The 144179-nt window shown below is 40.0% G+C and overlaps 4 protein-coding genes and 2 long non-coding RNA genes across 20 annotated transcripts in view; 2 read left to right on the forward strand and 4 right to left on the reverse strand.

Annotated features, from left to right (window-relative positions):
* Positions 1 to 10911: 10911 nt before the first annotated feature.
* Positions 10912 to 28637, reverse strand: LOC147757564 (uncharacterized). The gene is made up of 2 exons (XR_015319862.1): positions 28114 to 28637; positions 10912 to 11747 (listed from the first exon to the last, which is right to left on the reverse strand). It is a non-coding gene; the product is annotated as an uncharacterized LOC147757564 (long non-coding RNA).
* A 7769-nt stretch (positions 28638 to 36406) lies between these two features.
* Positions 36407 to 64298, reverse strand: LOC111243703 (solute carrier family 23 member 1-like). The gene is made up of 17 exons (XM_086978494.1): positions 64282 to 64298; positions 63976 to 64054; positions 58062 to 58160; positions 50759 to 50812; positions 48926 to 48970; positions 48568 to 48699; positions 47744 to 47901; positions 46430 to 46580; positions 45916 to 46097; positions 45278 to 45395; positions 44323 to 44397; positions 41743 to 41884; positions 41250 to 41472; positions 40596 to 40692; positions 39765 to 39972; positions 39012 to 39107; positions 36407 to 38812 (listed from the first exon to the last, which is right to left on the reverse strand). Exons 3-17 carry the CDS (start codon positions 58086 to 58088, stop codon positions 38541 to 38543), a joined length of 1980 nt encoding a protein of 659 aa, XP_086834620.1. The 5' UTR covers positions 58089 to 58160; positions 63976 to 64054; positions 64282 to 64298; the 3' UTR covers positions 36407 to 38540.
* LOC111243704 (D-3-phosphoglycerate dehydrogenase) lies at positions 53760 to 55781 on the forward strand. Of its 2 annotated transcripts, none has more exons than XM_022789666.2 (2): positions 53760 to 54137; positions 54828 to 55781. In XM_022789666.2, exons 1-2 carry the CDS (start codon positions 53934 to 53936, stop codon positions 55581 to 55583), a joined length of 960 nt encoding a protein of 319 aa, XP_022645401.1. In that variant the 5' UTR covers positions 53760 to 53933; the 3' UTR covers positions 55584 to 55781. The 2 variants fall into 2 exon arrangements, with proteins under 2 accessions (XP_022645401.1, XP_022645404.1); XM_022789669.2 differs by having other exon boundaries at positions 53762 to 54137; positions 54831 to 55781.
* A 6366-nt stretch (positions 64299 to 70664) lies between the features above and the next one.
* On the reverse strand, positions 70665 to 89159 carry LOC111243705 (uncharacterized). 10 transcript variants are annotated; one of them, XR_015319868.1, is made up of 11 exons: positions 88587 to 88863; positions 87650 to 88099; positions 84208 to 84501; positions 82604 to 82716; positions 82436 to 82481; positions 81963 to 82016; positions 79363 to 79633; positions 75757 to 75835; positions 75357 to 75576; positions 74402 to 74645; positions 70680 to 73890 (listed from the first exon to the last, which is right to left on the reverse strand). XR_015319868.1 is itself a non-coding variant. In XM_086978496.1 (10 exons), exons 8-10 carry the CDS (start codon positions 75491 to 75493, stop codon positions 73741 to 73743), a joined length of 378 nt encoding a protein of 125 aa, XP_086834622.1. In that variant the 5' UTR covers positions 75494 to 75576; positions 75757 to 75835; positions 79363 to 79633; positions 79803 to 82020; positions 82436 to 82481; positions 82604 to 84501; positions 87650 to 88099; positions 88587 to 89159; the 3' UTR covers positions 70665 to 73740. The 10 variants fall into 10 exon arrangements, 4 of the variants coding, with proteins under 4 accessions (XP_086834622.1, XP_086834624.1, XP_086834625.1 ...); XR_015319865.1 differs by having other exon boundaries at positions 70689 to 73890; positions 81963 to 82020; positions 88587 to 88858; XM_086978496.1 differs by having other exon boundaries at positions 70665 to 73890; positions 74402 to 74492; positions 79803 to 82020; positions 82604 to 84501; positions 88587 to 89159.
* A 44471-nt stretch (positions 89160 to 133630) lies between these two features.
* Positions 133631 to 144179, reverse strand: part of LOC147757565 (uncharacterized) — an 11341-nt gene continuing 792 nt past the window's right edge. The window contains exons 2-4 of the long non-coding RNA XR_015321310.1: positions 136993 to 137262; positions 135390 to 135480; positions 133631 to 134962 (exon numbers count right to left, since the gene is read on the reverse strand). This is a non-coding gene — a long non-coding RNA (uncharacterized LOC147757565). The remainder of the gene's footprint in view (positions 134963 to 135389; positions 135481 to 136992; positions 137263 to 144179) is intronic.
* Positions 134216 to 144179, forward strand: part of LOC111246026 (neural cell adhesion molecule 1-A-like) — a 15621-nt gene continuing 5657 nt past the window's right edge. The window contains exons 1-15 of one of the 5 annotated variants that reach the window (XM_086980362.1): positions 134216 to 134352; positions 134538 to 134748; positions 135387 to 135497; positions 136455 to 136718; positions 137154 to 137315; positions 137582 to 137719; positions 138627 to 138791; positions 138975 to 139180; positions 139410 to 139623; positions 139903 to 140155; positions 140256 to 140449; positions 140941 to 140974; positions 141823 to 141998; positions 142264 to 142415; positions 143103 to 144179. The exon at positions 143103 to 144179 is cut by the window's right edge and continues 3767 nt beyond it. In XM_086980362.1, the coding sequence (XP_086836488.1) occupies positions 134326 to 134352; positions 134538 to 134748; positions 135387 to 135497; positions 136455 to 136718; positions 137154 to 137315; positions 137582 to 137719; positions 138627 to 138791; positions 138975 to 139180; positions 139410 to 139623; positions 139903 to 140155; positions 140256 to 140449; positions 140941 to 140974; positions 141823 to 141998; positions 142264 to 142415; positions 143103 to 143378 (2583 nt within the window). In that variant the 5' untranslated portion in view covers positions 134216 to 134325 and the 3' untranslated portion in view covers positions 143379 to 144179. Of the gene's footprint in view, positions 134367 to 134537; positions 134910 to 135386; positions 135498 to 136454; positions 136719 to 137153; positions 137316 to 137581; positions 137720 to 138626; positions 138792 to 138974; positions 139181 to 139409; positions 139624 to 139902; positions 140156 to 140255; positions 140450 to 140940; positions 140975 to 141822; positions 141999 to 142263; positions 142416 to 143102 lie in introns of all 5 variants that reach the window. The other 4 variants (XM_086980360.1, XM_022795205.2, XM_086980361.1 and 1 more) reach the window with 4 other exon arrangements.

Genomic DNA, 144179 nt, shown 5'->3' on the forward strand with positions numbered 1-144179 from the left:
TTTCGTACCATCCCTGGAATACCGCGGTGCCTGTTCGGTTTGCTCAAAATTTTCTTAGGCTCCGATCGATAGGGCAATGCTGCAGTAATATTTGCTGTAAAGTTCCGAATGTCTGCATGCCCATCCGTTTTTCGAGTGTGGTAAGATAGTGGTTGACCGTGGCTTTAGCCTGGGCTCTTGCGATCTGCAATAGCGCTACGTTTATTTTGATTACGCAACAACTAACATCTTTCCTGGGTCAAATTCAATGATGATCTCGTTCAGGCGAGGATCCACCCGTCGCCTTGTCCTGAGATCGCTTACCTTAAAGCCGACCGACTCCACGGTAGATACCATCAAAAGCTTTGCATCCGACGCGGGTCTTTTGCTTCGAACCACATTAACGTAGCCGAATCTGGCTACTACATGTCACAGAAAGCATAGAAGCTTGATTTGTTACGCAGGTTGGCTTCCTACGGTCCAGCTTCAGCTACACCTTGGAGCATTTGGTAGTCGCATGCAAGTTTTTCGAGCTTCGCTAAGTCAGGCAGCTCTAGTAAGGCAGTTCATGAAGTCATCATACATGCAGGATTTTTTTTGTATTCTAGGGATGCTTTTAACTTAAGCGCCAACCTGACGCGGTTCAAGACAGCGTGTCGTTTAAGTAAGCACATATAAGTTATAATTTTTTTGTCGCGCATAATATTCTGACGCGTGAGATGGTACCTCCAGTAGAAACCGCTCGAGTGGACGAAGTTTATTTCCGCATAGTTTATAACGAACTTGAACAAGTATTAGGATGGTACTGGCAAAGGTCCATAGGTAAGCCTGAGCAGGCGTTTATGCGAACAACATTAGGCGCTTGCCGCTCTCCCTAGTGTTCTTAGTCATTGCTCAGATCTCGAGTAGTTGAGAAAACCTCTACCCTCTCTGACGAATGGTCCACCATAGTTCTCAGCCCCACAGCTTGACCCGTCATTACGTTCATCCTCCAATTACCTAGACCCTTGACAACTAGGCTTTGCCTTCTTCTCGCTGCTACTCATTGTAATGCAGTATTGGCATAAATGGAATTTATTTGCTCTATTATTCGTTTTCAGATAGTAGCGACAGAAATATCTCGGAAATAGTATACTATAATATTAGCTAAATTTTAATCCAAATCAAGTGTGTACACGTAAATTTGCTAATCTAACAGAACCGTAGAATTTCCACTTAGAAGAAATTATCCCATACTCTAGAAAAAGACTAGGCGAAAAGTTTGTAATTAGAACCCTTAAGAAGTCCTTTGAGCCTTTTCTTGAAAAGCCGCTGCGAGTGGATCAGTTTTCGCAAGAATTACTGTGCCTTGAATGCCTCAGCAAAAATATCCACCCTTTTATCCTTTCTTGGCCTCCCATATGCTTCAATTCAGCATTCCCTTCAAGGAACTTTTGATTCACTATAACTTTTTTAACGCGAAGTGACACAACTGAAACGACGGACGTTTTTCTACAATCTTCGTCGTCAGATTCATTTCATTTTTTTGGGCTGCTAGACGTAAACGCAGACGCCAGACGCGGAACTTCCATTTTCCACGCGTATTACATAGAACTCTAGATGTGTTTATGTTGGATACTTTTCATACGCTACAGGGAGCAAATTTTCTAGTATATAAATGATTCAACAGAGAAAGTATTAATGCAGTGCCTATTTAGGCTCTAAAATGTAGGGACAAAAACAAATTATGAGTGTTTCCATACCGCATCTAATGCACCGATATAGTTAATAGAAAACAACGTCTTTCTAAAAGAATGCCTGTAAAATAAAGGGTCGCGTCTGTCGGAACAAGTGGTAAAATCGGCAATAACGATGTACTAATAGTTTATGGACCAGATACCTGACCACTGTTGCACAGAACTCATTGAACGTTGAAACTTTCTAGGGAAATATAGTACGACATGTAAACGTTTGGCTTAAGTGAAACAAAAAAAAAAAAATAGCCATTTTTAGAAACCTTTCTCATCGTGATGTCTTTCTCAAACGTCCTGCATGCCTATTTGTCAATTGTCGGTTATCCTTTTACATCTTGTCCGGCGAATCAAACGAGTATCATAGCTGCACGCCGGTTACTTTCGTATCCGCCTCACTGCTACCATAGTTTAGTCTATAATTGAGTTAAAGGACCACCCGATGTACCAGCTATATTCATCCACCTCCAAAATTAAATATAATTACTGCCCGTGCCTTTAGTTCCGATTTCTTTTCCCCTGCGACTTCCATTCGGCTTCATTAAAAGTTCGCTTTGACTAGTTTTGGAATAGTAAATTATTCTACCGTGTGCCGGCAGACCTGTTCTTTCAGGATCAACGTATAGAAGGAATACACATCCTTGATTAATTCTGCGACTCAAATACAGTAAGGACATCGGAACACCCGAATCGCAACGATGGTGCGCACCGATATTGTCAACAAGTCTCTATTTGTTAGCAATTCTTAGCTTTTTTTTTTAAAGCCACACATCCATTCAAAACGGTGATGCAGCCTTGAGGAAGAATTGTGAAGCCCTCACAACTGTAAACAATTGATAGTTACATTAAGACAACTGCATTTTACTATCCAAGGGAATTAGAGCGAGTATTTCGTTGATCTACTGGCTTCAAAACCTTCGCACAATATTGCGGCCTATGCATATATAGAGATACTTTTCAGGTGGCTTCCTACGAAGTAACTCATGTATAACTGATCCCGATAAACATGTTTGATATTTTTGCTGTGAGGTTACGAGTCAAGCGGAGCTCGGCGTAGCTTGCAATTACCGCTGCGTAAAGGTCTTTCGACAAGTTTGAGCAGCTCTAGTTAACCGTCAAATCTAATCACCAGATCCCTACAAGCGGGGATAATGCAGCAAATTGTGACGTTTCGTTCAAGTCTATTAGCATGTAATGGGGATGGGGGGCAAGTAGAGAAACTGGAAGAGTGGAAAAGAGGGCAAAGGAGTGTGGCGATTGCAGGCTAGTTGAGCCTAACCAGAGCAGAACTAAGCCATTCGTCAGTTATGAGCATAATGTAGGTTTTTGAGACCCACGCTATCAGCGGTAGGGACCAATTCGGGTCTCTCTCCGATCGCTTCATGCCGAGCTCTAGTTTTAGGGACAGCAAAGAGGCCATAAACGGACTGCCTTCCCACACGGATACCCCAAAGGCCCACAGACTTTTCCGCTCGTGGGTACGTCTTCGTGCCTCCACCATACCGTTCTCCCTATTCCCCATTTCTATGCTTATCTGAAAGCTCTGTGAGCGCTAAGCGAGACTGGCTCGCCTGTTCAACTAAGTGCTTCGGGGTCGAGTCAGCCCAATGATAAGGCATAGCCTGAATGGGTCGCTGATATCGCTGCCGCCATAACAGTTGCGAGCTGTTTCAGCCAGAGATTAGTCGTGGCAGATATACGCGCAGTTAGAAGGGACGGTAGTCAAAATTAAGGGAGTCCCACTGGTTCTGGAGTTGACACTTTGTTAGTCGTCCTATGTAGGATTTCAGAACACCGAGCTGGCATTTGGCCTGTTAGACGATATCGTACTACTAGTCATTTTATACAATCAATATAGGAATCAGTTTTCGGCTCACAATGCGCCGTACGCTATTTTTGAAGTTCAGCTACACCGAACTACTATTAGATGGCCTTGAAATCGGCTCCATTAGATAATTGTGGTATCATCGCCAATGACAAAGGGAAAGACATGTGCAGTGGAAGGGCCTACGCAGAACACAAAAGTTTGCAAAAAGCCTAGCAAAAATCACTTTTATCAGAAACCCTAGTTCTCTAACTTGTGTCAGTTAAACGTAAATTAAAAACGACACACACATTGATATTATCTTGAGACTGGTTAACATCTTAGTTTATAAGAATATGGAGTGCCCGTCATAGATTAATAGGTAACATATTCGCGTGTTTATTTCAGGAAGACATTGTGGTTTAGGTGCCAACCCGGGGGTAGACACACTTCGTTTCGTGTTAAAAGTCAGCCGTCTGATGGAATGCTTAACGGCGATGCTGGATGTAAAACTCGAAAAGTAATATAAATTACTTTGGTGAGTTGTACATTTTATGCTAACGTTATTCTGAAGATAAAGAAACATTCATTTATTTAGGTAGATAATACACCAGGACTGGGAGAAGTAGCTATAAGTACGCCGATACAAGGTAACTGGTAGGCTATCATGAACTTTCAGGTGTTACTACAACAACTTTAATTTATATAGGCCTCAAGACGTGATAGACAAGGAAGGCCCATATCCTTTTCCATAGAATGTGCGGCATTAAAATAACCAATATTCTGTTAACATCAGACTTGAATCCAGCTAATCTCTACATTTATACAGAGACCTAAATTCAAGAGTAATCCTCTTATACACACAAATGCGTACAATATTGTTTATCCGCTGGACTCGTGTGAACACAAGTAAGTATATGTGAAAAACATTTATTTGGTTACTAGCATGTAAGTTTGAAAACTCTCATAGGCATTAAGTAAAGTTAAAAAGTTCAAGCTCAGTCAGGAGCATTTGCCTCTTTTATGTCGTACCCAGAGTATCCTGAGTCATCACAGTCTAGCGTAGAACTACTGAGACCATACTAACGATATTAAGAATTGCTAAAACCTTGATTATAGTATAGTCCTAACAGTAAACGTTAATAGTAGCATAATGCAATATACTAAAGGTGACGGATAAATTTATTTAAGCCCAGGCTTCTTTACAGATAATTTTTTTTTTATATTAAACACAAACTGTTATTAGGAAGTACGTTCTCGGCTTGAGCTTTGACTGTATCAGTACTAGTGAGAATAGTATGAACCCCTTGATGAACAGTAATTTCTTAACTTGTTATTACTTTGTGTGTTTTTAGGATATTCACACTCGAACCTAATACATAAATGTCTGCAGGCAATTCTGCCGTTACGCGCTACCTTAGCAGCATTTGCGCTTCTCCCAAACAGATGAACGATCAAGTCAGACCACTTTCGATGGACCAGAAAAATGCTTAACCTTGATAAGGACCATCGTAAAGATTATTTGGAAACATGTTCAGTGCTCATTATAATAGGTTAAATTAATTATTCCATCGTTTACGTACCTGTAACTTTATAATATCTGAAAAACTTTTAATAATATATTGCCTTCCTTAAATCTCTATTTCAATCTATTTAGTCTCAGGCCAATTCTACATTTATCATATGCATAGTGATATGCATAGTCCTTCAAATATTACAGATTCTGCTATCGATTTTTTAAATTACCAAAGCAATACTATATCGCAGTAATATGTGATATCAAGAAAACCAAACACATGTGTTCTTGCTACATACCCTTATGTTTTTTTACATTAAATTAAAAAGCACAAGCGTGTAATGCCGTAACACATCTGTGCCTCCGTTGTTTTTTTCTAACGCGGAACCTTTTCTCACAGTGTCCTGCTTACCCTACTACTGGCACTACCTCGTCCAAACATGGTACAACAGGAAATTGCGAAATGAACTAGAATCATTACTGGCTGTTGCAGCAGTATCGTCACAGTTTTCCCGTAATGCCAGAATGGAGATTAAAAGAACCGAAGACCGTTCGCCGCTCTGAGTGCCAATCTTCGTTTTACCGTAGCCGTGTTCCCGTCGTAGTTTCAACTCATCATGTAATATTGAGCAGACCAGCAAGTTTTATGGCGTATTTAGGCCAAAGACGCACCTCTCTTGCGCCAAGTCCTGCACGCACGACAAGCTAAACGTCTACAATAAGGACAGCCACCAAAATAGTTACTATGACGACTACAGTCGTCGATATGCAGGTGAATGGCTTCGCCAAATCTAGCGACTGTGCAACCGAGAGGAAGATACTGCTATCAAGTGGCGTATTACCGATAATGGTCCGTACTGCTGCTTTCGCTGCGCGAAGCCAGAGTAGTCGCTCGATAATAGCGGCAGTCAGACGCAATCTAAGCTATTCCTCGTTTTCTTCCAAAAGAAAATCGACAGAGCGGACCCTATTAGCGCCCCTGGGCCTGAAACTAATACACGTGAATATATACACAGCCAGACCTCCCACTATGCTAGAAACTGTATGCAGCTCCCCCTTCCTCTACGGAAGATGGATATAGACAAAGAGTGGCAATGACCTCTAATCAATCCTCCGTACCCTAATTTAATTTGTGGCATCACAATTTTTTTGCGCGTTGCGTAGTCACTATCACCAAAATTGCAAAGCAAGTTGTATAGATGCAAAATACATACGAAGAAATCAAGGCCACAGTGGGTCGTTGGGTAAGAACAACTCTAGAAGGCTACAGGTGACTGTAACAGGTATAAGAGTACTTTAAGTTTAATTAGTATTCAAATACCCCTGTAGAAAGCATTCAAAAAACTTAAGCGCACAGACCGCACATGCACAATAAATTAACGGCAGCCAGACATCAGTATTTCTCCTGTCGTCATTAATATAAGAACTTAGATTAACAACACTTTTGACTACTGGGGTGGGACAAGTCTGTTTATGACAGAGATTTTCTAACTTGTACACACTACAAGCGGTATAGAATGCTGGCGTTGCAGTGGCGTTTAACTCAATAACGTTTACACTCACGGTCAACTAAGATTCTCCACAGGCACAACTGCACATTGCCTGGCTCCGTTCTCTCACCACGAAATAACCTCGCAAAATTAAAACAGGCCAAAAGGACTATAGTACAAATAGGCAGAAGATGACTAGAATCTAAATTGGTCAAAGTTGTCGAATTGCGAAAGTCACTTACTCCATGGGAGGCAAGTTTAAAGAACTACCACCTACCTTGCCAGGATACTGGCTACACGTTTGGTATAGAAATAAGGCCGAAAGGGGCGGGTTGCGACATCGAGAGATGATTGCCACAGATATCTGTAGTCCATCTACAAAAAAGCACCAGAATTTCGGCAGATCCTGGCAGGAACAGGCGTTCGATGCAAAACCAATAACCCATGAGACGTCTATAAAACGGACTAGGTCTAGCTACGTTTGGGCAACGAAGAAGTAGTAGCCTAAAAGAGGACTACCTGCTTGCTAACAAAGTTAGGTGCTTCCGAGAATCGATCAATTTGTTAGCCGGGAAAGATAGTTAGGCGATGAAGAGTTTCTCATATCTGAGAAAGTTTAAGATTTAAAATCAAGCATAAGGCTTCGAGGAAAAGCGTCACCAAAAGGCAACTTGAAAGCCTAAAACTCCACCGGCAAAAGCTTCCAAATCAGATTAAATAGCCCTAATAGGGGTGTGCGCTTCAGAGCTCGAAATGAGAAGCACATCTATCGAAATACAGAACTAGAGAAAACATAAGGTGAATGATCTTGCTTGCTCACCCGTTTTATTCCATCTCGATTTGCGGTAAATGAGAAAAGCTAAACTAACGTGTTTCAATAGATGTACTTTAATCCGCTCTTCAATAGGTGACTGTTCACTCTTCCGGACTGCGATTTATATTTCAAATGTTACGAATATTTAATAGTAGAAGCTTTTCAAACAAATCGTTGAGTTCTAGTATGTCTGGCGTGTTTCTCGACTTGACAGGCACAGCGTAGGTCTCGAACAGGTCTTCTTAGTTGAAGCTATCATATCTTAGGCCATTGTTCAGACGCGCATCACATACTTATCCATCCAACGCTATATTGTCACTGTACGGATACACTACAATTCTAGTGAAACATAGTTGTGGAAGTCTACATTTTAAACACTGGCTTATTCCTAAATCCTTAACTTGACTTCATATAGGACGAGTAAGCCTGGGTGAAGGAAGCGCAACCTATTTCTGCTTTGAGCTGCTGTATTACAGAATTGCAATAGGAACTACTTTAGCCTTAACATCACGAAAATTAGAATAGTTATCTAACCTATTCCTAGGTTTCGAACGAAAAGGGCAACCTGTAAAGAGAAACTTCATTTGAATATAAGATATTGATTAAATGATAGCCTTGCAATTTTGCTGTTAAGGCTGAAACTATTAGGTGATATTCATCGTCGGAAAAGAATAGACAGGTAAAAAAAAAGCTGTAGATCTTCAGCTGAAAGATAGCAACACTTAACGATTTAGTGGAGACTGATAAAGCTTCTCTAGACATTGAATCCGAAACTTGAAAATTGGCAGACCAGCGCTAAAATACACGACAGCAATAGAAACTAGTGGTTTGTGCTCTGCTTAATAGGTATATCTAATAGTTGAAGTTATCTGCGTCATATCTTGTCCACCTCTATTTCATTACCCTACTAAATACATCAGATATCTGTCATACTATGAAAAGAATCAACCAATACCTATTTAATACCGAATTCCGGGTTAGCTTGCCCTTTTCCAACTGCTACACAGGACTTCTTAATGCTTGTTATGAATTACCTTTAAATCCCATACTACTATGGCGGATGGCGTGAGTCGCCATCTCGGTGGCCGTTAGCTTTAACATATCAAATGTTCCTATCTATCTTCGGTAATAATAAGCTGTAATAATAAGTAAGCTGGAGTGACCAAAATTTCGTCCTACTGCGTGTAAAGGGCGAATTAAGGCTGCAAAATAGGTGACTATAAGTGATACGAAACAGCGCGTTCGCTTCGTATTTCTTCCGATAAATTTCATATACTCCATAAATCACGTCCTCGCTTCTTAGCCCTTCACCCAGCCAACTGAAGCTTTTACGATATAATTATTTAATCCGCCCTACGCTTTCTCATACGACACGTACCGTTTTCACATCTGATCTTTATTTCTAATCGCCTTATCAGGCTCCTAATTACTAGCCCCCTCGGTCTCCTTGCGAAAATTTTGTTATCTTCTCCGCGTGTCCCTTGAATAATATCTTCCCTATGCCCCGCTGTTAGAACTGCTCGTTCGAATTTTGCGCGATGTGCCTGCTGTATCAGCGTCATGGGTAAAATTTATTTTAAATTGAACTACAGTATAGCAGATAGCTAGACCGTATGAATGGTATGCATGTATGGTTCGCTCTGGTGTTCCGGAGGCCTTTATACAAGACGTAGCAAAAATTGTGTTTCATGGATAAACTAAAAGGGGGTTGACATACATAAACAGACGATCAGACTCTCGCATTTTAAAACTTAATCGAGCCGTCTGATGATGCGGAACATTCTATTCATATAACAATCTCTCAGCGAACCTATGAAGATCTTGATCGCTCAGTAACTTCATTGGGTTCGGTAGGTCGGATTAAGGTATTTAGCTAAAAGATATTAACAAAGCACTCGAATATAGGCTAGAATTGAGCAGGTCTTCGCTAATACAATGTGTCTACATGTCTATAAAATCGACTAATCGGCTCTCCGTTACTGAACGAGACAAAGCGTAGTTTTGCTTTGCCCGAAACCATACTCTACATTACTCTACGTACAAAAACAAATGTTTATACGAGAGCGTCAGTAAATTAATGTGTCAAAAATATGCCTAGCGATCGTAAATATTACCGAAAATGGCTTCCATTAGTCGTCATCTTCGACATAGATTTAAATTCCAGCGAACGCAAAGACGTACTATAATCCTGCATTAACCTGCATGGGCTTCGTAGACAGAGCGAGAACGTACCAGGCAAACGCTAACTTGAAGAAGACATACATGCCTCGATCAGCTCTGAATGTATCTGACCTTCTTGGTCGAATAAACATCTGATGATCAAAGTGTTCCTGTCGTTCAAGCTCATTATGAAAGGAAGACGCTTAATAGGTCCGGAAAAAGACATTTTTTTCATTATGTACTCTAAAATATCCTTTTCAAACTCACAAAATTGTCGTGTGGTTCAAGCGGCTATTTTTATTCTGAAATAACCTTTCAAATTTCTTCAGTTTCAAAAAAACTATGCAGAATCTAGCGTAACCGTAATAGGAGGCCGTTTCGCGGCACGACAACCTTCTCTGGCTAATGCCATTTCGAACTGGTCAGAACCGTTTTGGTTTGTTCGAGCAGCTCAGCGCTGCGTAGCCTTTCAACCTAGCAGCCGTTATTTGACCGGCCCCTCACTAAGATGGGCGATGCCGTACTTTTGACCTATATACTTCAACTGTTGCAAATTTACAGGGTAATAACTAATACTAGGAGAAAGATTTGTTTATACTTTATTGAACAACTTACGAGTATAATAGCGTATCGGTTTCTGATATGCATTGAAAAAGAAGCTAAGTATGATGATAAAGTGATTGATTTCGAAAACATCAAGGCCCACCTCTCATCAATCATGCATGCATAAATTTTCAAAAGCGTATGGGTGCTGCATAAGAAGAAGACTTGTACGTCTAGCGAAAGAGCAAGTCTCGCCTCTGATCTGTTAACTTAAATGAATTGCTCCTAAATATGTTGAAATGATACGGCCATCAATAGCATATGCAGTTAGTAATAGAGCCTTTGCATGAGCTGGGTAAGAAATCTGGCGCACAATGTAACATATTAACAGTGTCGTTGTCTGGACTATATAATATCTATCTGCAGAAAATTGCTTGCTTTCACATAAGGCCAAAACGAATGGGTTAACGAAATGCTTCGAACGGAAAAGGTGTCTTCGATAGCAAATTTGTCCGTGAAATGGTTAAAAATAGCAGAAAACTAGCTAAAAACGGTTGACACCGCTATTGTTGTGCCGCCTAATCGATAGTTCGGAGGTTCTTCTATCTCGCACCTACGCACCTAGCTAATGTTATAGCTTACTTAAAAGCACAGAATTTACCTTGCCAAGTCAGAGATAGTCGCACTGCTCGATGGCGAAAAGTTTTAAGTAATCGAAGACAGCTAGTTTCAATGGCCCCTGAGCTTCTAGCAACAGTCGGCATTAATTGCAATTTTTTGAACATCTATAAGTAGAAAATAACTTTTTAATGCTGAGTATTAAAAAAATATATCGCTTTAATTTGTACGGATATTTAAATAAAGAATCGAACCCATAGGACTCGAATATCAGCTTAGATGTAGCCAGCATTCGATTTATTCAGCATTAGTAAGAATTGTTGCAAAAATTTCACCCATAAACGCAAAGCAATTTACTATAAAGGTCGAGCTACAAGCCGACATTACACCCTAACACGAGAAAATTCACTAAAAATAATACGTAAAATAAAGATACAGTGGTTTATATACTATTTGACGCGAGACTGACTGGTGAAATACAACTGGCTTTTAACCTATGTGGCCCTATTGCTTTTCAGTCAGACTCAACAATTTGTTTAGATAAAACAAGTATGCGATGGCATCGAACGACGTTTGCCGAACTTTTATGGAGCTCGGTGCCTCATCCCCGGCAAAACTCTACACTTCTTTGACTGAAGAGTCGATTTGTTTCTAACAACCCCATTATTGGCTATTTTTTGTCCAGAAACGCTATCTACATCTACAAAGAACTGCGGCATCGCCCACAAAGTTATTAGTACCGTGTGAGAGAATTACAAGTTTGCTAAACATCCACAAAAAAACTGTTCTAACACAACGCTCTAGACGGCAACACCTAAGTGTAGCAAATACATACATATATATCTATGTGGTCTGAGATGTCACGCGCTGATTCAAGGATGTTTGGTTTTCCACAGACCTTTTTCCTTCACTAAGCCACTATTAGGACCGGACGCTCCGCTTAGGTGAGGTTTTTTGATTTTTCTGAATTGCTCTGACATGACCATCTGGTCCTGAGCCAACGTCGGACACACCTGCGTTCGCGCCGCTTCGCTTCCACTCTCTCATAACCAGCCTGGTGTGTTGGCTATCGCACTTCACCGAACAGAGAACACTGAAAGAAACCGAACATAGATGTTACTTTTTTCTCGTGCTTTTACTTCTTGCTCGTCTTCGTCGTGTCTCTTCTCGTCGTCGCCGTGGGCTTCAGATCTTCCTGGCGAAACATTAAAGGCAAGAAGATGGCTATATTGGTGCTGCGCCGTCGAGAAATAATTACGCTTATGGTAAAATATGTACCGTGCATTGCATAGTTAACTATTACCGACAGAATGAACAGATGCAGCAGCAGCAATGGCAGGACCTTGTAGGTTAGGGGCCACAGCACAAGGTCGAGAATTTCGACCTCACCGCCAAAGAATTTTCTATTTACAAGAACGTACGACTAACGATGCTGGCATTTGTAGGCATGCTAACATAAAAAGTAAACAATAAAAACAGCACATATATATGTACCGTTATGAACTGCTGGGATCGGGGCTAGTTCAGCTGCCGCTGTTACTGCCACAAGATCCGAATATCTTTCAAGGCATTAGCTATGCCTTGCAGTTCTCTTCCGTATGTATTATTGAACAATGTCCTATCAGAGTGGCACTCTTGTACTTCGAAGAAAGCTTCCAAAACGATTTTGTTTCTCGAGGCTCTATATGAGGCACTTCTCCCATTGAACCTGCTCGTTAATGTGGCCCCCATGGCAACAGCTACGTGTCTAAAAAACGTTCTACTTGGTTGCGGTGCTAGGGAGTAAATCTCGGGGTCGACTATATCGAAGTCCCTTTCTGTGCGGTAGGAGAAGATCACTAAGTTTTGCCAGTCAAGATGGGGTATGTTCTAATCGTAAAATATAACTAACTATACAAATAAAAATAAGAAGGGGAGATCGTACATCAAACAAACGGTGGAAAAAACAATTAACACAGGAACGGCTCTGCTTATATACATAGATCAGTTCATATGTGATGATTAGCCCGAGCTAGTCGTGATCATCGTTTGATTTCGCCTGATTGCGTCTGAAGTTATAAGATCATCTTAATTTGTGTGCTCCTTGTTTTATCCCTTACAATTTACTCATTAACTAATTTTCTTAATAGCTTACAAACATGTATGGAGCCATGAGACGTTTCGCTATTGCACAAGAGGATGGATTCGATTTGGAACTGAATTTACCCGTTGTCTGGCATTGCTTGGTTGCGTCTTTTGGGGTGGCCGGCGTTCTCATTCAGGCGATTCATTTTCAGCTAGTGACATTTTTAATATATATCATATAAGAATAAAACCGAATTAAGTTTTTATTGCTTTCTTTATGTAGTTTGTCTTCACTTGATAGATAGCGATGTTTATTAGTGCTTGGCTTGGAAAATCGCGCCTCCATTTCCATTCCGCCTTCGCTGAGCGCTCGTCTTTGATTTATTCATCCTGCGGACAATTTCTGCTGTCTGAGCGATGCTCCGATAGAAATTAACTTAATATTTACACAAAGAAACCTTGTCCGGTCAAAGATCGAATACACAGGCCTGTCAGCAGTTTATTCGACGATAATTTGCCGTTACATTGTATTCTGTTCCAAACATAAGCTCGACGAAACGCTTGAAAAAGCACTGAAACTTACAACTATGTTCATATATGCATTAAGGGTTTCTTGTCAACGTATGATAAGACTTATGAAAGGGCAATTATTTGTTCCGGCCATTGAGACTCGCCAAAAATAATACTGCCTCGACAACGAAGAGTATCTCCGTATTGCCTTCCGCCTGGTTCTATATAACATACTATGGGAAAGATAGAGGGCCCTATTCCATAAGGCTCAAGTCTTTCTAAAAATACACCTGTCGGTGCTAAACAATTGATATGGCTTCTGTCAGCGATAGCAGCGGGTAACAATAAAGGCCTTGTTAGCAGCTCTGGGTCTGTAGTCCTTTGTTGCTGCTGTTGCTGCCAGGATCCAACCTGTTGTTTTCAATCTGCCGCAAGTAAGCGTCGTAGGCTCTGCCTAATGCACACGTTCGGGTTTCAGCTTTAGTTAGCTTTAGGACAAGCCGTCTACCGGTGGTTGTATGTGCAGTCTTGCATAAACGCACGTTTTTTGTATTCTGGCAAAAGGAGAGTACTGCACAAATACACCTTAATGGCCAGAAGCTACTTGAATGCATGAACGGGGCTTCCGATTACCGTCAGTGTTAATGGACACATGCGGCCGTCTGTTCGCCGTTGGTTGCTACCACGTTTGTAAGCAAAGTATCACTCAAACGGGTTAAACAACAGCAGTTGATTGATGCAATAGAATGACGTTGACATGAGACTATGGCGACTGCTGTGACCGTAAAGGCCAAAGAAGTTCATAAAGAAAACGTGGGCAGCTCGACAAACAGCTTAAATGCCCAAATAGACACGTAGGTATAATTAGTTTGCTGGAATACACAAAGCATGTTTGTGTCACGTACGTATATGTGGCTGGGTGTTCCTATATCAGTACATCTACGAGGGGATCCTCTGGGCTATAGATAATGTTCGCTGCCCCTGTCTAGTTGAAATGTTATCGGAATAAATGACATTTATTGGAAGTTAATTAGAAATTAGTCGTACAGATACAACTGGTGTTTGCATATTGCCGCCAAACGAAATATTACGGCGGCTTAATAACTGAACTATGGAATGAGACAATGAAAATCGTTCATCTAGAGATAGTTCTGCATTGAATGAAACGCTTTTAATATAAAAATACGGTGCTCTGCATTAACGTGAAAGCGTTCTTTGTTCTAGAAGGCGTACGACGCTTGGATGAGAATTCCTCGGGAAACGTGGACTACAAACTCCTATGGAAGAGAACGATACCGTTCAGGTAAGTACGATCAATCGTTTGCTAAAAAATCAGCCACTGTCGTTCCTTGAACATAAACACAGGCGAGCCAGCTTCTCAATTGCGGTTTAAAGTGTCAAAAGCAAGAAAAACAAGCGGATAATAGCGAGTGAAGGGTGCCATACGGTGACACACACACAAAATTCGAGTAGTGATTTCGTTCACAACGTCCTCACACGTTTATTCAGTGCGTTTTGTTGCTCTGTACAAATAAGTTATCGGATCCACCTCTTCGGTATAGCAGCAACGACTTTCAACCACTAGAAAGTCTAACCGAGGTGGGTCCTACTGAATTTATCTGGGATTTCTTCAACCAGATGCTATGGTAATTATTTATCAACGCTGAATTTTGAACCAACGATAGGCGCGTGTTGACGGTTCCTAGCGTGATCCAGCCATAGGGATGTGCCGTAGGCACCTAGACCACACCGCTCCTCATATATTATATTATTGTAATTTTTCCGCAGATATAATATATGGACAAGAATCGGGCACAATCTATCTCATCAATGATTTCAGCACTTGACCTCTAAATCTAAGAATGCGGTTCCTCACGCTCAAACAGACCCATGTACAAGACTGTGATAAACCACGCGAACATCCACTTCCGTTAATTAATGCAAAGCGGCTCGCAGGGTACAGATTAATTAAGCTCATTCACCGTGTCTAGTTAAGCTAATTTAATGCGTTATGTAAGAGGTAAAATAGCGAAGATAAGTTACAACAGGTCAGAGCAGTAACAAGAACAGATAAAAAAGAGGTTACACAGCACGTGGTCCAGTGAAAATGACTGCTCCTACATTATCGATGTATCTGTTTACAAAACTGTTCAGCATTAATCCAGCATAAAAATAACAAAGATAGTTTTTTTTTCTTTTTTTTTTGAGCTACGATCTTCTTGCTAAAAAAAAATGGCGAATTTGTTTTTGAAAAAATTCGAATTTTTTAGAATCTATATCAGATTCGACAGTTCTGTAGAATCAGAAATTCATTTTAGCGATTTTTTAAAGCTGTTATCTTCATCCTTATGTTATATATATATATATATATATCGCCTTAAAAGATAATTTACCAATAGGCTTCAAAACTGTCCTTTTGAGGCAAACGACTTTACTGTTGCCTAGTCCTTTCTTGTGGATCACTCTTCGAGGATAGGCGAAAATTCCTAGATATCGAACATACTGAGCACGGTTCATAATTAATCTATAAGAGCCCTAAATTGCTAGTGATCGATCGACGCTTCATTAATGGTTATCTATTGATAGATTGCATCCATGGTAATTTTAGATCTGACGAGTACAAAGGCGGCCACCATTTTCGCTCAACATCAACGGTTTGTATAGAATCTTAAAATTGTGTCATTGAATTGTTACGCGCCGGTGATATTTTGTGTACCTTATTGGGCTGTATGTTAAATAATGGATGAAGAGACATATAGGGGTGGTACATTACTGATGCAAATTCGGCAAGAAAGACTGTAGCTCGAGTCCGGTTTAGGTCCATTCTTACAATCTGCGCCTTAACACTCTTCCAGAAAACATTTTAATGATGATGCGTTTCGTGCTAAAACAAATACGTCATTCGGTTGAGTCGGCCAACTACCCCTGATGGTACTTTACATAGAGAATTCTGGACCAATTGTGAACGAGAGTGGTGAGGGGTACCATTCTGTGTTTGTTCGCTCGGATCTCAGTGAGCGTCGAAAAGGCAGGAAAACAGGAGGGAAGGAAGAAAACTATGTGCAGCCCAACTATTGGCACAACTGACGCGGCATGAAAGGGGCTAGCTAGACTTTTGTCTCGTTGCTGATTATCCATTGCTTGCATCTCTTCCATTGTGTTCCCTTCTCTATACCTCACCATCATTTTTTCTCTCGTCGTCGGATTCGCTGTCTCGCAAGAAACATGGGAGACAACGAATGCATGCCAGCCAGCGGCGGCCGCGACAGCAATAGCAGCAGCGCTCATCTCTTCTCCCTCCAGCCGATACAGATGGAATACGAGCCGATACGGACGTCTGTTTCGGCTCGTTTTTTTGCGCCGCGTCTTCCTTCCGCAGTGTTTCCTAGAGTATTTTAAAAACCCATTCCTTACTTCAGTATTGCGGCCTACAACAATGGACGCACTGTCAGTACGGAAACAGCAGTCGCTTCTGTAGCAGTGGCATTCTTACAAAGTGGCTGCACGGATACTCTTGCGGCTAGCCACTCGTTTCAACTGCAGGACACAGCAAATGTGGAATCTTCAAGGCGACTGTGTAAGCGAATGGGGGATAGTAAAATAAGAGGTGGCGGCTATGTGGGTTGTATTGTTGAAACGACTGTATTTTCAGCAGCAGCAGCAGCAGCAGCATTAAGTGGAGCAAGCCTCTTTTCTTTTATATCATTCGTTCTGAGCTCTTTGACGCTGGTTGGTCAAGCAGAGGTCAAAGTCAGGACTGTGGTGGGAATCAGGGGTGTAAGACCGCTGGTTCGAGAAACAAAAGAAAGAGAAGAAGGACGAAAAATTAGATAGGTCCTACCTCGAGCAGAAAACGACAAGGCCCAAGATGCTAGCGACGTAATTACGTTATCAGAGAAGTACATCTTCATGGTTCACTTCTTGTAGTTTTGGACGGGGAGCTTTTCAGGACTGAACGAGCGTCGGGCCGATGTAAAGAAACGGGACAGGATCTGGGCCCGGCGGTGGATTCTGTAGAGAGAGAATTGCCGGCTACGGTCTAACTGCAAAGCGAGAATGGTCACCGGACGACTAAGAATTGGTCACGTCGAGAAAAACTGGTAGTTGTGCGAAACGTACCAGGGTGAATAGAGACTAACCTTGGCTTCTTCTAGTACTAAAGTACATCGCGTCATCCGCCTCTCCGGCCTTGGAGGGGCCTGCAGCACGTCTTTACTTTTAAGGATAACCAAGCGCGGCCCGAATAGCACCCTAACCAAACAATTGCAGAACTGAAAAACTTTTTAGTATCACCACATTGCACTGCAAGAACAATATCAACAAAAGTAACAAGTGGGTGTATGGATCGACGCAACTCGAGTGCTGATTGCATGGATGGTTGCAGCGATGGCGTAAGTGTCTTTATGATTACGAAACACGCTGCAAAAAATATGTTAATACTGACTTTTCCGCAATAGACGCCTTGGATAAACCGAAATAGTCAGGTATATAGGTTTAATTAGAGTTACTATTAAAATACAAATATCGTAGCTGCTAATTGGCCAAATTCTAGAGGAAATAACAGAAGAAGCACACTTATAAATATATATGGCATATTATTATACCCTTCTGGACATTTGCTAAAGGCAAGTCCTGATGCTATACCTAAAATGGCGACCTTGAAGGCTTGTTCGAATATAACATGATCTGAAAATGCCAATAAAATATTATTTAAAAAAACTTGCAGGCGATTCTCAGCGTGTATGGCAGTTATTTAAGCATTAAATTTCAATTATTTTCGTTTGAAAGAGAAAGGGGACTCTGTATAAGGTATGTGTTGCTTTTGCGTAGCCTTCTCTTTGCCGTTCGAAAGCCTACTTCCATATAGTATAGATTTAAAGTAGAATAGCAAGATGATATCTCTTCTAAAAAAATAGTCGACTGGCCTTTCACTGTACGTATCTAAAAAACAATTTTTACACTCTTTCCACGCTTCGAAACGCTGCTGGTTGGCAGTATTTCGATCCTTACAGTCATAACGCCCGTCTCATTTGTGGATCTAGGTTGTGCGGTGTCGAATCTATTTACATCAACAATTAAAAATTTGTTTAATTAATAAATAAAAAAAAAATTAAGAAATAAAGTTTATTTCAAAAAAAAAAAATTTGCCTCCATTTTCATATAGCAAATCGAAATTCCGATCTGTAGCCGTAAAGCAAGCAGTAAGCTACTTGAGCAATGATAGCTCCTCTAGCAGACCTGGATGTTGGCTGTGTTGATATGACGCTTTGTGAACTTGTTACCTCAATGTTCGAGTACGGTACTGGTCCTAATCGTATACTATATCAAAATGAGCTTCTAGCTAAGGCCAGCCAAATTCATTGCCTGGAGATCCTTGATACACTGCTTTCTGTTCTATAGATCTGACGATCCGACTGTCTAATGAATGTCACACTCTTTGGGTGCTGGAATCGTAAATATATGACATAGCAAGCTTATATGATAATAATAACAATAGATAATAAACATGCAAAACACGCCCCTCACCTAATCAATTTAGACTTTTCATCCGCAATGCTCGAAGTGTGTTGTTCGTTAAATTCCCTCTGTTTCTCAAGTACAGAAAATAGTACTGGCCTAAAAACACTTCTGGCTTTCAGTAGAGTTGCTTCAATAAATAATAAAGACTATACGTTATAAATATAACTGGCTCGATGAAAGAACAAATAACATAATTATTAGAGACGTTATCCTTTCGTTAGAATCACGAACGCCACAAATTACTATCAGCTCCTTTTGTGTCTCAGACAGTATTGTTTCATAGGTTCAAGCTCTGAGCGAGAACACGTCTGCTCTGCATCTGAAAATTTACTCTCCGTAGGTGATTTTTGCGCAAATCATAACTACACAGTTATACTGGGAATTTTGGTGTACAAATGCTATACCCTTTGTCTACATAATGTTACAATGCGACAGTCATTTTAAGGCTGGTGCAAATCGTCAGCGTCAGTATCTATGCGTTAGGGATTTTAGCTTATAATTATTTGCCTTATTTTGCTTATACGTGAACAGAGGAAGAGTAGCGATGGCCGGGTCGTCGTTACGAGCTCCTTTCCAAGGGCGAAGCACCACTAAATTAACCGCTGTGGCCTCAATGACGCAGTGGCGATGGCAAACTTTTACCCCGTAGCCCCATGAAAACTTTCGTTAGACATTATCATTAAGGCGGGCCTATCTCCTTAAACTCGAAGACGGCATTTTCCGCCCTTTGCTCATACTCCTTTTGTTTGGGCATTAAGAACACAATGCGTATATATGAAAAAATAGCCGTATTTTAAACAAACTCACTTAAGCGTTGATGCGGCCACGAGCTACTATTGCTGCTGCCATTGTTGCTTCGTCTGCGACAATCAACTTACCTCAAATCTAAATGAGCTAAAGGGCCGTCATCTAAAAATAACAATAATTTATCATTTGTATCGTCATATGGTACACACAAGACAGACATTTTAATCAACGTATCCTGAAAACGTGAACATTGTACTCCTGAGACAATGCTTGTACGTTCCTTAAAAGCTTTCAAATAACAATGTCTGAAACAGTCCTCAACGGCGGTGCCACACGTAAAACATCTACTCCAAATGAGTTAAGAATTCAATACTACTTTCACAAGTGGTTCCGTTACGCATCCCCAACTTCTCTCGCTTCCATTTAATATTGTTGAAAATACTTTTTACTAAAATAATATAAGCGGCAATGTAGAAATTCACATTGGTGCACGTACTATATCAAAAATCCGTAATTAATTTCTCATGTACAGTGCGATATATTCCATTTCCTACCATAATGCTTAAGCTGAATTTTACTTCCGGTCATGATTGCCACACATGCAAGTACCATACCGCTATAGATTTTCCTTTTCCATCTACGATGGCCATATTCTTACTTTAAATAATATATACACTTAATCTGTTAGCAGGAGTTATATGCGATACAGTATAATAATATCTTAACATATCATACGATTACTAAACAGTTCCCGCTGTGCCCCCCATTGGTGCCTAATGATTTGTTCTTGCTTTTCCGGGAGAAGGTTGGTCTTTGTGGTGGTGGTGGTGGTGGTGGTGGGGGAGGGGGAGAGGGGGGTTGGCGGCCTAGGTTAGAGGAAGCCCTCCTCTCTTTCCGTAATTCGTTTTCTCGACCCTCTTCAGCCGACCCTGCTTTGTAACGAACCTCCCGCATCGCTAGAAACAACTAACTCGATGTCGTTGCAGTTCATGCAAGGATTAGAGATACGGCGTGACGCTGGCCGGGTCAATCGCTTCGTATCGTCGCAAAAGGGAAAAGACAAGCGCTCGCTTACGAAATGGACGAACTGGCGGCCTTTTCTAAGTTTTTTCTTGTTGTCGGTAAGAGCGTGCCGTTAAATCCTTATTTCTTCGAGAATCCTCGCCCCCATGCGTGACATTATAATTAAAACGAATTTAATTAAATCGAGTCCAATAGCGGCGTCGACCCCCCACAGAGATTTAGGTCGAATCTTGATGGTGCTGTCCGACTATCGGTCGTTTGGTTTAGAATGAGACACCCGCATACAGACATAAAAGTCCCTTTAAATGAGAACGAATATTAAGGCGTCAACTTAAAAGCACCATCGTCGCCAGAGAAACAGAGATATATCTGTACACGTTCTAACCGCTGGGCAGCCACTAGTCGCTAACTCATTGCCCTTTTCCTATCCTATGCTACAATAACGCATCGCGATCGTTTATGGATAAAACGAGCGCTCCACCCACTCCAACCTTTCGAGAAGCAGATAGATAGATAATCGGTTGACCGTTCGCTATAATTGAATAGATCGATAGAATTGGGTAACATCGGTGTAGCACTCATAGCGCAGATGTGCAGTATAGATCTAAGAAAAAAATCGATAGGAGAGCGCATACACCCACATCGGCTCTCAAGCGAACGAATAAACGAAATAAAGCAAATGGCTTTAATCGGCAGAATTAGCAATATTAAAAAAATAAATTATTGACAAAAGGAATAGAAAATGTTTTAATTCACACATTCGCTATGAATTTCCTGTAACCTGTGAAAATCGTAGCCAAATGGGTGACTACTGAAAGAACATTACCAGTTTGAGCGTATGTCTGTGAAACTGCTGAAGATTATTGCCAATTTACTTATCCCAACAATGCTATTGTGACTAAGTAAGTTAATTCAGGAATCTTTCTCACCAGGAAATTATTCTCACCAGGCCATAAAGCAGGCCTTTATTATTCTGTGAAATCGACTTTACAACAATATAATGACGCCAATATATATTGGAAATATCTAGATTTGGTAATCGCCTAGTAGTGGGCTTGCCGATTGGAACTTATTATTTTACATATTTGAAAAATGATTCTTTACCTTCCTATCGCTTTCATTTTGTCAACTTATAGAACTATCCGAGAAATTTATATAAATAAATGTAGTAGAGATAGTTCATGCAGATTAAGATCTCAGTACGTTTCACAGATATATTTTACAAGAATCGACGTACGTCAATATGAACCTCCGAAGAAACTAAGTGTGGAATATACAATTTTTTTCTTTATAATTTCTACATTGTGAAAATAATGCCACGTTTTAAATTAAAACAAATCTTCTGAATTGACAAGAAACTTAATTTCTCCTTCCAACTAACTTTCAGATAGAAGTATTACAGATTAGACAAAAAATCCGATAGACCTGTTCCTCTTTTTTCATTCTCGCGATTTACTAGATCTCCACTCTTGTCTTTCGAAGCAAGGTAAAGCAAGTAAACGAGGCTCAAAGATTCGAGCTTTGAGTTAACGAACAAAAATTGGATAATGCATATATGATGCAGGCCGCACAGAATCGGCCATCGACCTGGGAAACTCTTAGGATCATCTGCCAGAACGGCGTGTATGCATCCCTGCAGGCACAGTTATTCAGGTTTTACTATGTACAATATGTATAGGGCCTTGCAGGTCGGATGCTTCTATCAAACCTAGTGATCGATTTAGATGCGCGCTCCTCTACTTATTTACCTATGTTTAATGTCAGATCGATTCGACAATCAATATACTTGCCCCCTTAGACCGAGTTGACGACCTTGGACCGAACTAAGGAATGGCGTATAACGGCGGATGTTCGGTTAAACGGGAGACGCAAAGGGTGTAGGCGTATTGCCTTGACGTTAATATCTTTAGAGACTAGTTTAGTTGAATGTAACATGAAATTGCTGGAGCTGGCGCGCCGGGTCTGTCGGCATCGCTGCCCAGCACTAATTGCATCATCTTTTTATTATTATTAGATATAGATACGACCGGTTACATCATGTCTAGTACGAGTTACAGGGCTTTTTCGCATAAAAATTAAAAATCCGGTGATCATAACGAGTTCCAAAGGTATTCTGGTTATTTCCTATTGTATCTACTCGTTTATTTGGAATCATCTCTTAGACAATCCTATCGGAAATAAAAATAAAAAAAAAAAGGTGCACTTAGCACGTGCTCAAATTGGCTTGTATTCACATAATAAGTATATGGAATTCACTTTACTGCTAAAGATACCAAACTTCCATTATGCCACGTCAGCTGCTGAGCGCTATTATTACCTTAGTACTGTTTACCAATGCACACTCTAGCACGCTTTTTAGCTAGATGCTTAACAAATCTTTAACATACTGCGTGCAATTGAACAATGCTGGGTTATCTTTGAGCAAGTATACTGATTACTTTGAGTCGTTGTGAATAGACGCTTATGACCCCGTATTGTTTCAATGGCCATCTTTGTTTATTTGCCACATGGTCATTTCCTATAACTGCAGGTATAGTCACCAAGGTATCACAAAGCGCTACGGGAGTATAAACAGAGTCATTACCTAATTTTCATCGCTCATTACGATCCTTTTGTGTTCGTTATGGCTAGAATCGCGTCCCGCATACCTTTCACCCGATACAAAATGGCAGAATACATTCGGCGAACGGTTTTCGTCGCCGAAATTGTTTGTCATATCAAAATGCTGGATTACAAAAAACACCACGCGTGAAGGGAAGTGTGCTGAAAAGGCATGATGTCCTAGACAGGACGTGATAAAACATAGAACTCCTATATCTTTCTCTCGGAACATCTGCTAATACGACATACGAAGTCAACATGGCCTTTTCTTCCAGCGGCAACAGTGACTTCTGCTTTGTATAAATTTTATTTAGAATAAATGAAATTATAATCCCGCCAATCGTTTCGTCGATCCAATGACGATCATTGGTTATAACGATAATGACTACCATTTGTCTCCGCTGTCAATCTACAGTAGCTCTGACCCAGGGAAACCCGCTGGCTGCCATAAATATGTTCTCTGCCAGTACAACCATTGATACCTTGATTAGAAGTGGTCGAATATTTGGAAAGTATGCTGTAGAAGAAGATATAAAAACGCAAACATCAACAGAAATTCGTATGTTATTATTAGTTCAGTTCAATGTATTTTACAGTTTTGTCGCAACATGTATATATAGGAGTGACAATGTTCCACATCAACTAACCCAGTTGTCTAAAATGTTTACCCTTGATAGCCACCCAAATCCACTCAGTTAATTTATTAAATGCAAATAAAATGAAAAAAGAAATGACAAAATTAATTATCATAATTTTACCAGTACCGCTTTCGAGTACGTGGTCCTTGAAGTTTATCCCTCTTGAAAAAATGGTGGCCTTCTACCTCAGCATTCAAGTTCATCAAGCATGTTAACACACATTTGACTGATCCTGAATTCGCTTTCTTTGTAGCAGGCACTAAGAATGATTTTCGGTAAATTTTCCACCAGCACGCGCAGAGAGCGTTTTAGCTGCAAGGCTGTCTCTGATCCGTAAACGACGATATATTCGAAGGTAGACACGAACATTTCAATACGAGTTAACGAATCCAAATTAAACATAACAGAATAATACTTATTATCAGAATACATACTTCTTCTATGCTAGTCGCACAGCTTCTCGTCAGGTGATCAGGCCTTCATCTCTGTATATCGAGTTCATGTATGTTTGGATGAAAGAATTGGAAAAGTCTTCGAAAACGTATTAGAGACATAACGTTAAAACCTATCCATGCTTCTGGCCGTCTTCCTAATGTTATTCATACTAAATTAATTTCCGGTGGCATATAAGAATATATAGCACCTCATCTCAGGTAACGTTGTTCTAACTGTCTGGGGTAACCATCATATAGTTTGCGCTTGGAGAAAATTACAAACCTATTTGAAGAGACAAATTATAGCAGATATTAATTATACGAATCGTGCTGAGAACATTATTACTAATTGAGACATTCGTAGTAAAAAAAATTTAAGTTCTGATATTGAAATCAACTTTCCGCGGTAGATATTATAGTACATCATATATGGCCAGGATAGAAGGCCCCGGTGATAGCTTTGTAGTTAACGTATTTGCTGTAGGTAGAAATAACTGACCAGAGTCCGCATCTAAGCTCTAGTCTGTCTACCCCAAAGAGCCGATATAGCGTTAGATTCTCATCCTTGAATGGTTGCATGCATGAGGTGTGCCTGTGTTTATGTTAACATGCCCTAGGCAATTTTCATTATTATAACGAGGCCGTTTCGTTTTCCATGTCTACTAAAACTGAGATTATTGATATCTAAATAATTTGTGAGTGCCAGGAAGTAACAAAAAGAGCACTTGATCCTACTTAAATATAATATATTTTCATCCAAACGGCAGTTGCAAAAATAAGTACACACACTAAAATCATTACCAGACTATGCACGGTAGCTGACTTTCGGCCTCGTCTGAACTAGCCAAGCCTCTTTTCTTTACTAAAAACATCTCTGATATGCCTGCTTGAAGCATGCAGCGACACGACGCCAGGCTTTTAAATCTGAAGCATTTCAGGACCGAAGTTACCGGGTCATGTCTTGGTTACAAGAAGGTGCTTTAATGAAAGATGAAGCAACATACATGAAAAGGTTTTACTTACACGTTTACGTACCAAAGCGGAGTAAATAATCTTTGTGCGAAAAATTCAAAATATCTTTTCTGCCTGATAATATATATCAGCCCAAATCGGCTCTCCTCCTCGCCCACGTCATCCCGGGAAGCGAGTAAACGTTTTCGCGCTATATCACATTTTGCTGTACTGTATCCTTATCTGCATAGTGATAACTCCGCCGGACGAAAGATATGCTTGGTACTGCTTTAGTACTTTAGACAGTTAGCAATCACAAACATAATCTGGTCGTCACATTCGAAACATACCCACTACCTAAATTAGTAGTTGACGTTCTAATGAGCTGTGCTTTGCCATAGCGGCACCTATAAAACCAGGCGCTGCTGACAAAGCCTTTTTCGTCTTCATCAAATCAGACCAAGCCCACATCATTACTTCGAGCTCGAATGATATTTATTTCTCATAGTATCTTGTGGAAGCCAGTCTACGAAATTATGCTCTGGGCTTCTTTGTTTATGATTGTCCGTTTTCAGAGACAGAACACCTCTGGGTATTTGGGCAACTGTGTAGTTATGACTGTGTCTGTTGATGTTGTTGCGTTGTGTCATGACTAGTAACACCAACGGCTGCGAAAGCCAGTAGGAATAGCTGGGATGGACTGGACGAAGACAGGACAATCGTGCACGGCCGTGTACTACGCGGTATCCCTAGTGCTGCCGCTATAATCCTCAACACTGTTGCATCCAGCCAAGTCGAAGGCAATTCGAAACGTCCTTGTTGGCCAGTTGGCTCTGTTCCTCTTTTACTGTCCTCCCCGTCGATACTACTCTGATTATCAGATAACTGGTTGGCGCCTAGTCATCTGAGCACCCTGCGTTAGCCATGAGGGAAGCGAGAACATTGTGTTGCACGGCCCACCCTGTTATATAGGGTAATTCGTGTTTGATATCGAGGCACCAAGAGAATGACTGATCACTGGAAAACCCTCTGGACTAAACTGGGCATCTAGTCAACAATTCGTTGTTTGACGTTAGCGTGATAACTCCCTAGGAACTATCTAAAAGAGACGCTTTTGACCATAAATATAAAGTTAAATGACTTTTAAATTGCGCCTCGATTAGCATAATAATAGCTTGACTACGCCACCAAGAATTTTCTTTTTCGCCTAACTTTCTCGTGTCTGTTTATTGCATTATGTAATCAGTGTTTTCTTTAAAACCGGAAATTTTGTTTGTTAGAGTTTTTTTTTTCGGCAGAATAATCAATTTTAAAATGTACCCATACTCCGTAATACTACTGGATACATCTGTAGAACATGCACTTTGCAGAACATTATTATATAAACTAAAATTAACACAGCGTTGAAGATTTAACAAACAAGAAACTCGGCGCTCATTTTATTGCGAATCCCTATCAATTTTTTTTTTTACTTCTGTTGCATGACCAATGCCTTTACCCCCTAGACATTATCGAGTTGCTTTCTACTAGGTGCCTAGATGCCCTAACCGAGAAGTGTTATAGCTCGTTGCTTTATATCCAGGCCAAGTCAGTGAGATACTGGATATCAAATAAATATCGACGAATGGAGCGGACCATTCAGTTTGTTCTCGATATAGCTTCAGCATCGCAAGCATCAACCTTTTATCATCCTGAGTAACTCCCTCGCCCGGCGTGTTTTGGTAACAGTCAAGGGCAACTGTAGCGCCAATAGCAGTTGCAGCAGACCGTTAGGGCTAATAAAACCCTCATCTCCGACTCTTCATCGGGATCTCCCTCGATGGCCTCGAAGGGTCAGAAACGTTTCGGATCGGAAGGGCCGAGAATCAAATGAGAAAGTCGCCAACAGCAATAGCCAAGAGCCGGCGGGCAAGACGCCCGGCCTAGTCCAAGTGAGAAAGAAAAAGACTAATCACCATTAACGAAAAAAAGATAAGTGGAGGTGGCCGTCGGCCTATGCGTATCTGATGGCCTGTGTGCGGGTCTTCTCCTTCTATTACCGCCGCCATAAAATAACGTTAACTTCCTTCGCCCTTTCTTTCTGTCTGTAGCTGTTTTCTTCAAATGCCAGCTCTCGTAAAATTCGCCCGTTAGCGTCGAAGACACTCTCAAAACAGCTAAAACCTAGCCTGAAGGCTAAACATTTTAAAAAATGTGTAGAATGAGAATGATTCAGATATATGTGCTATGCATTGATCAACGGGCTGGAAGGCCAGTAAAGCAGAACTCCGGAGTTAACCAATGTATTCCTCACGTCAAAGATTAGGTACCAAGGCCATAACGTAGATAACTAACTGAGCAGACGCAACAAAAAGAACAACGTAGCAGTAAACAAACGTTAACAAGAACGAGACTGGCGGGAGTGCCACATACGGCAATTACGGTAAACAAAATCATGGTGTAGGTTACAGGTTTGTGAGCTACTGTTGTGGTAAAAGTGCTGAAGAGATTTAATAGTGGGGGGCGGGGAGGGAATCGTCGGCTTCAACGTAACGATACAATCCGCGTATGACAAGCCTTGATTATTCATCAAGAACGACCAATCAATCTGTTCAAACATTATATTAGGTTCAATTTTGGATTATAGTTCGCAGCAAACATCCTAAGCCCTCCTTGTCTGGTCCCTTCCCGAATCTATCGCGAATACTTACTCAACTTTTGTGAGAGTTTTAACGACTACACGAGAATAATGTCCTTCAAGCGTTTTTATGAAAATTTTATCAGTTAACCGCTGTTTTCATACTCAGCATTTTATTTTTTGCCACAGCACGGATTCTCTGAGAAGTTAGCTCTCAGACGTCACCTGATATATAACAGACTTCCCCTCTTTTCGCTGTTTTGACGTATAAGAATCACATTGAAGGACTACCTCAGCAAGTACGTCTGGTACGTCGACAGCAGGAAATCCGCAGACTAGCGCAACGGCACTTACCAGAAAAGGAGATAAGGTGGCATGGCGCAGGAAACATTGGTGTTAGTCGTGATTGAGAAAGATCACTTTCGTTTCCAGAAGTTGTTGTCGTTTTAGCAGATAAGTTTGTTTCATATTCACAGCTCGCTCGCGTTATCAACTTTCTACGGGTCTAATCTCCATGGCTTAAGTCGGCGAGATAAGCGAAGCGCGTGGAGGCTCTGATTCACAGTCCTGTCTTCCGCCATTGCTACCACGTTTATTGCGGTCGCTCTATCGGCGTGAGGGATCATCTCGTTTGCCAATAGCCTGGTCGTCTTCTGCTGGCTACACCACGTTAGACAGAACAGCCTTCGCTATTGTAACTTCGACTAGTTATTACAGCTTGAGTACGCTGTTGACACAGACCGGCAACGAAAATAGGAACGGGAGAATGCGAAACTGAGAAAAGACACGGGCCGGGCCTTACCTTTTCAATGTTCAACTGTCATTACCTTAAGGTTGGTACTAACTACGTAAACTAGGCTGCCAAATATCGATTGTTTTGTAATTCCCTCTAATTGCCAGCTGTAGATTATCTTGTCGTAGCATGGTCTGTCTGGTAAGAACAATGGCTAAAGTGACGTATTGCAGAAAGTCATGGGGCACGACAGGCTATACAGAATAGCGGTGGATAATTTACAAACCAACATTTCTAAATGTTTGTTAAAAGTTATTGCTGCAGCAAGTGATCAATGGGTTATATAAGCTGAGCTCGTGATAACATATGACGCCATTTTTTTTACATTTGAGCTTTGCTCGATGTCGGTGAGTTACGCTTATCATTCAATTGGTTGACAATAATTCAGTTGATTCAAAAATATTCTGAAGATGAGATTATGACTGCGAAGTTCCTTTAGCGTTGGAAACAGTTTAGCTGAGACGCCGATTTCTTGAAGATCGTACGCGTCTTTAGTCGTTCAATTGAAGGTACTCAGGCCTCTCGCGGAGCGGATGGAACGGGAGGGATGCCTATGGGTTACCAAATCATAAGAGCTATATAGATATTGTTCAAAGCTTTTAAACGCAATGTGCAAACACACGTACATATTCGTAAGTAACTATTTCTAACTTTGCTATGGATTCGTTTTTTACAATAGAGGATAAATTAAAAAAATATATAAATACTACGAATGTTCTTACTACAATATCCAAATGTATTCCCATAAAAGGCACGGCATCCTTCTAATCATGTATTGACTATATACAAGCCAAAGTTCTTTAGCACTCAGATAGCCTGCATTCGATATCTGTTAAAGCAGTAGAAAAAACCCAAGTCATTTCTGTATTCCTATAATGCTATGTTATAACGCCATAAAGTACGTTTAAAATGCAATACTCACAACGATAGGTACTGCGGCCATTCAAATGCTTTTATTGATTCGTACCATAATACCTTAGGATTACAGAAGTGGAATTTGGATGACAGTGATAATCCGTCTTCGATTAAAATAATTTGTCAATTTCCTGCGACCATAACCGATGTGAAAGGAAGACGCTTCAACTGTCAAAAGTCCTCTAGCTCATCCTGCAGATATCCCTATTAGGCCTATTTTTTCAGAATTATTAACCCGCCTTTTTTCGACCTGCTCGCTAGCGATCCTCAACTCTTATCTTTCGTTGAAAGACTTTGTTATAGTTTTAATATAAGACTGCAATATTGGTTTTGTCCACTATGCTATACGAACATTAGCTTGCGCTTAGGCTCTGAAATAGGTGCGCTATTTTTTAAGCAAGATTTCCTAAAATAAAAATAATTTTTATCCTAGAAAATTGTATAATTATAAGGATAAAGAAGAACATTTAAAAAAAAATGTACAAATAATTAAACGTAGGTAGTAAAATATAGCCAAAAATAGCAAGTTAATCGTAATATTTTTTTGTTATACATCGCAATAGAGATGGGGTATCGCGTTGTATTTTAATTACATTTTAGAATTTTTTTTTAAATTTTGCAATCGTTTAGTTCTATATATATATATATATATATATATATATATATATATATATATATATATATAATATGTTCTAGCGGGTTTCCGCTACAAATGAGTAGGCTGTTGCTAAATGAGGTGTGAAGATTGTTGTTCTCGAAAAATGGCTAGTTCACCTAAATTCTAGGTAACATTCTCAAACTTGGACAAAGAGCCAAGAAGATGAAAAGAAGAAGCAATAAGTAGCAAAGAAGCTACTATATATATATATATATATATATATATATATATATATATATGCGGTTTATAACAGCTCTTGCGATATTGTGCGAAATGTCAGTCGTTCAGGAGGACGGTTATTTGTTGTGATCAGAATGTTAACGAGTAGATACCGAAATCGATGGAATCAATTCGCTAAAAAAATTAATGACAATTGAAAATTGACTTTTCTCAGAAACAAATCTGTGCACCTCCCTTCCTTAGGCTTGGACTCCTAGATATTGCGACGAATACGTTCTGCAGAAATACTGTTTCTGAGAGCACAGCTAAGTCACACGATTGACATAGTAATATCTTGGCTTACGACGTCTCGTTCAGAGCCTTTTTTTATTTCAAGACGCTTTTCGCTTAGGCGAATCTTCCTTATTAATGGTTAAATAAGTGTAGATCTTTTGGTCAGCGTTGCTGCTACAGGGTTCGGCGCATTAGATTCCAGCATAAGAAACATCTTCGGATTTTTTTTTGGCTGTTGTTTTGTTGAGCAGACCGTTTTTGAGTCTGTTTGCTGTATAGGGCAATTTATAACACTGAAACAGAAATGCTATTTCGTCTTACAAAAAAAAAAACTTAGCAACGAACTAATTTATTACGTAGTTGCTGTAAGTCTCACGACCCTCTCCCATCTTTCAGCTATCGTAACTTTCAATTTATTCTTTTCCGCCAGAAATCTAGCAGCCTAATGTAGAAAAAAGCCATTCGGCCAGGTTTTGAACCTTTGCCACTATGTATGGTTAGTAAAAATCACTTGCCAGTGATCGGTGAAGTTCATAATTCAACACAAATGGTCTGAACAACAACGTGAATGTGACAAAAAATCTCTCTCTTAGCTTTTTGCAGAACGGCTTTCGCAGTATTTGCCATTTACGGTCTGGCATTGTTTTATAGGGGGCTTCAGTTGCTGTGTGCACGGGATCTGTTCGGTTGGAAGGTTTCGCTTACTGGACCCAACTAGCCCGCACAGAAATCCTTGAGGCCTTTGTCCTTTTCAGGTATTTTTCACTATCTAACACCCTCCTAGTGGCACCAAATGCAAATCATCGTTTTCTCAGGTTGGAAATCTGGCTTGACGCTGAACTGGAGCGTACCTTCTAAAGCTATCCATTCTTTTATCTAAAAGCTGTCCATCCGATGGGAAAATACCATTCTTCGTCACCGGTGACGATTTTGTGTAGAAGCGTGTCAATACGTACTATTGACATTTATTGATCTAAAGCGGCTGTCCAGAATCATAGTTAATTTTCTGATCCGATTCATGATTTTTTGCCGGCCGTCCTTTTTCTAAGGTGCCGGCAATGATCTTGGAGTGGGGTACATCCTACGGTTTTAGGATGCTATTCTTAAACTTTGCAAATCAGTTTCGAAAAGTCCTCTCAATTATGTGTAGAAAATGTCGAAAAATTCGATTTTGCCTGAAACCTCGACCTTTCAAGCCTGAACTCGACGCAGACTTTGCTTGCTGCCTAACGAGTTGCACCGGACTTACTAACGAGATAGGGCACCATTGAATGGTGGTACAGAAACAAACAAACAAACACTGGGCAAGTAACAAGGAGAGGAGACATTAAAAACAACTTGAAAGTTATTCTGTTCCAATCCAATAATGGAATAATCAAACAAGGTACCATTACCGGGTGATGAAAAGCGAGCCAGCCGCGGTACATCCGAAGTAAAGTTCCAACAAAATCAAAAATCAATTATGTGCCTGGTGGGCCGGAAAAAAGCTTTTAAGGTTATGAATTTAACATAACACTATACAAGTTTCTGGAGAGGGTGGCACTTGCGCTATGTAAGAAGCAACCCAACTTCCTGATAAAGAAAAACCCTTTGCCTTTAGTAGGAGTAACCCGGAACACCACGAGACAGGTGTAATAGGAATCACTGGCACATTCACCGTGCTAACCTGCTTTCCCGTTTTCACTCCAACATCTAATACTGAATTTTCAGAATGTCTTTGCTAATTTAGTCTCTGCGACAGAGGATTTAGGCATGAAATGAACATGAAATGACATTTTTTCATTTCTCCTGCACCAGAATACATTTATATGTACATAAAAAGTTAGGCGTATGTAAGCCTCCAGAGGTGGAACTCAGTCGTTGTTACAATATCTATCTATATATATATGTGCGTGTGTACATAATAACAAACAATAAACCTTAGATATCATTAGTTAAGCTGTATGAACATTAACGATTGAGATGTCTTCAACAGGCTTAGCCATGGCATAGTGAAATCGATGATAGAGATATATAGCAAGATTTTGGGCAAAGAAGCATACGATTTAAGTCAATATTATCACAGAATCACCGCTTGCGCCAACTCTCTTTGCCATGTATTTTACTCTGGAATTGAAAATAGGAGGAAATATAGAAATAGCCCCGTTCTCTAAATAATTTAGACGTTTGTATTCCTAGTTAATCTCTCCATCTTGATACATACGGCTGCTATCGTTTACATCTGATACGGAAACCATGGTAACGTGCACACCTTGTTTTCTGCCAATTCAAAAACAATCTTAAAATATGTGTTAATGAGGTATAGCTTGGGGCGTTGCTGTCGACGCTTTCTTAAAGAAGTTCGTTGTTCTATTATACCAATTCTCTGAAAATAGCTACTTGAGCTTAAGGATAAAATCCGTTAAAGTACGACGTTTTAAACCACTCTTTAACACTAAATCCAACCCCTCTGAATAATGTCATACTATTAAGGTTTTATGGAATAATGAATCTGTTGAATAAAATATGGCTATTGTGCCACTCAGCCCTACTTCTGTAATGAAACGTGGTGTAATGGACTGCCATTAACAAAAAACATCGTCTATATATTTCCTCCGCATAGGAGAAAGCAGCAACATATGTTACATGAATCGTGAGCGTAATCCTTTCTAAACTAGAAATTATTCCTCCTGACTATAAGCTTATTGTCTATCGATACCTAACTAAAGTTAACATTTCCCCACTCTGTTTGCCATGAAAAAAATACATTTAAACTACGCAATATAAATATTAAGAACTATAACCCGAAGCCAAATTATTCCGGAAATATGGTCTCCGTTTAATTTTTTATACCATCTGGAAAACCATATTATTGGAATTGATGGAAAGGAGATGGCGATCATGTAACGCCAAAGTTACGATTCAAAATGTACAGAACAAACAGTCTGGACGCTGGCAACATCTGTCTTCATGATTTCCCTGTACGGAACCCACACTTCATACGCTGTACAGATCTTTGAGAGATAGAAAACGTACGCTGTCGAAGGCCGTATTATGAAAGCGACGTTCATTTTCGTTAACTTTCACATTAACGTTTTTCGCGGTGAAGTTACCTGATCAAGGAGCCGCTTGGGGAAGCAAGTGTGCCAGTTTTTGGGAACCTAGCCAAGACTATTGCCACGTTCGATTTTTCTCAAGAAAGAGGTATAGTCCCAATGACAGCGACAACGACGGAAGTGATCTCGACAAAAAATTCAGATGCACTCTACCAATGGAAGGGGCGACCAAGTAATATTTCTTGTTTAGGCATAGGCATTCACTGAGCTGTCATTTGGCTTTCTTAAAGGGCTAACCAATCAGCGTCCTTCTTCTTCCGCCCCCCTGCGTAACAGAAGGAAGGCCAAAGAATGAAGCGTAGTAACACATAAAGCAGTACAAAGCAAAGTGGCCTTTCATGAAGAAAAGCTTTGTGGCGACTCAAAGTGCCGAATATTAACGGCACTCAACTTTACCTGCTTCGTCAATACTTTATTGTTATCTTTTAAGTTACTGATAACCCGAAGCAACCTGTGTATGTATCATAGACTATAGATTAATAGGTTAGTGGAGTGGCAGCCACTGATTCATACCTCATCGAGTCACTGGGAAAACTTACATATATACAACATAAAATTGCGATGCTATTTTCAAGGGTACGAAATCTTAAGCACTACATACTTTTATATATAACAGAGAGAATTAGAAATGTGTGTTGGAGCAATAACAATATGTCATGTACGTTAGATTTCGTTAGCTTATACCCCAAAGCTATAAAGGGTAAACTAGTTAATGTAAACTTTTAGAAATTACGGCACTCAGTAGTGTAATGATTTGATTGAATTGACTTTTTTTTTTGACATATCCTTTTTTTTTTTGTTTATTCATCATGCCCTTCTTGCCATTTTCAAGCTCGGTAACCTGCGCCCCAATTTCTTAGCTTACCAAGCAATTCATTATCGCACAAACTCCCACAGCGTATTTTGTCACTGTATCGTATCGTGCTACGTCAAAATCTAGCAACTGGTGATTCAACAAATTATTAACCTTTCATAATCTAAAACGTTATCTCTTCATTTGTGTCAAAAAATATTAATCTTCATAGCGTAGAAGAGCTCAGCTATCGATTGTCTCCTCTGTGCCACCCAAGGCTAGCGATGGCATTCAGCTTCAACCTTCCTCATGGAGATATGAACATTTTTTTTTACCACATCTAACTATTTAATATTTGATTGAATCAAATGTACTACTACCCCTTTCTCATTACGTTTTCACACCTCTATATTCTTACCAAACGCGTGACCGGAGAAACCAAGACGTATCGAAAAATAATCTCATAGGATTGACGATCGAAGAAGTAAAGCAACGTCGAATTGCCTTCGGCTACGCTTCGTTGTAACACGCCCATTTTATTTAGTCACCTCCGATACATGACCTCAGCCGCCCTCTGACATTATCATGCAATTACTTTGCATGCATCCTGTTTCCATGACGTCTCGTCGGGAGTATGGTTTCTTATATATGCTTATTAGTGAGCAGGCTGTTTGCTGTAGGTACGCAAAGGTTTCAGAGTGAGTTGATGTTTAGTAGTAAGTAGTAATAAGTAAAGTAAATGTTTAGTCTTGGCTTTCGCCATAAACTACGCATGGTAGCACATTGATCGAAAACAAAGTGAGCTGAGACTGAACTGGAGGACCCGATTAAAGACTTGATGCAATTTGTAAATACAGTCGGGGTAAGTGTGTGCATTACCCAATCAAAAGGTAAACAACCAACATCTACTGGAAGAGCATACAATATACGCTACGCAAAACCACGTAGCACGGATTTCATTATTAGCAAGTATGACTTTCAGGGAAAAGCTCCACAAATAGGGTGAGGACGAGATTTTTTAAACTTGTTTTCTTTTAAATGCAGAATAGCTGTTCTTCCGACCTTTGTACCCACTAGTACCCAGTTAGAAGTTACTGTAACTCGAAAGGCCCCAACATACGGGATGCTTGCGTGGTCAAAGAGCACTGATGTAAAAGAGAATGTCATAACGACACTGGGAGAGGGTACGTGGAGGAGTCGACGTTTAGATTGACGTAAATCTTGACTTGAGGACGAAATTCGTATTGACACTTTGAAGAACAAAGAAATTGTTGCTCCGCACGCACCTGCAATTACGGTATGAGACAAACACCTTTAAGTGCTATTCCGAGTACCAATGCTGTGCTAAAGATGTTTATATTGTGACATTCGAAGTCATTCCTCTAACACGTTGTTGGGTGCCTTTGCTTAATTTCGAAAATAGTTGCCGCCGTGGCATAATTGCAACGTGCCGGCACGTCTTGGTCGGTCACGATACATGACCGTAAAGGACACGCTCATCAGCTTCGGACAAACGAACGATTCTCGTTTCTCGTTCAAGTTGCCAAACCTCTTCGAGTGTTCTCGCTGCCGACGGTTTCCTTCGAAACGTTAATTTTACGCTGGCCGCCAGTCGGCTAACACTGTATCTCAGCTCATAAAACCCATGACAGCTGTTAACTTCGGAAGGCATTACATCCTGTGTGTAAATTTGCTGGCTCCACTTTTAGAAGGTGCTCTAGGTACCACTAGTTCAAGGAGCTTTTCATCCGAGTAGATCATTTTGCAAATTCTAAATCGGCGGCCGAGTTTATTGTATCGGGTATTTTAGCAAGCCATCAAAAAATAGGATCGAAGCAATCTAATATGTCCACTTAATAAGCTGTCTACTGGTACACTAATTCGAATGCCTCAGTATCGGAGCCTATCTAGCCAAATAGTCACAAACATAACACATTAGCTCAGAGACGAACACATTTGACCAACATTGTAACTATGCTTTATATATATATACACACATTGCGTCTGCTCGTGAGAGTTAGTTCTTAAAGCCAAGATCAGCCAAAGTAGCGCTGGTGTCTAAATAGCGCCAATGGCAAATTGAATTATAGGTTACGTCTCGACTTCTCGCTGCCTCCACTGTAGGCTTGTAGCAGTACATCAATATTAAATACCGTAAATCACTTGCCCGATATCTCCCACATGCTCCAATCTGTCGTCCGTTCAGTTCATGAACGAGATATCTGTGGTCTGTGATATTTGCTTGTTGCGGTTTTCATTTTCAAACTCAAATGTACATTGCGATCGGTTCCTTTTACAGCGGGTAATTCTCAGTGATCTTATTGCTGGCCTGGGTATATTGATGAAGTGGCCCGGCCAAGTAAGTACATCACTATTCTGTTTTGAGCAGGCGACCCAAATTTAGTCGCCAGCTCAAAATAGGTCGTAGCGTAAATGTCAAAGACAATATGAACTTGGATGATTTTGCTATAAATAGTTACGCGGGTTCGGTAACTAGGCCGTCGAGACTAGATGCAGCCACCGTAGACCTTTGTTTGTCTTCTGTTCCTCAGCTTGGTGGAAACTTTGATTTTCCCGTTTTTGTACTGTCGTTTACATTGCCTGCCTACTAACCAACCTTCTGAACTTTTGTCACAATTTTTTTTGCGTAAAGGTGCCCATTTTGACCTAGAATGCTGTTCAAATTTTTCCCACTTTGTTTGTCATACTCATTGTCTCGCAGGTCTATTTTTCGCGTCCACAAAAATGTAAAAATAGAAGATCATGCGTCAGATTCGCTAACACTAAGGTTATGTTTACCAACTTATTATCTAGTTCAATGTTTTCCTTCGTCACATTTCACTGGTCACACAAATGCCTTTCGAAGAAAGTCAAAAGTCTCTTTGAAAACTATTTTGTCATAACAAGTAAAATCATAGCACGCTATTGTGGTATTCAGCTCGCTAGGTCTTGCCACTACGATATTTTTTATATATTTCGAATAAGTGTGTGTATATATATACAAAGAAAACCGAAATTCACTTAAAAATTGCACTAAATGCAACATCGATAGGTTAATTAGGAGGAATTAGTAGTAGAACATATTCCTACTTTGCAAGAAATTTATTATAATCGTACTAAACGTTGGCCTGACATACTGCAGTAACGATTATCTATTGCCACTGGGTCACTACATGTGAGCGAATGGAAGTCGTTGTGTGATCAAGCAGAAAAAACCTTTGAGACTTTGTTAGTAATACGTAACATATGGAAAACATGCAACGTCTATACAGACCCTGGGGAGCCCAAAGCATGTGTACACATGTTAGTGACGCAGTAAAATCAATCAGTGGATCAGACAATTTGAGCATGTCTGTGAACTTTTCGGCGCAGTTTCACTGAAGTTATCTAGCAGGAACTGCACATGCTAAAGTCCATTGTGTTTACTCCATTATAATTACAATTTAATATTGGCTGAGCAATATTCAGATTAAGTTCGCTTGCCCTATTGTCGATTTTTAACTCCGTATCTTGTTTTAAATGAATATTATGCGAGGTTTATTAAAATTGAAACGTAATTATTTATCTACGATAGTTTAATACATCACTGTGAGCCTTATGGTTTATATAGTCACTTGTAGCTTTTCGTGGTTAGTTCCTCGCACGCACGCGGAGCGTATAAAACCGTATTTGTCGTATTTCAAGCATCTACACTAGTCGATATTTTCAACGAAGTGTATGATCCAACTTCGGCAACCGTTGAGGCTCAAGTTTTTCCAGGGTTTAGTTTTTTTTTGGGCAGCTTCCACTATCACGACCATTGCTAACACCTTCAACCCCTTGTTGCACTGTCTAGTCAATCGAAGTAGCCATTTAGTTGTTTTAATACGTGCGAATTCACGAAATTTCAGATTCAAAATATACAATGCGCTGATGCGTGATGTTTTTTACATTTAGATACCGAATATCTGTTGAAAAAAATATCTAGTTTCAGGTTTATCAATTATCTATAGATAGGTGGGATTTGATAGATAAGAGTCGCCTGTTTTTCGTCTCGAGAATCTACTGGGCCGATGCTTTTTTCCCTGACTGGCGTTAAAGCTTTGTATCATGATTGTAACCATTGTACTCATTGACTTTATGAACATGCTGAGGAACAGCTGACTCCGTGGCCGCTACTATGGCTGTTTGCGACTTCCTGTTATAGCCAGGCATGAACGGCAATTGCTTGGTCCAAGCAGGGAGCCGAGAAACAAATGGTGGGTCGTAGGTTGAAATCGAACATTTCTTATCGTTTCGCGTTGATTCATCGTCGCCATCTTCGCCATAAGTAGCCCACGCGCTAAGGCCACGTTCTGCGGATGTTCCTAAATAGCAGAAAATACATCGAAATAGTGAGCTCTTCTAGATGAAGTATAAGCCTGGCAACCAACAACTATTAGTTCGCGACAACGAAAAGATCTGTAGGACATCAGTCTAGATAAAATGCTTATATACTTTATATAAATATAAAGTACATAAGCATGCTTCAATGACTTATCCGCAACGCATATACAATTTTGTTACCAGGAATAGTGTTGTCTAGTACGATTCCGACAAATCCTCCAACAAACATTGATGTGCTGAGAAGAACACGAACCAACTGGGTTAAAACTTCGTTCCCTGAAAAACACATAATCCCTATCCAGTTATACGAAATAGACTAGTGTAACTCAATTGCACCAGGTGTGCATATTCGAAAAACTAGCAAACGTCCGCTAATCATTTAGCTCTTTACACGCACATATCACTATCCTTCATCTTGTACCCTGTGGGACTGTGTTTCGACAACACCTCAATAACGAATCGTAACTCAAAACCACACCTACCAAATAGGCTGTTACCCGCTAATCTAGCGAATTTTGAAATTAAGCAACCGTTAAACTATCTAGATTGTCGGTTTTTTAGTACGTGTTATATATATATATACTTTTGCTTTTTTTTCACTCTCTCTCTCTCTCTCGACGCTTTTGTCAGCAGGGAAGTTTCGCGCATCAGACAAAATGTCTCTGTACTGTTTTCGACTACAAGCGTCCTGCGTACAAGTAGACGCAAGCGGTTTTTCCCAAGTTAGCCAATTTACGCTCACTAACTAATTCTAAAGACGACCCTAACTGGAGCAAAATTACGTTCTTCGCAAACAGTGCAGAGTGGAATATAAACGTCATTGTTCCAATCTAGCAATTTCATTATATAATTATGTAATGTAAAATAAGTTTTGTAATTTAACGAATATAATTAATCGTTGAAATTGGCGCTAATGCTGATTTCTACGTTTACCAAGATCAATGGATTTTGGATGATCCGCTACCCAGCTTGGGATACACAGTCCGAGAAAGAGTGACGCTCCTAAAATGAAAAGGTTTCGCGACGAGTTGAGATCGACAAACTGAAGATTGGATAGGCCGACCGAGGATACGACCGAAAACATCACGATAAATACGCCACCAACGATTGGCTCAGGAATGGATACGAATAAACCGCCAACCTAAATACGCCCAAAATAGCAAAAAATGAGAACAGAAGCAAAACAATTCTAGTGACGGTTAACGAGGGCACATAGCGAAATCTAAATGAACAATAGATTTTTGTGTGGTCCTATAAATGTGGTACTCTATGCTAATGACGATTAGCCTATTTCAAAGGAATAGGTGAGACGTTTTACACTTCACTCTATCAAATATGTTTTTGATGGTATTTTTTTCCGTTAGGCGTTGTTTTTCATTGCCTTTCATTCAACATAACAAGAGTTAGGATAGTTCGAATCTATCCTATCGTAAATATGAGTTCTTCTGTGCTTTGTGGACTAAATCCTTTTGCCGAAAGAGATCGATAAATAATTGTTTTTGGCGAAGCTATAAATGCCATAAGCTTAATGCTCGTAGCTAATAACAGCGACGTTTTTTTATGCAATATAAAAATTCGTTCAGTCAAAGTTCTGCGCTGTCACTTCGGCGCAAAATGCACATCAACAAAGAATGGCCGTACTGGCGAATCTGTGTACACGCGGTTAGTGCTAAATGAAGACGAACGTCTGCTGTGTATGAACTTCGAGTTCCATCATATACACTCTCCGGGACTTTAGTAATCAGTGGCAACTTGCGTACAGACCTTTCCAAGGCAACCGAAGACCACCATTAGGGCTGCGCCCATCTGGATAACGCGACGAGAGGCCACCCTAGTAATGCCGATAGCACCGATATTCTCACTAAAAACATATGAACAAGCCTGAATCTAGAATATAGATACATGTACTCAGCATTTGTTTATGCCCGCTGAATCGCGATTGATGACACATGCATAGATTTACATATGAGTAAAAAAAGTGGCCAAGCTGAATGAAAGATGATATGGAGAACAGGAGTTCAGAGCTTGCTTAACCATAGCTGAATAGAAGTAGAACTGCATCGGTACTTGTTCTTGAAGGAGATGAAATCTCAGATCTATGGTATTTGCCTCTGACTGCTTACAAATGATTTACCATCTAGCCTTTTGTATTTGTCAGCGGCGAACTGTCATTATGTGATTGCTTTGTCGGAAAACAAAAAAAGATAATGCCTTTTTCTTTGAGTTTTGTAGGAAATCAATATGTAGAGCTTCGTACAGACGTAACGTTTGTACGGATCGAAAATTCTGTTTTGGGCCAACAGGGCTAAGTAAGAGGAATGTGAATCCGACACAAAAAAAAATCATAACCCATTATATTGTGTTGTTATGTAACATTCTAATTAATTTGCAACTTATAATGGTATGCAAATAACTAACCTGTATGATGTAAGCCCACATCCAGAGCCAAATATAGCTGATATGATTGAACCCAGTCCCTCGATGGCAATGCCCCGATTCACAGCGTCCACTGGCGGTACACGAACCGCGGCTAACCTGGCGCAGGCATAGTAATCGCCCACTGATTCAATCACTGAGATGATTACGCCAGCAAAAACTCCAACGACTCCTCCTAAACTAAACGTTGGCGCGCCCCATTGAACTGGGTGATGAACGAAATGTCTGATGAGTGAATGTACAGGTGTTCGATTGGTAAACAGTCGTACATCCGTCGTACGGCAATATAAGCGATACCCAATGATTCTATCCACAAAATTAAAGGAGATGGGTAGGAGAATAATTTGGTCCGTTTTCTTCATACAGCTTAGCTTAAACTAAAAGAACGGAAGGTGCTTTATGCGTATTTTTCCATAGTGAACCCTTTGAATTCGGATGAAACGAAGCTACCATCGTGTCCCACAGAGATACCTACAGGGGTACGGTACGCGAACCCAAGGCGAATCGTCGAGCAAACCGTTCTTAAGATCTGTCCGAAGTGGGTTTCGTAAGTCTGTAGCGTTCGAAACTGTTAACAGGAAACAAATGAACCACATTGTTGTAATGGTCAGTACTACCTGCGGTTAAATAGTACAAATGACAAATGTAAAAGAATACATTAGATGGTTATCTTTTCAGTGTTACCCTCATCGTGCCCTTGTTTCCACAAGCTACACTGCATGCAGGTTCGATATATTCGATATTAATAATAACTAAATATAATATATGTCAAAAGGCATAACGAGCAAAACGGAAAGAAAAACTTCGCAGAAACATAGTCGTTTTCTCCCTTAGGCTTGATTGTGATCACAATAATGCCGCAGACGCGGGGAATAATGTGATGAATACAACCAAATAGATCAAATTTTCTTCATTTACTTTTGCTTGTCAAGAACTTCACGTGTATTTGCAGATCGGCAACATGGCATTCTGCTATCATAGAAAATATATAGAATCGCTTAAAACCATTTAAAGCACTTGTGACGTATAAGTTATATAGGTCTTGTTGTGTTCATAAAACTAATTTAAGCTATTTGCTACATATGTTAAAGACGGTACCCGGGGCCGACGAGCCATATGACGTCCATCACAATTTTATCCGCGCTGAGAGCATCTACATGTATTGTTAGGCTAATAGAAACTCGGTTCTTTTCAGTGTTTCAAACGGAACCCAAATGGTAACATGTCTGTTTAGTCGATTTGTCCCTTTTCATTCGTTTTTTCCCATCATACCCAAAGTAATGAAATTCCTATCGATTTTGCCAACAGCGATCGAAGCCGGCTTCAGGCCGAACGAGGTCAAAGCGTTCGCCAAAAACAAGCGATGAGGCGATTTAATCGCCCATATGGCTAAAAAACCTTCTGCATCCTTCGATGACGTACGGTATCGGCCGTTGACGGTAAAAAATAGTTCTAGATGGGGAACCGGTTTATAGATAGGCAAGAGGCAACTTAGCAGAACGTCAGTGGGCGCTGTTCTATCTCATCTTCTCGACGCTTAATCGCATCTGTCCTGGTCAAGCTTACAGTCCGTCCTAAATTTGGAAAACGGGCTGGAGGTTGCTATAGGCAAAACTTGCATATTACTAAATCGCTTGCATATAACTTCGACTGACTTTTTCGACCTTCTTATGCGATCAGGAAGGCCCTTCAGCAAGATGAGATATAAGAGCAGGATTAGGCTGTCCCTTTAAGCCAAGCAATTATTTGTGTAAAAGGCGAGAGTTCGGCCACTTTACCGTCGATAATTATTCCATTTTCTTGTAAAATTCAGAGCGACTTAGGCATATTCATAGAGGCACGCTCATTTTAGACAGCGTGAGCATGATCTCCTGAGGCGCCGAGCAGAAAGCTACCTTAAATTCGACAAATATCGCTTTCTAACGGACTGCGGACGTGGCCAGTACTTTTTTTCGGCGGTATGGGTCCTTACCGGTAGAGCGTTTTTGCGTACTGGGTAGCTGGGAGGAGGCGTCCACGCTCTCTGGGTAGCTGTCCAATCTTTTCATAAGAAAGTCGAAGCACAGCTTATAACAAACGCTTTCCGTCGCTATTCCCGGCTGTTGTGGCGGCGCGAAAGACGCGGGGCGACCCGCTTTTTAGAAACTACTAATTTAGGTTTTAAGGGTTACTAATACGGTAGCATATTCCCTTTGGGATGGAAGCGTACTCGTATGTAAACATTTATTAAATAATACTGTCTGACAGGGTGCCAAAACAACGGTTCATTTGAGGTGTTCGTTGCAGACTCTATCTAGCGCCATTCTTGTCGCGTAAGCCTTTAAAATTCTGCGTTAGTTCACTGGGAAGCCTTGTCAAAAAAAAAGTGAAGTCTTGTTAAAAAATATCACGAAAAAAGGCACAGAGCGTGGCATCGTTCCCTTGACGCAAACATCTCCGAAAAGTGACTCACGTAGGCCGAAAAACTAATCGGGCAGATCACTAAACGTTAGGCCATTGTTCAGTCGACGTTCTGCATTGGTGATCAAACGGGGGTCACACCGTCCAAATCACTGTTGTGACTCATACGTTTTTCGGCAGGTTATCTTACAAACAAGACTACGGGGTAAAAATAAAGTTTTACCTCGACCATAGACCTGGAAGTCATCTGGGTTCTCTGTGCAATATTGCAAGCATTGTTGAATTATGGCCTGTACTTCCCGGAAAGCGGAAAAGCTGTACTGTAGACTGGAAAGTTTCAACCAGATGCGACGCATAAGTTTCGATATTCACCACATCAGGTATGGGGAAACTTTCGCGAGTACGTTCAAGAACGTGCATTCATTTAGGTGTCACGGCGCAGCTTGCGTTTGACAATCCGCACAGGTACAACTTAGGCAGTCAGGTCTATCGTCATCGCTGCGTGACCACAAATGCTTGCGCCCTCTGACAATGAATGATTTCGATTTTGAAACTTTACCTTATTTCTGGGTACGTTCGTCACAAAATGTATCTATAACTGAATTCCCTGCATATCCTAAGAAAATTAATGTCGAGGTTCGGGTCGATCACCCACCAAGCATAATCCTCGAGCACGTCGTGGCAGGTCGTCATGCGGCTCGAGTTCAGCTGATCCAAACGGGAGTTGAAACTGCCAATAATAACATAGAAGAAACAAAATGAGAGGATTACGCTTTTAGTCCACTGAGGAATCTTTCCACTAATGTGTGCGTTGATTCAGAATTAGTCGGTCGAAAATAGGCTGATGCCAGACTTAGCCATTGGCCACGTAAGGCAATGACGTTATTTTCCGTTTAGTACGGCGCGCGGTCGCGTAATTTAAGGTCGTAAAAAACGGAGATCTCTCCGCCCGGGCAGCCTGGTTTATTGTTCTTTAGTGCAGGGTAGTGTACAAGTTAAAAACATAGCCAGTTAAAATGACTAACTGTCCAAGCCTCTATTAATACGAGGATGTCTATACTATCCAGGGTTTACGAGGAAAAGAGCGCTAGACTTGCAGCCGTTTCACAATTTCGCTACGTAATTTTTAGCCTCTCTCTAAGGTCCAACTTCGCTTTAAGCTCTAGGATCGTCTTCGCGAGCGACTGCGATGAATTAAGGTATTACGTACTGGAGTCAACTCTCGACTTGTTAATACTGCCAGAACCAGCTTGACGACTTCTCGATTGTTGGAGCTGGTGACCCCGCTGACTATAGTCTAATTCCTCAACTTCTTACTGCCTTTCTAATTGAATTTAATTATTCGGCGGTTTTTTAAATGTGATGGCGGTGATGCATTTTTTTTTAGCTAACCCGGTTGCTGGACCGTTCGGCTCTCGGAGTCTCCCGATGTTTCTACAAGACTTTGCTAAAACTCTTAGCGTTTCAGCTATTTCAAAATAAATTGTCATGACCAAGCTGACAAAGGCGAATAAACAGAACAACAGTGCCATGAGAACGTATGCATACTTGCCGGGACATTGTCAGCAATATAAGTTCAAAGTATGTCCTGCACGATGTACGACACTTACAGGAAATATCTTGAATACTTCGTAGCGTTTAAACGCGCCGGTCGTTGTTCGTATGAATGGTATAGGAATAGATACATCACGTAGGTACTGAGACAATAGTACAACCAGTCCAAAGGTCCTGAAACAAAAATACTTTTTATTATGTTGATAATAATTTCCGGTTCTATACCACCGGAGCAGGTCAGCGTGAAACAGGAACGGGGATTGCGGAATCGTCATCTATTCACAGTTTGTGTCACAGGAACGGATTAATACTCTTTGTGAATATATGCATATTATATCCCTCTGTTTACACCATTGAACAAAATTTATGCAAGAACTATCATTTTTAGTTGTACGTGCATCTATTATAAACCATGACATAATGAACATGAGTACTGATAGGTTTATTTAAACTAAACTGATCTACGAGGATCTTCGCACCTCTAGAACGTGAAAAAATCAAACATTTTTTTATTCGTCATTATATAGTTATATTAACTAACTATGTGATACCTAATACGTCATCTTACTTCTACGTACGTATAAGTCTCTCATGAAATTCAAAAATTACGATAAAGGACAAGATGCTAATTAACAAATACTGGCTGTGTTGTAACTATTACACACTGATGTAACAATGCAGGCTTTGTTCTTACGCAAATGATATAGGCCAATTTGTTTCCGCGTGCTTTGCTGCTTCAGGGAAAAGCGAGAGGCCGATCAACGCAATCGTTGGAGTCACAGTCAGAGGAGATATCACCCGCATTAGAAGGCCGGCCAACCCCAGCGCCCCTACAACGACCTCTATAAGGGATGCACCGATTATCGCTCCTTGTATCTATGGGTACAAAATATACGGTACTGTACACTGCAATATCATACTGTAGATGTATAAATAACATAAATAGTTGTTTTCCTTTATACATAGCTTTGTAGTTAGGTTCGATTATATATCAAAAACGCTTTACGCTCGGTACTGCCGTTGGGCGTTTCAGAAAAATATGTCAGAGGCTTTTATTTCTGCTGGCTGGACTTGGTTTATCCAGATTTTAAATGTATTTGTTTCCAGATTTACACAAGCAATACTGTGAACTACGCAAATTACTAAGATACACTGGAACCCACATTAAATAACAAATAGCCAGTGGCTCTCTATATCGAAAAGCTCACCTCTCGCATTCGGGGCATCCATAAGTCGTCCACTTCTTCGTGTGTACGATTGACCAGTTCTTCTGGGGATGGACATTCCCATTTCGGAAGTGACAGTATTGCGATAATTGGCACGAGAAAAGAAAAAGTAGATCCTTGGACAATTGGTAGCCTGCAAAATTTCGCACACACAGTCGAGGTCTACTTGACGCAGGGTTAAGTAAAATCGTTAGACGTATACCTAAAAGTGCATGTGTGTTTTTATTGGCGCACGAATGCGTATTTTCACTCCTATGACTGTTAGAAGCAGCGTACAACTGTTAGTATCATCAGGAGTATCGCCGTACTACAGCCCCCGGCAAAATTTGAAAAAAAAGTAGATTACAATATTGACAAAAACACGTGTCACTTGGATTGTGGTGAGCATCAGTTCCAAAAAAAAAAAGTGCTGAAGCCTGCAAGTCACATATTCGGTAAGTGCATCGCGTGTTGTTCCAGATATATATTTATAGTCTGGACTATTTATCACTTTAGCGTTATCAAATTTAAGGTTAGGGTGAGGCGTTTTCTCTTCATAAATTCTAATGCATTGGAATTATGAAAATGCCCCCTGCAGTGAGTATTGCTTAGAATGTCCTTCGACGAAAAGTGGGGTATCTACTATCAGGTACACAGGTCGATTTTTCGTAGACGGGCGGAGCCCCAAAAGCTTTTTCCGGTCAGCCAGTTCAGTCCTTTCTAAAGATAGCAGGCGCGCTGGCGGAAACTTTTCTTAATGAAAATCTCCATGGTTCTTTCGATCCAGGGCTCCAACGCTAGAGCTTTTTAGGCTGTCTCCTTTACCTGTGTTCCAAAAAATTCAGGGCTCGCCAGTGATGTGACGTTAAAGCCCAGGCATTTTTTGACGTACTCGAATCCTTCTCCTTCAGCTGAAGTCTGTCGAAAACAGTTAGCTAACTACTTTACCTAAACCCCGTGGCTTGTCTGTTAACCTCTAAACCAACCTCTAAGACGTATCAATTAAGGGTTTCTACAAATGATGTTTACTGTTGCCATACGTCACGAGGTCGTCTGAATACATGATGACATTCACTGACTTATGCCTATTTTATTTATAAATTGCAAATGGAATTTTATACAGTATATATCTATATGCGAACGGAGTTCTCAGAGTGTAATTTTTAGTTGTTAGTTTAAGAAGCATATATGCAATATTAATATCGATAAATGTAAATGTGTCATTAAGTACCGATGAAACCTGTTTTTGTTCATGAACGGTATCGATTAGATCTGTAGTGTTTACAGTAACTATATATGCTGTGAACTGTAACCCACCTCACTCCGAAGGTAGCCTGAAGCAACGTTCCAATACCCGATACAAAAAATATCGTAGAAATAAGCGAACCTCTAGCAGGATGGTTTTCTGGGATGCACAGTTTAGGCGCTACGATGAATGGGTATGATAACGTTCCTCCCATCATCGTGAGATAATGCTGTCGCAATCAAGCCAGCATAAACCGCACAAGACCAAAGAAGCATAGTAGAAACAAACAAGTACATAAGGTGAATTTGAAGAAGGTCTGATAGCAGGACGAATCACTTACAAAATAGTCATTCTTTATTAGAGGTAACTACTTTGAAAAACCGTCATTGGAATTGGAAGGCGGAAGAGAGAAAATCATAACGGTAACAATTGATTTTTATCGTAGGATTAGACTCAACAACCCAGCGCTCTATTTTTCTGTTAAAGTAGCGTTTGTAGATACTATGAGGAGGATGTCCTTTTGCCAGTGAAGAATGCACAAAAATTACCAAATACTTGCACCGTTTTTTTAACCATCAAACACAAAGACCAATAAATGTATCGACCTTTTCATACATCGAAAACATTATATATAGATATATTAGTTTATGAACGCAATAAGCGTGAGAGAAATCATTAATACCGCTCTCTCATATAGCATAAAATGAATTAGAATGAAAAGACAGATCTAAGTATTAGTCCTTCTGTCTGTTCAGAATCAGCTAATTACCCTTAAACGTATGAAAATCTTTAATTCCCGGGTTGTAAACATCTTTAGCTAACAGCCTCTCGAAAAGTAAGTCCCAAAAAACACTAAGTTCTCAATTGTTTGGTGGTACACGGGGTAGCTGCATACCTGAAACCCGAGAGCTATGCAGAGGTACCATGGTGGTACATCATCGACCGTGTAAACTATATCAGCTTTGTGATTCGATCCGTCCGATTTCATGGGCTGGAGGTTGCATTTCGATAGTGCGTCCAGATGAACCTAATTAGCCAGAATACAGAGATGTCGGATAAAAAGGAAAAACTTGGGCGCCTTAAAAAGCAACAAGATAAAGCTAGATGTTAACATTATAAACGTAAAATCAGTGAGTAGTACTACTAATATAGTCTGTACTACTCAGCTAAGTCGCATCCAATGGGAGGCTTAGATTAATGCAAAACCCAGTATGAGCTGAGCCCTCTTGTTTGCATGCGTATTTTACAAGTACCTCTGTCAATTCCGCTTCATTGATGACCTGCGCGGACCCGGTTAACTGAAATGAACACAGACCAATTCGTCTGAAAGCAATTTGTATCGTAGAATATCTGCCCACTCTACAGAGGGCAGAGACAGAGTGTAAGGAACATGCATCATTCTTATTATATACGAAGTTAAAGGTCATTTAATGACAGTTTAATGTGGACATTGGCAGATTTGAAGTGGTTCGTTTGACGATGGGCTTGATTTTTCACAGTCGTGAGATTAATCAATGATTAACGCTTCGAGTGGCCCAGTTATCGATGTGGCAACGTCATCTATTTATCCATATACCGGTGGCGAGGAACAGACAGGGAACAATTAATGTTATAGGGCTCAATTTCCCCAAAAACAAATAAAGGGACAACCGCATCTAGATACGAAGCGTTTTATTGTTCGTCTGTAATTTAAGTGCCATAGAACTAGATGATTTGTTTAGTTATTGGCGTGCATGTCGATGGGCCTCGGTTTTACGCACTGGCAGCTGAGTTCGACGCAGTGATCTAACACAATAAATTATTTGCCTAGGTAAACCTAGCAAATAAACACTTGATTTTATAATACTCGTCCACATTAAATAGGTAATGCCGCAGGTTCAGGAGCGGGTCGGCCATGGCAGTTCGGGTCAGCGAGCTGATGGGTGAGACTGGGTCACATTCGGTGGCCATTCGTTCGACACGGGTCAATTTGAAAGGTACACCTCGACCTGGTCTTTTTCGATATCGCGGCTAGCAAAACAAATACGAAACTGCTGCGCAAATGTATTGCGTGTACTCAGGAGACATTCCAGGTATAAATCAGAAATCGATTGACTGACGTGTATGTTATCAGGACAAAGCTGAATGAGCTATCAAAATTGAAAAGAAGCCGGAGAGGTACACACGACTTAAACTGACAGCATAAGGTGCCAGCCATCAGTACGAAAAGTGAAGATGTCGCCTAGGACATAGTGGAAGTTACCAATGCCGTGCTTGCTTCGATGGGTAAAGGGTCATCAATATGATGCATTGAAACGTAACATTCATCAGTCTTACGCATATGCCATCCACCTCCCGCGTCTGTGATGCCTGAGCAATTTGTTCTCGATTTGACGGTCGGGGGTCGGACACCAGTTACCCTTAGTCGACAAATAGCCACTTTTTTGGGTAGTTATGGCTGCAAGCAAATACAGCAATCGAATGTGAGAAAGATCTTTGCAAAAAAAATACGGCCTGTCAGGTGGCCTGTGTTGGTACCAACTATAGCTCAAGTCTGGTGGTCTTATATATCGGACAGCAAATGCGAACTCAACATTTGAGACTGTAGTATTTTAACGGTCGATATAGCCATGCTGTTGATACTGTTGCAACGTCGATCGGTGCTATGACAAGTCTAGACGCTGAATCTGGGATGGAAACATTTCATACCCTCGATGGAATAAAAACAAGTAGTTGACGCCTACCGCTAAGATAGAAAATGATGAACATTTACCTATCAGCTGTTTTTCCAATGGTGGTAACAGCCGATCGAGCGTGGCGTATTTTAGCATACGCACGTGCTAGGCCGCAGTACGCACTGGGACCGTGTGCAAGAAACAGGCCTATGACTGATGTTATAAGCATAAATATACCACTATTATTGTTGCTACCATTAGATTCCAGTACCCCTTTGTTACATAGAAGCCTCTATTATCTTCAACGTAGAGAAATATATCCGACGTTCATTCCCAGGTGGGTTTCATGGATGGTTGTTTTGCCTTTGAATGTTTGATATTATAACAATAAAGATTCTCTATATTGAAACATTGCAGTATCTATATACACACATTCTGTTGATAGGCCGATAGGCTGACATTCACATCTGGCGATGAAGGCGACTCCTGAAGTAGAAAGCAAAGAAGGGATAATCATACGTAAATTTGAAATATACAAACGAAAATAAATAGTATATTAAAAATTCCTGATATAATAATAATAGTAGATATAGCACAGAACGACTGCTATGTTAAATATATCTATATAATGATAATAGAAGTTAATGTAAAAAATTGTTTTTTTTTTTTCGCTTATTGTTCGGCTTTGTCGTCTCCCTAGTCGTCTTTTGAACTTTCTGTTAGGATAATAATTTTATACGAATTAATTAAATACACTATTGGGTAATTTAATAAGTTCACACGATAATAGAAGTTATTTGCAGCATTATAAGTGGGTGTTGGTGATTAAATATAGACATCTGAATCAAACGTTGGATCCCCGACGCATTCGACGTAACGGATAACTTACAAATACTCGAAGCCGGCGTAGAGCAATGCCCGTCGATTATCGTAAACGATAAAATATCAAATAGTGCTAATGAAAGCTCGGTGTGTTTACAGCCCGAATCGTCTACAGATCGAACTACTGAGTAACCCTGGCCGAAGGAGCCATTTTGCAAGTTGAACTTTAGTGGTATATTATCACATGGCGTCGCAATTTACCCTAATATGTTACACATTTGTCTTTTCCTAGTTGCAGTCCTTCACCACACAAATACGTTTCTTTGAAGGAAGACAACGTTTGCCGATATTGATCAGTAACGGACAACCTTGTGTGACATAGTTCTGAAGTTCTTAGTCGATTTAGCTCAGTGAACAATTAACAATGAGCAACTTGAAAAACGCGAGTAGAAAACCACAACTTGAAATGATAGCCATTTTAAGCAACGTAGAATCTTGTAGCACTGGTAAAAGGAAGATCAGACTGTCTTCTATTACTTAATGGTAGATACGTAAGGTGTCGTTTTGGTGTACATGCTTTAATTATCTTTGTTATATCTTCAGTGTCTATTGTGGCAGTTTTAAATGTCTTTATTATCTCGCAAATTGCTGTTGCAGTGTTTCGGAAGAGACAGATCGCTAAAATAAGTTACCTGTCCTATAGGCTATTTGGATAGGTTCTTTACTACTACGTTATATTTCTCATCGTCTAAGTGATAAGGTTATCTAAGCGGACGATTAGATAAAGTCAACGTCGCCATATAGGAGATAAGAATCCAGGCATGATAAATTAACGTTGCCTTAAAGAGGATACAGTAGGTGGACAGCCGAAGGACTGAAGTTAGATTTGACAATCGTCCTCGAATTGAATCGCTCGACAGTGCAAAAAAAAGGCAACGAATAAGACATAACTGAGCCTATTAAAGAGTTTCTATTATATCTAAATTTGTACTCCTGTCTATCGAGACATCTACAGCGGGCTGGGATGATTTTGTGTCATAAGCTCGGTAGACAGACGGCGCCATCCAGATAGACGATCTGGCCACTTTTCCAATCACAAATATAAGATAGATCTTAAAGCAGAAATATAATCTCAATGATAGGATACAATCTGTACGATAATATTACAGTCGACAATGATACGATGTTCTAAACGAATTAGGCACAAGCTCGTCAACTTTTCAAGCCGCTAAGGGTTAAATGAATGCAAAGAGCGGGACGTTTGCTGTCAACAGACCTATGTGTTTCTCTACTTGTGCTTGATAAACCTGAGCATGCATTGCGGGTCAAGTAATGCATTGGGACAAATTTGGTATTCCGATACGCAAAGCTTATGGTGGAAATAAATATGAAAATCCATGAGAGCCTTATCATCAAAAAAGCATCTAAGCTGACACATTTTCCACGAGGTCAGCCCTTATCCAACGGTTGTGTATATGTATTTGTTTTCTGGGTATAATTGTATCGTTATAATTGGTAGATAGCATAATGACAATATTGAATTAACACTCGCATATGATAACAATTGTATAACTCAAACAAGTTACAGAAATTACATTGATTTGTGTTTTTTATTTGATCCCGTGTACGCAGTGCCACCACTCAGAACGAACTTTAGTCAAGGGTAGTATTGATACCTTCGGTCTCTGCCGTAAGGGTTACATATCATTCTCGTAATTATTGGCACTCTTCTATTAACAGCAAATTGTCTTCTATTGACTGCATCGTCTGTCTGTGCCTCCGGGTCGCTGATTCAGCGCTGCACTCTCCAGCACTTTTATACGTGAAGCCGCTTCCAGACACACACGCACAGACCGAAACGCACTTATACAAACCTGTCTTGTAATGCGTCTGTCAACGACCCGTCACAAATGGGCGGTAGGCCCATATTGCTGCGAGGAGAAACCAGCTCCATTCAGGTCTCACTGACGCAATAACCGTGGGCGGACAGAGAACAAGTCGATTTTCAAATGTGACCAACCAACGAAAAACGGTAAATCATACGGTCTAACCCAGAGGTCCTTGCAAGAAACAATTTGAGTAAAATACAACGTACGCCTTGTTAACGGTTTGAAGCACTAACATATTGAGGACCTAATCTTGTCACGTATCATTTCCCTGAGCTAGTTAATAGTAGTAGATAATAAATATCGATTAATAACTTTCGATATAAAGGAAAAGAGTGTGATGAGTCATTGCAAAATACGCCAAAATGTGATAATGACCATAGTGATAATGAAAAGAAGCATATTATGGACTTGATACCTGCGTAACTGTGTTTGGCTTCTAGTTATGTGTACTTACGTACTTTATGGTTTATTGATAGAAATTAGGTAAAACTTACATAAAATATTTACACGTCGGATAATATATATATATATATATATATATATATATTCAAAACTCCTTGGTAGTTGTTCTTTTGTAATTGTGTGGAGTGCTAATCAGTCCCTCTTAAGGCCAAATGGCGCGTCAATTCAAACGGTGGTTCACTTCGAGGACGTCTTCTATCTCATTACCATGATTTCTTCCCTCTCCGCTGGCTGGCTGTCTGTTTTGACCGCTGGAATAACGTAGCATAGCCGTATCAACGCCGAAATAGCTACAACGAGATGTGCTCGTCGTTTGCCCATGTTCGACGACCCAGTTGCTAGCTAGCTCGATTAGCAGCGACATCAGCACGAAAGCCCGGTCTTATTTTTCATTGTGTTCGTAGTGAGTTCGAACCTACGCCGCCAACAGCAAAATGGAAATTAATAAGGTTCTCATCAGCGACTCGTGCGATCCCCGATGCGCCGACATACTTCAACAGGCCGGATGCGAAGTAACGGTGAAGACCGACCACACAAAAGAGCAGCTGATTAAGGCTATCAAGGAATACGATGCGCTCATTGTCCGCAGTGCAACGAAGGTTACTTCCGAAGTTATCAATGCCGGTACGAAGCTTAAGGTTGGTAGTCTCGGTTACACATATATCTAAGCTAACTAGTTGTTTCTAAAAGAAAACATTAATATATACTGGATTAAGCGTACCAATTCGAGGCTGGCCCCTCTTGTTAATTGAATTACATATATGTTCACTGCTTTGTTTGCTCCTCCGCTCATATTTTTGCTGCATTCAATGGTGACTGGACGGCTATGATTGATTGACAATATCTTTTACAGCGTGTATAGGGCTCTTTGCCAATGTCGTAATAATACTTATAAACCTATTGATTTACAGAACTTCGCTCTATGGAAGTTAAACTTTGTTGCAATCAGTTGCATTTCCACCATTGCGAACTGTGAAAAAAGCGAATCATCTTCAAACACAGTTTTGCATTACTTACCAAATGAAACAGTACATCTGCGATCATTATTGTAGATCGAACTACTAATAGACTTATAGCCGTTTAAAGATCTTTACACTTAGACGAGCCATAAAACAGTCAAACGCTATTTTGCCATTTAGAATTGAAATTTATGTATCGCTTTCTAACGATTACGTGATCAAATGAGCGTCATAATCCGCGAAGTTAATTACTCGGATAAAAATACTCTAGTAAAGACTTCATACTCTGATTTTATAGCATTAGCAGCAGTAGTGATTTCAAAAGTACCCTTTCAAGTATATATATATATGGCACTGATATTGGCCTAGCAGGTAATCGGTCGTGCCGGAACGGGTGTCGACAACATTGACTGTAACGCTGCGAGTACGCGCGGAATCTTGGTTATCAATGCTCCCGGAGGCAACACGTTGGCGGCTGCCGAAATGACCTGTGCACTCATTCTGTCGCTTTCTCGAGATCTAACTGCAGCATGCGCCTCTCTCAAGGCGGGCCGCTGGGACCGTAAGGCGTTCATGGGTAATGAGCTCAATGGAAAGACGCTAGGAATCGTCGGCCTGGGCCGTATTGGCCGGGAGGTTGCCACCAGAATGCAGGCATTCGGTATGCGCACGATCGGCTATGATCCAGTCATTCCAGCATCTGTTTCGGCCGAGTTCGGTGTCCAGTCGATGAGTTTGGACGAAATGTGGCCGCAGGTTGATTATATCACTGTCCATACACCGCTCATTCCTCAGACGAAGAATCTCATTAACATCATAACACTAAACAAGTGCAAAAGAGGCGTTAAAATCGTCAATTGCGCACGTGGCGGCATTGTCAATGAGGATGATCTGCTTACCGCTCTGGAATCGGGACAAGCGTCCGGGGCTGGTTTTGATGTATTCGAAGATGAACCACCAAAAAATACGGCGTTCATCGCCCACCCGAAGGTGATCTGTACGCCGCATCTGGGCGCTAGCACAAAGGAGGCTCAGTCACGTGTCGCGATTGAAATCTCGCAACAGTTTGTAGCGCTTAAAAAGGGTGAAAATATCTGGGGAGCTGTTAACCAGCCCGCGAAGTAATTCGTTCCCCTTTATGCAGTGGAGACATATGCGGGCAAATGTCTATCCGAGAAGTCGTCAACGCGTGGAGTATCAGCGTGGATAGCTGATGACTAAACTGACTGTTCTACCGATGACTGCCGAATCGTCTACGGGCAAACTTGTGTTTTGTAAATAACATAATTATAAATAAAGCATAATTTTACTCTTAAGTGCCAACACGCTGTACGTAGTACTCCTATCGATTCTGAAGGGCGACATTGGGATCGCGTATCTCTGCGATGGGAAACCTAGATAAATAGCAATCTATTCAAGTAACCAACGTATATTATTATTATTGGCGCATCTGTTCGTCTGCGTAGAGCTGAAAAATAGCAGTGACATCATCGATTTGTGAAGAAATAGTTCCTATAATTATTCGCTGTCTGATCAAGCCAAGTAAGTCCGATGTAGTTATAACTTAGGCGAGAACTAGGGTTAACTTTTTTTTGATTACTTTGGTCGGGCTTACGAACAGAAAACAACATCCGAAGATAACTGGTGCCCTTACAATTCCCATCGAGAAAACGTCACTACGCTCAATTTTTTTTTGTTTAAATGATTTTTACTTGACTTACAAAGAGTACAATTAGAAGATAAAGATCATTTACCAGTTAAAGTTATCGTTGCATATGGGTAGGTTGCAGCTCGCAGCAATTCTTTCGATTTCTACTTTCAACACGCTATTGCTATTGAACATTTAATAGGAATTGATAAAGTATCTAGTAGATGAAATAGAGAAAAAAAAAATTATTCAAGCTAGTTTACCGAACGTATGGCGCTATTGACTGCTAATAATGACACGAACCATAATCAATTTCGTCTGAGCTTCCACTGCCTCTCTTTGCGGAGAATTATAGACAGTGTTTAGTACGAATTCTGTTAATCCTATCTAGCTAAGCGATCTTCCGATACCCGCATCTGTTTCACTGACACTGGACCGCCATTGTAGGACCACCAATCAAATTTAGTTGTCCTAATCATAGCCTACAAAAACATATAGAACAACAAGCACAGCATATGAAAATACTATAGGTCCCCGTCACAAATACCTAGTCATCAATATAACCTGTAGACATTGTTACCGTTGCGGAATTTCTCGAATCTCAGTATGGTCATCGCATTGGTTATTGTTAAGTCATTCCGGCGACTACTTTAGGTCGATCAGTTTGCAATGGAAACTCTGGCGTAGGTAATTGTCTAGATGCGTAACAGAATCTCATCTGTTAATATCGGCATATTTTGACGCCAGTACGACTACCTGCCGTTAGCCAGCCGACGTTGGACCTATGAAAGCTAAGAAATAAATCAATTATTGCAAAATCCGTATACGGCCTATATATGCCGAACAGATCGGTACTTGGTTCTTATGTGTTGAAACATCATGCTTGAAATTAAATGAGTGAGCTGTCAGCATCTCGATCTGATGATTTCCTTCACGGTAAGATTTAGTGGCTACCATTTGTCTTGAAGACTGAACAATTAGGAAATGAAAATAATACGAAGTACCTATTTAAAATGAAGTTTATGTCTTAAAACGAATTGAGTTATAGGTAAAACTGCGCGAAGACAATTGTCGAAAAATGCCTGTTCAGATTCATTTGCTTTTATAATAGTGAGGCATTAGCAAGAATTTATGGCGTTGCCTTCTCGAAAATGTAAGAGATACTTAGACAATAAATATTACGTGTTCGGATCATCATCTGCAAATGTTTCATTAGAATACGTTAGTAAGTGTATAATATAATATATAAATATTTTAAAAATTCTCTCACATATATGATATCAGACTCCAGGGATTAACAGGACAAAAATAGCAATCGCTGCTTCCCTTTGTTAGAGACCGTTTATATATATATATATATTTAATGATTCCACTATATTCGCTAGCCGTCTATAGTCACGATTCAACTGTCATTAATAGATAAAGCGTAAGCTTTTTTTTATCGTTGAGCGAACACCAGGTGGTTGTCACACCCAGTAACAGCCATGAGACGGCGCTTCGTTGGCGGCTGGAGGGCTATCGAGGAAGCCTGTGACGTCAAGGTGCCTTGACCTTTGCCGAAAGTGCTTTTGCTACTGAAGTCTTTTCCTTTGCATAACTGTCACGCGACAATATTCAGTAGGACCAATTAAATGTATGCGAAGAACCAGGCAGTGCTTCACAAACATACGTTTCGTACGTAGTCTCAGTACGTTAAGTGAAATCAATGAAGCTTTGAATGCAGTTCGAACGCTTTGAACTAGCTAAACGAAGTTAGTTTTTAGGTGCTTGAGAATGGCTATTTTTCTTCTGATAGTACTCAATATATAGCTAAATAGTAATAATAACGAATGTTTGGCGTATACATTTGTTGGGTTCCCCTTAGAGCCCCTTGGATAGTACTAGCGAAATGTTTGCTAGTATCGAAAGTTTTATAGTACTAACAATGACAGTTGTTATTATTGCCGCAACTGTACCTGAAGATTTAGCGTGGGGTTGTCCATGGTGCGACACCTTTTAAATGTGCTTAGTAGAAGGATCGTTGTCGCAGTAATAGCGAGTCCGGCTTTCGAGCGCTGTAAGAAAAGAAGAATATTTTTATTTCAAATTCCAAGCAGAAATGCCATGATGGCCAGGCGGCATCAAAAGGAAACCCAGTTGAAAGATGTTAGATTTTTCAACATGTTTTAGGTTTAGCTAATTATCAATACGTTTTTTTTTTCTTCTTTAAATATCATAGTACATTTTACAGTTACTAATAAGCATAATGCATGCAAGCAAGCACCTTCGTCAACAAAATACGAAGCCTCAGATAATACGTTTGTTCTCATAGCTTATCATGTCATTATTTATTTTCGCGGTTTACTACGCGAACAATGAGAACCTTAAAAGAGAGATATCAATGCGGGCAACCAAAAAAAATCGGTAAAGCGATCGTAACTGGCCGAAGGACACGAAGACGGACAAGGTCATCATCGAGGATGGTAGCCATCGAGATGAACGACCTCAACGCGGCAAGTCTTAACTACGAACGGACATATATAAAGAATAGGACATGAAGTATCCTTGGTACTATTCATGCCTGTAAGGTACTCGACAGCATACGCTCACTACGTATAGCAATATCTATACGCTTCTAGCCGACGGAGTGAGATATGCCGTCCTGTAGTCGTAGTTCTAACCGTCGAATCAATTTCTATTGCAAAAATTTCGTCGATCGTATTCTATGTCTCTCTCGGCGCAAACCTAAGGAGTGGCGGTCGTTCGCGCACTTCTGATTAGGTCAGAAACAACAACGGCATTACCTGCTTTGTTGCACGGACAGATAGGATTGTAGCAAAAGAAGACCTGATGCCAGTAGAAACTCACTGAAATAGACCACGAGATGTGCTGGTTTCACTTGTTGCCACTTATTAACCAGACCGGCCGAACTAATGACTGTCGCAGGGGTATAACTATTACTAAATTGTAATCGACCGAAATACCCTCGTTCATTACCACATAATAAGCATTGTACTTAAACTATAAACCCTTTAGAGTTGTACTGCAAATATATGTTTTGAAATTATAAAATTAGATGGAGACCTTGTAAAGTAGAATACAGTCACCGTTACTGTCGAAACGGTAGCTCTATAAGAAGATAGCATGTAGCTTCAAATTATATTTCGCCGCTCCATATTTCGTTTATACCATGTCCGAATGAAGTTTTCAACTTTTATATGATTAGGACTTGCAGTACGTTTCAAGCCCCCTTTGGTATTCGCAAAATCTGTGTCTGTGTAACTACCCATGCTGGGTTATATTTATTTCAACAGGACGGTTTCTTAGCAAATTTCCGGTGGTTGCCTCGGAAAAACCAGACATTTATCAACTGAAACGCAGAACGCCATAGCTCAATTGCGCATGACTTGCTAAGTACGCAGATCTGTAAACGAAAAATTGATGACTCAAGTACCATAGTGAAGATTTATCTTCGCGACAAACAGATAAGGATCCTGGTGAGCGCCATTGAAATTTGTCAAAGCTACGCAGTCGAAGTATTCCTGTCCTGAATTGTAGTAGTTTTCGTTTTAAGTTACGGACGAAAAATTTCGTTAGGAACGCGTTAACTGAGAATGGTTTCGATACGTAACAATGGATGAATCGTAGTCATATTTAGGTATAGTCTGGTGGAGCTAAGCGGGACTCGATTAACAGTGGATGGCGGATGATCTAAGTAGATGCGAAGTTCGACAAAAAGTTCGTCGCTGCGACATCTAGAAAGTTAACATGGAACTAATAGTTTCAACAAACGTTGTTGCTGTACCACATCACACAGTATCAGATTTTGTGTGTCATATTTTACTGAAGGAGGTGCCGGTTAAGAGCTTATGCCTATGCTAATATGTCATCTTGCACAGATGCCCCAAGGTCGTGAGGTGGGGGGTAAACAGCAGATACGGACATCGAAAAAACATGTAATAATTTTCATTTGTAATGATTATAGCAATGCACTTACTGGTCAGGAACATCTTGCCAAACATCTGTACAAGGTCGCTCTATTTAACACATTCATCTGATAATCTCCGATACAGACATATAGGCAGGTATACATATGCTATTACGTTATTTTATACAAAGGTATAAAAAAAAACCTGCTTCGAATTGAACTAAGCATCTTTATAATGGCCTTAAAAGAAATCAATAACAATATTTTACGAGTTCGCTAATTTTGTCAGTAACAAGATGCAGCTTGTTTAGTTTCGAGCCACGGTTTTGTTATGAACTGTTTTTTTTTTTTAATATTATTAGCGTAAATTTATTTACCATGTATGAACTTCAAGTTTACTAGGTTGGCCTTTTGGATATTACAGTTTGTCTTCCCACACCCTCAAAAATCGAACCGTATCCAAAGATTAACTAAAAATAATACATTTACCGCTACGGAATAGGCTGCATAGTGAAGTGGGGTAAAAAAAAGACGATACGACTGCTACAAAACAAATGTACTTTTCTACTGTCTATTTACTTCTCTATGCTATTTGAAGACGTTGTTACTTTTCCTTATGGTGAATGGAACTTTAACTTAAATTCGAGCTCCAAGTGCCAACGTTTTAAATGGAAAGGAAAATGGATCTTCCACGCCACCTTTCCCTTGCCCTCTGTCGAAATCAATCAGCCTAGAATATTTCTGTCATTTACTGCTCGGACTGCTCTGACGGGTTTAATAAATTCAAAATGAAATCGGGCAGTCAAAGAATGCACCTTACACCTGTCAGCTATCAGCGGTCGCTGGGGACTTCGGATAAAGCGCATATCAGAAGTCTGGATTTCCTACAAACGGAACCAAGCCCACGAGGAAATAGGGCTTCTCATTATCATTGAACATCTCTTCCGGTCCTGGGCAAAGCGCAACCTCAGTGATAAATCCGTTTACAAAAATGAACGGGGAAAAAATTGTCTCTCTACGCCGATATGAAGCAAACAGAATGAATGGGTAGTTCATAACTATAATTTGCGTTTGGTAGGCAAGGAAATCTTACGCACGGGGAAATGCTTAAGAAGAAGAAGACCTGTATGAAAGCCAGCCGAGTATGTAGGAGAAGACATTTGATGAGCAAAACAGTCACTATCACAAAAATGTCAGCAAAAATCCTTAATACAGTCATTGTAAAAGCCTAGTTGAACGTTTCTTCGCGCCTAGACCTATTCCGTAGATCTCGACCCGGCGGAATACGATTCGTGTTCGAAATTCGTAATAGTAGCAGGGTTGGATGGGTTCCTCAGCGCTAGATAGCTTTGTTTTTAGTAAGTTAAAAAAAAAGCCGTATGCTACTGAGTAGGACAGTCATTAAAATAGTGTGCAATTTCTGCTATATAGAAGATTATCACAGAACCGAAATCACGCTCGACCATGATGTCTTTTACCGACTAATCCTTCTTGATCATTCCTCTTCTTGAGGTCTCCATGTAAGGGAAATTTTTGTTCGGTCTAATATGTTATGCAAGTTGTATGTAGACCCGTGGCGCACCTTATGTTCTGTCTGTATTCCTTAGCTCTCAGTTTGCACCCCATCTCTCTTGCATTTAGATCACTTCGGAGAGCTCGTTCGAACGAAGTTTTGCCACTCCCAATTCTAGGGCCGTCTCTCAATTAATTATTCGTGTGAACGCCCGAGTTATCCATAAGAGTGAGGCAGATGCTGTTAGCAAAATCACAAATGCTTCACGGAATTGGATACCGCTATCGGCTTCAATACCGGTCGCTGTACGGAACAGGGTATACTTGGCACGAACATACGTGGAGCAGGGATTTTTAATCGGTGACATTCAACTTAACTTCCACAATTTGCCGCCTGGTCTTCGACGATCGGATGAACAAGATTCGACTGATAGTAGTGCTCCTCAAAATGCTTCCCAGACATTTTTCGGAAAGGGGTTCGGTGTAATGGATTTAGTTAATTAAACGCCCGGTAATTGTCCACAGACGCCATATAAGCAATGACGCATTTGAAAGTGTTTACCTACAGCCGTTAATATCATTAAACTATAAATTGTTGTGATCGTGACTCCGCTAAGACCACCGATCTTAACGATGGCTGACACTGATCATTGCGGTTCTCTGTAAATCTACTATGTGAGAAAATTGTTATTAATCCGCTCGAATTATATGTCGTATATAACTTAGACGGCTATCGTATTTATTAGTCAGTGTTAAACACAAGTAGTTCTGTTTGATACAACACAAGTTTCTATAAGCTAAAACGTTGTTCGCCGGTTAAAATGTGGAACCTTGGCTAAAAAATCAATGAAAACAGCCGTGCGGGATGGTTCAAAACGCCCGCAGGTCCGCTCAGAGACCTGCGCGGATACTACTAGCCATCTACTCTTCCGAATTTTATATATTTTCTGCCGTTTGGGATTGTGGGGAAAAGCAACAAGCGCAAAAACCAAAGAAGTCATACAGGAAATGTAAGTTTGCACGTGTCAGAATTAGACAAAACGTTCAACGATGCCCACTTCAATTGTAAACAAAATAATTAACCTTGCTGGTTACTGCAGACAACTTTTTATTCTGAACGACACTTCAGACAATTCCATGTAATCTATAGTTGAAACGCTGCTAATGAAGTTACAATCGTCCACGGTGTTAAACGTAGTCAATCTTCCAAACCCATTTCGAAACTCTGGACAACGTCTTATTCTTTCTGAAGTAAGCAAAATAAATAATGAATTATTATTTTAGAAATTTCCTATTCAAGATTATAACTAGGACAAAATACTAAACCGTCATCTTTGATAAAAAGCTGTAGCTTCATTCGAAACGATAAATTCAAAATGTTGATAGGCCAATAAAGCACCGTGCGCAAACCTGTCTTAGCGTAGTCGACGCCAGAAATATCAATACATGAAATAGATTTTCCAGCTCAATCATACCGTAGCTCTACGAGGTAGAATCGGCTTGATTGCTTGCTGTTACCTACGGCGTGATTACGTCAACTAAAAGTCCACTCGAAAAAAATACCTCCTGTATATTGGACTGCATGGCAGGAACGTTGCTTCCTGCAACGACTGGTTCGGGTGTTGGCGTCAGCTGTCTCCAATCAATAGATTTGAATATTCTGTTTGAAGGTGACAGTGAAGATCATTTGTTTTACTAATAGCATTAAATTGTAGTCATTTGCAAAAAGAGAAAGAAACCGAAAGGTACAATTAGCTGCTTCCTGAAAATATGTTGACAGCAGTGCCTTAGTGGATTATGAAAATGCTACCCTTTCTTTGTTTTCCCAATAGCAATTGTTGTTATAGAGATAAAAATGCCTGTAGCTGACTGCTTTCTGAGTCTACATCCCATTGAAAGACAGCTTCTCATCCTTGAGGTCCACAACGAGGGTCTATACGAGAGGCTTCACAACGGCCAAGCTTTGATTAAACAACGGAGACTGCCATTACGGGTACGGCGAGCTATAAACGTTTTTATCAACTCGATCATTTTTTTAACATGCCCCGATATTTAGATGAAAATAACAAATCATGATATGCATGTTCCAGCTATCTTAGGGGAAGTGATAACCACTTCGATATTATGTAAATAAGCTATGGCAATATAAATCATAAATATCCGTCCTAACTCCAGAAACCATCTTTGATCTCCCTAAACCGACCTATATTAGCCCAAATTGCAGGTCCCCATTCAGTAACCGTATATATGCAAATATGTATAGCTACATAGGGCTGTTGCTTCTTGGCAAGCCTTGAAATATCCAGTTTTTCCTAACAACTTCATCATTATTTGTTTCAGAAATTTCTACTGGGGTTCAGCTTGAACCGTTTCACGTAACTATTATCGCAAGTCCGCTGTACAAGCATGAAGCGCGAAGTATGTATTAAAGACAAAAGGCAAGAGATTACCTGATCAACTAGAGAATGACAGTAAATTTCACTTGTTCTTCTTATGCCTTGCTGACGCACGCTCGACTCATTGCAGTTCCTGAAACTTTGAAGTTCCGCTCTGATACCCAGCTATTTTCCGGCCTGATGCGTTAAATTGATTCAGACTCATCCTACTCGTCTAGTTTACATATAGCGTTAAAATATATTACTTTCGAGCATTTGGAATTGACTTTCTTAAGGTACTTTCAAAGCATACGATAGCCCGCTAAAAGTCAGCGTCACAGCCCAGCATTATGCGCATACAGTAAATACACTATCACCTACCCCAAAAAGCGTTCGAAGGTTTATGCAAAACTTTGTACCTAGAATGTTCTAAAGTTCTAGGTAAAACCGGTCACACTAAGCAGTCACTGACCTATTTCACATTTGCTGTATGGGCCTAGCTCTGTATATTTTCACAGTCTTCCGTCTTCGATTAACACGTTCCTGTGGACATTAAACCATTGGACTTTCCTTTTCTATTTCTTGAAAAGCTGCTGCTCCGATGTCTTAATACTAGGCAGCATTATCCAAGCGGTTATTTGGTGTTCAGATTAGCCAAGAACAATGACGTACTGCAACTCGGAGTAACGAAATCTGACCACATTTGCCGCCGCCTTCAGCTGCCTTCAGCGTTAGTGAGCAATAATTTCAGATGCTGTTGCTGTTAACATTTCTGTTATAAGTCATTGGAATAGCGGATGGTAACGCTCATTAATTAACACGGTGGCGGTCGGTGCAACTGCCAGCTAGGATCGAAGCTCACTGACGTAAATGTTTACTTCAAAAATAGAGCAAAAATAGTGACAACGGCTTATTGGTTCTAGTTCCAATAATTGTGGTTATAGTTGATTTTTTCCGTATCGACTTCTATAAATTAAACGACTCGGTTCAGCTCAATAGTCAATCCTACGGACAGCAGATCGGCGTAGTTGCCCGTTGCGTAGCTCTTCTGTTCTATTTATGCAGTCAGGTCCCTTGACGCACCGACCGAAACAGACGTAGATACAAACAAAGATAACAACGGACGTCCCGCTCGTTTCTAAACACTGGAACACACACACACACACACGCACACGCACACATGTAAACCTTCACTCACCGCACAAACAGAGAGAGTGTATATCTGTATAAATTACTTATGTATGTCCTGGTCGTCGACGTGTATAGCGTTAGCCGCTGCACCGTTGACACTAGCGCACTGCCTCGGCTGTCGTGCGGCCTCACCTTCGCTCAGGGCCGCATTAACTTCAGCAGTCAGCAGCTTAACATTGGTTCGGTGGTAATGTGGTGGATAGCATTATAAAAGTTTTTCTTAGCCTGATGGTATTATGCTCGCCTATTGCCTGCTTCCTTTACTGCGTCGTTGCGGCAAGGGGCGCGCATGGACGATCGACCAGGTCAAACCAGACTTCTGTAACATAATAGGTGAGAGTGTGAGGGATGAGGATTTTGTACGCAATACGCCTGTCTTTGGTAGATCCTTTTGAAATAGAGGATGGCTTTCTGCTGACAGGTGGCAATGAGCAAAAAATGAGCGCTTCTTCAGCTAGCCATACGAACACTACTAGTAGTACAGATTGCTCCTTCGTATTTATTTGGCTAGGTCGACTATTGCGCCGAACGAACCCGTCAGTGTTTGACATCAACAGATGACATCTCACCGTCACACGGTAATGTCCACAGTAACTATTATATATTTCTGCTTTTGTCGGTCATTTTGATGCACCACCCCCTCCCCCCCCCCGCCGTCGCCAGAACTTCCCACGAGTGAAAAAAGCTCCGTGGACAACATCTTGTCAATAGCGGACTGTACACGCAACGTATAATTTTCTCTGGATAACTGCTATCATTCCTGCTGGTATTTCAATCAAATCATTACCGTGCTACAATGCATGCATTAAGTGGATATTGTATGTTGCGATGTGCCATAAGACATAAAATTATACTGCACTGTGACTCTAATGTTCTTGGATGGTTCGTCAATTGACCTATGTCACTGATGCGTTGGGAAGCTGAATCTTAAAAACACGTGCCGTATTTCTAGTCACTAATTCATTTGTTTTAAGGACTTGGTGTTATTACGGCTTTCGGCTTTTTGGTGTTTAGAACAACTGTATACAGAGCGTGGGTTCCGTCTATTTCAGCATTTCTGAAATCCTATATATATATAGTATTTGCAGTACTTTTTTTTTGAGGATTTCACAATAACAATAAAACGTTTATCACTTTACCATTCGAGCAGTCGGCTCTGATTAAAAGAACAGAAAATTAAACATAAGAATGAACTGAGTCACGCGACACCCAATTATAAATTAGTTGACTTGCTCCGACTATTATTATATTCGGAAGAATATACTATAAACAAACATGGAGCAAGGGTGTTTTTTTTGAAGTAGAGAAGATGATACGAATTTGATGCACAACGTAACCTATAATGTGCATGGTTTAAAAAAGGAGTCATGTATTGATATTGTTCCTTAAAATGTCAATGCTGATGCGCCAAAAACAAAGCGTACTGAATATTTTAATATCGGCCTATCTTTTTTTTAAGAGTAGTAGGATCTTTTTGGTCCCTTTTCTTTACACATCATTACCTGATATTCAAAAAGAATATTCTGCTCACAGCTGAATACTGCAAGATCAGTGAAACTTCATAGGATACGAAAAATACAACCTTCGATTCTCTGAAGGGTCGACTAAGCATCATTTTTAAGTGGGTGAACGAGCTGATGTACGTAGCTACTTTAGTTTAGGCATAGTCAGTCTGGCCTGCTGGCGATGATAGCGACCGGTACTGAATGTTAGGAGCCTACAAGAAGCCAGCCACAGACACGTTTCCCAATTTGGTTTACTCCGATCACTTTGAACTACCATGAAAACAAGTATTTGTGTCCTGAAGAGATTGGCAGTCTAGTGCCGGCTAGCTTGAAAAGCCTTTAAAACCGGTAACCTTTAAAACTATGTCGACTGTAGAGCAAAAATCAATGAAGGTGGTGGTGCTAAAGTACTGCTTCTCGACCTGCTAAGGGCACGCTGTACACGATGAACTTCTTTTGCATCGATCGATTCCAAGTGTTCTTATTACTAGTCTCCATAATATTACGAACACTCATAGGACTATTTGGGGAAGTATATAATTTATAGCATATGGCACAACGGTCTTATATTTGTTTCATTTAAATTCAGCGGCAGCGCATTGTTAGCTAGTTTAAATTTATGCAAGAAATTTATAATATAGGTGTAACTTCTCTACAATCTTTTAATCTGCAATTTTTAACTAAAGAACAAATAAAGAAAGAACAATTCTTTTTTTAAATATGTCCTTATTACAGCATTTACAACAACTGTTTTTTTAAGACTGCAATGCTCTCGTTCCCAAAAGCAAGGGTTTAATGGTTTTCTAAACATATTCATATAGAGTACTAGCATATATGGAAAAAGCGAGAACCTACAGAGCTGTCCATTCAGAAAGTTTAAAATGGGCTATAGGTCAATATGGATAATTATTTGCGTCTTTAACGGCAAGTCTATTCTGAAGCACGTGTGTTACGCACTCAAAACTACCCTACCGACATCTATTGAGCTAATGTCTAGGACACGGGATCGGAGCACTTTAATGTGTTCATACCCTCAACTGTCTTCAACAATAGCCAGCAATAGCTTTTTGTCTAGGACAAAAAAAGGTCGAATAAGCCTGTTTATCGCAATGACAACGTGTAAGGTGTCTTCACTCTGAACTTCCTTGGTAAATTATTAGGATACATAGCTTCTAGTGAATCGATCATATAAACGCTCGATCTTCGAGTAAACGCCTTAAGCTAAATCGATACGTTTTGGTAACAAGACTTCTCAAGACAGGTGCAGTGAATGAGGTGTCCGCAGGGAAAGCTTAAAATGCGCACTCACCAATCTGATTGCTCAGAGATAGTTTTTTATGTGAAAAATAGCTGACTGCTCGGTACCGAAGAGATGAGTGGCGGCTGGCTACGTCGCCATGCTCAGCTGAGCCAAATACCCCATTTCGCTTGTTGAGCTCAGGCGTTGATCGTCGAAAAACTAATGATATCTAAACTTTGATATACAAAGGGCAGTGTTCGTAAACAACAGAAATTCATTAGTGGATAACTTCGCCGTCCGAGCTGCGATACGACAGTCTGCACTCGTCATGTATACGTATTGTTTTTCTCTTACCAAAAATCTGTATCATTTTGTTGAAAAAGGCCTAGCTTAGGAAGTTTTTGAAAGTAAAATTCTGTTTCCACGTGTGTTATAATAACTAAAAATTTACCAAGTTGTGATACTAATAACTGTGTGATATATAATAATAACAGGTTGCATTTATAGGGCAAAGGGTTAAAACACCTGGACATAGCTTACAATGCGTCGCAATAAGCCACCAAAGAAAAACAGTCATAATACAAAAAGGGAAATAATTTAAAAGTTTTACTGTATCCTGCAGCGTTTGCCGATACGCGTTATTTGCTAAATTTTCACACGCAAACTAAACTAGGATGTTTCAATAAAAAATAAATAACTTGTCTATAATTGTTGTGTGTCTAGTTCGTCTTTCGCGGTCTCTAGCGGACTGTCTAGTGCAGTGCCACATTTTCAATGTTACTGTGGTACAGAAAGTCTTATAGGGACAGTCTCTGTAACGGTAGTTCATAATGAAGGCAGTCTCAGTGCCCTAGCTTTGCGACAGTGATAGGTGGCTTTACTTTGCCGTGTGGGCATAGTCATTTGAAAAACAAAGGAATATCATCTGAGTAGACTAAAGTTAGGAAGACCGTTCCAACGCATAATTCTCTCAGCTGTTTCTCCTAATGAATATATTTATGATAATTTTATTTTTGGAAACGTCTTTAGCTTCTTGTTTGCATCGCTTGCTTCATATAAATTGCCTGATTTTAAATAGAGCGTTCAAAAAGAAGCGCAAAAAATAAGCTCGGAACTGTTCCAAGTTTAACGTTTCTATGAAGATTTTTAGCTTCGTTTTTCTTTCTTAGAGTGATTTAAACACTAATATATATTCAAGATAAGTGAAAGTTGGAAGAGATAACTTATAAAAAGGTGCTTTTTGCATAGAAAATTTAATTAAAACCGCTAGAGGTTTTGTAGGCCTTTGGAGAACTTTTATCCTTATCTTTAAAATTACAGAATTTTTCCTTTATCAGTTTGATTAAAGGTACAATATAGTGAAAGTAAGCACTAAGTAGACTGTTTAAACTAGACAGATATTCAATACCGCCATAAATAAAAACTTTGTGTAGTTGCTCATACGTCTCAAACACTTTGTAAATATCCTGCATATCAAGAAACAATGGTATAGCTGCACCGCTAATTGAAAACCTTGTATTTGATAATATACTTGATCAGCATTACGGCGTTTAGGGCGATAGTTGATAGCATAAAGTCTCGCGTTCCAGTTCCACAGGCCAGATACAAATCAGTACCGTATCGTCTTTTTCCATCTTATCAACATCAGGTCACTGTGTGGCAAAGAACTTTGACGTGATTTCTGACTGAGCAAAATTATTTTTTAACCCGGATTTCAAACCTCGAGCATAAATACGCCAACTGACCGACTAATGAAAGTTTAAAAATGGCGCCACCCCTAAAGCCACTGGATACCTCAATCAATGAAACTTAAATGCCCGAAGATGCTTTAGCGTTACTTCTTATTCTGTAAAACGGAACATACCAAAATCCCTCAAACTTCGGTTACAATACAAATGCGATAGATCTATATACCTAACAGGTTTATGAAAATAAATGAACTCATCATTAGTTAACCCCTTATCCCTTAAGGCATGGGAAGGTTACATACTGGACGCCTATTGTCAGTGAGAAGGGACGACCGGGAGAACAAACGACTAACAATGCGATAATGCAAAAAATAATTAAGATAAAAATCATCAATATTTGTTTTTGAAGGGCATTGAATGGGTACGAAAACATTTTTTGAAAAGCCGAAACAGAGAGAATACTTGCCTGTTTAAAAAGTGTTAAAAATAGCACACGACGAAAATACAGACATTGATATTTGTTCATTTTACACACACCGACCGAAGCTGACTCAGAGGCTGTCGCACCGATTCCGCAGAATGTTTATTTCAAGAAGTAAAACTAGTATTTCGGGGCCCGAAGGTAGGATAGGTGAAAACATTAACCTTAACCTGTCCTTATTACAAACGGTCTTATTTCGATTTCGAGACTGCAACCGGACTACTGAGTAAAATAATAAAAGTATGTTGATTAAAAGTTAGAGGGAGAAACAGTTCATGTAAACGGCGTTATCAATACTATCAGAGATGTTCTAAATAACGTTTTTTCATTTTTGTGGTTTGAAAGTTCGTCATTTTATACTTCACGTGGATTGATTAACGCCCTAGACTTTCTATATGCATAGTATTGATTTTCCATTATTATTTACTATATAGTTTTTCAACGGCAGGAGGTCTCCACATTCATACAACTACTACGGATACCTTACTTATATCTTAGCTCGACAATCAATAATAAAATATTTCAGTGTAAAAATTTCTTAGACCTTTGATACCTACACAGCCAACGTAGCACTGGCACTGTGTAATAAAAAAATTATGTCCTGCTTTAACGGATTGTGCATTTGAAAACGCTTCACAGCCTAAGGCATTGACGATTTACAGCGCTAATAAAAAAAAAAAAAAAAAAAAGGTTCTGAGATAATTTGCTATGCAATCTATCTACAAATACAAACAAAAAATACGAAGAAGGTTTCTGCAAAAAATTTGCCCTCTAGTATATTTTCTACAAGCAATTTGTCTATCGTTAACATAATGGGTTCGCGAATTATCATTAGTGTTCATGAACAGGACTATTTTTGCCTTAATTTTGATGCTTACCAGCATTTACGTATTTAATTTGCCGTTGAGAAAATCTAACGAAGATGATTCAAGGGCCTGTTTTTCCGTCAATGTTATTGTTTTCCTGATAGATAAAAATCACATTATCGGTAGGATAGTAGTCAGAGTACGCCTGTTTATTCTTCACATAGATAATTTGGGCCATTGAAAGTGCAGCTTGATCTTATCCTTCTAGATCAAACAGCCATTATTATTATAGGACCAAATAATAACTGCAATCATGGAGATCAATCTCGTCGTTTCTACAGCCGTGAACAGGCCTTTGGCGGTTCGCTCAAGAGTCGCCATTGAGCATGGGGTCGCAGTCTTCTTTTTCTCGTTTCGTTATTACAAATGGTGGATTCAGCTTAAATTGACAATCGCATATCTTCGGAAAAATTGATTGCATTCAGTCTACAACCTGGGTCAGCGTTCGTTTACAATAGATTGTTGCGCCATCTACTGCTTATATTTAGGCCTTGCTACCCAAATGTTTCTAGTAAATGAAAAGCTCACTGGCCTTAGCAATTGCCAACGCCATAGGCATTTGATTTGTTGTCTAAACAAAACAACTAGCGCATTTGTCTGACATATATTTTGTGATTATGTTAATCTTATTGCTCTAGGTATGGTTCATGTTTTCTAGGGCCTTAAAGCCGTGCTGACAAGGCTTTATTAAGACATCGATCTAATGAAGTAACAATGCAGCATTGGCTCTTCGCGCTTTACTCGATTCAGCTGTCGTACAGGTGATTGCCATTTTTTTTGTTTCTTTCAAGGCGACAACCCCTTCTGCTGAACGCAATAACCGACGTAATCCCCCGACATTAACGAGTTTATAGCTTTAAACCAAATGATAAAAGCAATTGCGGTTTGCATAGGTTATTGAAGTACGATCCTGTACGGTCAAAAACAGTCGGCCGACTCTCTTCTAGAGCGCATGCTATTTTAAATAGGGTCATATATGGATCAACAATACGGCTTCGTGTTGTGTAAACGGAATGCTCGCAATCTATTTTTGAAGAGTAATATAATCGTTTAAGGTCTAACAGGTGCTACAATGTTCAAACATACTACGGGATTTTTTTTTGTTTATATAACGTCACGCTCTTGTGCACACGGAATATGCTTTTAATGTCACGTTCTATTGTCTATAAAATGATAAAGATAAAAAGTAAAAATTAGAATCGATTCAAATTTTGCCCGTTTACGAAAGCCCCGTCCGCGGCTGCAAATAGATTGGTTTCCGTCGTGTAACGCAGTGTCACTGACGTAAATGTCGCATCATGTCTCGACAGGCCCTTATCATACACACGCTATTCCCCAGGATGTCTTCAACGTTCTCATGCGTAGTACCTCTGTTCCTGTGGTGACAAGTTCGCGTGCTAAATTTATGGCCACAGGTTAGATTCCCGATGTAAATATGCTTTTATCCCATGCTGGGAACTAGCCTGAACTAATTAGTGGCTTGCGGTTTAAGTACTGAATTAAACGGCAACGCCTTAGCCCTCATGCTGTCCTGGAGTCTACATCTTTTCTACCCGACTAATGAACAGCGGTCTCCTCTGATGGAATAATTGTTGTACTATATCAAGGAAAAAGGATCTTGATCCAGCCATAGAACCCCTGTCAGTTCCCATTAATACATTAGCTACCTGCGATGAAAATGTCTAATTTTGTATCGAGATGCACGTTGATGAATACTTTTTATCAACGAAGGCAAGCTCTATTAACGATTGTTCCTGGTGGCTGGTATCCGTGTGTGCGCGCGCGCGCGCCATGAATTGCAACACCATGAAATTCAATCAAGTTTACCATTATTTCATCTGTTTACTAGGATTTGGCGAATATTCATCTCGACGATTTAGCAGACTTTTTTCATCATTTCCATCCAAAATATATTGAAACAGTTCGGACATAGTTTTTTTTTTTTTGTTTTGTATTGTAAACTATACGGTTACTGTAAACAATTCTAACTACACACCTCGATATTAGGGTACTATTGTATGGTTGACCTCTCCCGAAGGAGCGTTCAACTATCGCCAAAGGTGACTAAATTAACTTTGATTGTACGACTAGAGCCTACATTTATTACTAACAGACCAATCGCTAGCTGTTTGGATGCCCATTTCAAACCTATCCCCTTACAGGGGACGGAAGGAAAGAGGAACCCTGTCACGCTCTGAATATGATATTTGTGGACGGATCGTTGCAACCACATAGTGTTGTAAAGCGGCCTAAAGAGAATAGTCCTTTTTTTTACTTGTCCCGAACTGCTTTGTCGCACGTTATGAGTCGTCCACAAAGACACGATGTGTCATTTTCGGTATTCGGAGAGCAGCATATTCCAGGGAATGGCCCACTATAGTTTGCTTAGCCGATTTGCGGTCGGTATCTGTGATCAGTAATCAGCGGCCAGTCACTATTTATGGCTTCAGTGTGATATTTCAGCCCTAAACTAAAAACTTGCGGAAAAGTACGGCCATACCTAAGTTAATAAAAGTGCATTTAGATTGTTTACGCGCTGGTCCTGATTTGTGTTTCTTCGATAAGTGCCTTAAACGTGCGTTTTTATAGTGTAACATATCAGTTGTGGTCTCCGTCGAACAGTAACAAACTGAAGTCCGCTCGAAAAATATTGGCTCTTCGCGTAGCGAATAAATGCAGCGATGCTCGTTTTTCGTCGACCTACCTGACGCGAAGACCCTGCTAAATTATACTGACTGAGCCAAAATTATAAAAGATGCTAGTCCTTTTTGTTCTCACACTGAAAACCATATAACGTGAGTGGCCTTATTTTGTGTGTCACCAAGGTTTAGCAAGTAAGGCACCGTTTGACACTAAGATGAACTGAAATTCAAGTGTTTTTTTCAATAACTCTCACTTTAATATAAAGAGGAGGGTCACATAAATATGCCTCGTATTTAGTCATATCAGTGCTCCGTGATGCTGAATTCGTGTAGAGTATCTGTCGATTTTGTATACGGCAACAAACGTGCTGAATCACCTATAAAAGTCAAATGAATTGAATTTTAACGAAGCGTTTACCGGTTTATGTATTGTTTTCGTTTTTATCCGATTTAAAATGTCCACCTGTTACCTATTAGCGGACCGTTCTAGCAGAGTTTTCCTGCCTGATAGTCGTCTCGTATGGCATTTGATTTAACGTCGTGTTTAGCGTCTCCCCAATAGCGTCTGTCTCATGTTTGATAGTTCCGTGGTATGTTCGAAGTAGTCTGTGTTATGTTTTGTCTATCGCTGTGGACCTTATATCATCGGAGATACTATATTCCGATTCCTACTAATTGCTCTGTAGCCGCAGTCGACAGCTTATCCTGGGATGATCGTGCAGTACTGGCTCAGATAACCGAATCTGCTTATATGTCTCATAGTGTCATAACTTTCATAGTTTCTTTTTCGCACGACATCGATTTACTTTTAACTGTTTTTAACATCACCAGTACGACCCTGGCCCATTATAGGCTTTACGTCGCATCTACTCGGTCAAAAATTCTCACCTTGCTTAAGATTTCCAGCTTCATCAAGGTGCTCCAGTGGAACTCCTTATCCACTCGTCTTCTTGCGTCTTTCTGATCTCTTTCGGAGCACCTTAGTTCGTATAGTTATTGGCATTGTTGTCACCGCGTTTCTATATAATAGCTAGGTCTTTCCAACCAAATCTGTATATCCTAAACATGCTGCACGACCTCAATATGTGCACATTCAACTGGCTAAACGCGGGAAATCCATGCTCCATTTGGTCTATAATATTCAATAGACTATTAGGTCCTGCTAGGTGTGCTTGGCCTAAACCAGGTCATATACGCCCTTTAAACGCTGATATCTTAAATTTCCAAGTACTTTCGGTACTGAGCATTCAATAATTTTAGTCATTCCATTAGTTATTCTGCTGATTCTTTTATGTACCACACAAACAAATCGGACGACAGGTAAGGAATCCTTAACGAGTCTCTAGATATCTTGAGCTTTTCAGATTTACCCCGGAGGTCTGATACCTAATTTAGCAAGCTATTTATTGTGATTCCGGCGTAACTCATGCTGTGTTAATTTAATAAAAAGCCTTCAAAGCTTACTCCTGTTAACGCTGTCATATATTTTGATTTCATCGAAAAAACCACATGCTAACTCTTTGCTCCGGCATCTAGCCAACTACGATTAAGGTCCCTTTGCCTGTTCATCCTGAAATATTTCGTATTAACCCTAAGACTTCCCATTCCTTCCGCTCGTACTACTATCCTGTTGCAGGATACCCCTTCTATTAATCTGTACTGCATGGCCGATTCTATCATAGGCCAGTAGATTGAATCTAGATAAGTGAATCTCCACTATCAATTGAACTTCGCCTATTCCAGCTAAGATGTTAATGAACACATTTACTATGTATGCGCGTTCCAGTTCACCTAAATCATTTAAGGCCGTAGCCGCTATCACATCGAGTGGTATAGGACTTACTTGATATTAACGAAGACATTGGTTCTACTTCTTAGGCAGCGATTTGTCCGGTGGTGTCTTCCGCCACAAGCTGTATTGGTAAACTGCCCCTTTTGGTTTGTATGTTTAATAGCTCGTCTGCCACTTCGGCCAGACATAGCTTCACATTCGTGCGGCCGCCTCAAATTATGAGACCACTGTCTTCACCTTCAGAATGCGTCCGGAGAACATGCTTTCCTGTCTGGGAGCGTATAAAACGTGATTCTAGTTTTTTATGCTTTTTAAATCTCTTGTGAATCAGGGTTTCTTGCTTATATAGTATTCAAGTGTTACTTCCACTTGGGTTGCGGCATGTTTCTATAAAAATCGAAATAGGGGCATTAGTTGGCGTAGAGTCATTTCGTTAAGCGGATCATAATACCTGAGATTCGTGTCATTGCCTAGTAAATAACTTGCTTCCTTTTTGTGGTCCGCTGCTTTGCTTCTTTTTTGGCGATCTTCTGTAAGATTAATATATAATATGGTAATGTTGTTTTTAGACTTTTGCATGCGCTCTCTACGTCGTTTACTGCTACTGTTATACAATCAGTCCCATTTTGAGCGCGGACGCTCGTGAAACTCTCTGTCTGTGATCTTTATCTCCCGAAAAAATAGGTAGAAAACTCTTTTGTTAAGTTTGCATGGATCGTTTCATGTAGAGCGATTTTCGTTTCGGCTCAAATGGTTTTACTTTCTACTGCACGAGAAAAGTATCAACGATTTGCTTCTGCGCGAACTGTATATGCCTTAATCATCCAACTTTCAGTGGTCATTTTAGAACTATTACCGCCAAATTCACTACGCGTAAGCCATAATTGTTCCAATCTTTAAAACCCGTTGCGAAGTCAATCATAAGAACAATATTAGTTGTGCTCCTCTTATTCTCGTATTTCACCAATTTTTTTCCTCGAGATTTATGAGGCGGTTCGTTGGCGAGTGGCGAAAATTAGGTTTAAAGCTCCAATTCAGGTGCTGATGATTCTGCATTTTCTTTAAATTCACAATTTCCGATATAACTCCTGCTATAAACTACCCCACTCCCAAATAATTGTTCGAAGTACCCATGTAACACTTCCTAAGGGGCTAAATCCTCGAGGGTGATACGACAGCCCTTTACCACAAGCTGTCGTCCCATTCTTGTACTCACAGTGACGGATCGCCCAGAACCAAAGTCGCTTATCGAAGCACTCTCCATCACAAAACCGTTAGTGCTACTTATACATTCGGCGTTAATTCATGTTCTGTTCCCCAAACCCTTTCTATAACGTCAGCTTTAGCATATGGTTTCAATACTCTTAAAAAAAACTGAATTTTTTTAGAAAAAAAAATAATACGGCCAAAAGTCATCCGTCACAAAGCACACGTTTCGGCCACTATTCAATGGCTTTGAAGTAAAGCCAGTAAAAAAATGGTAGAGGAACGTAGAACCACGAGCTAACTAAAATAAAAAAAAATCTGGACTTTCTATTGACACTTGTTTTTCTCATTAATATCTGGCTAGTAAAAGTTTCTCAAAATTTTGATGAATTCATCAATACCATCGATCATCAAAACTCAATATTTCAGATCCATGTCCTAAGTTTATTTCTTTCTTTCCACGAATGCCCATCAATGCAAGAGGCAATTTTCCCTCAGCATCACCATTTTACGAACGACCGCAACATTCTTTCATTTTATATGTACACAATTATTTTAATAATTACGTGAACCTTGACGCAAATATATTGTCGATGCGAACAGTACTTAGACTAATTTTATTAAATTTGAATTTTTTCATTCTTTAACGTTGTCAAGGAGTTATCTTTAGTAGACTGCGATACCAACTTCCAAAGGGTTACAATATCATTATTGCGGAGCGAGCAAAGCAAAGGAACTTCGTTTTTGTGCAGCCTTTTTGTGTACGATCGTTGTTCTCCAGGACCGATTTTTCTGCGAGTATTCTATGTACATCTGTATCACTCTGCCACGACCACTCCTTGTTATGTCAAAATTGCCTTGGTGCCAGCATTAATTATTACATAATCTATAATAATATAACACTTGCTTATAGTAAAGCGCTTACCAAGTTACCGACTAATTTATTTCCGCGGTTCTAATGAATCTATGCATTGCTTTCATAAATGTAATTAATGATTACATATTTTCTGTGTTCGTATTAGTCGCGGCAACCTCGAAATGACTATTCTTTCGGTTCGGAAGAAATGTATAGCTGATCTTACACATTCCCCTCTGCTTCACTAACGGTTGTACTTTTTCTAGCATAGTACCTACGATGCTATAAACTAATTAGATAACATCATTCCAAGCTCTTGCTATTATTATTCTGATTCTTCTACGATGATTCTTTATCCTTTACTAAGTTATATGGATTTGTCGATGCTATCCTGATGCAAGTTTTCTTTCTTCCGAGTCATCAGTGTGAACAATCACACAATTTTAATAATCTTTCTTAAGTTCAATACATCTTATTTCTACCAACCCTGAATACGTACAAGCGCATATATATCCATTACACACCACGCCCACGTACCTACACATACCTATGAAAAGCACATTTGATATGCCACTCACAAATATGAGAAAAGCCCGTTGAGAGTCCTGCAGTATCTCTACAGTAATAAAGATCCTCGCTATTAGACGTTAGTTGAATGGAGCTCTCATTTTCCATTTACCTTAAAAACAACTTCGTTTTTTAGAGCTTCTCTATTTCCACGTACGAGTGGTCCCAGTTGGCCGAGAAACTGTTTTCCCTTTCTTCATATTTCCCTTTTATCCATCCATAGTAAACATGGGGGCTCTAAGGAGAACCTTATGCCTTGTTTCTATTGTTGTTAATTCAATGCTTTCAGCTTGCTTTTATGCTACATGCAGGCTAATACTCTTTGTCAAGACGACTTTCGTTCAATTTTAGGATTACCTTGTATTTCTTGGTTATTTTTACGTACTGTGCTTTTTTCCTAACCAACAGTCGCTTGAAATATCTATGAAATACTCTGTCATAAAATATCGTTCGTTGCACAAATGAATATTAGATGGTGGCCCTCCCATAAATCAATTCACTACTCAATTAAGAAATAACAGCCCTAAAATTATTTTTCCTTATTTCTCCTTATTCATTTTCAAAATTCAGAACGATGCGCCCACTTAAATGTGTTCTGCGAAATTCGGAAAAAATTAGGAAACAAAGTTTATCTGATTAGAAGTGAATGCCCAGTTCTGAGAATATACGCCCCTATCGTACAACTGCGGCCTTTTAAGAGCGCTAATCATATTTAGGTCATTTTCATATTTAGATATTTGTTTGAGCTCTTGCGAAGCATATGGAATGAATGAAAGCCGATTTTTTCATACAGCATCAGTTTAACAACCGCGTGATGCAATTCTAAAATGTGATGATCACTTCACGTCATGCATACGGACCAAAAATATTTGCCCCATTTATAATAATCATTATTATTATTACTTTTGATCTATGCATGCTCGCTCATGGCTGTGATAATCGTATATTTAATGTGTATACGTACTATGCCGCTAGAGTTTCAAACGATCCTAGTTTGCCCTCTTTTTCTTGTCGTCAATGAAACTTGGTATGCATATTGTGCACTAGAAGGCAATTAAATCAGATTAACAGTTGTTCGTTGTTGAATATTCATACGTCAATGGTCTCTGTTGCCGCAGTGGAGCATTCGGATCTCCCTTTTACCAGCCTATGATATGTACAGAGGGGCATATGCACATCTCTACCAATGTGCATACAGGAAAAGGAAAACAGGCAAGTTCTGCGCGTTGCTTTGAGCAGCGTGAGACCTGACTTGATTAGTATCGATAGATCCTGTCCTTGAGAAACGCCCATGAAGAGGATCCGTTGGCAGTTAGTCGCCATTTAAAACGAAGGAAGTAGGCTAGGTGGAGAATACTCCGCAGGGAAAATTCACTGAGCTATTTCGATCTGCGCGTAACTAACTCCATTCCCCAGGCCATGACTCACCCGGTAGGCGCATGACTTTCGTGTGCCAAAGTGATGGTGGTGGCGACAGCGGCGTCGACTGCTGACTTGGCTAGGACTGTCCTTCCCGTCCTTTTCTCCTCCCCTGACGCTGCAGACTCACTCGTAGTGGAAGACAATCACACTTAATGTTATATTAACAGTTGCTGAATATTGACACGTTAACGACAGTGTAGTCAAATGTATCGTTGACGTTCGGTTCTTGTAGTGCAGTGTTCGGATCCGATTCGCAAAAGACCTCTGAGGGGATATCCTGAAATAGCATGATCTAATTACGGCCAACCAGTTTATGCTAACGTAGGTTTTGTTCCTAAAGCAAACGATCACTCGCGGGCAGCACAAGCCCGCGGTATGCTAGCGCCAGATAGTACGGCGGAACTAGTGTTGGGTAGTAAGACAACTCTCTTCCGTCATTTACGTACCGCTTGATTTTCTGTCGGCTCTTTTCTTCTACTCAGCTCAACTCGCAACAGCTAATTAAATTACCGTCCATCAACGGTAAAAGCCAGCCATTTTAGTCGAGTGCTAGCGCACTCTCTGTACTCGAACGGATGGTTTGAACAATTTACGGAAGCCGTTGGCGTCCCTGTCCCTCATAATCGCAAATAAATGTGACCTCACCAGAAGGTTTCAGCCTTTCGTTTGGTTTGATGCAGGCAGCGCAAGCTTAGGCAGTATCGTTCCTCTGATCTACGAAACCTGAACTAATCATCAGCGTGAACCTCAGAAAAAAAAACAGAGGTCAAAAACAAATCTCAGGTCTACTGATTATGAAACCTTGCGAACAGATCCATCTTTATATTAATCACTATATCCATAATTATACTACTGGAAGAGAGTAGTCACTGGAACAAGCGGTGTCTAATGGAGAACTGAGCATTTATTAAATAATCTCGCAGAATTAATACTGTCACCTTAATCGAATTTCGGGTGCTTTTAAAACGTACACGTTACATCAACCTGTTAACATCTTTTTTTTTATGGGTGCACATATCTTACGGAGATGGCAACATCAAATTTCATTGTTTGATTCCTCTTTATCCCCTATAGTTAATATTGTTTCAACAGGTTTATACTAAACCGCTCAAAAAATGTCAGCGTCATTGATTTCGAAATCCAACAGAACGTAACGCACGTCTGTCCTAAAATATCGAAAGGGAACGCTGTCCTTTTTTGTGCGTTACGTCCGCTGTAGAGATTTGTTAGTATTTAGCGCGGTACCTACGTTACGTGCTCGGCATACCAGCTATGGTACTGATATGGAACCTTCACGAACGTAGGTGTCAACTAGAACTACCTAGGCGATTACGGTAAACTCGAGCTAATCCAGAGCGGAAATAAACGTCTTACTAATAAAGAGAATCGAACTTTAACAGAGAGTAACAAGGGGTGACGCAGTGTTTAGGTTGACAGCATCTTTATACAAAGAACGAGGGGGTTTTCGAAAAACTGGTAAGGATAAGTGCGTTGTACCATTCGAATAAAAAAACAACAAGAATTATTTGATATGAAACAATAAACTATTTTATAAAGGGTTTTCGAAACAGCGGCTTAAACATCGATATGGACCTCTAAAAGCACTTTTATTATTTTTAGTAAAATATTAACAAGCTAACGTAGTAATCGCTACGTGTACTGCAGCAAATGAGTAACTTGATAGACAAAATACAGAACTCATAACTTTATTAATCGTACTTGCTGGGTGCGCTGACATATGGACAATGCGCCTCACATTTGGAATTAAGTTTCATTTGTCTCTCCTTTTATGTTACAGCTGGCTTCCGGTCGGCCGGACATACGTGGATACGTAGTTTGAATGTACGTGAACCGGGTCAACTGATGACCGACTTACCCTATAGAGTCAGTCATCGGACTATAGTGAGGTTTAATATATAGGGTCAGTTTATCGAATAGAAGTAAACGGGGTCGGTCGTCGGCTGATGTTTAATAGATAATGTACGTGGATCGACCCTGCTTACTACCAAAATAAAACAGGGTTGCGTAAATCGGAACTCTACCCTAGCGTTAAGCACGCAGACACTATTAGCTTTACTAAGTCCATTAGAGAGAAGACGTACCGAACATCCAAGGAGACGCTACAAACCCTATATTTATTCATCAGTTTAGTTACATCTTTTTGAAATACGTTCTTGAATTATATGGTTACCGTCCTAACCCCAAACACCTTTCTCCCCTCCTTAAATGTACTAGTTTGTTCGAGAAATCGGTAAATGTTTGCAAATTGTTATTTACAATAAATTGCGAACTACATTATGTTGGTCTAACTTAAGCCGACTCGACTACCTGGCCATATTAGTTATGATTTCAGCCCACGATTTTGAAGCAGCAGCAATGGAGGTTCGCCTCACGCTTAGATGGTGGTCAGATCCCGTAACACGAGTGAACGTCAACGGATCACCCTGTGGTTTTTGTCGATGTGCGGACGTTCACGCACACATAGAGCGTAACGTAAAGAAAACGTACACAATTTTGTCCTATGTTTCTTTATCTTATTCTAATTTATATAATATATTTGCGATTTTTGTATCATCGTAAGTAATACGGCGATTTTGGAAACGTACGTGTATTCGCCATATTTTCTGTGAGCCAGCTGTAACGAAGCGTTTTTTCCGTCTCTACCTTAAAATACACGCAGTATACATATCCTAGTTAGAAAATTTGAGCGTGACGAGACAAAAAAAGGCAAACACTTTCCAGGAATAGGTGAGCATCAGACTTTTGCAAAACTGTATCTCCGGGACCAATGTGAACAAGCGTAAACTATAAGGATAAATTCAGAATTTTTATACAAATTTTTCTGACTAGGTAATTTTACAAACTATTTTACTTCATTTCAGTGACAACAGAAACCATAGCTAATATTTTCGTTTATGATTCCTGTCCTAAACGAAATTTCTGTCAAATGGACCCTTTCCACCAAAGGTTCAGGTTTAGGTCCTACGATTTCAATGTTTCATATGGTGGTCTTTGCAGAAAACCAGATCAAATGAATAAAATGGCTGCTTGAGTTAAAAATAATAATTTTTATACTTACAGCTTTAATTTTTTATGGGCCGAAGAGACATTTGCAGTGGAGAGAGCTGTAATAATAAAAAACAAGCAAAAATAAAAGGCAAGTAAAGTAGAAATTTCTGAAGGACAAATCTAAGGGTTGATTTGTGTGTGGTCGATATTTCTTCCCTACTATAAATGTTCAACTTACAGTCTGCTGATGATCGATTGTTGTATATCCTTGGCAAGGTCTTTCACACTCCGCATATCCACCATCTTTGTTTTGTCCGGGCGACGAACTTTTATCCCTGATTCTAAATGCTGCTATTAAATTGAGCCCAGCGATTTTCAAAAACAAATAGGTCAGTTTTTTTTTAAATAAACGCGACTAAACAAGGTCATTGTATTGCTAAATGACGAATGAAAACTAATCTGAAGACATAAACATGGTATTAAAGATCGCCTACAATTTTATATTAAAAAGCATTCGGAACGGCTTTTTGTTATATCTCTTGAAGTACTGGTACTTGATATAGCTTGTTATTAACTTAAAAGTCCACACATCTCGCAAGGTTCATTTATCAGGACGTTCAAAGGCTCGGCAAGGCGTGAATAAATAGGCTAGGCAGTTCTTACGATAAGTGTACCTTCAAATTATCTGGGTCAGCTTGTATTAGTAGGAAATATTTATCGGAGTGATCCAGACATTCTGTTTCTTTCGAATACCTTGAAGAAGCGCGTTGCATAAAAGCAACTAGAGACTTGGTCAATGCTCGCAGTCCGTAGTTGTTGTATCGGTCACAATAATCGAGTATTCGGGAGTAAGGAATGTAAATCGAGATAGCAATCTACTGATCGAGATATCGTAAATCACCTGAAAATATTTTTTCTAAATAATGCCTCAACATTCTGCTACAAAATAAAGAAAATTGCATGAGTAGTTATCACAAAAAGAAAGCTGAAGAAAACAAAAAAAGAAAAAAATAACTAAAATTATAGATACCGCATTTAATTTCATTGATTGTCGCGCCTTAGGAACCATCGAAAAGAAGTACCAAAAACTGTCCAATTTTACATTTCTCGTTGTGTATCCCAAACATGATACACTTTACTAGAAGCTAGTTTGTTATTTACTTGAATATTTGCTCGGACTAAAGGATTTTTAACAAATAAATTTATCTTCAGATGTAATCTTTGGCAAGTTAGAAACTTTATAATAAACTAAGAAAGCAAGCGTTTTCGTCTGTGTTACGGAGGTTATTTAGGCTATCGATCGGTGACAAAAGTCAGAACTCAATTACAGCGAAGTATCAAGCCAAAAGATATAAAAACAATGGAAAAAATTCAACCCCCTATTGCTTTGGCATTTTCAGCCATAATGACACTATGACGACATCACACTTACATGACTAAATTGTACAAAAAAGGCCAATACTATAAAAACGCTCTACACTCAGAAATAGAAATCTGGTCCTCGTCGAACTTTTTTGTACCCCAACCTGTACAAATCTTTGGCTGTATTTCTAAAGCTTACTACAATGCGAATATACTATGCATGTACGCATTGTATATAGTATGTCGTGTATATATGTATGTATAATGCAATTTTTCTGTGGATTATATCTTTGGAAACTATTCGCCGCACCTCACCTATCTCCATTGATTAAAGGATATGGGGGGCATGTTGCTCACTTTCGTAAGTTTGTCTTGGCATGTCGTTGCTAAATAGATTTCTAATGTTGTTGCAATATGTGTGCTTACCCGGGTTAAAGGTCACCGCATATCAAAAGTAAATGTTCGTCGATGTCTATTTACCTTTATATGACTATGGGTGTGTCTTCTGTTTCTTATTATACCTCCTTTGTCGATCTTCATCAAATTTCCGGTCTTTGCCAAAGCCATCTTTTGGCAAAGAAAACAATCACTAAAAACCATGTTCAATTTCGAACACTGACCTGCCGCTCCCATCTTCACTTTGAAGACACTTTGAAGCACCCTTCTTCTTTCTCTCGTTCCAATCTATAGCCAGTAATATCTCGATGATATCACTAGAACGTACGTTTTGTGAACCACGTCATGTTTGTCCTGTAATTACGTTCCGACCTTACCCTGAAATAAATAATTCTTCAACATTTAGGCATACGAACTTATCTACGGTTGATAATCTATCGAGCGAAAAGGCTGACCGGAATCATAATAATTTTTTCGCTACTTTTGAGCTGAAGATATTCTGGAATGAAGAAATGAAGAGCCTAATCAAGTATTTTTTCATTATCTGAAACCAAGTTGAATCTTCATATGGGTATGTATGCTGTTCTTAGTAAATATTAGAAGTCAACTGAATCTAAAGATGACTTGATTTATCGAACGGCATAATGTTCGCGTTTTTTTTTTTTAAAAAAAATGATAACGATTTCCAAAAGCTCATACGGGTAACGATTTGAATTCAACCTACAAATTATAGTGCAACCCGGGAGGGAGCCTATTACCGAGGTTTATGAGGCACAGCTCTGCGTACTTGCTATAGGTGGCGTCTTTATGATCCAGCACCAATAATATCCAGCTTTTGGAATAAGCTGTCCCCAATCAACAGTAAAGAATATAACTAATCACAGATATTCCTCGCAAGTTATCTAGTTTTAACCCCTCATTGAGCTTGAACCGAAAATAGCTTTTGGCAGGTAAGCTAACCAAGTACTGTTAGATTGTTGTTGATGGTATCCCACGTTTATTTAGTTCACAGTTCTCTACTACAAGTACTACAACAAAGCAAAGATTACGAGCTTAAGGCTAACGAGCCAAGCGTCGGGGATAGGTTATTCGGGCAATTATAGGTCTTGCTTCTTCATAAGGCTACGACAATAAAAGTAGATGACGTTCCCTAGATGACGAAACAATCGACGAGAAAAAAGAATTGGAAAAACACTAGATACACATTAGTTATCCGCGTAGTTTATTAGAATTGTATTTTTTTATTATGCCATAGGGTACGACATGGCTTTGGTATTCGTGATGCGAATTATATATCGCATGGGCAAAAAATATGGCGTCTCCTCGTTACGGTGCCGTTGTTTTTGGAAAGCGTGAACAAATCACAAAAATGAAAATCAGCCCTTTTTCTATACATTCTAGTCAGCACCTTTGGGATCGAACGGTGAAATTTATCTTAACGGTTAAATTTTTATGTTCCCACTAGGCTGTTTTAGTTTGTTTCACGTATTTGTCATTGACATGGAAGCAGCTCGTATACATCCTCGAGAGATGGCTATATATTTAAAATCAACATATATTTTACCACATTTTAATAAACTTTTATTCAATATGCTATTTAGTATGTATGAAGAATTTCGATTATTTATGTGCAATCAGATATGAGATGCTGTATTGGTACATGTACGATCAGTTACCACTCAGTGTATACCGTTTTGGATGCTCATCGAAACGGTACTAGTTTTAATCGATACCATAACAGGTATAGGCGACATTTGAAGCGACTAGCTGCCATAGAAACTATATAGGCCCCAGCTGGATATCTAGGACATTGCCCAACGATTCCAGTCCAATGTCAATGCTTAGGCGAGGACAACCGTGCAATTACGTTACAAGCCCATCCATCGAGACGGAGATTTTGGCGCCCTCTGCATGCAATTTGCAATACTAGCCTTTGTATAGCCTGTACCTTTCTTGATGCAAATCCACGGAAAATCTACCGCTTTCTCATTACTCATTATTATTTATATATATATATAGTATTTCTTATTACTCAAGAGAATTAGAAGGAAACTTTAAGTATAAAGATTTGTTAGGTTAGACAACAGCTATACCAGGCATTTGAAATTTGCGAACGTGAGCACTAACTTTGATAGCAACGAGCCCTACTAACGATAATTATTCTAATACGATATAGTAATTCTATAATTTGAGATAGCAGAGAAGAATTTGAACAGAGAGATAGTGAAGAATTGAACTGTATAAAGTGTGTGCTCGAAGAACGAAAATTTCATTAGAATAAAAAATCGATCTTCCGGTCACATCTGCTGCACTGATATCCATTACAGAGCAATGGCATTACGTTGTCCATAGGCTGGCCATCTAACTCTATGGACATTAATGCTATAAACGTGTGACAGATAATTCCCTAGGCACAGAGAGGAATGTAGAAAGAGTATGTTGTAGGGTGTACAGCTCTAACTGAACGCTTTTAGCACCGTTTTTCAGTAATAAATCAGTAAAATATTTAGCACGTTTGAAACCCAAGCCTCCGGTTGTGCGTATTGTTTCAATGACAAAGCGCAATAACAAAGTCCAAAGAGAAACTTTATTTATACATGAAGGATTTACGACATGCCACATGCGGCATAATTTGTAGGAAATAGTCGTAGCACATTAGAAATGGGAACCGCTTCATTTCGTAAAGTTAATAAGTTCTTTATTCTGATATTAGTATATACATACTCAAATGTTATGTCATAAAACTTCAACGTTCCAAGTTCATGGGTTTGCCGCTATCATGAACCACACACTGCGCAGCAGGTCAACACTGGACACACCGGTCGACCTTTTCTTAGGCTAATTAATTTCGTTTGCAAGACAGGTATCGTGTAAGTTACGCCGTACATTAAAATTATTACGAGATGCGTTCTTAAGCAGAATTTGCTCTCTTTTTCAATGTTTCGACCATAAAGGCATAGAAGCTGCTCAGACCTATAAATAGTATATACATATATGGTCAATTTGCGCTATCGGAAAAAAGAGCCCAAATATGATTCTGTTGGTTTCGACCCGTAAAATTCGATGTGGAAGCTGTTTTCTAGTAATAGTCGGTTACTTAATAAAAACGAGGATAAAGTTATTGCGGAAGCAGAGAAAGATCGGCACCTTGGTTACCATGATATTTCTGGGTGTTACATATATTGACCTGCGAACCCCTACAGGAACTTAAGGCGAACTTACGCTATTGCGGCAAAACACAATCGGTTAAGTTGGGACATATTTTACCATATAAATATATCTGTTTCAGTTTTGCTATGAAAATGATCAATACCTTTTTAATAATCCAAATGACACACATTATATATATATATATATAATACGCTGTCAGACGAAAAATAGCACCATAAATCTACGCAGAAACCCAATCTAAAAGATAAACCTTTTACCTATTTCAAGTTAACTGACAGACACCGTTTTAAGAAATCTAGAAAATGAGCATATTAATGTACAAGACACATATAAAATGATGCAGACACAGCCATACGTTTTCTGCATCCATTCTACGCGGAACTGGGCATCGACTACGTTCCGAACAGTACAACAGAGCCACCTCGTGATTTGAATTCTCATCCCCCAACTGCTCACCCATCCATTTGACTGGCTGTACGCACGCCCACTGTGCACGATCCGTACTTTTGTCGCCAAACAATCACAACTATTTAACGCTATGACACCGTCTTTCGCTGCTGTGCATGTTTCCCTGGTACAACCTCATATCCTCATCGAAGGACAGACCGTATTTTTGAGACGATACTTCCGCTGGCTCATGTGTGCATCTTGGTGACGTGGCAGAGATCTGTCTATCTGTCTGTAAGATTTACACGCCGTGATGTGTACAGACAAAGCTCGGACGAATCATCATCAGGATTTCGTCATTGATTTAATGCTTAGATTTGTATTGACCGCGTATGTGACACAACGCGTGATGTGAACCCTCAACAAAATCATAAACAAGTCGGACAATTAATTTCTCAATTTTTATACGAAGCCACTTAAACAAAAGCGGCTAGAAAAATAAAGAATATACCTGTACTTGAATTAAGTTCTACTAGTCATTTGCGCATATATAGTTACTCGTAGCAATTTAGTTTACTTGGTATACCACTCATGAATCCGAACACCATACGTTTGGCAGATAAGTGCAACAAATATCCTTATTGGCAACTATTTACTCGCGATCATATTAATTATAACTTCTAATTGTAACTATTGACTACTTACTTACTTAAAGTGCTCAGCGGAAAGGGCGGCACCCTTGAATAACTCGAATAAATTATGTACATTTTACATTATAGCGTTTCCTGTTATGACAACAAGCTGCTGCAGCGCATTAAATACTTACAGAATATTTATTATACAGTTGTAGATATATCAATATGTGTATTTATGTGATGATGTTTATAAATAATTATAATACTCACTAGGCTAACCGTAGCGCGCTGATTTCCATTGAAGCCATTCAAGAACGCCAACGATGGATCTCACCGACGGTAATAAAGAGAACTTATGGCGGTCGAATTCAAATAAGAACAGCCCGTTTTTTGCTTTCACGTCTTTATTCTGCAGAAAATGCGTCTATCTAGTAAATCAAAATGCTTATCCTTCTCTGCTAGTGCTCTTATATTCTGCGTCTACACAGGAAGTACAAAGCAGTAATACAACTGGAGAGGATCTGCCGATTATGACCGAACGTCCTCTTACTTAGCTGCGTCAACCATGAGTACTCGGTCTGATCGCGCAACGTCGCCTCTTCCCGGTAACTCCATGCTGATTTGATTCACACGTACCACAGTACGGAGTAATTACGTCAGGTACGTCTTGTTGGCCTCATCACCGCCGCGTCCATGGCTACCGCCACGATGGTCAACGTCATTGCGTCGATTTCGATGACTCGCATTGTCTTTGAATTCGAGAGTTGTTCTCCTTTTTTTCCTAGCGGATATTCTGTACGCTGCATTTTGCTCTATGTATGGTCTTAGCAGTGGTTTTCCGCGACAGAAGGTATTGGCCTGAAATAGGAAGGCAGAACGACGTCTATATGAAATTGTCATCGTAACGAATGATTTTGAGCTGATTATGCTTGTACAACCAACTCAATAAACGGTATGACACTCGCAACCGACTTTATGTACTAATAATGTATGAAAATAGTCAAAGGGTGCTTTATACTAGCTAATAACGAAAAAATTAACAGAATATTAGTATTATTATTCTGTATTCTATAGGATTCTACCTAGCTTTATTCAGTGTGTTTGTTTTCGTACAATTTCCTTTTGGCGAATTGTTTTATACGAATGCCCTGAAGCCGACAAGCGTTGCCTCTAAGTTCTTCATAAAAGCACACATATCAGCTAACGTTGAAAAGTATGATTATTACATTTACTATGCTTTTCTTTATTAAAAATCTGTTTATTTATCTGCGTTGAACCTGCATATCTTAGCTGAGCTTATGTTGTGTTCTTCCTTGTTTAAGATGACCAACGCAATCAATAGTGTTCCCAGGTTGATTTACTAAATTCGATGACCAATTTAAGCACATCCTTTTAGAACCTACGTTTCTGCGTTCTGGCACTTAAGCTATTATAGCACATGAAGAACAACTAAAATAGGGTATCGTACCCTATCGGATCGTTAGTGTTTGACTCACGTAATCAGTTACGGACAAGCGTTTGCGTTCATTCAGGAATGATTCCTTTAATCTGCTTGCTGCTATTTTTCAGGCTGTTTGTAAATGTTTGTCGTCGATGCAATATTTCAAAATAGTATTTCCAACCCGCGTCTGGTGTACAATGTCTCCAAACCAGATATTCCCTAGATGCTGTATACGAGTCAGAAAATCATATGATTATATCAATGAATACTACAGATCACAAATACATATAAGATAAAATGAAATTACGTATGCATACAGGTTAGGGCCAGCAAAAGTTTTCGCTAGCAAACGGCCAGGCCAAATTTTCTGCAAGAGTAGTAGCACTATAAGACACAGTAACGCTGTAAATGACAGTCAAAATTATACAAAAAAAAAGGGGTCAGAAAGAGGCTTATTAACGGTATGGGACGTAGTATGCCAATTGTTGTCGTATGTATTTTTCGGAAACGTCTAGTAGAGGCTACAAATATCCTAACCGAGGGCAACACCCTAGCAACCATTTCGAGGGAGATTGAACAATGAAATGCTGTCAGATCACCGCTGTCGTTAATGAGACATCATACTTCAGTCAGTCACTACGCAAGAGTGGTTATACAATTAAAGAGGGTTATTGAAGTTGTTTGCAGTATTTGGCCAGTTGATTTGCCCCAGCAGAGAGTGTCAGACGAACGATGAAGCCCCGGCGCCGGCCAATGCCACTGAGATTGAAGTATAGCAACCTCAGCAAATCTTTTAATGTTTATTATGTGCATAATGGTTCCCAATAAGATACTACGCAGTGAATCAGAGAGGTCAGTGCATAATTGCTATCATTTGACTAATGAGCATGGAACAAAAAAAAAACAGTGGCACTCTTTTTCGTGACCAAAATCAAGCATCGTTATATTGATGACATAAATTTATATTTTCCCGAAATTTTTAGAAAACTTGATACTTTCAATTTATATCGATAGAAAAATCCAACGGACGACAATCGCGTCGATAAACGTTTGCCTTCAAACGTATTTTTTTTTATTCTGCAACCACCACTATACATTTTGCTATAAAAGAGACAAAAAAAAAAACGTTATTTCTAAATCTGTCAAAAACCACCTCAGTAAGTCAAACAGGTCTTACACTTCTTTGTATAATTATGGCATATTTTACCGTTCCGTCTTTTCGCTTCTTAAAGAAAGTTTTTGAAACTCCCTTTGAGGATTACACGAAATGGCCGGTAATGCGACTTTGCGGTAGGTCAATCACTATCATCAATATTTAATTTAAGAGTTTGCTTCATCTAGAAAGACCTTTAGCAATGTATTACTCAAATCCCGAAGAACTAAATAATAAACAAATCGTACCGTAAATTCAGAAATAACTTTTGCACTGGCGCTCAACTGCGTTTTATTCAAAACAAAATTAAATTTCTTCATAAATATGATGATTACTGATGCTTATTTGATTATTAAACCCGAAATAATTTCGAAGTGATAAGACGCAAAAAAAGAAAACAAAATAGGGATCTGTCGGAATATATATATGTAGCAGTAGATATTCTATTTTTATAATCTGCGAGTACCTTTCAGCTTCTACTGCCTGATCGCCCGTCCACTGAATATACCATCTGTTAACTAAATCGTCTGAAGTATCCGCTTGGACGCCGGCAGCTAGTGGCTGTTTTCATTTATTATTTTTTTTTTCAGGTGAATGGAGTCTACACCATGAATCAGTGAGTCACTCGATTTAAATTCTTTGTTAACGTAGCTTTCTGTGCGACACGTCGCGCAGGAGCTGAAGTGTCCATTGTAGTGTTTTAACACAAGGATTACACTTCGCCACAGAGTGGCAAATGAAAAGAATACGTAGAAGCTTTTTTTGAAATGTCTAGCAGTTGGCGCCATAGTAGACCGAGTTGTCAAACTTCGTTCCTCGTTAATCTAGAACTTCCGGCGATGAACATCGGGACTTTTCGACGAAACAACAATTTTGGAGGGACGCCGACTGCAAACGTTTATAGGTTGTGTGTCTTTGACCGTCGAAAGGGTCAATCGAGTCTGTGTCGGTAGTCTGACACTTCGTTGCTAAGAGATAATGCCCATGATGACATCTTTACTGTCTTTACCTTGACCAACTCAGTTGTCGACTCTTGAATCAGCCCGGATCAGACTGAATCACACATAGTCAAATAGACTAAAAGACGTCTTTTGAGTTATGCATGCAAAACGATACTAATAAGTAGTTTTTTGAACCATTGCCATTCATGTTATCGATAATAATGATGTATATAAATAAACTCTATTTTTATAAAAATCGAACATTTCCACAGCTATCAAAAGAGTAGAGATTGGTTTTCATTCTATTGATAGCAGGACATGTCAGAATAGTCATTTCAAGGCAAACACAGCGTTCTGAATGCATTAAATCCTGTACGAAGTGAACGGTGTCGTCGCTGAGATGAACAAAAGAGGCAACTGGCGGGTCGTCCTTTTACGTAAACGGGTACGTATCGAAATTTATAGAATTGTGGATAATGCCTGCGATGACCTACAATGGACAACCGACAGCCGTATAATAATATAATTAAGTGTTTCCCCGAAGCTATTATTGTTTTAGTTAAAAAAAAAAAAAGGCTTCATTATATAGATTATTGAAGAAGAATTACGGAACGGAGTATAATTATAATGATGAGATCTATATTTATGTGTTGGAAAATGGCAACATTTTTGAAACGGTTGGTGGTTAAGATCAGTTGTTAAAACGCGCTAATTCGGTGATAATTAGAATATAACGTGATAAATACAAATGGGTGTATTATTTGCGTCTTATATTTATGCAGCATACGGTGCTACCAAAACGCCTGTAACCCTAAAGCCGGGGTACGTATTCCACGGATATGGCTAAGTCAAGATCCTGTGGATTCTCTAGCAAAATTTAACCAGTCGTACGGGATTTCAAAAAAAATCTGGGTGTTTGTACAACTTGGACCGGCAGTATAGAAATATATTACGTGTAAGATATCTATAGAAAAAATCAATGCGTATTAACACTATGTTATTAAGTCGATATAACGAGTTTCTGCGAACTTCAGTGCGTAAGTAAAATACCATTTCGCTGCCAAATCTATATAATAATATGCGCAGGGTATTCCTACAAAATGATCCTATTCGCCTTATCTATTGAAGCTCTTTAGCCTTACCCATCCATGGCGAAATTAGTTTCCCATCTAGTAAGATAAAAACAGGTTTACTATTATTGTTGCTTCCTTCTTGTCCCTTGCCGCTAGGTTCTTCTGTTTCTTTGAAGGGCTAACCAGCGGTAGCGTAGTCGGCCAAACAGCTCTAACAACGAAACGTGATGTTTATTGATTTCACGTCAGAGAGTCGGCTTGCCGCACGGGCCACCTTCGTTTCTCGTCATTTCTCGTGCGCGTCGTGCATGAGTATGTGTGTGAGCTTGTTAAAATGAAATATTGCTTATTGGCCACTCCGCAGGCCAGTCTTCTATCTGAACGTCCGCCTAGCTCAATTAGACCGCAGAAAAAAACTACACCACGAAGTAAGTGTAAGAAAAAATTATGTTTCTTTATTTGGCGGTGGCAAAAACGGTGACGGTGATGGCATCGGGGGCCAGCGAAAACAACGTATTTGCCCAATGCCGGCTGACGGCCGCGCAACGGAAAAGGCATAGAAAAAGCCCACCAACTGGGATAAGGATAACAAAAGAAGAGCGAATGGTTATGACCACGAAACGAAAAGTCTTAGAAATAAGAGACCAGTAACGAAAAGAGTCAATGAAAAGCATCAAATGGCCAGATACATATATACGTACGCACTACTCTTATGAGCAATAAACAAGAAGATCATTCGGGTATGAATTTAGTTGGCGGGGAGCGATGATAAGTACGAAGAGATCGCCATTGAACGCAGACGGAAAGAGAAACGGGACGAACCAAAGCCAGGAAAAATGAACATTGAATTACTGTTCGGCGGCTCTGATTTTATCCAAATAAGATGCATCTGGTAGATATAGTAAATTTGAGATCGAACTAAGTTCTCGTTCGTTTCATCGGCCTTTTCTTACTCTCTTTCTTTGTGTATTTCGTCTTTGATTGGATTGGGAAGCTGGATTGATAGTCACAGTATCGTCCACTGTGTGCGTTGAGCTCAGCTCGTTTGATAGTGGGCTTCCATCGGCGCCGCCGTACACTAGCAGGCAATCGTGGTGAAAGGTCGAGATGTAGTTGTTCGCTCACCTACTAACTTGAATAACTACATAACTTGAATAATGGCCGTTTTCATTGCTGGGCCCAACGCCAGTTCCTTTTTTGTTGCTCGTGTAAATTTGCTAATCCGCGCCGAGTTTCGCTATCGTAAAGAGTACAAATAAGTAGTTATTGTCAAAGTCCCGAAGCGAATCGATGCTGCGAGAGACGCTATAAAGCAATAATACCCCTAAAAGCATATCGTCGTAAGTAGAGCAACAATCGAGATCTCCATAATATGAGACGTATCTATATAACCGGCTCATGTCAATCCTTCAGACGACTAGCTGGCAGGCCAGTCAAAGCAGAAAGTTTAAGCCTATTGTAGGACAGTTTTCCTATGCAAAAATAAGCAGCCAATTTGGTCAACTAATAAAAATATATACGAGCTCGTATCGGCTTTTCTTAAGCAGCTTTGTTCTATAACAATCAAAGGTCTAGAAAAAAAATGCAAATATAATTGAAAGAAAAAACCTTTTTTTTTTTAGTTGCGTCAACGCTAAGGTACAATACAGGCCATTAATGAAATAAAAGAAGCATTGCATTTATGCTGTTTATAAAAAGTTTATAGATTTTGTCGTGATACCGTAATTGGGTCCGTTTAACCACATTTCTCAGTACGGCTAGCGAACACTTCTGTATATACATTACAGAGGACTGTGCTGTCATAGATCGGCCATTGTTCTTAGTTATTGACGATTGTTCCATCTGGCGGTTTACACGCTCCTGACGAGATTCAGAATCGCTATTGGATTAACGAAGGGTACAATTAAACCTAGTTTCATTACAAGAAACATCATCTGTTCAATCTTTATTCAGTCACTCTTAATATACCAGTCTTTCAGTCTTCTACACGTCGATTCTACACTCACTTTTCCTGATTCAGCAAATGATTCAACAAAATTCAGGACACCAAACTTAATGCATCTGACTTTTGGTCAAAATCACCTCGTTTCATACACGACTACGTATCCCCTATATGGTCAGCGGTGGGTGTCACGAACCACATTCGTCACTAGTTCATATTTATGAAGCATCTATGAAAATGTCTACGGTCGGTAATAATTGAGTGGCAAATAAGAAAAATAGGAACCTTATAGTTTGCCCTAGACACACAAGGTATTTGAAACTATTTTCTGATTCGCAAGCCATTTCTGCTTTAGATGCTCTGCATTAGCTATAAATAAACTGCCCTAACTAAAATAAAAAAGTGTTTGCCTCAATAAAATATGGAACGAAGCACGTTTTGACACCCCAGTTCTGCAAGAACCAATATATAAATTGATTTCTGTTCGTGCAGCCTTCTCAATTCTTCCGCATTAAAGAGTTTAATGTTTTTCGGTATATTGCTTGCAGTAGGCATCAATGCAAATTCACACTGTGACAACAGAATCGTAGAATTATATGTAGACGCCCCCTTTTCGTTCTACCTTCCGCTAAGTGCCCCTTGTACGCAGATTAAGATTGCCTTCGTCAAACGCGGCCTAATATTGCTATAGCTGTCACTGTAAAAGAGCCAACAACGCAAATTGCTCAGCTTAAAAACATGCGTACCTTCAACAATTGCCAAATCTAACCGTTTTGATCGTTGTTTTTTTTTTCCAAAAATTCATTGGCACCACGCACCGCTCGGACAAAACAATGCTGTTAACGTATACTTTACATTGCATATAATTACGATTATGGGTAGGAATTTATCATGGCTAATTATCCATACGAACGTTATGCATAACTGCAATAGTTTTCATAGTATGCAAGGTCATACAGGCTTCCGTGCCGTCAAGTTCGTTTCGGATACTGGCATTTGACTTTGAAAGGCACATTAGAAATGTTCCTTCTTAGTGTTTCTCTAATAGCACGCAGCATGTGGATGTCCAGCCATTTGAAACACGGCTCCACATTGCACAGCAGAACTGCACGTAACCCTATGATAAACAGAACATTTTGGACCTACCTAACTTGGCAGTAAATTACTGAAAGGCATGATTTTTTCAAATAAAAACCATGGCCTTTTCGCGTTGTTGAACGATCGATTTCTTTGCACGATATCATTAATGCCATACGTAGCCTCATCCCAGGCCCACATAGCCCTACAAGGTGAAGTTAAATGGATCAACAACATAAATGACTCCGATTAATCTTTTCTCGTAGATGGTTTATTATAAAGGCCCATTTAGATTATATAATAGAAGAGTTTTCGGGGTAGTTTTTAACGATAGCGTCAAATAGCTTTTGGCCTATACGGATTCATCATCCATTATATAGGCATCATTTCAGATATGATTAGTTCACAGTCTAGCATTTGGCTAACTTTCGTTAGGAGATAGAAGCAAACGCTTTTAATCACTCGTGTACTCAGGCTATCCCACCCTGCCTGTCCGTTTTCTCAGATTCAGTTAATTTTTTTCTGAAATTTTCCAGTATAATTTGCTATCGCTTGTTTTATCGTGTTTGTCCCTGTTGTCACTTACCACTGTTCGTGCACGACGACGAGTTGAGGAAAACGAATGGGCCGCGGTGCTGAGAATGCCAAGGTAGTGGGGGAAAAAGGTCCAAGGTTAGGACCTTAGGAGCAGGAGAAGTCCATCGAAGTATGGTGGATCACGTCGACATAGTCGTAGAGCTGGAAATTACTCCACAGTGTAAGTTCCCGATGCAAAAGAGGACAGCACTTGTCCCGTCGTTATCACTGGCCGTCCGACACAGGTTCGTTGCCGCTCGCTCCTCTTTGAAGATGACGTTTGTTAATAGCAGTGGGCGCAGCAAGAAAGCCGGCAAGATTAGTTCTAAAGCGATAGCTTTGAACTCAAAGCTATTTCATTCCCTGATTGTGTCCACGTGGTCATATGTGTGTGAGAAACTGGAAATCTGTCTGTCAATTCGAGTATTTCAGGAATCACTCGACGGAAGGCAACGGAACACGCAAAGAGTGAAATGGTAGGACTCGGCATAGTTAGGGGAGGTAGAAAAGATACTACACCATTGGTTGTAGTGTCGACAGATTCGATCAGTGTTGCCTGTATACAAAAACGGCCTCGTCCACAATTGCAGATATATTAATTTCGCTGCAAAAGAGCTATACTATAGTGTTTGAGTGGGGTAGTAGTTACAGTTGCCGTATAGTGTGGCGTATCGTCTCGTTCATGTAGGATCAGTTTCACGGACTACTCATGAGAACCGAATGGATGCGTATGAAAACACTAACACGCTATCAACCAGAATAAAGAGATGTCCTATCAATCCAACATTGCGATTAGACGAAAAATAATCGATATTTAAAAGAACGAACTAATTTGAATTATTAGATTAAATGTTGATTATTATTATTATTTTGGCCTATCGTGGCCGATTTTTTAATGATAATAGAGAATAGCAAGAAACTAGTTGAGCCATATGAGCTTGCCATTTTTCTTTATTACATCTACTAATCAGTCGTTACGTAGCAGCTATTCAGTAATCCTAGTAATAGTTAGAGGAGAATTGCAGCGCGGGCTGTACAGGCCGAGACTATAATTCAAAGGGCAAAATTATTCTTTGTGCCCATAGTGAAACTTCATAGGATGACGCCCATACCTCTGACAACTTACCGTAATCTCTATCAAGCGTATTCAATCGGTCTGATAAGAGATCAGCAATCACTTGTACACTGCCATTACTACTCTACTATCAACCACTGGACCGTTCGACTTATATTCGTTTTCCACGATAAATTGGCCAACAGCGTACCAACACTGCAATCGTCATAATCAATATGGTGGAATTTAATAAGCAACACACTTCGAAACAGTGTAATAGGTCCGCTCGGCGCGTGCTTCTTTTTCGGTCGTCCTCCTATCGTCGGCTGGGCGAGCTCCTTAGGGTTTTGCTTCAACCGACCTTCGTCCCTCTGTGCCATCCTTATTTCACACTCTATCTTACCCTCTTTTTTCCGAATCGTCATTATTACTGCGACTACTAATATTAAAACGCTCGAGCGGAAATTCCCCCAATGGCCCCAATTCTGGATAATGCCAGCGCTGCCAGCAGTCTCCATGGGACACGAGAGGCATGAACCGAAACAGGGAGAGGAGTGTATCGAAAATGCGAATACCGGCGGAGGCCGCTGAAGCTATATTGCAACCGGTACATTGAAAAAGAAGCGGAGAAGTGTTCCGCTAAGAACCGGATAGAAACACGGAAAAGAGTGAATGCAAAGTCGTTTCTAAAATATTTTCGCCGCCGCCGCAGCTGCTGTCGCTGGCGTGCTCTGTCCGAGCAAACGATGGACGGACGAAACGACGAAAACGCACGAATTCTGAGCGTTCGGTTGGCTTCTCCGCCGTCGCCGTCGTTGCTGGCAGTCGTACGCTCGTCGCGTTTTGGTCGACGTCGTTAGTGCTGCCAACAAGTCCCAAAAGAACAACCGTTTTGCTTCTCCCTGAATCATTTATAATCGAAGCTGTCGAAAGCAGTGCCGAAAGGGGCCGCGGCGGCGGCGGCGGCGGCAGCGGCAGCCGAAAGCGAAACTGTGCCTTTACAGATCGAGCGTATCGCCCGCTCTGTTCATTCGCTAATGACACTTTAATAATATTTGGAAAGTCTGTAGGGTGCAAACGACCTAGCGTCGAAGCGCAGGGAGAAACAAAGACCGAACTAACGGAACAGGTCACGGAAAAGAACGGGAACGGAGCCATTCGTTGTAACCGTAATGAAAGCGCAGGAGAGTATTAAATATAGTACTTCATCGCTGTTGCTTTGGGTTTCTTTACTGAGATAAAATTTGCCGAGCACCTATTTTACTCATGGTGGTGCGACTCAGTTTTCTAGCTAGGAGAATACGTGCCGCCAGATAACTTCATTGCCGTTCCTGTTAATGGTCATTTGTGCGCCAACATGCTTGGTCACCTGCTAATTCTGCACATAGATTATAGAGTCGTCGATTACCACCTGCTAGTATGGAACAGCAGTGATATTTATACAATATCTATAGTGATCACGTAAATACTAATTGATCGAATAGACAAGTTACTCCTTTTCAGCTAGCTAATAGCGTTATCTAAGCCATAAATATAAATGCTTTGTAGCTCTTGATTCATGATGGAAAAGTTTGTTAAAGGCATTCCGTGTGGTGCAATAGGTCAGGATTAGACTTGTTATGGAGCTACAAACTATTTTTAAGGCAGAGGGGCTTATTTAATTAAGGTTGCACGAATAGTGACAAATGCTCAGTTTGCTTTTCGCTGCGGTTCCTTCGTGCGCTGTACACCGGCAAGCCGTTTCTTAAAGGGATGACCCAGACAGCGTCCCGTGTCCGCTTTGACAGCGTTAAGACGCTGAGTCTTCGGGGTTGGCTTATGTTTGCTTCGCTTGATGTCGACCAGAATATCTTTTCTTTTAGAAATGTCAACATAGTAATCTTCCATTACGTATTTTAGCTACTTACGTTAAGATGAGCTGCCATATACCGATTAAATATGTTCTAATATTTACACTTTGACCATAGCGGTTGATTTCTGGTTAATTAAAACATCAAATCTAGTTAGCTACGCTGTACTTTTGAGGAGCGTGTTTTCGAACGGAACCATTTGTCCCTACTTACGCACGACGACGTTTCACTGGTCTACGTTAAGTGTGAAAGATCGAACATTTTCGAAGCACCAATGGTGCATCGTAGCTTGAATGGACCCCGCGTTCGAATTACCGCGAAGACGTACAGCCTTCCTAAGGATACAATACGCAATGCGCGTGTACGCTATTAAGAATGTAAGCTAGCAGATACGATCCAATTAAATAGTAGTAATGTTCCCAATAGCAAATGACGCATCTTTTATTTTCCTACACAATAATACCACTCGAACAAAAAACGATTTTTTACAATTGCTGTTCGATTGCGGCAGGGAGACGAAAAAATGCAATATATTCTTAAAATCTAAACTAGTTTTTGTCCAAAATTACTCCGAAATATTTATTTCAGTCTAATTTTTAACCAGTTACGGGTAGGCGAATCTTGATCATTGAACAAATGAATGACTGCATGTTCATCTGCTCTGCTGTAAATACGCCTACTGTCAAATGTACGTTTCTAAGAAATCTTAATTCTGGCTAACATCATAGATCAGCTGGCATCTTCGTGGTGTATCCGGGTTTTTTTTTTTTTTTACCTAACAGTCATAACAATCAATTTCAAATGCGTAGTGGTCGTCCGAATAGGTAGAAGGGGAACACGTACTTCGAGCACATACTAGGATCCAGTCCTATCGTCACTATATACCTACATTTAGGCAACGCGAGGACCAGCTCATTGTTCACTAAAAAGTCCAAATGACCGCTAGACGATATTCCAGTCATCTCAGTCTTGATTAGAGGGTAAGTTACTTGCCAGGGAGCAAGAAATAACAATAACACTACAAATTGTAATAGCACGGAAACAAAAAAAAAAACGAAACGTCCATGTGCATCGGTCACTTCCCAATAACAGCCGATTGGACGATGCAATATACACACGACAAGATCGGCTATGACGCAACCATTGAGGTTTCCTCACTTTCCCCACAATAAGCGTAAATAACATCGGTTTTAGACTCCGTGGGCACAAATTTTAACAGTCGTTTCTACTTACTTTGTTCACGTAGTAATGGCAGAAGTTAATATGAAATATATAACAAACTAGAAAAAGAGAGTTCACGATAGGGCATCTCGTACGTATAAACGTTCTCAGAATACACTCGACGCAACGAGATGGTGGCAAGGAAAAGGAGAGACGACCAACTGCGAATACTTCCAATTTCGCCATCTTCTACCGTTTTCGTCTTAGGCCCTGAGCTTGTTTTCTCAGGCATCACCGTCAGCGTCAGTGTTCGCTGTTGATCACTAAGCTGCGTAACACCGCAGCCGATTAGCTCGATCATCCTCGATAGATAAATGCGTTAGCGTGCCTTTCGTCACAGTGAAAAGATGCTTGTATGGATCGCTGCGAAGGACTACGAAGAAAAGACGGCGAGGTACGCAAGGGGTACGTGAGTACGGAAAACTGCAGAAAACTTATGTCACAAATTGAATCGAGAGTTCCTCATTTGCACCCACGTTCTGTCCGGCGAAAGTTTATTAGCAGCAAGAATACGACACGAGCGAGTAACGGTACCGCCGGAGGCGGCTTACTGTCAGGACGTAGCTTAAGGGTGAAAGGGCAATAAGCTTTGGGGAGTTGCAGTCCACAGGCACCGTGTCTCTATTTCTAATACTCTGATGCTCTTCTCTTTTTCAGACTACCGGTGGTGGTTTAGCATCAGCGCGAGTAATAACCGGAGGAAAGCTTTTATTCCAAATCAGCTCAGCTTAGTGTACCGTAGGCTTGCTTTGAGAGGAAATAATTCAAGATGGTGACTGCTTATTTACGCAAGCAAGGCTGAAGAGAACGAAGCACAAAAGAGAAAAAAAAAAAGAAATAATTGTATTTGTTGTAATAGTAGATGGGGGGCGTGATCATCGAGGGGCTGCATACTAGTCTGCCAAAAATCCAATCTAAACGAGACGGGACGATCGCGAAAGGAATACTTGCCGATTGCCGTATATCAGCGTCTCATAGAGAGCTCCCGGTTTTGATGTTGTTAGCCAACAACGAAGATTTTTGTCATTTATTAAAATCTAATGTTAATTCTTGCAAAGTTAAACAAACTGCATAGACTACGTAAATGAAAGGGTAGTCTATAGTCTTGAGATAGTCGATGAGCACACAGGAAAATGAGGATGCACACTTACAATGGTAGAACGAAACTAACAAAACGAATGTAATAGCTTCAGACGACACTGATTAGAAAAATATGTATTCATGCTATATAACTATAATGTATATTACTTCATATATTATCTCTACTTTATTTGGGTTTTTTTCCATTACTTAATATGTATGATTAAAAATACCCTTCCCTTGGTGCAACGAAACACATTATAATATAAATTTTAACTGAAAGGTAATCAGAATTAAGCTAATGACGTACATAGGCTAATACAGAAAATACGCACAATCGTATTACAACAGACAGCCCATACCGTAATGACGGTGGCGGTAAAATACCGAGCAACAAAAGGTCAAAGATTTCAACCTCGGCAATACTTTTAATTGATAAGATCCTTTTTTATGGATAATTTATTTCTTCGGATCGTTGTGACAAGAAACATAGCACGACCCAAGATCCTTTTCTCAAAACACCCCATAAAAACGCATGCGAGTATATTCTGCTTGTTTGGATATTCAACCCTAAACATACAAGGTTAGGTTATTTAAAAAACTGCAATTTCGACAAGGCTCAAGTAAGTTTGATGCTTCAGCTTTTACTTCCGGAGGTACGTAGCCTAACTAAAAAGTATGGCCATTTTCCGATAATGACTTAAACTTTATCGAAATAGTGAATTATAGCCGTGCAAGGACCCACCCTAGAAATTTAAACTAAATTTGCAATTCAGCTATTTGGCTATATACGCAAAAAAATTTCTAATACTTTCGGGTCTGTGTTTGCTCACCGTACAACTATGACCTCGCCTCGCAACTTTATCCTAACTCGTGACAACTGGGATGTTTTTTTTTTAGATATATATATATATATATATATATATACGTTAAATTCAACTTCAGTGTGCTCTACATCTTAGCCCTGTCTGCATACGCGCGCTTTCCGAACGTCACATTTTCTACTAATGCTTTATTTTCTATTCCCATTCCACAAGCTGAACAGTAGTTTATGAATGTGGAAAAAAAATTTAGAGAAAAGAAAAACACCACGTGCTCTAGAGATGGCCGTAAGTGCATAAGGAACTCATATATCCATATGTTGCTGCCGTCGCAATGGTAACTAGCTCGAACTGTACCTGTTTGTATTACCGGTATGTTTGTGGTATCCATCATAGAGGAACATAGAAATACGTAAACATAGAAAATTTGGTAACGCCTAATGGTAAAGGCTAATTTTTTCCAGAGTTTTGCTCAGACCCTGTTGGCCTAATGGTGTTAGCGCATACATAGCTAGACATTGTATTAATAGTTTACTTACTACAAACGGCGACGTTGTTCATTGCAAGACCTATAACGCCTATAAACTTGTATAAAGTGGCATCTGATTGACTTTCAAAGCCATGAACTTAACATTTAGGGCAGCATCGGCTCGACGCCCATGATTACAGGCTGTTGAATGGCCGTTATCCAACACGGATAGAGCCGTACATTTGGTCACGGCTTTAACTCACCGTTACAGACTCACATAAGCAAGCATAAGAACGTTACTCGGATACGCGATTGCGTACGGAAATCCGTCGTATCCGAATGTATCGTTTTATAAACTTGCCTAAATAGAGTCGCCAGAGGCTCCTTTCAGTTTGCGGTTCCGCTGTACTTTTCGATACGACAGCAGGACATCGAACAGCACATACGACACCCCGCGTTGCTTTGGGCCAATCAGGGAGGGAAACGATTTAGTGGCTCGGAGTTCGAATTGCATGATGTCAGTTAACGCCCCAAACGAAATAGCTTTACTATTATTATCGTTTATTTTATGTCACTTCTCTATCGATTAGTTATTCGTTAAAGGGCAATAACACAGGTCTTGTAACAACGATACAAAGCACTAGTACTGTCGAATTCACAATAGGTAACCCTGAAATGACCTCAGGCTATGGCGGTTGTAGTTGTTGTTGTAGCCCCTGCTGTAGTTAGCGGTGATGACCCGCTGCAAATGTGGGTCGAGACGTTAAGTTATGACCGACAATACCGCGACCCAGATCCACCATTGTCGCGACAGCCAGCCGCCGGATACGCCGCTATCTAGTGACCTTCGTGATAAATACAACCGCAAATCACGTACACAAGAACATTCCCCTCAGACATTGCACAGTACCATAGAAAACCTATGCTGCTGAGCGCTGCGTTTTCATCAACGAAAGCAGAAGAAGTGGGACCCCTGGCCGTGCTGAATTGTCTACCATTGCCTTTATACTGCCCCCCGCCCATCCTGGGTTCACTGCTCGCTTTCTCGTTCTCCTTCACTTTGCTTATCTTCGCAAAGTCTTTTGAAGACATGAAAATCTTGAAAAAAGGCTTATTAATCCCGCTAGCTAGCACCGTGTTATATGCACGTGCATATGTGTAATGTTAATAATGAGCATGTTAGTGGTGACTAGATAAGCCACCATGGCCGAAACGAAGAAAGAACGAGTGGACACACCAACGGAACGACGCATCAAGCTGCATACTTCATTGAAGCTGTCCTAGCCGCTGTTCGGTCCAATAAAGTGAAGGGCAGAAATCCAGGACGCTGCCAATGCCAAACTGTCATCGTTGCCCGCTTCACTAAGCTGCCCCTTCCCTAAACCACTTCAATGATGACAATACAACTGCGCCGCCGCTATCGTCACCGGCATTAGCAGTATCGACATAGCCAACACCCACCAACCTACCGACTAAGATACCGTTAGGGAAAAGCTGTGAGGAATAAAAAGGTTACGCGCCAACAGTTAAAAAAAGATCTCACGATAACGGTACTCGTTGCTGGTGTATCATCAGATGCGTTTCGTTACGTAAATGTCGACCGAACATCGATGAAGCGCTGAAAACGCAAAGTGCGGTGCGCATACAAAGGTGTATGAACATAAAGGTAAATATAATTTTTTTAGGTTACAAACAGAAAGCATTGAGTGTTTAAATATGCACGGTAAACTTCCCTTTGTGCCGGTAATAATCACTAACTAGCGAAGCTGAGCGAGACGTAGCGCATATCATTACGAGATCGGAGCTGAAAATGTAATCTTTTAACGATCAAAGATGTATTGCATGTAACGGTATTTTAGGGACTAACGACGTAATGTATGTTTGCTGCTTGTTAGAAACTAGAGGACATATTATAGGCACTTAAACAGCGGCCAGTTACGGTGTTACGCTATTTTTTAAGTAATCGGTCAATTTAGCTCACAGGTACCTAAGGGATCCTATCATATATCGTTGAAAATTCAATTTACGAGATCGATTTTTGTTTACTTTATTTGATAGGTACCTCCCATCTACTCTACTACTAACGGATTAGCGAACACAATCCCAACCGTCATTGGATTCGAATGATTTGTGTTGCGTACCGTAAATAGCCTCTATTCAAAACACCCAATTTGTGTCACATGTACGACCCTTGGAAATTTTAGGCAAAAGTTAACTATAAACACGCGCTCAATGTCAACACCCCATTGTAATCTACGAGTGTGTGTGTGTGTGTGTCTACACGAAAGACAACAAAAACGCTACATAAGGTTCGAATACAAACATCTCAAGTAGTTCTCGGCAGCAAAAATATATTTATGGAAGTTACAGTTATTAATACTCCGATAGACCGGTCAACGGTACTAATATATACCGACCATTCTTACTATGTACATACGTATGTTACCTCTCAAGATTAATAAGAATATGTACATGCATGGCTAAGTCCGAGCCTATGCATATTCTATACAATAGGCGTATACGGTCTTCTCGAAGAATTACGCCAAATACTTATGTAATCTGGCTGGAGACGTATAATTATCATAAAACACTATAGGACTGGAGGCTGTGCATCATGTTCCACCTTATTTACCCATTCTCTAATGGTCCATTATAGCGAATTATTCGACTATCTAGCACCACTAGCATCGAACTTAATAATTGTCTACTATTTACTAGACGCACCGTTAATGTAACTTCAATAATTACTGTCGGACCCGCAGGGGGTTTTCACTAACACTTGTTCATTGCCACTTATTGTCATATTTTTAATTTATAAAATATAAATCGGTGTAATCCAACATGAGACTTGACGAACTAGAGACGGTTTGGTTGTTTTTTTTTCCATGTCCTCCATAATGTTGTACGGCCTTTCATATTACGATCAGGACAAATCATACGATTTGGGAATGCGCTATAAGGACGAAAAGTACCTATTGCAACGCTTGTTTTCTTAGCTAGAACGAAAATATGTATTCTAATAAGGCTGTTTATTGTAAATTAGATAGTAAAATTATTAGTAATAAGCACGAAAGACTCAGCCTCTATTAAAATAATGATAAAATTCTAATGAATATTTTAGTTTGACGGCCAATTAATTTACTGTGAACGGTTACCAACTATGATTTCGAGAGCTTCCGATGAACAATTATTCCTGGTAAAGAAGTACTGACTGTACTAAATACGATGAAGCCCATTAACCTAAATCACGGCGGAAACTTATGTTTCACTGTGAAACCCCTACCGGTTATGACCGTGCGTGAAAATTATGGCGCAACCGTTTCTCAAAAATCGACCTCAACAGATACGTTTGCCTTGGCCACAGTTACGTATCATCGATTGAACGATATAATGTTACACTGGATGAAAGCTATTATTTAATATTTAATCATACCCAAGGCAATAATGAGTGTAAATATTTATTTGGATCAGTTTTCATAAATGGCGGTATTCACTGATTATTTAAACTTCCGCGGTAAAGAGGAACGATGACGCTGGTATATTACTTTCAATGAGAAATATGTTCACACGTATTTAACAGAAGGCAGACGGAGCCTTTGTTTACCAGTGCTGAACAATCTCGCATCTCTTATCCTGAATCACTCCTCAACAAAGGACGTAAGGTGAACTCGCCCCACCTACAGGTACGTGTCGAACATTTAGCTAGTGACACCGACATGTTGAACTGCGATGTTCGTGACGAGCAGGGTATAGCAGTAGTTCAAGTAACATCCATCAAATACGGCTTCGGTGTACGCTCCGTCATGAAATCATTTCTTATATTCGTTTAACAATCACTGTCTTTTAAGGGAAAGAGGTCCTTTATGTAAATAACTTCGTACTGACGATAACTTCATTCGACGGTGACCCAGTTCAAAAAGGAACGTGCGCCAAAGTAAACAGTGGAAAATCATACAGGTACGAGGAAAAACCATCGTCTCGTTTTCTCGTAGCAGAGTATGAAATTCGCGCTAACCGAATCTGCTTCGTCTTAGGAGGTCGCAGTTGAACGCAGAAATGACAGTCGGCATAGCCGCAGAACTTTCAATGACCGAAATCCTTGGCCTTGATCAACCTCAGTCGACTATTGTTTTCGCTCTTATAACAGTTGAAGGTTTTCTTTGTATGTATTTTGTCTGACTTGGCCTCTGACTTAGTGATTCACAAATCACTTACAGATCGGCAAAAATAATTGGGCATACTTTGTGATCCGCCAACGCAATGTCCAATGTTTTATTTTGGATATCAATCGTCTGAGATAGATCTGCTGTCTACGTATGTGTTTATTATTGTGGATTCTGCTCCTCTCTCGAATGATGACAAAGCTATTGCTCTGGAACGCTGTAAAAATATCTATACACACACACATCTGTTTATATATATAATTCCTTGTTGTTAATTTTGACACAGTCAGGGTATTTACTCCGACCTACAATATAACAGAACATGAAATATTGTTGTTCTTAACGTCGTACACATAAAAAAGGATCCGTTACAGGCCGCTAGCCCTGATTTAGTGCAAGCAACTATTATATATATATATAGAGTACACATGAATTGTTTTGTATACAGTTTCAAAGCGAGCAATCCACGCATATATCTGGAATATTCGGGTCGATATTGGATAAAAAGAGAAAACACTCATTCTTCATTCTTTTGAAGCCATTGGTTTGCCCTGCTAAGCCGTGCTGCAAACGCTTATTGGCCGCACATCGAAGAATCATTCGAATAAATGTGGGCCCCGCGCTGGCCCTTCAGTGCATCATCTTTTCGCTAGGAATATTTGCATCTGGCTTTAATAAAGCCTAATAATTGAGGTGCAGAGCCATAATACAAATAAGTACCTGCTCCCGTGAACTTGAAAATTGAAAGACGCGCAGAACACGCCTTCCTCGATTGCTCAAAGAAGGGATCCAACTATTTTTTGGACACCACGATTCACAAGGGAAAATTGTCCAGGCAGATTGTTGGGTAACACTACTTGAAAGCGCCTGCTTTCGTAGAAACGATTTCCTCTTTCTTTCTTAATACTTCACAGCTCACGGATCTCGAGAGTACTTCAGGAAAAGATATAATTCCTTCTGTAATAGATGTGGGTATACCCTGAGAGGCAAAGGGCTTCACGCTGTTCGTCGGCATGCGAATTTAGTTCCACCGTAAAAATCTCATTAGCTTGAGCTTTTCTACCTAAATAATCAGCACTTTTTAATGCATAATCTCGGTAGACATGCGACCTATCGTATGCCCACAGATCCAACAATCTGATTATGTTAGGTGCGGTAAATGCCTACGTAGTTTATACAACATAATATCACACAAGCTTTGCGCGATCCCACAATGTGTTCCACTTTGGCGAGTTTCAGCTAGCATAGGTAAGGCAAAACGATCAAAAGCATGATTCGTTGCCTTAATAGATAGAAGAACACCGTCTTAGACGTATTTTCTCTTCATATACCAGCGAACAGCCGTATGATCTTTTAAGGCATTGCTTTATGGAGCACTTCGACGTGCTAGGGTTAAAATCAGCGAGCTAACATCGCTTCGATACTCCTTCTTTCGGTCTGCGTCACCCGTGGATTTTCCAGTAGAAAAATAGCAAGGTTTAGGAGTTACGAAGTCGATTAAGCTTTGGAAGTACATATTGAGTCTGATAACAATATTTTATAACAAATATAATTTCGATTAGCAGATCAATTAAATGAAAGTTAATACGCGCCCATTGCTTCGATAACCACTAGTATTTTTGAAGTCATAAGCAGGATACTCGATGACAATAGAAAATGGGAATATTTTTTGCCTTTTGATGAGCTCCATCAACCCATCTCTGATCATCGATAATTTCGACGCACGTTTGTAAAATTGTTTTCTGTTACCAATCTAAATTTCACTATGTATTCATCTTGGGAACCAAACGCACCACATAATAAGCCGGAGACAAGATGAACAGTTTTTAATTTTAACTATTTTTAGGGTGCTTTTTATTGCTTGATGTTCAGTTGGTGAAGCTGTCAAATGGCGCACGAAATATAACGTGTCCACAGGAGTTGAATAGAGAATCTACATGCAATTTATTCAAACAATATATGTATCCATCCATTTGTCTGTCCATGTTCCGTTCGTCATTGTTTGTGGGGAGACACGAAACGTTACTGCATAGATAGATGAGCTGTCGTTGTCGCTGCCGTCGTAACAGCGTTCGCAGGGTCGTGTTATGCTATTCCTGTTACATTACTTCAGCGTCTCTGCGCGAACTGTCTCCGCCGTCAAAGGGGGAAGAAATGAAACATCTTCTGGCGACCCTCGCCATTTCGCAGCATCCCGTGTAGCCGCGCCACAGCGGCAACGAGGTTCGCAACAGCAGAAACTATCGTCACTGCTGCTCGAAGAACACACAAAATGACCGCAGCGATCGTGCGGCACGCGGTATGGGCACGCTCTTAAACGCTGCTAACTCTGAGATTTGCCTTTTGTGGCCGCTAGCCCACAAACGGTAGAATAGAATAGAATCTAAGCCGCATCACGGGAATCTAGCGAGAGTATCCCGCGGGAGCGCAAGCACTCGGAGGCACCCTAGGAAAATTAGTTGAAAAAGAGAAAAAAAAAAAAAAAAAGAAAATGACCGGCAGTCTAAACGACCGGTAATCTGCTCACACTACTGACTCTTAACGGCAGCGGCGGCTCAGTAATGGCGGTTATAGGAGGCTAGCAGTAGTCGTTAACTACTAGAAGCTGGGCCACGGAGTTCAGGCGTCGACGGGTCACGGAGCGCCAACGACAGACGAGACTGTGAGAGTGAACGATTTCCGGCTAAGCACTACGCTACAATAGTGCGACTAAAAAAAGAGCAGTGGTTCCCAGTGAAGCATGAGTTTTTCTTTTCCGACCTTTGGTGATTTTCTTTGTTCAGGTTGCGTGTGATTTGAGGAAGGACAATCAGGCCCTATTAAACCTGGCGACTTGCTGGCACTTTGACGCAACCTTCAGATATTCTCATTTGTGTGTCCCCTGCAAACCGAAGTATTAACGATAAATATATCTTGGATGTGGCTAGGCTGGAAACTAAGTTTCACCACGTATGCGTGTAGAACAAGACTTGTCTGACTTCATAAATTAACAAAAACAACACCTATTATCAACGACGGTTGTAATATATGTTCAGATATGAAGATTTCTGTTAAAAATCCGACCGATGACCAATATTTTGCTGTAACAGTAATCAGTCATTATGTTTGTCCAGTTCAATAACCAGAAGAAAAGTAAATTTATCAACTGGAGACCGTACATGTACATTTGGATTAAACGCGTGTTTATGTGATCAGTGGAAGCTGGAAGTTCTGTTATGTTAAGTTAAGTTTCCTATTGGATACTGTGCAGACTTAGTGTGGATATTTCATGTAGGTGTGCTAACCTCAGAAGGAATCAAGACAGGCAATCCATCCCAGCGCTAAACTGTGACGGAAAAAGGTATTCGTGCCCGATGTACGGAACGGAAATTACAGGACTAACACAGCTGAAATCAATACGGTCCTGTTAAATAGGCGTACAGCTTTAAAAAAAAAAGTCGAATACATTAGTTTATCATCCATGCGTATATGTATCTATAGGAAATTGTTAGAAACGAGAGATTAAAGATTTGTACTAATTCAAATCACGTTGGCTCGATTATCTAATTGTTTCACGGATGTAATTAGTTTCGATACAAAATCTACACAATGATCTCTATACAATATTGAAAGGCCATAGGATTAACCCGGTTGGGTTCTCCAGATTTGCTTTGCCCGATCTTAAATCTACATAGATCATTTGCGACATGGGTCATGTGTACCTTTCCGCTTCAAAAAATTTGCCCATTAAAATCGGAGCTATACGCTCTGTTGTTTGCTTTTTAAGGAGCACGCAAAGCCCTCAGTTTACTCAACAATTCGTCTCATTTGAGCTTTAGCGGCTTTCTGGCATTAGTAAGACTGTAGGGAAAAATAACCTAAGGTTTAAGAGAACTGGTTTGGAAATATCCATTTTTGAAAATTGCGAGGCTGAACGAGTGCGTCAATTAATCACGATCTCTGATTTGAGTGGGCTTAACAGACCCACAAACACGCAACGTCACAGAAATGTGGCCACAGCAAGAAAACTTATCAAAACAACGATATTCGATATTCCTTGTTCAAATTGTGTAATCATAACTTAGCAGGTCCACGCATGTTTTCTATAGAGAATGCCTAGGAAATTGTAAAGGCAAACAATCATGACTCTTAAAACAATCGGAGCCATGCAGTAAGCCTGTACCTGGTACTGCTTATGTCGACATTTTTTATTTGCCAAAAAATCACTCAGATTACTATAGTATAATAGTTAGAATCGCCGTGTCATCGACGGTCGTTTCTAGATCGGACCTGCAAGATGAACTTGTAGTTAATTCTGTAACTAGATTGGTTTTCCTAACACTCATTTTCATTTTTACTCAGTATTCATCGGGATTAGCCCTGAAGAGGGTGCGCAAAACAACTTCTTGTCATTATTAGAAATCTACGCTGAATCGTAATCTAACTTGTCAGCACAATTTCTTTTTTACTTATCTGAAATTGAAATGTTCATTCATTTTCAATAGTAGATAAGCTTTGCCTAGCTCCCGAAGCAATGAAGCTGGCTTTTTTTTTTTTTTATGTGACAACAGGGCCTGGATGAGTAAAATATGTTACGTAGGCTATATGTATTTGACGACTGTACGTGATAACGATTCCATTTATTTATTTAGAGCGAAACGAAGCGAGAGGGCGAGAGGTGAGGAGAGATGGCGAGGGGAGAGACGATTGCTTCATCAGCTTTCGGCTCATTTCATCTTGAACAGTAGATTTTTTATTAATTTAAAATAAACCGTGCGACGTAACCACTTTACGCCGACCGTAGTATCACTAGTTTCGAGAGTCAACCGCTTTTGAGTGTTGCTGCTAACGCATCCGCCGTTGAGGAAGCGGGGGCTCGTGTTCAATCTGTAGTTTTAGATGAAGTGCTGACTCAGAAAACAAGATGGCCAGACAGTCAATCCGTTCGTTCATAAGTTAAATGTTCGGCAAACTCTTACCGATTTCGAGAGTAACACCCTTTTGGTCGGTCCAGCCACCACATTCGGGCATAATAATAGTCCACTGTAATTAATTGAACATGGTCCGCACTTGGCAAAGGGAAAGATAAAACGACCCGATCGTAACGATACAGACAAGTATTAGGTTGATAAATAAATAAATTCTTTATTTAATAGCCCTTTCGCTTTCTATTCGTCGTTTGCTGATAGTCAAATAGCCTGAAACATATTTCTACGAGTCCGTTGATATTCTTCCTGCAGAAGGCTCTGTCCCCAAGTTCGGACTTTGAAATAGATATATATACTTTTTCCATTTGTGTCATACAGAGAAAGAAAAGAATACGTTTAATATAGAAAGAAAAAGTGACAACAAATTGGAAAGTACAAAAAAGACTGAAAGCTGTTTTTTTTTTTTTTTTTAACGAATTTGGTTCTTTCCAAAGCGATTCGTAGTCCATTCTTTAGTCTGTCGCTTCAACTGGTTCCGGTACGTTACCTTATATTGCTATTTTTTTTAAAACTGGCTTTTATTGTGTCAGATTTCGAGATTGTCGCGTTCTGAAGACGGGTACATTCATTCGAGTATCCGGACCTGCGGTATGACCATCACGGTAAGGACGAAACGACAACAAGCTAATCAAACAAACCTGTTCCAACAATCTGTAAACATCAGCAATCATGCAATTAGAAAGGGGGAGCAGTCGATAAAAGGAGAAACGAGGAAAACGCCTATATCAGTCTCATAAAATTCAGTTAGCAACATTGAGAGTATAATAATACGCTCCAAAGAAAACAGATAAAGCAAATTTCTGTTTGCATAGCAGCGGCATATAGTCAACAATTGCGCCAGACATTGTGGCATACGAGAAGGGCATCTGTTTAATTATTTTTATTGGCAGCAGGATCCATTTCCGGTCGATAGGGCACTAACTTCACATTTACTGAGCTGTGGGACCTATAATAACGAAGTGGCCAAAAATTTCTGAACAGATAAATAATGCATTTTATAAAATTTCAATAATCATCCCAAGTGTTCGAAAAACGTGACTGATCATGCTGCATTAATTAGCATCATCCATCCTAAAGTAGATTGTGGGTTAAGCGGTGCGTTATCCTGCCCGAGTTGAAGGGCACAGGGTCTGCATTAGGGGAAGGAAACGAAACGTTTGTCTCAAACTGGCAACCCTATTTGTTATAAGGTTAACCATTTCCGCTGGTTCTGAAGCAGACACACTTTAAGTTCCTCTAGAATGAACTCAGAAGTCATTAGGAATATTTCCGGATTCAATTCAATTCAATTCAATCTGTCTTTGATTCATATTAGAGAAAGCGACATGGGTTGCCAACTGGCCAGAACATGTGCTGGATCTCATCTATTTCCTAAGGGAAATACATATTATACGTTTTCAGGAGTTAAGTTGAAGAGTATATTTACTCTTTAGAAAAAGAATTGAAGCCCCTGATCAATTTATTAATTTAATCTAGCCAGTGCTATTGACTTTCATGGGGTCTCTGAATATCGGACAATAGATATTTCACCATCTGATACACTGATCAAGTCCGACAAGCGATTGCTAAGCGTCACCAGTGTTTTGTTTAACAAAAATAGAATCAGGTTTTAGTAATCGTTAGCCGGAAGCAGTGCGGAACTGTCTTATCTTGTATCAGATATGACATATCTAATACAAATGCCATGCTTTTACAGATATCGAGCCATATAAAAGATATGTCTCGCAGACATTATATTGCACGCACGTCTTGTTGTGGCCCAATTAGCCATTCCTGCTGTAAAAACCAGTGACATACTCCGCGCTGCTTTCGCCATATTGGCGAGATATTTAGGTGACTTTCCGCTTGACGACTTAACATTTAGCCTTTACGAGTTCTACCACTGGCAGACACTACATCAGACGATTTCTTCAAACGACTGATTCGGGATTATTTAATGAACGTTAGCATCGGACCACTGAAAAACTAACGATAATTTAATGAGAGATAACCTCTTACTCCAACTGGACCCCACCCACTGCGTTTCCCCGCGTACCTAAGTTAGCGTCATATGCTCCCATCGTGTAGAATCCAAATTGTCAACTAGTATAATCAAAACTTGTTGAAACTTCTCGAAAAAAATCGCCGGACTTGCCAGATGTACACGCAAATGTTCCTTTGCCAAATTCCTGTTCGTATTATTAATCTGGTCATGGATATAGACCACCAAAACAAGAACCATGCCATTTTTATGATACACCTCGTATACGCACGCATATAGTAAATAAGTTTAATCTAAATATAATCGTGGAATTATGATAACAATACGGCGGAAGGTGCCAAATGGATTCTGAGTATGAAGCATACTCTCGCATAACTGGTGATCGTCCATTTCCGTAATACACAGGCTCGTGACAGAGAAAACACGATCAGGCGTGTCTTGAGTAAAAAATCTATTTGTATCTTAAGCGTATTTTTATTACAGATGCATGCGGGGTCTATATGGGAAATAGAATGGCGATGGGAAAGCAAAGCAGTAATGTCTGATGAAGGACTGCAGCTTTAGGCACGGCTCCCAGCTGTCGTTCAGAACAAGAACCTTGAAAACAAGCTCGTGATTAATAGTTTGCCGTTACACGTTTGTAAACGTCCAATCAATTTAGTAAAAAGATTAGTGACGAACTTTATGACCAGAATTGCAGCTTCATCAATATGATTGTATTGCGTTTTTGTACAAACGCAGTAGTAGTAGTAGTAGACATTATTAGTACTATCTGAGATTTCATATATATTTGAATATATTGACAGAGTTGGAACAATCGTTATTTTTTTGTTTCTATTTTTAAGTGCAAAATGTGCATGAGTTCCTGAATGGGCAATAGGTTTGCTTCGCACTTTTTTACACTATTCATCTACCCTGCACAAAACAAAGATAGGGGAATTGTTGCCAATGGCACCATGTTCGTGGATTATTATTGCAGATGGAAAAGTAATTATTGCCATGCTATCGTTCTGCATCTTATCGGCCACGACCGGTTAAAGCCCATATTGTTTAGCATGGGTGTCAATTGAAGAGTAAGTTCATTTTATTTGAGAGTAATTTTTTTCACACAATTTTAACAATAAAACATTTTGATGCGAAGACACCCCCTCCCCCCCCCACCCCTGAAAATTAAATCTAAACTTTCGTTAGCAGATTGCCAAGACAAGCACGACACTCAGATATTTAAAAAGTTGTTCATTTTAGACTGCCAAGCACGAAACGGCCTCCTTCGATTAAGCGACGGGTCTGCCGGGGGCCTGTCGTCAGAAGGAAGGCCCCAAATGGTGGCGCCAAACGTAAAACTTGAAACATTCAGTTTTAGATGACCACTATGAGAAGAACACAGAAATTTGTTATAACGTTAGGTTTTTAAAACGTTGCTCGATTAAATTTTTTGCTATAGTTCAATGAACGCTTTAGATGATAGAAAAAGTCCGTTTATGAGATGACACTAAATAGTAACTATTATTAGAAGAAGAAAATATTAATAAAGGCGTAATTCGTAAATTTTGGTATCTCGTCTACCGATTCAAGGAACTGTTGTTCGAAAGAACTTCCTATATCAATGCTACCTTACATTGCACTTATCTTTGGGCGTAACAATTTATCTGTCACGATAACGATCTGTGATTTTCGATATGAGTACATATAGTTTATTATATCATTATACTATATATGATATAAATATTTAATATAGCGTCAACCACTTGATCTGTGATGAATTTTGTTCTTCGGTGATTGTTACAACGATTTGTCAGCTAAGCATATTTGCTTGATTTTGAATATATTTTTATTTTGATATTCTATAGATCGTCTCTTTATTTCGAGTTTGATCAAGACACCTCGTGTTCCTGAAGAAATTGGCTACTATGGATGCTTTCAATGGTGTCACTGATGATTTTGCCTTTGTCCGATACTCCGAAACGACATGTTTGAGTTTGTATGCAAGCCCGAAAAATAATCTATTTGTTTTTAACTGTTAACTTTCCTTCATCCAAGAACTTATGTATTCGTTGTCAAGTAAATGTAACACCCTTTAACGACTGGAATATGTATAGCTTGTTGAAACGATAGATTCGGGAAACGACCCGCCATTGGTTAGTTCCTACACGCTCCTTTGTATAGATTAGCTCTATTGTATTAGGCTGAAGAAAAGTATTGGCCGTTTAAAGCTAGAATTGGTACGAATATTTTTTTTTTTGCATTTTAAAATAATGTTACTAAATTAAATATAAGCTATTTGAACGGATTTCAATTTGCCACTTTTCTGGCAAGCCCATATTTTCGTCGCCGCAAAACTTCTATGAGTTTCGGGGCAAAGTATTCTAAAAAGTTATTTTTGCATTAGGTTAACACTACTACGAAAGTTCCGCAGAGATTGGAACGGATAATAGTTTGACGGAGCTAGATTCGGGCTATATGACGGACGCACTAGACTTTTTCATCTAAGTTCTCTCAATTTTTACGACACAGATGGTCTGGCAATGTCACGGTGAAAAATGACATCTTTAAAGTTCAATAATTGCGGTCGATTTTTTTTTTAACACTTACTATAGTCTTGTTAGTCGTTGAGAGTAGAAGTCCGGACCGATCGCTCTGCCGAGAGCCACCAACTCAATGTTACACGAGCCCTGACTCTCTCTTTTGGCGTCCATTTGGGCTTTGTCCTAGATACTGGAGTACATGTTGGTTCTTCTTTATTTATTTATTTATTTTTTTATTTACACACTATTGTCGTATGTGATCCACTTTTCATTATTCGTCACCAACCGCTTAAGAAATGGCTCGATCTTGTTGCGTGCCTGTAGAGTTCGTAGATGTAAACACGATTGCGTAAGTTATTTTACGTCAATACATGTGGTACCCAAACATCGGGTTCTCTGTTTTATAGCTAGCCTTCTCCAACTGGTTTAAAACTATCTGATGGTGAAATTTTGGCTGCCTTGGCGATATAATGACTACTTATATGTGGTTCTTATTAAGCCTCGCAATCATTTTATCAACTCCGTCCAAAGACCACTATCAGCAGCATCTTTCGCGTCGAAGCTTCTAGAACGAAAGCGAGAGAACTTCGTTTGTTCTGTTTTTTTTCCATAACGATACTCGATTGTAAACAGTACACTGTTTTTATTCGATGGGCCTGAGCAGAATTTGTGTTTTTATCGTAATAAAACTGTAGAATATAGCAAGTCGATGCGAGAAGCTCATGCGTCTTAAAGGCGCAATCTGAAAAAAGCATTTTACCAATATTAGCACATCTATTACTGCCAAATCTCCGCTTTCGAATGGCACCAACGCTTATCAGAGGCTACCCATATTAATTCAAATACGTGACTTAAAAATCATCTACCTATAAATACGCTCAACACCCATTTGACAGCTCAATATACAGTGGGGTTCAGTAAATATGGATAGGATTGTCTCGACATGAACTCCAAAAATCACTTTGTATCTGAAACCATAGAACACATCTATAACAGAAATTGCAGGATCTAAATATAACATTGGCCAAAATTATCACCGTCAGTTGCACTCCCGTTTTCTTTACATATATGATGTACCAACGGTGGAACCGGCTATTATTAAGGAAAGGCTGCACTGGATATGTCTAAAATAAGGCGTACCCCAATCTAAGGCACAAGGCGATTAGCTACAGTGGGGAGTGTTAAAATAGATATTTGATCGATATAAACCTCATTACTTATCAATATATGTGTTGAGTTGGTAGTTATCCGTTTACTGGCTCTTTCGCCTATTGTGTTATCAATCCTGAGCGCTTAAACTTGATTTTTTGGTACTGGCGCAGATCGTACACATAGCTAACAAATAACGACATGTCAGCCGTTTCGTAAGAACTCCTCACAATCGCATCCTCGTTAATTCAAACATAGAGATGGTGCTGCAGTACCACCATCCTACTAATTTGCCCCCGTAAAATTGCACCGAAAAAAAAATTGAGTTCGTAAAGTGGTTTAGCCTAGCGGCAACGGCCGTTATGGTTATTGATCCTGTGAAGTAGCTACTTAGAACCCTTCACTGAATCGAAGCTACGAGTGAGCTACGTCACGAGGTCAGCTTGCTCACCAAACTTAGCGCATCCATTTCATAGTTCAAGTTATTTCATAATTAATTAAATGGCAGTAAATTTAAAAAACTATAGTATGGCGCTCAGATTAGGTCTGGTCGGTTAGCAAACTTGAATAGAGCGACTAGTTAACCAATTTGAAGCAACGATGTCTTCGAAGCAAATTAACTTCGCCATCTTGAACCTTAGGTAGCCTTAGCCGTTCGTTGTATCACTACATCTGCATAATTCTCGTTATCTAGATGAACATATTTCTTGGAGGGCCCGCTGCTCTTGATAACAGACCAAAGTCAGCATAAAATAATATTTGATATGTTTCTACTTTGCATGATACTTTGCATCTCAATAAAGAATGCATTGCGCTCGCCACACAATATACGAAGTAATGGCAGTACCCTTGTGATAAGCATTCATTATTTTGGTACTTCGAAACCCAGTTATTTAAGCGGCAGAATCGTTCTCGGCTCAGAAACGGTGTTTCGACGAATACAAAGAAAAGCCCACGCCGTGATACCTATAATATAATTATGGAAAATTCTTCTTTTGCTAGATGCTTGGATTGGTTTGGAAAACTTCTCGTTTTCCTTCTTGCTATCCATAAAGGTCTAGTTGCATCTTCGTTTCTGTAAAAGTAACTTTTATTAGCAAACACCGGTATATACTAGGCATAAAAAAAAGTGATAGCATCATTTGCACGCTTCTGCCATGCATGTGATTGTTACAAACCCCTTATTTGAGAATCAACCACATTTTGGTAGTATAATAATGTTATGCAGGAATCATTGTCAAGCCAATTGACTGATACTTGTGCAGACGAATCTGACAAGGTCCTACTTTTGAGTGCGATTTTGCCATTGTAACCACACTGCATTGTATAAGTTCTATAAAGTCACCATAACCAAGTGATCTAGGTACAAACTCAAGTAAAGTTTACCTTTGTGTACTTTAAAGCATATCTTTGTAGGATGCACGTTTTCGTGATGATCAACGGCGTACTTGTGCCAGCTGTTCATCTAACCGACAGCTGAGCTATCGTTCATTGGGCTACTAAAATTCTTACAATTTGGATACTGTATGTATATATTATGAAACGATATTTAAACTAAAATTAGGATATGTAAACATCGCGGAGTCCTTCGCCACCTTTTCCTCATTTCGACCTAGGTACGACCCGTGCTCCATGTAGAAACAACCTTTCCAAGCTTTACAGTGCGGTAGCTTAATTAATGCCCACCATCATAATAATACAATTGATTACTATGTATAGTATAATAGATGACAAATAAGTAACGAACTGCTCACATTTTCATCATCTATTTAATTACAACTTGCCCTTTCTAACCGTAAAATAGAAAAATAGCATTTTCTAAATATATACCGAATTTCGATGCGATAATTTTTTCTTTTTGCCTCTACCTGCACGGTCTCTCTCGTCTTCATAGCTTCCCGCGTTTGACAAGCTCAATAAACTCAGTCGTCATATAGTGATGATGTCCTACCAGGAAGTAGTTCTTCCCGAGTTGGTGGTTGATGCTGGTCAGCCAAACAATGGCTGGTGAAAATGTTCCGCAGAAATGAGCTCCCACTTTCTACTCCTAAACGAATTGCGACTACAGGGTAGCACTCTGGTTTCCGGCGTCAAGGTGAAGCATCTCGCCGGTGGACTAGCGCATTTCAAAGATTTTCGCATTAAATTTAGTCAGTATTACAACATTGAATATATAGATACGTTTTTCTCTGAGTAAGTACTAGCCGTATTGACTACGGACGATACGAAAACACAGAAGAAAATAAAACAGGCCTAAAAAGGTGACTGATTACAGTATGCTTATAGGGAAACTGTTATTAACACCGTTCAATAATACGTCCATATTATACAAGCGAAAGCCATTCCATTGAAATTGCTAAGAACAGATATACATTTAAAATCACCTAGAATTATGATTTTAGTACAATTTCAAGAAAACATTAATAATACGTGACGGTAGAGTAAGTTGTGGGCAAATGCTTTCATGAAAAGGTTCAGTAGAGGAGAATCACACCCCAGTAGAAATCAGCTTGTGTGGCTTTATCCTTGATAAATATGCTATAGCGTAGTTTATATGGTGGCGAGATAAGATTTTCACCTTTTAGTAGCACATGACCTTTACGCCGGCTTGCACTTACGTTCTATTCTGGGCCGGCCATGTGGCCTCCAGAAGGTGATAAACAGCCAATATTACCGGTGAAATGTAGCAAAATGCTTTAAAGCAACCCACCAAGAATCAAATAAATGCCAAACCGTGATCGGACGGCTATTGATGATAGCAACAGAGGCCGCTATTACAATGACTCGATCGGTACCCTAGCGAACATCAACGACGTGCAGAAGCACACAATCCAGAATTATTATTATTCCCTGTCGGCCATTGCACTCATGTGCCTATGTGTTCTCATGGTAAAGTCGTATTGACAGCTGTGATTGAGTGAATGATCCTGTCGATCATTTGCTCTTATATTCAGATTTACCTAAACGAGCAATGTTTACGCGGCTCAGATGGGTCGCAGCTAGATAGTAACTCAAAATGAATCGATTTGCCAAATAGACGATCCCGCTCAAAAACAGTATTACGTCCTCTGTGAGAAAAAGCTCGGTTATTATGACAACAATTATATGCAGAGCAATCCGCATTAATATGCGATTTTACTTAGATTCACTCTGACTATTTCAAGCACTATCAAGCAATTTATTTAGGATTCAAGCACGGAGCGCAGCGAAATACTAAAGCACGTACGTACATATGTGGCACCGCATATATTCTATTAAACACCAAAAAAGTCAAGAGTGTAAACGCACAAGTTCACCGACGGAAGATAGAATAATGGCAGGGATGCAGTAGCCGCTAAATATAGGCACGTATATATGTTTTCTCTTTGACGAAACATGCGACAGATAACTTTTAAGGGGTGAATATGGAGTCCCATGCGTATAGAGAGAGAGAGAGAGAGAGAGACAGAGAGGGAGAGAGAGAGAGAGAGAGAGAGAGAGAGAGAGAGAGAGAGAGAGTAACGAGTGTTTGATAGGAAGAGTAAGAGGCCAACTTTAATGGGGTAGCGCCATCTGAACGACTAATGCGTATCTTCTTTATTTGTTGCCACGGTAGCGATAACTAATGAACATTTTGCTACGTTGGATCGAACATCAGTGATGGCAAAAATTACTATCCGATACTAATAATGATAACTTTTTTTAGGAATGAAAGAAAAATAAGGAGTTTGTTTGTAGCCGTTTCTTAAGTCCGTTGGAGAGACCCAGGTAAGTCTAGCGAGATCCACCTCGATTTGACTCCTACCGGGGCAAGTCCTTGATGCTACACCTAAACGTAGATGATTTCGAGGACTTGTACACGTTATGTAAATAAGTAGTAGTGTTAAACGTAAATAAGAGGCCTTACTAAGTTAAAAGCTACACTATGTATATTAGCTCACTCCCGTACCATGAACGAATAGCCATAGTGAACCTAATGAGATAAAGCTAATGTGACAATAATCCATTATGTCCATTGCACCAATCAATTAAAAACGCTCACCGCGACGGAAACTTCTACGATTCGACTGAATTTCATTCTTGTTTAAGATGGAGGACGTAGATGCAGTCGCTGATTTTGTTACATCCACGTTGCACTATTGGCTACAGTATTAAAAACCATGACAGCGATAGGTCACGAGTTCCGTCACGACCTAATCTACAGACGTCCACATCGGTGACGTATAGGCTTGCAGAAGTGACAAACTATGCCATAACACCATAGATAGGTCCTTCTTTTCGATTATTTTGGTTCCTAAAGTAGCAATAGCAAATCCAGTTTATATATATATATATATATATATATATATCATCAGCATCTTCTGGGTGGACTTTTCTGTGAGTGGAGTCGCTGTTGCGTGTCTTCTCATGGTGTTTAGACAAGCAAAAATAAAAACACAGCCAGAGGCAAATTGAAGGAACCAGACGGGTTAGAACTGTAGCACAACATGATGGTATTTGGTGGATCAGTTCGTAAATCAAATTTAACTAAATAAATATAGGGACTATTCGTAGGATCGGTCGAAAGGACAAGAACTAACGTGGTGGTAAGAGGCAAGCGTTAGTAAACAGTCGAAGTGGCTCGGTTAATACAGACAAGTACAATTATTATACATTTTAGTGTGTTAATTGTTGATTGAATAGATCAAGGTCATCTAGTAACAAGTATGTAGGTCTTAAGACAAATAGATTTCGTACATAATTAATCTGTTTTTCAGATACCGTAAGCATTTACTTATTCGAAATGCCGGCTGCGTCATTGCTGCGTCATAGATGCGTCGACCTGTTTTGGCTTCTCCATGTGCTGAAGAGAAACTATACTAGAGAACGACGATTTCCTATCTTGCCAGCGCGCTGCATACAATAACCGCCTCTTTTTCTAGCCCCGTCCTTGCCCTGCATGTTATAGGACGTCTTCTAGCTCAGACAAAGTTAAGTGAAGGTCACTTCCGATATTTAGGCAAAGCTCTTTTCGTAGAAACGGGACCATATGTGGGCCTGCGTTCGTGAAACTGTGCAGCTTTCAAATACGGCATAGACAGCTCCTGTGGATTAGACAGCTCTCTTGTAATTCTGGAATCACTCAACTGAAAAGCAAACAATGGAGTAAGGGCACTGAATTAAAAGTTCATCGGCGAAAAAAAAAAGCTCAGAAACGATCTGATTCCATACGAGCGAACTTTTTGGCATACACGTTCTGACACGATATGTTTGAAAGGTAGAACAAAGCACAAATACTGTGCTGCCGCGTTTATAATCATTGAGTATTTAATATACAATCGTAAAATCTCTTCGTATAAAACGATCTTTAGCGTATATTCGTAACGCTATTATTTATTGAATTTACCGTTATAGTTATTACTGTTAATAGAGAATCAAGTTGATAAAAACTGCCTGCACCCTCAGTTCCGGGAAGTTGCACAGAATACTATGAGTCTAAATACCTCAGTTGAAATCCCTCTAAATCGGCTGTGTACGATTTCATAGGCCCGAATTATCACGGATTAGACCAGCGATTCCTGGATCATCTATATACAGCTAATCTTCGCTTCTTAAAATCGTAAATGATTTGGTGAAGCTGCACACATGCACATGAATAACTTAGCTAAAGCGGTCAAGTTGAAAAAACATGACGGTAAAACAGGACAATTGATTACATTAAGATAATAACTTAAATTAGCCGTAAATTTACATCTATAAAATAATATTCGTTTGTCATAGGTTTTTTGCTCTCGGCTAATATAAACAATGAAAAATGACAGCCAGTATGTATGTACGTATTATGTACATTGAAATTGCTACCGTGAGCATTAGGTGCGCGTAGCGGCAAATGATTCTTGAAAGTCGCATCTACAAATATGTCGAAATCCAAATTTTAATTCCATCTCAATCAATAGATTCTACTTATTTGCAGTGAAGCAGCACAACTTACGTTCTTTACGTATCCACATCTCAAGAACTGTATCTTGTGCATTTTCATCGGACTGTGCATCATGCATCTTAGACAACTCTGCTTCTACTGCGGTTTTTTCATATTCAACGTTTTTCGGCAATACGTGCGGGTGTTATTTATGGTGCATTAAATTAATACGTTGTTAATTGTTTCATTTCATCATCAGTCGACACCTGCTTTGTGTATTCCTTAACTTTGCATAAAATAACATTTGTTTTTATTAGTGCAAGCTGTGCAGCTAAGCTAAAGTTCAGTGCTCTAAAAGGCAGTGATCCTAAGGCTCAACTGTACTTTTCACGTCTAGGAAGTAACCTTTAAAATATGTACATCTCTAATCCCTGTCTAGATGTCACACGGCTCGTCCCATATGATAGTGTACTCCGCCTCCTTTTCGCAGACAAAAATGACTCGAGACTACTCCAATTTGTACAACGGAAAGTTGCAACATATGTATGCCTATTGCACGTTTTTGGCACTTCATGGGGTTGAAAAAGTTAGACCAACTTATGGTGGTGCAACAGGGCGGAGACCCTTACTGCGGTCACCTTTATAATTGAATCCCTATCCAAGTATATCCTAACTCGAAATGTAAATTCTAAACTGTAAAAATTACCAAAGTGATTTATTAATATCAGCGCTCGAACAGTTGGTTGCAATGCAGAGTCTACTAACCAGTATTTAGCCTATTTTTTGTCGTAAAAAATCATCGACCGGTATCGGTCGTTTATGGGCTGCTTTTTCCTGCCAATTTTTCTAATCTTACCTAGGCCTAAGGCTGTTTAATATGAATAAATATGGCATAAATGGAATCTAGTTTGCCTTTCGATATAACAATCTCTGCGTGCGCGGGTGGGTTAGAGTGTTCATTGGTAATTGGAGAAAATGTCACTAACATAATTACTTTTCTTCCAGCCCCTCCTCATTCTAAGAAGCCGAAAGTGAGTGAGGGAGCCCACCGTTTTAATAGCGTAGCCGCGGCCACCGACGATTATCAGAGAGTTCGAGTTAAAAGGACGATTAGAATCATAATTATAATTAGACGATAACGATAGAGAAAGCAGGAAAAAAAACAATAATAGGCAGAATCATTCAGGAAAGAAGGAAGACGATGGGGGATGAGCGAGCATAAACAAGAAGTCAAATCTAGATCGAATAAGTACCGCAACAATGCAGCGCGATGACGATACGAATTATACTAAAAAGAAAATAATGATTATCAACAATTACTGGCATAGTCCTACCATTAGATTTCGGTATATTGTCAAAAATCTACAATAAAATGTACAGAATAAAGCCACGATGGTGACAATTGTGCCTGCCTGACATTTTTTTTTTACCTAAATCTATGACTGTTACCCAATATACACAAACACTGGTACTGTAATTATGTCCGCTTTAGGTGTCAGGCGAATGCAATAACTTCTATACCAGGCCATTTCATGAGTCTGCTGGAGTAGGTCCAGTAAAATTTCCGTAAATCCAGCTAGACCGTCCAATGAAAGTAAATTCTTGATTTTATACCGAAGAGGTAATTGTGACGATTTGTTCTCATAGTCATGGCAGTGAACGCGTTAAACATGAAATATCTCGTTACATGAGTAAGAGGCATCGATTAGCCCAAGATAACCTGGTACCTTCCGTTAGCTTTGTTGTTGGCGCTGAGTACAGGGCACAGTATGGCTCTAAAAACCTCAGACTAAGTACTTTTACCGCTTTGCTTCTTTCACTTTAGGCTTGATGGTTAATTATAGCTTTTGTATCAAGAAAACGACCAGTCTATTACTGTAAATTATATGATAATATGCGAAGCAGGCTAGCCACAATCGAGGAAATGATGCCTTAGCATGATTCCTCTCATGTTGTGACTTTCTATCCAGAATAGCGCTTAACGACTTCGTGAGGTAATAGCGAGAGATCATCATAACTCTTCAAACTGAACCATTGACAGCGCATATAAATCTGAACAGGCTTGGTACATTTAACAATAAATTGATTGTATTGAAATTTAATATCGTTTAATAACTTTCAGAGTGGATCTATGCATAATTTGACATAGTTCTTATCACCAGCCTCTTACCCTTTTTTTTTTTTTCTCTCTATTTCTTCAGTTTTTTCAGCATCAACTCGATGTTATTTGGTTGTCAAAATCAATCAATCCATTGGATGATTTTCGGGTGACATGCTTTTGTTCGGTTTAGCGACAATTTCATGAGAACGATGCACGCAGCTGACGGTAACAGCTGTCATTGGTACGCTTGGTACCATATACCGTATATACTGCCGCCAATATGTACTGCTGCTGTTGCTATCACCGCGATAATACAGATAGTACCGGTAGCTTCCAGCAATCTCCTGCTGTTACAACAGGTGTTGAAATAGTCTGAACCAATTGGAAATATCACTTGACACAACGTCAATGGGAGGGACAGGCAAACATCACATACGCTGCGAAGCCATCGCTGCCAATTAACTTTATATTGGGCTATCCTTGAAGATGGATTCTCAGTTCTACATTTGAAATCTGCTTCGATGGGGCAAAACTACAATTGAACGGGGGAACGAGGACAAATCTGTTTGCTTATTCTGATACTTTAGATTGGAAGTAGTGTTCTGGACATTCCGATCAATGAAGCCTTATCTACTGAAGTCGCTTGAAATTGAGCAAAAAAAAAACTGTACCCTCATTGAGGTAATTCGGTGTAGGGTTTTTCGGTGAAGCATTGCGTTCACATAAAAATAATAGAAAGTCGACAATAACAGGGACGAGCGGGCCGCTTGCAGCGGTTCTGTAGTAAAATTGGACAAACAAAGGCTAGTGTATCCTTGATTTTAAAGGAAACGTGCTTTTTTTGTCACTATAGATTTTCCTTTTATTTTCGTGTTGGTCAGTACATCGTTGTTGTTGTTGTTGTTCAGTTGTTGATAAGAAGAAAAGAAAAAACTGCTGCGAGCTGTACAGTAGAGCGAAATGGTCCTATTTTTCTAATTTTAAGTAACGATAGTAAATTTTTACGAGATGACTGACATTATTTTTGCTTCGACTTATTCGTATTTTATTGTCGAATTGATCTTTGGGGATCTTTTTAACGATGCAGCCGTTATAAGTGCGCCCTTAGCAACTGAGAATCTACGACTTGAAAAGAAGGCTTCGCACATTTTGGCCTTACGTTGTCGTCAGAGGATGACGCTCCACTAGCAGAACGCATGAACTGTACTAATAAACAACTTCTGGTTATTGTATGCACATAATGAATACTTACACACTTAAGCATCCACTACCGTCCACCAGGACCACAGAAACTAAACAACGCTATACGGAAAGGTCTCTAGCTTCATAAAAATAGATATATATATAATTATTATTATTTTTATATATCATATAAATTATGTGCCTGTCTATAATGCCAAGGTCCCATTATTTGCAGGTACGTTTGCCGCGTTTTCATACGGATTATGCATACATTGAACGGAGAGAATTGAAGCTTTGTTTTACACTGCACGAAGCGTATCAACTGCGACACTGGCTTAATAGATTCGAAAGCTGAAATGTATAATGATAGATTACGATTTGACTTGCGGACGGATGGCCGTACCGCTGAGGTTTCTACGCAAAGCGTGACGAGTCTCTTACGCCCACCTCAGCAATTAAGTCCGTCTATAAAAAGCATTCGCATAACCGTAAAAGCTCGAGATATTGTTACGTAACGAGAGCTCTATGTTACTATGGTTACTTTCTAGATCTCTGCCATCTGATAAAGTCAATAGTTTGCGTCGAGTCTAACAAAACTGCTCAAGATTACATCCACGGAAAGTTCGAAAGGTTTTTAATTTAGATCACGATCTGTAGGAATATTTTCTAGTTATACGTACCGTAATTCACAGTGACTATCTGTTATGTAAATTCTAACACTATGAGGTTATATCAAGATCATTCGATTCAACAATTTGTACTTTTCTCCACATTGTTACTTCTACATGATGACTGCTGTTCTCGTCTCGTTGCCGCCATTAGACCATGATCGAAGAAAACATTTCACCATACTATTCGTTTTGATAACCTAGATGCTGCAGGCGAAACCTGGTAATTTTAGGCCGGAACTGGATCAATATAGTTTTTAGGAAAATGTGATTTCCTGGCTGGATTGGTTCGAATGTGGCCAAGAATATGAAATACGCTGGATGCAGCCCTCCAAACGCCATTTGTGTATTTATGTAAACGAATGTACGTCTTGTAAGCATTGTGCGGGTTCTAGTAGATGTAAAAGAGCGTAAAAATTGCCCGTGTAGGGCCTTCAAGGGTTCGTGTTCATGCAAAGGGTCGGAATTTCAAAAAGTGAAAGTCTGCTACTTCTTTTGGTCGCATTGTACCTACCTTTAGTCAAGTTCAAGCAAATCCAAAATCGATTATTAAGTACCAGTTTCAAGTAGTCTTTAGTAAAAAGAAACACCTTATTAAATCAAAAGAGGACATCGCCGTGCGTAACTCATCGGGTAACACTTATAATTCTTCCAGCTAAGCATACGTGTGCGACGTATTGCTTCGGTACGTAGAAATTTCGTCTATGCTATATCCAACAATACCGCATGTTTATATCTTCGATATTACCTATCTTCACTGTACTTTAGATTTTTTGCCGAAACTTCAGTTCTGTAGTAATCGGATTTTACAGTAGGCACGACTGAGCTCTTGACGAACAAGGCCTGAAAACAAAGGCTCAGATACCTTAGCCTTCTGGACCAACTTAATGCATCTATAACACGGCATTTTCTCGCTTAATTTCGTCTTTCTAGTATATACTCGGCTGCATTTTAATGTGGAAAGACACAAAAGCTAGAGGTTATCGAATTGAACGTTTAGTTTCTAACCCAGCTGTCGGACTGTTCGTTTTATTGAAGTTGCAAAACTTTTCCTTTGTATCACATAGATTCATCGATGACTTATCGCTATGATTGTTCTAATCAATAAAAGAGATCGACATCTGATGGAGACAGAAAGAGGCAGAATTGTGTACAAATATCCGTCTTATAAATAAATGAAGCCGACGACAAGCTCGATCTTAGCACATAGCCTAGCTACCGTCCTTGCGCGGTATTTTCTGACATGCCGACAATAATACTGTAGAATTTACTACATATTCGTACGAACTAAAGGTTGGCACCCGTCGATCGAAACACCTTCTGCCTACAGCAATCAAATTAACGAAAAGAAGCGCTCAGAGCTGAAGCAAAGTCGTCTGCTTTTTTTTTTAACACTATTCAAACATTTTTCATTCCCCTAGTTTGGCCGTGTATACTTATCCCTCTTGTATTTCTTGACAATTCTTTGCAGCAATTTTTCGTTATTCGTGTTCCTTCGTTAGTTCCCTACCTCAGCGGGAGCATTCGTCCGAAGTCGAAATTACGATAAACGAAGTACTCAACGAAGTGTAACAATTCTAACTCCTTGAGCCAAACATCATTCGATGTTTGTTTTCCGTGTGACGAGCGTAGTAAGTATTTATGGAGAGTAAAATTGACAAATAAGACTATCAAAAAAAGCATTATCCTTATTCATTTCGTTTCCTATCATGTATATTATTTCCGTAAATTGAAAATAAAATACAACGATTCGTTTTTTTTTTCTACACATCAACGGTGTATCGGCAAATCTATCCAGTAGGCTAAGGCTGAAGGCCTAAGAGCGCGATCATATTTGCGCCTTGCATTGCCGTCCAATGTGACCGTTTTGCTTTGGAGGTCCCTTATAGGTGGGGCATAAATGTGCGAGCATGGAAAGTCTAAGATTGGCAAGAAAAGCAGAGAGCTTAAACAGAACTGGCGAGCAAAAAGAAATTAAAGAGAACAAGCTCTTCTGACGTTCACACTAAAGAAGGTGCTCAGTTTCAGCTGCTATGCTAGACTTCGATTGCGTAGTCTGGTAACGATGATGTAGCTCAAATCTCAGTCAGTCTCTAGTAATACTCTACATCGATTGAAAGAAAAGTGTTGGTGTAGGGTTGTAACCGATGTACAGATGCTTAGAAAACTGCCCTTTGCCAGCCATTTCAAAAACGTATATCAATAGAAAATAGGACAGGAGCTCGAGTCAGTAGTAAATAAGGTGATAAGGTTCACTTGTGCATTCACCAAAAATAAAGACATAACGACGTGCGCACACATATATATATATGTGCATGTTTTACTATTATACCCATAGACATACATGAGATTAGCGAAGGGTGATGATTCGTACGAGGGTAATGATTGATTACTGCTGCCTTTCAGTGCCTTTTTTTAATGTTTTCATGACTTCGTGTACCCGTTTGACCATCAAAAAGGACCTTTGCCTGAGTCATCACCTGAGTACATTTGTTTTCGTATCGTTTTGCTTCGCCAATTGAAATGACATCGTCATATTTTATTTAATGATCTATAACTCTGCAACAGTGGACAACTTGGCATACGAAATTTTTCGGCACTTTTAAGATCATGGTTCTACTTGTTTCCTGGACGGCGTTCCGCAGTGTATCTGATCAAAGGAAGAACGTATTTTCTATTCAGTTATATAGACAGTCTGGAATATTGAAGAACAAATATTCGCTTTTTCCAGCCTGCTTTTCGTGTAGCAATATCTACCATTTGAGTCGGGTAATCGTCTTCAGAGAAGTGGTCTATATGTACGCCTAGATCTCCCGTAACAAGCTTCATTTTAATAAGCTCTACCCAAAGTAATAGTCAAAAGCTTGATGTTGATTCTCAAAATCCAATAGGGTGCATATGAGCACCACCAGTTTAGGGCCAACACTAAGAAACCGCTCTCAGGAACTTTCTAACGGCTTCTGGAAAACAACATTCACTGTTCATTTTTGACTATTATATACTCTTCCACATCGTTAGCGCCAACTTTACGTTTTTTACAAAGCATATAATGCTTCATTAGATCACTGAGCGTACAATGTATACGAAAATGGGTTAATAATTGTCTCCTAAGAAACAAAATGTATGGTGAGAATAATAAAGAGACTATCAATAACTTCTAGAATTTAAAGATTCCTAGGTTTCCTAGATTCCTAGGATTCCTTTCCGATTCATTAGAGCCTTCCTTACACCATATTTCTGTATAGTGTAGAGAAGCTTGTCATGAGTGTCCGTTTCGAGAGCAGATTTAAAATCAAAGGATCGTAAAAAATTATTGTTGACCACAAGAGCGCACTCGTTTTACGCCTCTAAGAGTTGCATGACAGATGAACATTTCTACTAGTAGGCCAGTTGCCCTGCAAGGATTACACCTTACCTAACTAAATTAACGTAGATGACACAGAAGATTATACGAGTTCGCACGGGATCGAAGTGAGAACAACCGTACCTCTAGTGGATGGATTGTTTGCATCCCTATGTTTATCGACCAGTCTGACGATGGCAGTTCGAAGTAGGCTGAAGCTGCCCCGTTCTCAAGCGAGTATCGTAAGGTTAGAGATAGCGGTTTCGAGACAGCACTTCGGCATTTATTGAAAACATAGGCGAACAATGCTTCTGGTGTTTTTATCCATCTCTTTTCATAAGCAGCGTTCGACAATGACTGGCAACGCGTTAACGTCGTGAACGCAAAGCATGTCATTTAAAACATCGATTTATGGTAAGAAGCGGGCAACGCGCTAGGTCTTCTTGTGCGATGGATCCGCAGCAGCGTAGATGATATGAAGGACATATGTATTATCAGGATCGGCCGCCACCATTCTATCCTATATTCTGAGCAAGATTGGTGTTATCTTTAGCCTAAGGCTGGGATGAGTTTCGGTCTTAAACGATGTAGCTGTCTCCAGTGGTACAATTTCTGGCCAGCATCCTCTGCAGCGTCCTCTGAAGAATGGCTTGTGCTTCGTCATCACGTTCTGTTGTAAGTTCACAGGAAATGCATTTAATCTGGCCGTCTGTCGTACCGTAACTATTAAAGTTTCTATTGGAATGAAGAGTTCTTGAAGGGATATGATACACTGAACAATGTATTCGCACATGATGTCTGTATCATGGCAATTGGGGAACAATGCATTTCTCTGTAGATACGGGAACTGCTATTACGAGATACATTGAGGTTCGACGCTATCTAATAAGATCGTTAGCAAAAGCAGTACATGACCAGTCGTTTCCAGACGCTAAAAAATTCTCTTCGTGGTCTTCTAAACGTGGCCTTATCGAATAAATAGCTGCAACAGTAACATTGAAAAGACACGACTTATGATGATCAACTTATATAAAGACTGTTAGATTCCTAACGTTACACTGAGCTTGTTGAGCTAAGGTCGAAGCATATTTCTGTTACGCGATCTCCTGAAACATACGTTGATTCCGCAAAAATTGACTCCATATGAAGTGCTTCTTAAAGAAGCTCGTTCTCCCGTTTGACCTTCGCTGTGATCCTCAAAGTTTCATTTATGCAGATTTCAACAATATATGTCGCTTCAATAATCTTTGCAGTGGTAAACGCAATGGAATGATTGATGACATTTGAATATGAGGTGTGCTAGAGAAGTCATTTTCAACATTCGAAACCTATGCCCATGGAAAAAGCTTTTTAAACTGTTTAATCACAATTGACTACACACTTGAACGAAGACGGGCGTTCGTTCATACACAGCCTTCGTCAGAATCGAAATTTAGCGTGACATAAAGATTCTCTCGATGTACAGGCGGAGTGATACAATTAACATTGTAATAGATCCCCCTAGCTTTTCCGTACAGCTTTTTACTCTGTTCAACTCTACTTGTCCGGCTTTGTTGTCGGAATCGGCAAGGCCTATTCACCCAGCGTCGGTCATCATTACCGACTACATTAAGCGCACAGTTCGTACTTAAGTTGAATCTCATTTGTCTACGGACACATGTGGACGGACGCGGCCATTCTACACGATAAAACACCGAAATATTTCTAGCAAATAACAAAAGCCGCTATAGCACATTTATATCGATGCCTAGCACACTGCAAAGGAAAGTTCAAATAAATCTTTGGAGATATATTGCTGGCGGTATGGGAGAATGGCAGGCCCTTACGTATGAAATAGCAGAAGTCCTCACTGGAAGTGCTAGCCGACGAGCGGAATGACTCATTGCCAGTAGAACAGAACACACGTATCGACTTTGTTATGAAGATAGGTAGAATAGGACATTGGGGATACCGCATGATGAATTACGCTGATCTACCCTATAAACGCAACAGCAGATACGCTCTTACACAATGAGTAATCAATGTACAATAATAGCATACGGGACCGTATGATATTATATGTACGCGTATGCTTCGAATTTTACGTCCAAATCCGCTCCTATACAGCTTTATACTCGAGCGCGGGGAACAAAAAAACAGATCACATTCGGATTCTAAGGAATATATCAATTTCAATGACAAAGGCGTAAAAGCTGCGCTTTTCAAACGATACCGTGTCATCGTAAAAAAAAAAAGCGTTATATATTAAAACAACGCCCCGGTTGCTTAGTGGTAATCCCTATTGGCTCAATGTTAAATGATATAACGCATATTAAGCACTCGATTTTGTTAAGGTCCGCTTATACCCTCATACACTGTTTGATAGTAGTAGGTTAAACCTGTTTCAGCGAAAAGAGAGAACACGCTTTGCGTTACGTTTTACGCATTACGCAGGAATATATTACTACACTATTTTTACGTATTCTAATCCATTATTAAATCACATACATAGAAATATTTTAGAGTATAAAAGCCGCCAATTGAACATGTGTTTTTTACTTTTTTTTTGCCAGTTTGAGTAAAAGTAGGCTTGTAATTTCGTATAGTCAGTAAAAAAAAAGAAGGCGGCGTACAATTAGGAACATTATTAAAAATAAAACCTAAACAAATTATAAGCACATAGCGATTATGAAAGTGTGTTTATTGCTCTTCTGTGCGTCACAATGCCAACTATTCATCGACGCATAAATTAAGGCTAACGGGTTCGTGATAGGAGTTTTCTATTACTTTCAATTTGTTCACAAAGGTAAATATTCCGGGCTTTATATCCAGACTGCGTAAGAGTATTATGAGAGACCTTCGCATGTCTCACCTATTCGTGGTTCCATTTAGTCCATCACATCTTTCAGCTCCAATGCATAGCAATTATAGGTAAGATTTCCAGCTCTTCTGACGCATATGAGAACACACAATTACATTAAATAATAACACATAAAACATAAGTACCAGATCCACCGCGAAGAAAAGCTATGATCTTTGTAGAGGCTATATCGTTGCACCGGGGAAAAACCACTTATCGATAAACACCTGCTTTTATGATAGATATGTGCTTAAATGCGGCATTTGTAAATCGAGTTCCTATTTTTTTAGAATTATGCAAAACTTACTGGCCTTACTTCTCTGTATTCATTTTCTGTTCACATGCGTTACTTCAGCGATAGGGTGTTGGTGCTTTTCCAAAGCATGAAGAAGGTACGCTAGAGGCGATGAGGGGACCTCCACTCGTTTATGCCCAACTCCTGCCGATACTACTTCAGCCTCCGTTTGTTACCATGCATAAACAACTATGGATGGTGACTGGGGTTCCGGCAAATAATGCTAACAGGGAGAAAAGCCATAAAGGTTTGTATGAAATGGTACGTATAGGTAAAACGGTGCAGTGGGAAGCGGAATTTGTTCGGATCCATAAGCGTACGGTCGTACGTTTCGTTGTTGTCAGATCGTTCTAGAGCATGGCCCCAGCTAGTTCTGCTGCTGGAATTATCATGAGCGACCGGCAGTTTTTTTTTTTTGCATTGCTATTGCAGATGTGCCTACGATTCAGGCCGTACACGGTTCGCATGCATATCTGCCATGCGATATCGAAGTGCCTCTCAGAGCTGACGATATGGGTGCGCGTGGAGAAGGAGCTCTTACTCTTATTCTCTGGTATCATGGCGACGGGTACTCAAGAAGTGCTACACCAATCTTCTCAGTGGATGCTATTGATCAGCCACTCTCAAAAGCGACACTCACACCGTACGCTGAGTTCATTAACCGCTCATACTTTTATGTACTTATGCGTCCACCTGCGCTCAAAATAGAGCCTGTCTTTGAATCTGATGCTGGCCAGTACCGCTGTCGGGCAGACTACAAAAATAGGCCCTCACAAAACCGATTTATTCACTTAAACGTTGTTGGTAAGTGAGCCGGCCTCGAAGCAAAATCATCATCGGGATTCAGCACAAACTAACTGAAAAATTTACATTATTTTTAGCAGCGCCGGCACAATAACGTCACACAGATGCATGGGATGAAACGAAAGTTATTAGAATACTTCAATATAATGTTTTCAGTGGTACATAAAACTCGGTATAATTCTTTCATTCATCATTTACTATCAACTCCTATCTGATATTTATAGACACTTTATTTGTATGACAAAACATAGCGGCATTATAACGAGATGTTCACTTTAAGTTCCCATTTTAAGATAGTTAAATCTAGATCAAGTACCTGTGTTATCCTATTGTCTTTTTCTCTACTGAAGAGATAATATATATATATATACGTATGTATAAATATGTGTGTGTCCTATTATAGAAGCAAGCGTTTTTTTCAGGCCTCATTGTATACATTGAGCATATTACAAATCAAGCCATCCGTTTATTTTGCAGTACCTCCCAGTGAAGTCCGTATCCGAGATCAGAAAGGCAAGACCCTAACAGGCTTTATTGGTCCATTTGACGAGGGTGCCTCACTAGTCGTCACCTGTGAAGCCATCGATGGTAAACGACACTGATTTTGAATTGAATAATTTCTATTCATTTGTTCGAATGTTATTTTCATGCCGACACAGATTGGGCTAGGATTTGGGGCGCATAGTGAAGTTTATTGATTTGTGCCTAACGTTCTACTCAATCAATAATCTAATTTGCCACAACTGAGGTGGGGGCATCCACTGATTTTAATATGCTGCTTGCTACCCTTATATTTTTTATTTATCACCCACTATAGCTCTAGCCAACAGTAAGATTTACTGAAATCGGCGTGTTTCAATCATCGCTACGGGCTTGGATATGTAGATAGTAACCCATTCGTGTTTGACAGCACAATGTAAGTATTCTGCTTTTGAGGAACAAGCTAATTCACGAAATACTTGAAAAAAAAAACTTTTCTCTAATAACTTCTGAATTGATAATATGAGATAAATACATCTAGGCAAAGCAAAATAGCAGGTAGTAGACACTTCAAGAACGACCTTTTAATAGGTGCCAGTCACAGCAAGATCAAATGCAAAGTAGTTATTTGACCTTTTAGAACCTTACACGCGGGGGCTTTTTAATGCTTGTTAACTGTCGATACCAACTGTTGTTTCTGGCACGCATGAGAGCATTATCGGCCATTAAATAGGCTCCGCAGCAGAACTGTCGTGTGTATCGTGCACGCCAGCGCCTATCTACCTACTCTTAGCATGTTTGTGCTGCGTACACAGGCACATGCAGAAATGCTATGGTGTATCATAATTGATGCTTGATAACGACGATTTATGATCTCTGTTCTCCAAATTGTCTCGACTCCACACAATAACAAAATGATTAGAAACGAAAGTAACAGAAGACAAAAGAAGTCATAGAAAAATTGCCTTACATCTAGAGAAATATCCGTTGGTATTTTTTTACATTATTAAGGCCAAATGTAGACACTTCAACGTTGGTAGCACAACTTATTCTTTTTTTTTCCAGCAAAACCCCGCGCCCGCGTATCGTGGTATTCAGACGGGAAGCTGATTCACGATTCAGACGTACTAGTACCCAACCATCCTCGCAGACTTGTTACTAACGAGCTTACCATTAAGCGACTGGATCGGAGTCACCTTCATGCTACGTTCGTATGTCATGCTCAGAACGAAGACAAGAGTGAGCGGAAAGTCTCTCGTGAAAATAATTATCTATCAGCTACGATACCAACTACCCTACGAACAGCAAACATTACCATTGATATGAATCGTAAGTTTATAGATAAATATTTTGATACAAAAACACTGTGCTATGAAAATAACGTTAAAGCTCACTTTGGTGTTGCATCGTTAGCATAACACGAGAGATCAGAGGGCCGCGGGCGTTTGCGTAACTAGAGCTTTGGTAGCTGAGTAAATTCGATCTCAGCATCTGAATTGCTACTAGATTGTGACAAAAGCTTACTTGATTAGCACCTCGGACATACTTTGTCGTAATCCTACAAGATACTTAGAAGTTAGAACAAAACGGTAATTATATTAACCTCAAAAAAATGTTTAACTATTTGCCTTCTTAATGATGGACGAAGTGGAAGGCGAAATAAAGCCGGCATATTGAAAGCTTCTGGGTAAGAGTAACTTGTTGCACAGAGGAGGTAGCGAAATTTTCAGGAAGGCTGATCTTGCAACGTCCGCTTTTTTGTAGTTCCACCACTGGAAATACGGATCAATCGGATTCGCCAGCCTCTCTCAACAAAAAGGCGTACCGAAGCAACTTGCACATCGGTGGGGGGAAGGCCACATCCGCAATTGACCTGGTGGATTAACAACAAGAAGCTCAACGTGTTGAGAGAGAGCGGCGTTTTTGGTTAGTAAATTACAATTATCACATACCCTAACTTGGATAATAGCTAACTGGAATCCATTCCTTACCATCTATATACACATTTATCTAGGCTTGACTTTATTTCACACTATTACCCTTCTAACTGTTACGCTATAGCGTTTATTCGAAAATATTAACTACAATTAATACATTGAAGCATCTTAACTGAAACCGCAGCCTAAACTATAATAGATTTGAGCCATTTTGGAAGCCTCCGTTCAGTCGAGCTAAGCAAAATTTGTTCGCAGGGAACAACTTTACAACAAACACGGTATCGTTTCTACCAACCGTGGACGATGACAGAAAATATCTATCATGTCGCGCAGAAGGTAACCCGCTATTACCGGAAACTCCGTTTGAGGATAGTTTCCTCTTAAACGTTCAATGTGAGTACTTTTTATCGTATCACACGGTAAAATACACTCTTATTCTCTGCTCGAAGACAGTTAAACGCTATGTGCATTTAAAAATTAGCACATAAATCATTTATTCAGGGTTAAATTGGTATTGTACGCGTGTGTTTAAATCGATAAAGCCTATGTTTTTTATAGGCCGTATTTTGTTTATTGAAAGAGATGACTTTCCCGCACTGCTGGGCTTGCCTTGTTTTATATTATTGTTGTTATAACATTGTTGTTATAGTTATATGTACGGCTATCGTGCGAGATCACTAAAAGTAACGATTAGGGGTGCCCCCTTTTCCCATAATAATTTTTCCCCCTATGCACATAACGCGAAAGAAACGATATCCATTCGTAAGCGGTTATCACAAGGCTTATTATAGTTGCTACTATTGTGGATTCCTGCTGTGCGAACAACCATTCCGATAGCCATTTTTAAAGAGCTTTCTCACAATCTGATTGGAACAATAGTAGAGGGCACAATCGCGTTGACTCCGGCAACAGGTCCGCAAAAGGGCCCTGTTTACATGATGAATCCATTTGTAGAGCTACATACTAAGCCTACTGGCTGAAATAATATGACGGCATATCGCGTCACAAAACCATCCGGCTTACTTCTGAATATATATTATTGTAAAGTTTTTTTTCGAGTTGTTAATAGCTACGTGAAAAAAAAAAGATACGAAAAGCAATTAAAAAGCGTATTAAAGCGTGGCTGTACGAACCGCTTTTCAGTTGAAAGCACATGCCGACAACGACCCGGGTTGTATACAGCTGTTGACAGTCAATTGTAACCTTTATAACATATAAACAAATGATTTACGCAGTGATTTGAGTTAAGTACATCGCAGTTGTATATGAGACGCGGTTTTGCCTACGTTGTTCGTTACAGATCCGCCCCAGTTGAATCTAGTTCTAGGTAAACACATGCTGAATGCAACTTCAGTGCGTGAGGGAACTGACGTTTATTTTGACTGCCAAGTTCGGGCTAATCCTGCTGTTACCGAGGTGTTTTGGAAATTTAAGGGGCTTGTCCTAGCCGCCCACGCCCGTCAAGGTAGGCAGAATAAGAGCTGTGTATTACAAACATAGCCATCTAAACGTGACTAGTGCTCGACCCTAGCATGCACACTTTGATCTTCGATGGATTTAGTAGTTTGCGCAAATCGCACTAAGAAACAGTGGACTCGTTCATAATTATGGTCGCAAAAAGGCGTAATCTGCGTAAATCTATCTTCAGGAATCATTATGACGAATCAGTCTCTAGTCCTCCAACAAATCCGTCGCGAAAGCGCAGGCCAATACCAGTGCGTAGCCGCGAATTCTGAAGGCGAAATCGAAAGCAACGAGCTAGAGCTGCGTGTACATTTCGCGCCCGTATGTCGTTCACGGCAAAACCTCGTTTATGGTGTCGCCGTTGATGAAGACGCTGACATACCTTGCAATGTAAGCCAGGTTTATCTAAATGAATAACTGTTGTGTCCTCTCCGTTAAATATTCAAGAATTAGCTAAGCTGCCTTTAGAAAGACCGATAGAGCTAAATTTTCCTTTTAAACGTTTTCCTATTTCTAGTTAGTACTTAGAGTGCATAGTTGTAAGGGTTCATCACATTCTTGAGTCAATAAGTTGATCTAATCCTTTCGTCTATTTGGACTATTTTCGTCATTTTCAAAGGTTGACGCGGACCCCCCACCGACTAAATACACCTGGACACTGAACACCACAAATGTTGCGGACTTTGATGAAAAAGCATTTAGCTTTAATCATACGCGATCGATTGTTACCTATCGGCCAAGATTCGCAAAATCATTTGGTACATTGTTTTGTTGGGCGACTAATGAGGTCGGCAGTCAAGTTCAACCCTGTGCCTACCGCCTGATACCAGCTAGTAAGGTCTTCCAGTTGCACATTCATACTAAGTAGAGAATGGAAGAAGCTATTTCTGGACTTGATATTAAGTTATTGTTTAATTATAAACAGCCAACGAAAGAGTAAGCTATATAAAGAAATCGTTATTCTTACTGTTTTCTCTTCCAATAAGAAGTACAAACAATATATCGTACTTCAATTGGCTGATTTGGAAATGTTGACGACCACACATTAATGGCTAACGAAGCCGTACTTCAATATATAAGCAGAGCGTTCCGTTCTTGACGATTTCCCATAGGCCCCCCGAGTTCAGTGGAGCATTGCATGGCAAGAAACCAGACGGACGACATCGTACTGATAAAGTGCAAACCTGGTGATGCGGGCGGACTGCGGCAGACGTTTCACCTGGAAATCTTCAATGTCGCGGTTGAACATCTCGAGTTGAACTTAACACGAACGGACACGCCAGTGTTCCAGGTACCGAACCTCATTCCGAGCACCAAGTATGTCTTCGTACTCTACGCTTCCAATGCCAAAGGGCGTTCTAGTCCGTAAGTTCAAATTCTATTCTTGCTGGCAATTCTGCATTATTTCGACTAGTTATACGATGCGTGTTTTCGGGTTCGTGTAAACCGTAAGTTATTATTGCAGGATTAGATTGACTGTGACTACGCCAGCCTCGTCTAAAAAGCACTCGTCAGAAGGTACCGGGCTGTTCTCGAGTTTGCTGAAACTCGAACTCGTTCTGTTATTGGCTGTCTTAGCAATTGTCGTTTTATTGATTCTCAGCGTTACGGTTATACTGCAGCGGCGGAGAACGATTAAAGATCACCATCAAGGCATGCGTACGTACTCACAAAGAACCACATAACGGATTTATGCCAAATAAGAAAGAAATATCCTCATTACTTGAAGCCGATTAGTACACAAATTGTCAAAGAATATTTGGCAAACTTATCATGAGAGTTTGCTAACGACCTAGCTATGTGACGGGACGTTCAAATAAGATGGAAAGCTTTAAGTTCATCTATTTCATCTTAATATTATACGCTAAGGTCTGAATAGTATTTTTTCCAGGCTGCGAAATACTGCGAAGACTCATACGTGGGGTAATAGTATTTAAATGCTATCGATGAGGCATAATAGTTGTTATCCATTAGAACCGATAAGGGCGGAACAGAAATTATACTCTGTATGAAAATGATTTAAAATATTCCAGTTTTACAACTGTGCAGTTATTACTTGTTTCGGTCTTCTGCCTAAGTTTACTTCCCAGACTTTGCGGTGTTGTTGAGTTATAGCTAATGTCATAGAGTCGTTTCCTATCCCGTTGCAGATAACCACCCATCTTCGGCAAATTTGAACGATAAGTAAGCATTTATTCCTTACCACTTTGGCCCATGGTAAGTAACGACGCGTATAAACATAGCTACCATATCGCCACTAGTTATGGCATATGGTCTGACAGTTGAAATTGTATTATCGCATTGATCCATGCATTTGCATACGGTTATCGCTATTGTTTTGCTATGTTAATATTACTAATAACAACCTTACTGTATGTGACAGACCGTACAGGCAATACCTGGACCAATGTCGTTGTCCCTGATCAGCATTTGCTTCCCCTTGGAAACAGTCAAAGCCGCTTCTCTAACAAAGGCCCATATCCCTGTCAGATCTCTACGTGGCTAGCCCACACAATACGCGCATTTACCTAGCACAATTTCTCCTGTTGCTCTCTATCCCGCGTGCACCACTCTCATTGAGTGGCCACCGTTTTTGGATGTGGGTCACCATCATGCTGCCCATACAGGCTGTCAACGGACACCATAATCTATTTCTATCTGTGCCTGCCAGCGATGTTTACTCGTACAAGGTAGCCTAGTTCTCTAGACTCCAGCGTCGCCATTTCCCTCAGTCCCCACCCGCCCACACTAGACCTTCGACGAACGAAGGAGAGAGCGGCCTTAGCGGACGCAACTTCCCCGTATTACAGTCTGTATTTGACAACACGTTGGTCTGCACCTCTGTACCTTTCATCTAGTTAAACGCAATGGTTTGCGTCAAACTCCCTTTGACCCGGTCTTTTTCTAATATGTTTCTCTCTCCAGCTCTCTGTGTCTGTCTCGATGCCTTATTTTACTACTACTGCTCTCCTTTTTATTTTGTCCTTTTGTGCACCCTCCCATCTATGATGTTGCTATTACCGTCATTGCAGAAATAGCGGGTCCTGTCGTAGCCTAAAGGCCCCAGTGGCTGATGATCTTCAGCTGACTCAGATGAAGGGCAATCACAACAACAGCAGGGACCCGCCGCAACAGCCGTGCAAACAGCACCTGCTTAGCAGCAAAAGCGGCAGTATCGTGTCGATGACGCTTCCGGACAATAGCAAAGGTAACACAATACAAATGTAGTCAAATGGGCTGTATTACTTAAGATGGTAAAGAAGAAGAGGACAAAAAGGACGCAACATTGAGGCCAAGCAATAAGGACACTGTCTTCGATCCGCGCTACGTGTCTTTGATTTTGATTAGAAATTTCACGTCTACGCCAGCTGTACGCTTTCTATGAATGACACTACGACACTGATATATTTCCAGTCCGACAGATGATCATTGAAGCAGCTGACAACATTTTCATGCTTGGCTGATTTTTGCAGAGCGACATAGAATTGATAATGGAACTTTCAAAGCGGTGCTGGTTCAGCCTCATTTGCTAAATGGCGATCCCTCAGTGAGCTGTCATAGGGGTCTCGTGCTACGTACGCCAACGTTGCAGAACCCGAGACATCCACTCGATCAGTTTGAAAAGGTAACGCTGTGCCTGCATAGGTTGAATAGACCTAATTTTAGCTGTTATTTTCGTTCTTTGTTGGTCAGCTAAGAATAACGGACGACTGGCTTTCCTTTTAAAATTTTCCATGTTACCCCACCGTCCAATTGATCGAGCCGAGGCTTGTATAAAGTATCAGTCCAGCCATTCCTATGGTGGAATAGTATGTTGAAAGATATTCACGTGAACATATGCCACATAATCAACGTCTCTCAAAACAGTACATGTAGAAATTCTAGTTGCCTTATTCAATATCGATACATTTCCGACTTAAACTTTACTTCTGCAGACCTCTTTTCTAACGTCTCTCAAAACAGTACAAGCAGAAGTTCGAGTTACCTTATTCAACATCGGTACGTTTCCAACTTAAACTTTACTGCTACAGACCTCTTTTCTAACGCGTCGCATCTCCCTTGAAAAACGTATCCCGAATTCAATAGCGATTGGGTAGTAATTCAAATGTAAATCCGATGCAAGCAGCGAGCTCCAGAATCCATAGCATTGTTCGAGCTGCTATGTAAAGTACAAGAAACAAGCATGTTCTTTTATAAAGGGCCGGGTTATAAATTCATAGACGATATTTATGTATACCGCGTATATGTACATATATATAATATATGCCCGGCCAATAATACCGACCGAGTTACTTTGATTCATCATCTCAAGGTGGACTTCTCGTTAAGCTGTGAACGAAAGCTGTTATCACCCCTAACGAGGCAGAAACAGAGCGAATCTTGGGCAAGCAGCAGAAATTGCTCCCATCGAAGCTCTCGAGACTGCAGCTGTATACGAGATACGTACCTAGGCCGACCAAGCAGTAGGCAAGGTCTAGCCCCGCTTGTCCGGCTCGACTCCGATGAGGGTGGAAAGGGTAGAGAAGACGACGATACGGGCCCGGAGGAGACGCGGACGCCTTTACTTAAGAGTGTTAGCAGCACGTAAAACTGTGACAGCACGAGGAATAACTAGCTCGCCACGAAGCCTTGTCGCCTGCCTAGCTCGACATCACGTTTAATAGTAGCATAGACCGGTTATCCACGAAGGATAAAGTAATGCCACCTGCTTTTCAAAGCTTCGATAAGAAAAAATCTATATTTCTGATCACCTTATCAGTTTGATTTCAAAACGTTAAGATCAAAAAAAAACAAAATCCGACGTTTGAAAGCCAGGCAATAGAACCTGAATGCAGCCTGCAGGGACAATTTCTAGAACATTAATGCTGTTTAGATCTATATAAGCTTTCAGCCATCGATGAGAACTATCTATTGCAACTAAATAGAGGCAGAGGAAAAGCCAAGAGCATTTGTAAGTGACCTAAAATTGTGCATATGTCCGAATATCGCAGTCATCAAGGTCGGACACGCTCCCGAGCTTTTGTAGATAGTAGCTCTCAAATATTACGCGACGGAATTCTAGTCACGAACGGTTCGCTAACATAACGATGCTAACACACGGTTCTTTTTTTGTGCATAACTACATTAAACTAATAGTACTTTCCTCTTATTGCATTGCCGCTTGCCTGTCGTATCTCACTTATAGTCATTCGAACAGTTCCTTAACCCAAATGCTATAAGCATGTACCCATTCTTGGCTTCTAAGAGCTAAATACTGGACTCGATGATCCCGTTTCCATGATTTTCAACAAGCAAATGTAACGTTTTTTGTATATAGTACATACTATGCACACGGTATTGCAATACATAAGAGTTGTCGGCAGTTTCCACTGTACAGGTGGGTGTTCGA

Source organism: Varroa destructor, unplaced genomic scaffold, assembly GCF_002443255.2.
Source record: "Varroa destructor unplaced genomic scaffold, Vdes_3.0 BEIS01000002.1, whole genome shotgun sequence".
Taxonomy (NCBI): Eukaryota; Metazoa; Arthropoda; class Arachnida; order Mesostigmata; family Varroidae; genus Varroa; species Varroa destructor.

What these genes read in the sequence shown, in the direction of transcription:
- LOC111243703 (XM_086978494.1), bottom strand. Translation starts at nt 58,088, where the DNA reads ATGGACAACCCCACGCTAAATCTTCAG. An exon ending in CAGGCTACCTTCGGAGTGAG is followed by an intron (nt 46,581 to 47,743) that starts GTGGGTTACAGT and finishes GAAATTTTGCAG; the next exon opens with GCTACCAATTGTCCAAGGAT. An exon ending in TCTTCGGTTGCCTTGGAAAG is followed by an intron (nt 39,973 to 40,595) that starts GTCTGTACGCAA and finishes GGGCGTATTTAG; the next exon opens with GTTGGCGGTTTATTCGTATC.
- LOC111243704 (XM_022789666.2), top strand. Translation starts at nt 53,934, where the DNA reads ATGGAAATTAATAAGGTTCTCATCAGCGACTCGTGCGATCCCCGATGC. An exon ending in ATGCCGGTACGAAGCTTAAG is followed by an intron (nt 54,138 to 54,827) that starts GTTGGTAGTCTC and finishes ATATTGGCCTAG; the next exon opens with CAGGTAATCGGTCGTGCCGG.
- LOC111243705 (XM_086978496.1), bottom strand. Translation starts at nt 75,493, where the DNA reads ATGTCTGGCCGAAGTGGCAGACGAGCTATTAAACATACAAACCAAAAG. An exon ending in AATGTCTTCGTTAATATCAA is followed by an intron (nt 74,493 to 75,356) that starts GTAAGTCCTATA and finishes ATACGAACTAAG; the next exon opens with GTGCTCCGAAAGAGATCAGA. An exon ending in AGCTGGAAATCTTAAGCAAG is followed by an intron (nt 73,891 to 74,401) that starts GTGAGAATTTTT and finishes TGACTTTTATAG; the next exon opens with GTGATTCAGCACGTTTGTTG.